General features: G+C 40.0%; 3 protein-coding genes across 5 annotated transcripts; all 3 read left to right on the top strand.

The window, feature by feature from the left end:
• Positions 1 to 46,275: 46,275 nt before the first annotated feature.
• On the top strand, positions 46,276 to 96,328 carry Ugalt (UDP-galactose transporter). 2 transcript variants are annotated; one of them, XM_083117898.1, is made up of 6 exons: positions 46,277 to 46,504; positions 52,322 to 52,386; positions 57,012 to 57,106; positions 63,839 to 63,958; positions 89,479 to 89,693; positions 91,150 to 96,328. In XM_083117898.1, the coding sequence occupies exons 2-6, from the start codon at positions 52,367 to 52,369 to the stop codon at positions 91,786 to 91,788; spliced, it is 1,089 nt and encodes a 362-aa protein (XP_082974024.1). In that variant the 5' UTR covers positions 46,277 to 46,504; positions 52,322 to 52,366; the 3' UTR covers positions 91,789 to 96,328. The 2 variants fall into 2 exon arrangements, with proteins under 2 accessions (XP_082974025.1, XP_082974024.1); XM_083117899.1 differs by lacking the exon at positions 57,012 to 57,106 and having other exon boundaries at positions 46,276 to 46,504.
• A 14,979-nt stretch (positions 96,329 to 111,307) lies between these two features.
• On the top strand, positions 111,308 to 111,799 carry LOC145983832 (protein GVQW3-like). The gene has a single exon (XM_083116877.1). The coding sequence runs from the start codon at positions 111,308 to 111,310 to the stop codon at positions 111,797 to 111,799; it is 492 nt and encodes a 163-aa protein (XP_082973003.1).
• Positions 111,800 to 113,664: 1,865 nt separating this feature from the next.
• Positions 113,665 to 138,655, top strand: LOC145981036 (uncharacterized). Of its 2 annotated transcripts, XM_083114134.1 has the most exons (6): positions 113,665 to 113,792; positions 122,791 to 122,926; positions 128,640 to 128,702; positions 132,104 to 132,258; positions 137,738 to 137,861; positions 138,396 to 138,655. In XM_083114134.1, exons 1-6 carry the CDS (start codon positions 113,762 to 113,764, stop codon positions 138,604 to 138,606), a joined length of 720 nt encoding a protein of 239 aa, XP_082970260.1. In that variant the 5' UTR covers positions 113,665 to 113,761; the 3' UTR covers positions 138,607 to 138,655. The 2 variants fall into 2 exon arrangements, with proteins under 2 accessions (XP_082970260.1, XP_082970269.1); XM_083114143.1 differs by lacking the exon at positions 137,738 to 137,861 and having other exon boundaries at positions 138,396 to 138,549.
• The last annotated feature ends 5,524 nt before the right edge of the window (positions 138,656 to 144,179 follow it).

Here is a 144,179-nt window from a genome sequence, read left to right as displayed (position 1 = left end):
CATCTCGAAAGGTAACTTGTTGATGATGTCGTTCACGAGTCCCTTTCCTTCGGCCACGTTCCAAAATTTCGGAGGCAGCGTGTTGATGATTTTGATCAGGTAACCTATGCCCTTGTCGTCGTTCACGATGAAGTTGGAAAGTTTCGTGCTGATCATGTCCACGATGCCAACCTTCTCGTTGTAGAAATTACGGTTGCCTGCATTCTCTTCGCCGGCTATCACCAACAATCGGTCCACGAGCTTCCTAACGTCGTCCACCCAAACGAATTCTTTGGGTAACGTGTTGTAGCGTTTGACGCCGCTGCCTGTTTTGACCTGGTTCCAAATCGGTTTGATGAGATTCCTGTACTTCTCGCCGCTGCTCGATTTCACCCTATTCTGCGAGGCGTCGTTGTTCTGGTACAAGGCATCCGTCATGATCAGAATTTCCTTGTAACTCTGGTAATCTTCGTCGGTGTAATCTTTCGGCTGCTTTTTGGCGACGAGTTCCCACAGTCCCACCGTACCCGGATACCTGTTCCAACTATCCTTGTCGCCTAAATTGACTTTAATGTCGTTGCCTTCGAAGGTCACCTTCGATTTCCCAATCTTCCACACCACACCGCCGCCTTCGCTGGTTTCCATGCTGGGATACAATCCGAACACTTCATCCTTGTCGAATTTCCCCGTGCTCAGGTAGTCTCGTGCCAAAGGTCCCAACTCGATTTTATCCGAAGACGACGACGTGCTGCCTATGGCTCGACGTCGTGCCGGTGCATCCTTCAGTTCGAACGGCGTCGAAGGAATGCTCGAAATAGGCGTGGGTACGGCGTAACTTTTAGCTGCGAGCGGTACGAGTTCATTGATCAAATTTTTATTTTGTTCCGTGACACTTTTAATTTCTTTACCTAGACTGCTGATGGCATCGATCACAGGTTGATCCTGACGCTTCTTCTCTTCGTAGAATCCGCGATTCTCGGATTTCCAACCTTTGAAGCGTTTCGCGAGGTAATCGCGAAGCTTGAGATTTTCGTCTTCGATTTTTCGTTTCGTCATGACGTTATTTATACACATCGTTTCTCACGACGTTGCAACGTTTAGAAAGTCGTTGATTTTGTTTCTGTATTTTCCCTCGTTGGGTTTCCTCGTCATGTCGATCGTCGCGAATCCGAAATCGTCACCGTTCCAGCAAGTAGAGCAGCAGCGTTCCGAAAATTGATTGTAGTTCATGTCTCCGCCTACGTAGTCATCGTACGCGTGCTTGAGGTTGGTGTGATCTTGACGAAACAAACATATGAAATTAGCGTTGTCGCGTACTAACTGTTTTGGAATTTTGGAAAACGTTTGAGCTAGGTAGAAACAATCCATTCCTTTGTGACGACCTTGCGTGAAAAAGTTGCGAATTTCATTTTGATTTTCCAGGATGGCGTCGTCGAACACAACAACTGAATTTTCACGACAATCGTCGAGTGGTTTTATTTCCGAGGCGAACGTTGCAATGTCCAGACCATCGTACAGTTTCATCAGTTGCTGGTATTTGGATTGCTCCAAACTTTTCGAGAACACGTACAGGTGCCTGTTCTTCCAATCTAGCCAATTCGGTGCGAGGAGAAAATTGTCCACGAGCAGTGTCGTTTTCCCACACCCCGAAGGACCTACGATCAGACAGCGGATGCTGTCGGGAAGCAACTCGCCGTTCTTTTTCTTCGTTTGACTTTCCGGATCCGGTAGACGCTTCACCACGTTCCACGTACTCACAAGATCACTTCGTCCGCGTCGATCCAACTCTTTTCCGGAAGTCCCAGCCATTTGACAAACAGTTTGTCACCTTTCCTACGCAATACTTTCTCGATGAGGTACGTGTCGGGGTGTTTCGTTTTAGAGAGTTCCTCTTCGTAAAATCTTCCTTTCAAAATCTCACCGCTACTATCTTTTATTATATACGTGTGTCGGTTTCCGGGTAGAACTCGAACCACCGTAAAGAGTTCCGTGCTCCAATTTTTTGTGAATCCCTTCTCGAAGGTGCGTTTGAATTTGCTGATCCTCACCTGGTCTCCAATTTTGTATTTAGCTTTTTTTGTCGTGGGTGTGTACTTTGGACAGTAAACTGTAGAAATTAAACGCTGCTCGTCGGACTTGGTAACGTCGGCTGGCTTCATGCCTATTGTTCTGTGTACCGTGTGATTATAGGTGTCGACGAGTTCCGGTAGGATGTCGACCCATTTGTAATTTCCCCGAAGCGTGAATCGTTTCCACATGTGTGTTTTCAAGGTTCGATTGAATCTTTCCACGATGCTGGCTTTGATGTGACTGAAGGTCGAATAATGTCGAATCTTGTGTTTTTGAATAAACTTTTGGAATACGGCGTTGTAAAATTCTTTACCGTTGTCCGTTTGCAGAAACCGTGGTCGTCTGCCACCGCTTTCGCGAAAAATTGTCTTGAATGCTTCCGTGACGCACGTTCCCGTTTTCGCCTTCAAAGGTAGAGCCCATGCGAATTTCGAAAACGTGTCTATGACGGTGAGAAGGTACTTGTTGCCCTTGTTCAATTTATGCACGTTTTTCAAATTGCCGCTGCTCATCTCCACGAGGTCATTTTGCCAGAGGTCGTCGATGCCCTTGGTTACCACAGCCAAACGTTCGTAGTTACGGCGTGCAGGTTTATGCAATTCTTCGACGATGGCTTGCCTAGACATTTTTTTTTTAGAGATTACGTTTCAAGAGAAGCACAAGCGTGATGGGATTCAAAGAGGGTGGCACTTCGCTCGTGTTTTGAATGATCAGCTTATCGCCGGCACTCACGTCGAAAACGGTGAGATCTTCGTCTTCGTGTATTTCATATATGTTGCGCGTTTCGTTCCAACGTGCCAGAGGAATATTTCCTGCTTTCTGGACACCACGATTCGATATCAAAGTCATGGTAGGAACGCTAGCTTTTCTACCGTGAGACCAGTACGAAAATTCGTTTATCTGAATCGTGCCATCGAGGAGAAACTTGTAGTACGGATGATAAGGATGCAACATGTACAGTTTGTTACCTTCGACGAACGTGGAGATTCTCTGTTGATTGGGTACGCTGTTGATTTCGATGGCTTGCAGAGAATGCAGTTTAGCGAATTTAGTGTCGACGCCGAGCAGATTACTGTGAACTTGTCCGAGTTTATTTTCGATGGGCAGCAAATGCTCGATTATGGTATCCGCTACGGCAGAAAACGACGGTTTGATTTTCACTTCCACGTTCAACTGCTTGTAGTTTTCGTTGAGTTCTTGCAACTTGGCACCGAAAGAGGTCAGCGTCGATTCCTGCGTGGATTCCAGCACTCCAACTTGATCTCTGATGTTGACGACGATGTTCTGAAGGTTCTCGACTTGATTCAATTTCGAGCTCTTCTCGGTAAGATCGTTCACGATGCTTCGCATCTCTGTAAACTGCGTGTGAAGATCGGCGACGCTCTGCGAAGTGGGCAGCGTCGACACCAGCGAACTAATTTCGTCCCGAATCTCTTCCACGTTCGCCGTTTCCGTTTCCAGTCGTTTCAGCATTCGAGATATGTTTCTTTTCAAAGCGTGCAATTCTTTGGAGGTGGGGAGATTGGCCACTTTACTCTCGAGATCGCTCAATGAACTTTTGATGTCGCTCGATTCGGATAGTGCCGTCACCGCCGTTTTCAATTTTTCCAAATCTTCGCTCGAAGGCACGCTCGTCCGTAACGATTCCAAGTCACCCTGCATGTTGTCGAGTACGTGATGAAAATGAGCAAGATTCGTTTCGACGTTCAAATTTTCTAAATATTCGATCTTCTGCTGAACCGTGCTCAACGTGTCTTGAATGCTCGTCAACGCTCTCGCTTCAGCGTGAATATTTTTAATTTCTTCGTTGATCAATTCCAAGGACGCCTGAAGCGTAGCGATGGTGGTTTGAATGTGTTCGAAATCTTGATAGGCCTCCAATTGAATTTTTATGTTCGCGACGCTTTTACCGATGACCTGCAGTTCGTCCGACGATGGTAGGTTCGTCATGGTATCTTCCAAAGTCTGCAACTTGGATTTAATTTCTTCCAACGTGCTGGTGAATTCTTCTTGTAATTTGGAAACGACGACATGCAAGCGTTCTGCGTCTATATCGCTCACGACGGTTTGAAGTTCAGAGAAATTCTTTTCTATTGCGGAAGTTCGTTCTTCGATTTCGAGTTTCAATTTTTCCAAATCTTCATTTTTCGATTGAAATTGCTGTAATTTGGCCAAATCATTTTGAAGCGAATCCACGCTCAACTGTATATTTTGAACGCTGTCGTAAGAAGGTACGTCGACATAATTTTTTATCAGCGTTTTCAGTTCGGAATCGATTTTCAGAATGGGGTCGAGACATTGCGTTTGGAGCGTAGCGATTTCCGACTCTAAACTTTTGTTTAAGGTTTCCTGCAAAGCGATCAAATCGGTCCTCAACTTCTTAACTCGAATGTCCAACATGAGAATCTCTTCTGCGTGGTCTACACGCTTGGTGTTGCCGAAAATGTCGTTAGGCATTTTTGGTTAACGGTTATTTATAATAGGATAGACGATTCGTAATTCTACGAAGAGAGGAATAAGTTTGTCGTAATCTCCGAGGAGTTCCACGTAAAGATAATCTCCTGCAGAAACATCGTACGTAATGTTAGAAAGCATCTTGTCGTGCTTGATTCGAAAAATGTTCTTGCCGGTAGAAATTTTGATTTCGCCTGCGTTTTCCGGATTCACGGTGATTTGAAGTTTCCCGTCGATCGGAATTTCGTAGAAATGTAAATTGTTATTAAAAACATAAAACATCTTGCCCACATCGTCATTCAGTTTCGTCCAAATGCTGTTGAGGTGAATGATCAACAGACCGTTGAGTTTAGGTAACACGGAAGGTAAGACTTCATGATCTGGTATGGTTTCCATAATGATCTGTTTTTTGAAACCGAACAAATTCATAGGCATGCTGGTTATTTAAGAATACAGTCAAAGTTTCTTGTAATGACAGTCAAAGTGTTTTTTTTTGTTTTGTTTTGTTTTTATGAATCTTCTGTTGAAGATGGACATATGTTGCAGGTTTTGCTTTCTGCTAAGCGATAGTGCCCCCACGGCAATGTGTGAATACCACACTCGAGAACGCACCTCTTATCGTCGTTGGGATCCAGGGCAATTTTTCTAACTTTGTTTGTGGTCAACACATGGTCGACGCTCTGGATGCGCTGTTCTTCTCTTAGAACCGACGACCTGGTCTTGAGGCAATCGACAAAGTCCTCGAATGCGAGATGCTCCCGAACCACCTGTCTGCCGACACCCTTGGCCTTCTTGGTAACGCTGCCCTCGGCTTTGATGGCATAGGCCTTGGCGCGAAGACCCGCAAACTCGAGAATTACATCACCGTCCTTCTCGTCTTTGAGTTTGCCAGGCACTTTTTTGTTTCGGGGCAGGATGCCGTACTGGTTCGGCTGGGGATAGCCCGAGGTGTCGAAGAGGTTGACCAAAGATGGTACCGTGACTATATCCCTGTATGCATCGGCTGAGTGGACTTGGTACACCAAGCTGTCCGTGTCCGTGTAGAGAAGCGAGATGTTGTGGCTATAATGTGGACGTAATATGTCGTAGTACGTCTCGAACATGTGCAGCTTGCTCAGGTCTAATACTGAGGCACCAACATAAATTGGCTTGTCGAGCCTCACCTCACTCTTCCTCATATGCACCAGAGCAAGCTGCTCATTATAAATGGTCCTCGATTTAAATAATGGGTTTGCTACGAGCCTGCGACATTGTGCTTTCCTCGTTACCAATTTTATGTCCATGCGATTCCGTACATTCTCCATAGTTTTGCCAAACACCGCATTATTCATTAACTTGAAGAAATCGCGATCAAAATCAGAAGTGGCGACTGTGCGATGTTCGGTGTTGAGCTCGATGTATGGCTTCAACCATGGAGAATGCTCGAACTTGAGGATGTGGTGAACTACGTGGACCGCGACCCCTCGCTGCATCAACCACCGGAGATTCTGGTAGTGCAGGACATAACGCTCTTTGGACTCGAAATCCATGACGAGCTTCTTCTGGTTGGAATCGGGTGGACACTTGAACTCGGGTGCAGGGGGAAGATCGCAGAACAAATCCTGCAGCTTCTCGGAGAACTCAAGGTCCACCTCGGCGAAGAACCCATGTTCCGAATCGTCGAAGCTTTCGACGTCGAAGTTGGAAGGGTCAGCCCACTCGAAGCCTCTAAAGGGGAGTGGCTGCATCATGGAGTGTCCGTAGAGGTTATTGACGTCCGTGTACATGATGTAGCTGGACGGTTGTGAGGGGTCGTAGCCGGTGGCCATGTGGTGATTGTTGGCGCGCGAGTGTCGCTGCGACACCTGGACCATTCCACCCCGCACGGCACGTTCCACAAACAGCACCATGTCCACGTCCGAAAGAAGCTCCAGCTCGATCTTCGTCACCAGAAACATGGCTGACCACGCTAGTCCGGGGAGACTGTAGAAGTAGGCAGGGTCCAGCTTGTAGATCTTCATGGCGGTCGCACGGAACGTCTGGAACACGTCGGCGAGGAGCGTCACATCAAGTCTGAGGTAGGCGTCGTGGTAGTCCCCGAGAGTTCGACAGCCCAGCTCGCGCCACATGGACTGGGCATGGTGATATTCCTCGTCGGTGATGTTCGAGCCTCGCAGCTTGCTGTAGAAGTTTGCTCGAGGAGGTAGCGACGTCTCTGCGAACTTGGAAGTGTCTGTGATGTATTCGTAGGGATAGACACCCTTACGCTTGAAGAGACCTGCGTCCAAGTTCGGAAAGTTCGCGGAGGTGATGAGCATTTGCTCGTCGCTAAGCTTCCCTGCGAGAGCATCGAGGCTGGCCGGGAGGAACCTCAGGGAGTCGAGGAAGCGAAGCTCGACGGTAGAGTGTGATCCTGATATTCGCACCCACTTGCTCAAGCTAATGTAACGCTCCTCGTTCTGCGCCAGGACGTTGATTCGCATGTCGTCGTAGCCAAAGTGAGGCACCAGATGGTGGAAGTCGTATCCCGAGCCATTATGAAAAAACACAGGGATGAAGCGCGGGTCCCGAGCCATGAGGTTGCATCCGTTGCACCATGGACCAACATACCTACCGTTAAAGTGATCATGGTGTTGGACTTTACGGTTGTTGGTGGTGTACTTCTTGACGCAGACAGGGCAAGCGATGGCCTCGTCGTGTCTACGTTGATCATCGGGGGACAGTGGGAGCATAGACTTGGGGGCAAACAGTACCTTCCCTATCTCGCTGGCTTCCACAACCATCCTCTCGAGGAAGTGTTTGGCTGCGTCGGGACCACGGTACATGTAGGGCTCGGGGGCGATGTGCTGGTCACGTCGCACCACAACGTATGCATAACTCGAAGCCTCGTGGAGTTGGTAAGGGGTGGTGGAGGAAACTTCGGGATCGGGATCGCAAGTGGACAGGGGTTTGAGGAAGGCCTCGAAATCCGCGATGATGATAGCGGGATGCTCCACCATGGCACCGTGCATGTGGAAACGCTCCACGGTGCCAGGTTTGGGCAAGACTGCCACACCAGGCTCGTTGTTACTACAGTAGAACTTGTGGCGAGCGAGCTTCTCGACAGCGATGTTGGAACCTTTGATGTGCTGATAATCCTGCTGTTTTTGATTGTCAAAAGTGAACAGGCACCTTCGACAAACTTCTATGCTACCATCATGCTTGCTTTTTTGGCTCGACACCAACCGGGAGAGCGAACGGATGAGGGTGTAGTGGTGATGGGTCTCGTCCTTGATAAGTAGGAGATGGATTTCTCGAGCATCATTGTTGTTTACGTCACTCACCCGGATGGGGTACACCGCATTTTTGTCAGTGAGACCGTAAACGTTGATAGCCAACCGCGTACGAGCCTCGAATTTTCGAATGTCCGGGACCTCTACGGGATAGTCGATCCCAGCCATGGCAACTTCCAGCTCTGGCTCGTAGGGTAGGTAGTGGTTAACCCGGTGTGGATGGTTTTTCCTGTCGACAGGGTGCAACGCTGCAAGCACCGACCAGACGAAGCACTTGGCGTCACTGTTCTGAATGTTCAGGACAGCCTTTTTTGCCGCAATAGTAGGTGGTAAGGGGACATAGCTGGAGGCGGAGAGAGGCACGAACTTGCAAAGTTTGACGCACAGTTCGTGAGGCTCGCCACACAGCGAACCCCCCGAGCCTTTAGCTTGATGTTCTTCTTGTTTTGCCACCAGCTCCTCGGCAAACTGGTTGTAGATGACCTCGAGGTTGTCGACATCCGCCAGATGCAGCGTCTTCGCCTTGGTGTTGTGGCAGAAGCTGTAAATTTCGTCAGACGGCTTCTTGTACTGGCAACGTAGCGATGCGTAGAATTTGGTGGAGTGCATTGCAAGCGCATCACCGAGGATGGAAATAATTTCGGCTTGCATGTTCTCCAAAAAGCTACGCACGTCGCATGAGCCCTCCGAAGTGATGACAAAATCTTCTAACAACCGCTGGAAAGCAGACTGGTTAGCTTTCGCCACAGGCTTGACGCGTTTGGCGGATGGTGGCGAGTCGGCTTCCGCTTTCCTCTTGGTCGAGCTGGTCGACGGTTGTGGAACAGGTGTTCCGACGACAACTTTGCATGATGTTATATGCCTCTTCAAATTATTAATGGTAATATGTATACCGCACCTGGGACATGGTTCGGTGGCAGCCAAATGCTTGCCTGGCACGCAGGTGCGACGATGTCTTGCAAAACGTTTGCTTGATATGGTTTTCTTGCACACAGGACAACTTTTCATGGAGCGCATCTTGTTGAAAATATTTGTGGGTATGTTATTATATATATATAGTGGAGTGCCATAAAATAAATACTGTGCAATAATTCACAATGGTGTTGGGTTTGGTGGGAGTGTGCTATTTATGCTACTTCTTGCTTCTTAATGAAACCTGTAAATAATTGAAAAAAATAATTAAGCTTGTGTATAGAAAACACAAAAATATTATGTGTGCATAATTCTACCAAACAATCTTTTTTTTCTAACCCTCAGCCCTCTTGGCATATGAAGTATAAATCATAATTTCAGAAAACATAGTTATTTTCCGCTCGCCATTTTAAAAATCAAACCATAAGCATTATTTATGTTTATAGTATTCGTCGAGCGATAGCAGATAGAGCAAGAATCGTTTTCCTACAACCCATAGTTGATGAATTACAAAACATCTTAGAAATTACATCTTGAAATTTTAATCCAAAATAACTCGAAAACAGCAGGCAGTAGTCATCATCCCTCCAATAAGTTGTAGAGTACTTCTAATTGTGTATCGAATGTTATTAAAATTTTCGAATTAGGGCAAAAACTAAGCCTACAAATCAAGTTTCTCAAAAAAATAAAAAATTGTCTGTATTTCCGAAACTTGAGGGGGTGGAATCGATTTTATTTGCTAGTCGAATAGTTCTCGTCGAATCCTATCCAACAAACCTAAAATCATCATCCTAGCTCAATTAGGAGCCGAGAAAATCAATGTCTTGGAAAACGTCTTAAGATTTTTTGTCTTAAGAAAATTTTCTTGACAGACCGGAAGTAACATCTTGAGATACCGGAAGTCGACTTTCTTAAAGATTAAGATATTTGTCTTAAGACGTTTTCCAAGACATCTTGCCTTACGAGACAAATCCATTAAGGCATGAGCCCCCTGAGCCCCAAATGAGGGCGCAGAACTGTCTAAACTGGACTACTGTCATCATCATTATTATTATTATTGGCACGTTTATCTTGGTACTTGTCCCTCCCCCCCTCCAGACAAAAATTCGTGTTTGCGCCTCTTCTAAAACATGCATGCATACAAATTTTATGTTTTCTTTATTTTCAGCATCGCACCCCCTAAATTTTATTCCGTACCCCCTCAGCAATCCCAGATGATTAATCCTGGCGCCGCCACTGATTCAGGACGAGATTTCCCGTCCGAGTCCCATCTTAAGGCACCAACAATTTTTACATCTCCTTACTGCAAAGTAGGGGTGTGCGGGACACAAATGTTATGGTCTGGACGGCAATTTTTTTTAAAACCTCTAAGTTCGGCAAAAAATTCGGGAAATTTCCAGTACCGTGAAACGAAACTGTGAATTTCCGGAAATGCAGAAAACACCGTGTCTCAACCACTTTTAAAAATGATAATTTGGAATTTCCCGATTGTTCTGGATTCCGAAAAGTCGAGAAATCATTTCCCGAAGTCGGCATCGGGAATGGAAATTTCTTCCCGATCACGGTACGGACTTTTCGGGACCCCGCACACCCCTACTGCAAAATAAAGAGGCAAAACTGCAATTATCATTCAGTGTTCGTTCAGCTCAGGGGTGTCCACCCCCCCCCCCGCCAAGGCTGCGGACGCATCCCCAAAGTCGTTCATCTAACCCCTCCCCCCAAAAGAATTGTTCATCATAACCCCATCCCCCACAAACACAAATTTAGTTTCGCTTGGATAAACACGCAGTAATTGATTTTTGTTTGGATGTCGATAATTTGATTTCGTTTTTTTAAAAAGAAATCGAAATATGTAAGCTTTAGACAACAAAAACTGACAGTATTTTACAATTATCCAGTCAGTCGTAGCACAGGAACACGGGGAAACATATCTTTCCTGAAATCATCCAACAGCATCACTAAAACTGAAGTGCCCATGTCGGAAGTTACTAGCCGACTAGGAACTACCACAAATAAAACACCAGACATTGTTGGCCACTGGCCTAGATGCCAACAATCGAAAGGCGCATGACATTCGAAACCTTACATTGCAGTTGAAGGATGAAAAAACACGGCTCAATTTCACGTTTGCTAAAGCCCGCATCACACGGCTCTGGATTACCAGTAGGTATGCCCTAGTTGGCGCTGGACTGGCTACCAATTTTCTAGTTTTCGCCTCACACGATACTTATCAGCGTACTTGTCGATAGACTTTTGTTCCCATACGAGGGAAGTTGTAATGGCGGCCGCGTGAGATGTAAACAATGTATCACTTCACATTTTTAAAAGCCGATAGCTATTCAACCGAGAGGAATAGCGTTTCGTATAAAACTTTATTAGGTACAAAACAATGACGCTGCTTAAATACATACTTTACAACGTTTACTGTACACGTATGGAAGAATATTTTAGTTGTTTCAAATGTAAACACCGGCCGTGTCCGGATTGGCAAGCACTCTGTCCCGTTCCCTCCCGTTGCTTTCGCGTACCGTCGAAGTCACGTCCAAGTCGTCCGAATCTACATGTCCCCTTGTAGTACGGTTGTCATTTTTCCCGCCAGGTGTCAGCCCGAACTTCACCCACCGCGCTCTGGGGCGCAGGCGCATTGCAAAGAAGCAGAAGGCAGACGCCAAACAAACATCACAATGATTTCCACCTATTTACTACTCATAATTTTTCTACATTCAGTATTATCGATAAAATGTTAAAGTAACACTGAGTTTTACATCATCTAATCAGTAAATGTTGTCTGTACAAAGTGAAAGTTAGAATATGGCTGCCAAGCGCAGCGTCACAGCGAGTTCAAGCGTGCATCTGTCGCGCCTCTCTGCTCTCCCCTCCGACTCCGCAGGATTTTTCCAGGGGGGGGCAAAGGAGGCATATTTTTCCCTGCAATAGAGATGTTCCCTAAAAAACACTGTTTCAGTCTGATTTTATCATGTTTCTTTAATAATTACCATATTTTACTATGAGTGAAATGAAATTATGTGTGGAATATATTATTTTAAGTGCGATATTAATTTTCTAGGGGGGCACGGCCACCCCTTGCCTCTCTTCTGGACGTCCATGATTATACCATAATTTATTTCAAAAGTACACATGAATTGTTTCTTCCGCGTAGCCAAATGATTGGGTTGCAAAACTGGGGATGGTGGAGCAAAGTGCCAAAACTGGTGTTTAGCATAGCGCATGACAAAAAGTGGGGGCAATTGCCTTCCCATATCGCCGCCACTGGTTAGCGCTTTCGCCTTTGTTATGACTTTCGAGCGGTTCCGGATTCGATTCTCGGTGGGAACCCCCAAAATTTCGGTATAGGTGTGTTTCACCTACGTCACTAACAGTTGCATTATGGGATCGAGCAGCAATGATTGAGGCAGGTTCTTGTAAAAATACGGAATTCAAGCGGGCAGCCAGGAGATTTCAACCTTGTTTACGATGGTACTGTGCAGTCAGTATTCGGTTGTTTAACAGAGACTCACGTTTATCCCGGAATTTTCCGAGAAAGAACAGAAGGTGCGCTTCACGGCACGACATCTGATAATTGTTGATCAGAAGATACCTCGTCGTCTGGTTGGCGAGAATAAATCGTGCCAACGTTAATGAACAAAGCAAACATTACAGTGTGAGCAGTGAACATTTCCTCTCAGGTAAGTTCATACGCCACCTTTCTCTGTGACTTTTAGTACAAATGGATCGAACTGGTGTGTTTAATCATGCTTGCAATAGTGTTCCCTTGTTTTTTGGTAGAAAGGTGCTGATACTTCCGATAAGTTTGACGATAAAAATGATATCATGCAAAGTTTAATTCATATTGATAATTGTACGTTTGTACTTGATTATTGATCAGTTGTAATATTTCGTTCGTTAACACAAACTGTTATTAATTGTTATTCGATCCATGAGAGAAGGTGCTGCTAGTAGGTTTTACTGTCAGAAAAAAAGCACTGCTATCAAAGTATCCCCAATTGATTGATTGGTTGTGTTTTATTTTACTTCGTTTTTATGCCAGGTTTGGCTAATCGTGAAGACGAGGCTGAATGATGATATGTTGAAACTGATAAAGCAACAGTCACAAAGAACACCTATGCCCAGGCTGGGATTCGAACCCGGAACCCCTGGCATCGTAGCGCGCTGATTTAACCACTCTGCCAAGGAGGCCGATATCCCAAATTGTTAAAGCAAGGAGTGAAATTACTGTTTTAGAGCATCTCACAAGGACGTAGCTAGGTTGATCAGTTCGGGGGCGGGGGGGGGGCGAAAACTTAGATTTTTTCTTCAAACCATTAAAAACTAACAAACTATTAATAGTAAAAACCTGCGTCCCTGCATTTGTAACGGAGGTGTCCACTTTGAGCAAGACATATAATTGTATTGTTCATTGATTCCATTCACATGAAGATGAATGAAGTATTATTTCTTGTACACAAATGTGAATGTTAGCAACATTTGTACCTTGTTTGATAGCAGATGACACAAGGAAGTAATTAAAGTAATTTGTACGCTTCGTGTCATACTATTTTTGTTATTAATACGTTGTCAAGTAAACTAAGATTGCATTTTTTTATCATCACTTGTAAGTTTAGACCCACCCGGTACTTACATGTGATTGTTATTTGGGAAAAACTTTTTTTTTTTCAACGAACCACTTATTTGTAAGCTATGAGAAAATGCTGAAATAAGTTCCATACAATGAGCAGTTTTTTCTCAATTCATCTCTTTATGTGGAAAATTGTAATTTTTTAAAGAAACAAAAGAAATTCGATTATCTCGAAAACTACTAATTTTCGGACGGGGTATCATATGGTCAAATTTATTGCAAATTGTCTATACTTTAACCCCTTTCAGGGAATACATCTAATTACCAGTCACCCTGTATACAGGGTGATTCTAAAGGTATGGTACAAACGAAAACCACAGATACCTCCCATGAAATAGAGACGAAAGTTCCCCTTCCACTTTGCCGAGAGATGCCTCCGTGAGGAGCTAGACAACGCCGAAAACGTGTGAAAATGAACTTCACACCTCTGTACAGCCAGTACCAGTAAAGATAGAAAGGCGGAACAAACGAAGTCAAAAGGAACACCAAAGTCGCCCATCCGAAAAACACTAGGCGGCAGCTGCGCAACGCATGCGCATGGGGTTCCACAAAGGAAATAGGAGTGTCCCGCAAGACAAGTGAAGGGAAAGGGTAGCGATCGACAACGGTAGGGACAAAAGAAGCAATGAAGCATGAAGTAACAATTGCACAGCGGGAAACAAACACATGCAGCGTGTGGGGAGTCCCCAAACACAGTGGGGAGACACCGCAGCAAGAACAAAGCACGGTTCAACAAAAGAGAAAGAGGACCGGACGGGGAATGGTACCTGTCAAGGAGACAACAAATGCGGGACGAGGGATTCCCCGTAGCAGCACCGAGGGGATGTCACACAGAGGTCGTGCGCCAGCAGGACAAACACAGCAACTACGGGCACAGGAGGTTTATTGCCACGCAAAGGTGCACTTACAGATAGGAATAGTACGTAGTCGTACCCCGGACTGACGTTGTTACAAAAGTTGCTCAAATTGACGACCACCACATTCAATGCAGGCATTGCAGCGTCGCAGGTAATTCTGGCGAACCCTATCAAAAATCCCTGGCATGGTACACATTTCGGCCGATGCTGCAAGTATCCGCGTTACCAATGTTTCCTTGTCAGGCACCGGGTTCTCGTAGACGAGTGTTTTCACATGGCCCCACAAGAAGAAATCCATTGGTGTGAGGTCAGGCGAACGGGTGGGCCAGGGGACGGGGCCCTCTCTGTCGATCCAGCGCTGTGGGTAGGTACGGTGCAAAAGGGTTCGCACTGTGCCATCAAAATGTGCAGGCGCTCCATCCAATTGAAACCACATACGATGTCGCACGTTGAGGGGTACATCTTCTAGCAGCTTTGGAAGGACTGATGCAAGAAAGGTGCGATAGAGGCGGCCATTTAAACGTGGTGGCAGCAGGTATGGACCGATAATCTGTTCATAGATGATACCTGCCCAGATATTCACTGCAAACTGGGTCTGATGGTGCACCTCGACTGCTGCATGTGGATTTTCATAATCCCACACATGGCTGTTTCGGCAATTGAAGATGCCCTCACGGGTGAATGTTGCCTCGTCCGTGAAAAGCACATGGCGCAAAAAACGGGGATCGTCGGTACAAAACTGCAACAGTCGTTGACAGAATTCCACACGTCGTGGGTAATCCCCAGCCTGCAACGCGTGGACTCGCTGTGGATGATAGGGATACAGCAGATCATCATGAAGGACACGCCACACTGTCGACTGTGATACTCCCACTGCACGTGCAATGCTACGGGTGCTAGTGGACGGTGTGTCGTCCACGCGAGCAAGTACGTCCTCCTCGACCGCCGCGGTGGGCACATGTCTTGGGTGACCGACATGATGGCCTGCACGTAACACACCCGATTCACCAAGGGTACGGTGCACGTTCGAAAACAACCTGCTGTCGGGTTGTCGCCTCTCCGGATACCGTCCGCGATAAAGGCGTGCAGCTGCTCGGCCATTGCCATCTGCAAGGCCGTAGACAAAATGCATGTCCCTCAGTTCTACAAATGTGTAGCGTTCCATGGTACGGTGAGGATAGTGCCAATTAAGGAATACTGTACTGCAGTGCACAGGTGGCACACACACACACACACACTGGTCACAACGGCTTCGAAACAACGTACTCAATTGTCGTACGTCAAGCATACCACCACCGCACCGGCTCTTTCACTGGCACGCTCCCTGACGCTGCACTTCCAATCAGCCCACACGTCCGCACGGCGCTGTGGTACAATCAGCTGACGTTCCTGAGCCACCCGTGCCTGTGCTCTTCACTACCTGACCACTGCCGTCAGGTGGGGCCATGTACTCTGGGGCCTTGTCATCGTGGAACACATGTAGCGTCCTTCATTCTTGCCCCATTCACCCACAACACGTACTTCGTCCGTCTTGCTCGAGCCGACGGGGAGCACTACGTACGATCGTGTGGTGTTTGTGTACACCAATGTGGGGTAACCCAGCAGTTGAACAGACGTGCATACCCCGACGTAGCTTCACTACACGATTGTCCCACGCAGTTTATCTGTCCAGCCTTGCTCGGCCCGGTCTCACACCCACGCGGCAGTGTGCGGCTGCGGTGGTGTGAGACCACGCTTGGTTTCGGAACGGAAGGCTGCGGCCGAGGAGGGACTCGAGTTGTTCGGCTGGGGTTGCGCTCGGAAGCAAGCAGCCGCGTCAGGTCTGGGAACGGTGGACCTGGTGATCGCGATGGAAACATTCCGACCTCGTCCATTAGTGTCGTCCACCGTACGGAGTGGTGGGGTCCGTACGACACTCCAGCAGCCTTTCGCCCGCTCCCACCCAGCGATGTGCCTCCGGCTTCATTTCTAAGAGGCTGATTGGGCCCCATCACGGCGTTTGTTACAACGTCAGTACGGGGTACGTGGTCCTATCTGTACGTGCACCTTTCATTAGCAATAACCTCCAGTGCCCGTAGTTGCTGTGTTTGTCCTGCTGGCGCACGACCTCTGTGTGACATCCCCCTCGGTGCTGCTACGGGGAATCCCTCGTCCCGCATTTGTTGTCTCCTTGGCAGGTACCATTCCCCGTCCGGTCCTCTTTCTCTTTTGTTGCACCGTGCTTTGTTCTTGCTGCGGTGTCTCCCCACTGTGTTTTGGGGACTCCCCTTGCGCTGCACCGCCAGCGCCGCCATTTCTGCCCCGAACCATGTACGCGTCTGTTGCCTGTCGAGTGTCACGGACCACTTTGCTTGCATTCTCGGTGTGTTTTTACATCCTACGTCGTCCTCCCGTGGTTCTGCAACCCCGGACTACTTTTCTCGACTGCACTGCTTCAGTCATGGTGTTTGTTTCCCGCTGTGCAATTGTTACTTCATGCTTCATAGCTTCTTTTCTCCCTACCGTTGTCGATCGCAACCCTTTCCCTTCACTTGTCTTGCGGGACACTCCTATTTCCTTTGTGGAACCCCATGCGCATGCGTTGCGCAGCTGCCGCCTAGTGTTTTTCGGATGGGCGACTTTGGTGTTCCTTTTGACTTCGTTTGTTCCGCCTTTCTATCTTCACTGGTACTGGCTGTACAGAGGTGTGAAGTTCATTTTCACACGTTTTCGGCGTTGTCTAGCTCCTCACGGAGGCATCTCTCGGCAAAGTGGAAGGGGAATTTTCGTCTCTATTTCATGGGAGGTATCTGTGGTTTTCGTTTGTACTATACCTTTAGAATCACCCTGTATGACTATATTCTGGCTAACAGCTACGTTTATTGAGCTGCATCGCTATTTTGGGGAGAAACATGGATTGTTTGCGGCCGCCCTGGAAAAAAAAGCCTCATTTCCGCCACCCCAGGAACAAATCCTGTGGATATCCACGGTGTAAGAGAGAGGTAAATGTCATAATTGCTGTGTAAAACACATCTTGCAGTGCAAAAACGAGCGATCCATTCTCCACTACAATGACAAAGCAAAAGTGCCACCAGCAATCAATAGTTCAGCATTGATCATTGTCAGTATATAGGATCTCACCAGCAAGAAATTATTGTTACAAGAATGATACACATACACTTTCTGGAATTACAATTATTTTCGTCATAATATTTGTTCAGAAATCTTAAAATTGCAATACGTTCAGAACCCTCTAGTTCACGCATTAGTTTCCTCAATATATTTTATAATATAGTAAAACGTATGTATGTATGATCCGAATCACTAGTGTCACCGCCAGGTATCGAACCTGGGGCCCCTTTGAATACAAGGTGACAAAATTTCCGCTGTGTCTTCAGGGAAGCATTCCCAACAGGAAACTTACGTAAAGCTTCACTCCACCTGTTGCTCATTTAGCTATACCCCTCGGATGCATGTCACATTTTTTTTACAACTTTACATATGTGGGGTTAATTTGACCCCAATGCAATTATGCATTGAAATAAGTATGACAGAGTAAATAGTTCAGCTAATATGGTTTATTGATCAATAATTTATCTGAATATAACATAGGAAACAATTACCCTTTTATTATTATTATTTAACCCCCCCCCAAAAAAATAACAATGTATTGACAATTCACTGTTCTACATATTAATGGTAGTTACACTTCGCTCGCAATTATCAGAACTTCAGTTGACCTGAGAAACAGTATTTTAGAGATAACACAATACAGCACTAAATATTATTTTATCTAGAACAAATAAATTTTAAAAAAATAATAAAAAAGAAATAAATAGGAGAATGTGCCGGCCTCTCATGGCAAATTAAATACACCTCACTCGCATTCTGAGCACACCACAACCACACTGCTGTGGAGCTTGCAAACAGGTTTCCCACACCTTCTGCAATGTTCCGTCGTCATCCTGTCCTCTTGTCTTGTGCAGACCTGGCATCTTACTCTTTTCTTTGAAGATCTATCCCCCAGTCTCTGTGTGCTTTACTACGCCGCAAAGTTTCATTGCCTCGGTTACTGGTTTCTTCAGGTTCAAGCTTTGGCACCTCCCCCGCATGTGAGGAAGAATCAACACATTCGCCAACTCGATAAGGAACATACGGCGTCTGTGACTGACGCCCGAATGGTAATTAGAATGCTGTGACAAGTAGCATGTGTATGCATTGATAACGACTACCAGGCACGTATCCAGGAATTCCTTTCGGGGGGGGCTCAACACCATTTTTTTAAGGGGTATAGTAAGAACCTCACAATTGTGTGTTTAAGACCAGAGGTGGCAATTGGGTTCCAAAACGGGGGGGGGGAGGGCGTTGCAAGGCAAGTTTACTTTCTCTTGGTAGCCAAGGCTTAACATTAAGAGGTCATAATGTTCAGGCAAAAAAATTAAAAATGGGGAACAACTATCTCTTAAATCGTTGCCACTGTAAGGCTATCATTTTAATCAGAACGTGAAAGCGGAACATTTTTTACCACTCGACTCCTCTGTGCCGGAACCATCTCAGTATGTGGGTTTGTCCATTTCTTCTCATCAGGCATAAAATCATCTATGGTGTCTTTGAGTGTTTTTACGAAGCTGTTACACATGCACGGGATGGACAATCCACTCGACAACGCGAGATTCAAATTGTGGGCTGCGAACTGGACGCAGACGGCTCTCGAATATTTCTCTCTGATTCGAGCCTGAACACCACTAACGTGTCTTGTTCTCCCATTTTTTCAGCTCTTATAAAAGCCGAAACCCAACAAATTGTTCAGATTCAGACCTTAGCACTCACAAGTGTTCAAAAATGCCTGTCACAGCTTCCGCTGTCTTGTCATATATCGGCACGAAACAAAGGAAGTTTTCTCGAATACAGGTGGATCACGAAACAATTAATGCACAGTGAAAACCCTTCCGTTCCCAACACATCTAATGTTTCGTCTCCCAGTATGATGAAATGCTTACTCATTTATCTCTAGTGACGTGCCCAAGGGAGGTTTGGTGAGGTAATAACCCCATTTGACCCAGTATTCTTGAAAAAAAAAAAAAAAAAAGGAACGTCAAAGACGGAAAAAATGGCAAAATCAGGACTGACCACCAAGATTAGTATGCGTAAACCCTCTCCCTTACAAAAATCCTGGGTACGCCTCTCTTTATCTCGGACACATTTTTTAAAATCAACTCACGAGAAGTTTTTATCATCCTATTGGAGATTGAAGTAAGATGCGTTCTTCCTGCAGGTTTGGATATGATCCTTAAGGGTGCTGTCGTCTGCTTGCCTTCACACCTAACCTTAACAAGGCCCTAATTTTCCATCCTTGTGACTTGGATTTTCAAGACTTAGGAAGGTTTCAGACCGAAGGGACACGCGATACATGTCGATTGGAATGGGCCAATCAACAGCAACGTTTCACACCGTAGCGACACAAAAGGCCGCACAAACCTAATCTTCAGGTGACACGGTGTGAAATCTCCCTTATTAGGCCATTGTCATTGTCACCTCGAGGTAGTAGCTCTTGTTGACCACAGAAAAAAATTATCCTCAACCGGTGATAATGCTCCTCAGTTTTCTTCTCTCTCCTATATTTTCTGTGCTTGTTCACTGTACAGGCAACACCTTACAATTTGATATACGCAGGACATGTACTATGTAGACATTTTAACGAAAAATCGGTTGAAGTCAAGGATGGCTAGGTGGCTCAGTTGGTAGAGCCCTGATTCGGGTCCTGGTAGAGCCTGCAATTTCTGCCTAAAATGTCTGCATATGCAACATCATCTTGCTTTCTCTTCTCGACATTCATAAAATTTTCGGCTGTCTCTTTATGGTAGTTAAGTGTTTGAATGTGTTTCGAACCCAGTAGGCTTAAAGAAAAGTATTTTTTATACCATGAAATTCTCGGACTGCATGTACGAAATTCAGTTCTGGCAAAACTAAATCATCACTCAAAACTTTGATTTTCAGTTGATCTATGCAGTTTATTTCTGTTTTAATAAACCACTCCAATATCCGGTACTGCTGAAATATTCACTTTAGAGAGAGACCTTTGATCTCTTCGGCCCTCGAACGGAACTAGCACTACACTGAGGCGCCGGAAGTTCTGCTGTCGTCAATGTCTTCATTTTCGAATCACTATATCTCATAAAGCAATCAGAGGACGCTGACTGATCTGATCACCAATCGACTGTATGAATTGTCACACTTACCTCTGAAATCTCATTAACCGATTCTTTGTACAGATCAACCGAAAAATTGAATCCGCGTATTTACATCCTCATTATATTCTAGAACATTCCGCAGATAAAACGATTCGTTAATATCGCCAGTAGTTGACTCCTTCTCTCATTCAAGAACGTACCCTCTCCCGCCTTCCAGAGATTAGAAATTACAACGAATCGCCCTACGTGTGGCGCTACCTTTGTTGTGCAGCTTCCAAATGCTGACAAGTTTCTACATAGTGCTCAAGTGCGCTGCGACAACACCGAAAGCTCAAGAAAAGTGTATGTGCAATATTATCAACAACAGTTTTATAGAACATTCTCCGAGTTGCCTCGATAATTGTCTATCTCCTTAAATCATCGTCACATTATTCAAAAAGCCAAAAACCTTATTTTATCTAAGGTAAAATAAAAAATCATGGGGGGGGGCTCGAGCCTCCTCAACCCCAGCTTGGATACGTGCTATTATCAATAACAGGGTTACGGAACATTCTCCGTCTTGCCTCGATAATTATCTCCTTAAATTATTGTCACATTATTTTATTTCACACCACAAGAAATCAAAAACCTCATTTTATCTAGTGTAAACCTAAAACTTTCGGGGGGGGCTCGAGCCCCCTAAGCCCCCCCTCTGGATACGTGCCTGACGACTACGTTGATTACATTATAGAAGAGGGCCATTGGCCATCGACGTTTCTGTCTTCTGCAGGTGTATGTTTGAACCAGTTTGTCCATGGCGTCCACTACACTCTTTGTTTGGTTGTAAAACTTTATGATTTCTGGCTTCTTCTTAGAATCATAATCATCAATGTGTATGTCATGGTGCATGGTGCTGAGTAAAATGACATTCTTGTTTTTCTTCCGCACGTAGCTTACCAGGGTCTCATTTTCATGGAAGGCGAATTGTGATGTGCAACGCTGTCTCGTCTTTATATTGGTAAGTGCAGGTGGAATTTCACGTTTGTTTTTCTATACTGTTTCAACAATGGTTACATTTTGTAACAGGAGATCGATAGTCAAGTCATGACTTGTGAAAAATTGGTCAGTTGTGATATTTCTTCCAAAGTTCCGCAGTGTGTAGCACAGTTTCTTCACGACGTTGCTGGCGAGGTTCTTTTGAACTGGCTCTCCTGGCTGTCGTCCCAAGTAAATTAGACCGTCTTTGGCGCAAAGTTATCAGCATCGCACAACCAGAAGATCTTGATGACGTATTTGGCCGGCTTACTTGATATGTATTGCACGAACTTGCATCTCCCACGGAAAGGCACTAACTGTTCATTAATCGTAAGAAAGGCGCCAGGTACCATGATTCTGCGACAGTTTTTGATAAAAAGTGTCCAGATATATCGAAATGCAGCCATGTGATCAGTCTCCAGACGTGCAGCGCCAGTATGTTTGTCATCAGATCAGAGCAATCTTCTGATGTCTTCGAACCGATTTACTCCAAAGGTTGCTTTGTACTTCGGGTTGGAGAATTTGTTGAGAAAAAGCTCACGAACAGGAGCTCTCAGTTGGCCTCGATCCGCGCCAAATACATCTGCGCATGCGCACTTTGCAGTGAGTCATGGCAGGGTGGGTGGTTGACCTTGAGATGATTGCGTTTAGTTTGGGCATAATTGAACATAATATGTAGGATCAATTTCCCTTTATGAATGTTTTCCTGCTGTTTTCAGGCTGGGGTCAAAATGACCCCACACATGGAAAGGAGGGGTATTGTTACAAAAACGTTAAAAGTATAATTTAGAATAAATTGTAAGAAATTTATTTATACATGTGCCTATAGCTGAAGTAGCATGGTAAGATGTCACAGAAAATCAGAATTATTTATTTAGATTTTATTATAATACCAGGAAATAAACAGACAGTGGGGTCAAAATGACCCCACACATGCATCCGAGGGATACCAAAAAAGCATCCCCCAGCTATCCGCAAAGTTAGAGCAAACATCTAATGAATTACGCTCGTATAATAAATAACGATCTATTTTCCAGTAAGTACAACTATCATACTAGGGGCTTCTTTTGAATATCCATGTGGTTGTTTCAATATTTTTTTTTTGTATATGCAAAAGTAGCGTAAAAGTAGCGAAGTAGCGAGTAGCGAACAGGAGTAGCGTAGCGAACTACTTTTTGGTAAATGTAGTTGTAGCTGTAGTGAAGCTACATCTTTGGACAAGCAGCGGTAGCTGTAGCGATGCTACTTTTAAAATGTAGCGTTCTGATCACTGGTAATGAGTTCAAGATAGGCATCCCATGTATATTGTTTATACCAGAATCGAATCCGGCGCACTTTAGTGCAAGGCGACACCGTTAACCACTATTCTATGGGACATACACGAGACTTTTCTGGCGTCGTACTGTACACATTGGAGAATGATGACGATATATAAGAAAATTTATGAACACATGTAATTTCTTAAAAGTAATCTTCTTTGCGCGTGCAAAACTAAATATATGATGGGAATAGAAACAACAAAATTCCCGCGCGCTCAAATTATTGCGCTCTAGTCTTTCAAGGTTCGATCCCTGGTAGGAACTCCAAAATATCTGCGATTGCCCAACATAGTGAGGACAATTGGGAAGTTACTTGAAATCAATATGTAAGGGAATTCCACTCTCAAAACTAGATGGGACTCGATGTGATGACCACACGTCACCGAATGATAAAACATTTCGCAGGCTTTGTCCTTCAAAATTAATTTTACTGAATAATTGTAGTTTCTTTAGAGGAACTAAACATGGCTTTTTTGCACAGTATAATGTTGTTTTCTTTCACCCTACTTTTATAGTTTTTCATTCAAAGGATTCCACTCCCGAAGCATGAGCATGATGGCTACGAAACCAGAGGTCCCAGGTTCGGACCTTGGACAGGTGTGGTTGCATCATGTCTCTCGCATCGCTATTCCTTCGGATCATCATTCAATCTCATCGTCGCATTTAACCCAAGAGGTAGGAAAGCGGCGTAAAATATCGAAATAGAAATGATTGACTTTGTTAATTTTATTTCACTTTTCTGTCACTTTTTGGCTAATCGTGAAGATGAGAATGAGAACATTAAATTGATGAAAGGACCATCATAAAGAATACACATATCCAGGCCGGGATTCGAATCCGGGACATTCTGCTTCGTAGCGTAACCTGCTAACCACTCCACCTCGGAGTTGTCGGCCCAAATAGAAATGAAAATTAGAAAATGCCGTCGAGTTCACCACCAAGGGCAAGATATTTTCACTCCCACTATACAATAGGCAAATAAGAGAAAATGCTTGATAAGTAATTTGGCTCTCCTTATTTCATGATATTATTATGTAAGTAACTATTATTCTCTATATAACTTTGGTTTAATTTTATTTGTATGTGTAGTCAACTTTCTCGCCTAAGCAGCAACCACAGCGTCTACATTTGCGGGTGGAGGCCAGAGTTGTTGAAGGTCCAGGAATTTTAAATAAGTTCAATTCCCATCCAGGAGAGAAAGTTGGCAAGCGTAAATGGGTTGTGGACCATAAGGAACCTCTTCATCTGTAACGTTTTCAATTCGGTCCAGGAATCTTTTTTCCCAGATGAATTTAATTTCGGTCCAGGAACCTTATTTCCTGAAGAATTTAAATACGGTCAATGAACATTTTTTTTCCGGATCAGTTTAAATAGGGTCAAAGTTCCGTATTGAAATTAAACAATTCGCAACTTGGTACGAATTTAAATTGTGCGAGAAAAAAGGTTCCAATCCTGTAACGGAACTCTGTAGAACAAATTAGAATGTATGCGTTCCCTGATCTTTAACAATCACAGGGTTGTTAATGGTCCAGTAATTGTAAATAAATTCATTTCCCATCCGGGAGAGAAAATCAGCAAGTGTAAATGGGTTCAATTCGGTCCAGGAACCTTTTTTCCGTATGAATTTAAATACGGTGCAGGAACTCAATTTCCGGTAAAATTTAAATACGGTCCAGGAACCTTATTTTGCGGCTGAATTTAAACACTGTCCAACAACCTTCTTTTCGGATCAATTAAAATTCGGTCCAGGAATCTTTGCCGAATCAATTTAAATACGATCCAGTAACCTTTTTTTCTAATGGAACAATACACTACTAGGACCGAATTTAAATTGTGCGAGAAGAAAGGTTCCGGTCATGCAACGGAACCCAATAAAACCCATAGAACTTATGGGTAGATGGACCTTTGACAACCCTGGTGGAGAATGAAGAAAAATCACAAAATATGCAGAATTTTGAAACGTAATATTTCTAGAGCATGCACACTACTATATAAAGTTTACTACATACCTCGTTTCCTTTCGTAAATGAAACATGTGAGATCAACCGCCCTGGGAGTCAAACCCTCGCTCCTGTGCGGTAGTCGGACACCAATTTAGAACGTCAATGTGTTGGACATTTGCTCGATCAGTTGATCCTACTTCAATTTTTTCGAGAGGAAGACGAGCTGGCAGCTTCACACTGGAAGTTTCACTTCGCCGACCCCCGTAACGGAGTGGTTAGCACATCGTGCTACGATGCCAGGTGTGCCGGGTTCGAACCCCGGACTGAGCATGGGTATTTGTGAGTGTCCATTGATCAATTTAATCATATTATCACTCTTCCACATCTTCGCAATTAGCCAAATGTGGCAGACGAGCGAAGTAAAATGACCAAATCAATCAAAATTTCCACTCGCAATGCATGAAAACAAGATTTCAAGCACTCCGTGATCCTACCGGAATCTCGCGTTTACAGAAGCTAACTATGAAACCACTTCTCGGATCAAACTACTTCCAACTAGCTGACAGTCTTCAATTGTGCACTAAATCAACAGAGTACGGCAAAAAGAAGCAGATGTTTCTTGAAAATGAGTGCAAAGTTACCAAGGAATGATGTAAAGTCGGTACATTAAAAAGGCTTATTATGGCCTTACCTTTCATTGCAGGTTATGAGCACAAGGGTTGAGTGTGGGAACCTGAAGGAACCGCGACATCCTTGTCATTCATCCCCCGCCAGAAAAGGGACAAACAGTAGAATTTTGTCTCTTCCAATGTCCATCCTGAACCATTACGTAATTAACGCAGAAAGTCCTATCAACCTGCAGCTAAATCTTCTTTGTGAATTCGGCGCGGCCGACAACCAGAGCCAGATGAAGACAAGATCTTGTGGGAGGGGGTGACCTAGCTTAGGCCCCTGGTCTGCATAAAGGGAAAGTGTGTTTTCAAAAGGTCCCCGACTTCCCAGAAAGGGGCGGGCCATAAAATCACTGCATTTCCTACCAATACATCTCTTTGTGTTGAACCAAAGTGTATGTAACCGTTTTCCGAGCGCTTCGAGTTCTGTCGGTTGAGGGACTTCTTGAGTCTGTTGTCAACATGGTGCCAATAAGAGTTCCTCTCTGATTCTGCCAAGGTCGTTCCACCTATGAATCGGCTCTTCAGCCTGAGTGGCAAAAGACATGTTGTACGGAGGAAAGTTGCACCGGAAAATTACCTTCTTAAATACGATGAAACCTGTATAACATCCACAGATATTTATTCGTGGGTGGTCCCTTTGACAAAACATCAATATTCTCAAAATTCTTCGAACGGACTGTGTAAAACATCGCAATACTCCAAAAAATGAACCTGCTCTGCAACACAAGGAAAATGCCTCATTAAGCAATCAATGTGCCTTTGTTAAGTTGGTAATTTCAGTATGGCACTACATTTTAAATAATGCTGATGGAATAAATCAATAAAGTTTGTTAAATGACAACGACTCCTTACCACAAATATATAATTATTCTTTACGGATATCTCCTATAACGGTTGGGGGTTCGACGTGCTGACCTCACATCATCCCATTACTGGTTAAAGATCTCCACACCTCTAGGTGGGATTGTGGGAGGTAGACTGGCAGTCGGGAGATAGGCCAAGGTCCTTCCAGGGCTGTGAAACCACGGGTTATTATTTATTTATAGATACTTAAATATATGTGCAACCACACATGTCTTTCCAGTGACTTATTGCAAGGGTTAGTTATTGTACTTGATTCAATAAAATAAACTTACTGTGTGAGGCAGATTCATACGAACCAAAAATAGCCAAAATAATAATAATAATAATTTACTTCAAAATTACAAAAATGTATTTACTTGTTCTTGTTTAAATTTTCGATTCTTCGAAATGTTTGTTAAGAAGTTGAGGCGACTTGGTGTTTTAAGTCCACTTTATGCACAGTAAAGCTAATCGTGACTGGACCTACAGTTTAAAGTAAGATCCGGACTAGTGTGTACCTCCACCCATGTATCGAACCTGGGACCCCTCGATTACAAGGCAACAACGCTATCACTGCGCCATCGGGGAGGCATCGTTTGTTAAGGTTATACGTCAAAACATCGACGCAAAAACATCGATAACAAAAACATCGCCTACATTTCATCGACAGTACAAAACATCGACAGCACAAAACATCGACAGTACAAAACATCGACAGCACAAAACATCGACAGTACAAAACATCGATACCACAAAACATCGACAGTACAAAACATCGACAGCACAAAACATCGACACCAAAAACATCGACGGCAAAAACATCGACGGCAAAAACATCGACACCAAAAACATCGACGACAAAAGCATCGACGCCAAAAACATCGACACCAAAAACATCGACGACAAAAACATCGACACCAAAAACATCGACGCCAAAAAGATCGACGACAAAAACATCGACGGCAAAAACATCGACAGCAAAAACATCGACGGCAAAAACATCGACACCAAAAACATCGACGACAAAAACCGACGGCAAAAACATCGACGCCAAAAATATTGACACCAAAAACATCAACGGCAAAAACATCGACGGCAAAAACATCGACGACAAAAACATCGACGGGAAAAAACATCGACGCCAAAAACATCGACGGCAAAAACATCGACGCCAAAAACATCGACGACAAAAACCGACGGCAAAAACATCGACGCCAAAAATATCGACACCAAAAACATCGACGGCAAAAACATCGACGCCAAAAACATCGACGGGAAAAAAACATCGACAGCAAAAACATCGACGACAAAAACCGACGCCAAAAACATCGACGCCAAAAATATCGACACCAAAAACATCGACGGCAAAAACATCGACGCCAAAAACATCGACGGGAAAAAACATCGACAGCAAAAACATCGACGTGAAAAATATCGACGCCAAAAACATCGACGGCAAAAACATCGACGCCAAAAACATCGACGCCAAAAATATCGACGGGAAAAAACATGGACACGAAAAACATCGACGCCAAAAATATCGACGGCAAAAACTTCGACGCCAAAACCATCGACGGGAAAAAAATCGACAGCAAAAACATCGACGGCAAAAACATCGACACCAAAAAACATCGACGCCAAAAGCATCGCTATTTTTTGTCATTAAAACCGTTAATTTATAATGCAGTCATGTTTTATTATTATTGGAGGAAGGCGGAAAGTAGGAGGAGCAGTAGAAAGACTGGGGTGAGAGTAGTATGTCTATGGGGGTGAGTAACAGGGTGGAAAGTAGTGGGGCGCTAAAACTCCAACTCGCCCAGGTGAAATTTATATCTTGATTCGCTCCATGCATAGGATTTAGTGTTGTGATTATAGCATCATGAAGCTACAGCTCTTCTTTCTTTCGACCAAACATGCCTACATTGGTCGATCTTGTTTTTAGATTTCTTATCAGCCATGGTTGTTGCGCAAAAGCGGCATTTTCATTGATTCAATAATTTCGCGCTGCCGCGCACCTTCTGACATCAAAACAATATCATTATTATCACTTGATTCTTGCCCCAAAGCTCAAACAATGCAATCGTAAACAATGCGAAGTGTCATGTTTCCTTCTGATTTCTAGCAAGCTGCTTTTAACTTCATAGACGGGATAGTTGTATGCTCGTTATATTGTGGATGTGGAAGAAATGTCCCTTGATGACTATGGTACGAAACCGACTGAGGGCCCCTTTGCTTTACCTCCCACACCCACCTTCAAACAGCAGACCCCTTGTGACAGCCACTGGACGGAAGCCTTCAAAACATCGTCTTTCCCAAACATCAGGGTTTATCCGCACTGATATCAATTCTGCCAGTCACACCAGACGGGTTGCTAGAATTTTTGTCACAAATGTAGATTGTGCATGAAGTGTTTTTAACCCTTTAACGGGCAAAGGGAATATAGTTCCCACCAGTTTTCTTCGTCTACAAAGGGTAGTGGGAAAATATTTCCCATATTGTGCTATGTGCTGCCGTCTGCTGGAACTTCTAAGAAACTGATCCTGTCGCGCGTTCTTGCTTTGTTGCTTTGTTTGGTGCCTGCAGCAGTGAATGCATCAGATATTGCTCTATGCCAATCACATAGAGCCTTCAGGGAGAAGTTCTTATTTTTCAAGGTATGTTCATATGTTGAATTCTTCTTAGATTGCTACATGTAAGTGTGATCTTTCAGTTAGATGTTTGGGCAACGTTTCTCAAATTGAATGGAATGTGCTTCCAGAAATTTCGTTTTGCGAAGCACATGCTGGTGGGAGAATGCTTCCCGCTGCCCATGGGGGAACTGAGTTTACAATTGAAGTCAGTGGTTTTTGTTTCGATTAGTGGCGAAAAATTAAGTAAAGTGTACTACAGATACAACTGTGTCACATATACATGTTTTACTATATTTGCCTATAACAGATAAAAAATTACAGACAGTATAAAGTAATTAAATTTTATTTAGTGTACTTTACGTCGTTTTTTGACACTTTTGGCTAATCGCGGTGGTGAGGATCATAATGGGGAGGCAATGACACACATAGACAAGACACAGGACTCAAAATCCCCCAGATATCTTGATTGTTAGGATTTCTAGCAAATGGTGTATTATGACCCCCCTTTCCCTTCCTGCTGCCCAGAGGGGAAGTGATTTTAGACTTGAAGTCAATGTTTTTTTATTAGTGGCGGAAAATCAAGTATAGTGTACTACAGATACAACTGTGTCACATATACATGTTTTACTATATTTGCCTATAATAGATAAAAAAAATATAGTCAGTATAAATTAATTAAATTTTATTGAGTGTACTTTACGTCGTATTTTGACACTTTTGGCTAATCGCGATGGTGAGGATGATGATAATGAGGAGGCAATGACACACGTAGACAAGTCACAGAACACAAAATCCCACAGATATCTTGATTATTAGGATTTCTGTCTAATGGCGTTATGATTGATTGAATTGGTGTTTTAAGACCACTTTATGTACAGTAAGGCTAATCGGGACTGGACCTACAGTTTAAAATGGGATCCGAAGCAGTGTGTGCCTCCACCAGAAACCAAACCGGGACCAATGGTGTTATGACCCCCCCCCCGCCTTACTCTTTAGCACATCACTGCTCTGATTTATGAATATGTTTATGAATACATAAATTTATTAGTTATTAATAATTTTATCATGTTACTAATGGCATAAATATTTTTTCTCCAGATGTCGGCCAAATGCTACAATAATGAAGAGCTCCTGGGTATTCTGTTTTCACTACCAGATTGTCCCAGTGATTCGGAGGCTGAAGGAGATTTAGATATTGATGAAGCTGGTGCTGTTGATGAAGGCTTTCACTCTGCTATTCCTGGTACGGCAGCAGCGAGCATGACTCCACATGCAGGCCCCAGCAACATTACTGAAACTAGTCCAGGAATAATGACAAGAAAGAGAAGAATTGACGAAGAACATTTGAATCAAACCCGTGAACGGAACATGAAGAAACAAGAAACTTATATGGGAAAGAAAGTGACTCGAAGATCAGCTTCCACTGAAGCAGCTTTGATTGACACGAATATAGATTCCTTGCCAGTGTTGGATAATGAAGCGAGTGTTGGTGAGATTTTATCAGATGATGATACTGATAGCGATACTAATGTTAGTGATAATGGTTGGTGTAGGAACATAAGTGCTGCATTTGATCAATTACCTACATTTGATAATGCAACAGCGCCTCAATTAGGGCTTGGTAATGAAAAATGCAAATTACCTGGGGACTACTTCATGCAATTTTTTGATGATCAATTGTTTGAAGAACTTGCAAAGCAAACAAACTTGTATGCCCTTCAGAGGGGTCTTCTAAATTGGTCACCAGTCACAACAACAGAACTTAAATCTTTTATTGGAACTGTTATTATGATGGGTATTCATTACTTCCCTGCAGTTTCTATGTATTGGTCGTCTGATCCACTACTCAGGGTCCAATCTGTAGCGCAAGTTATGACATGTAAGCGTTTCAAGAAAATTCTTGAAGCTTTACATTGTAATGACAATGAAACTGCAAAGCAAAGAGGAGAAACAGGTTATGACAAACTACATAAAGTAAGGCCATTGCTGCAATCTCTGAATGACAAATTCAAATCAAAATACATTCCTTCAAATCGTCAATCAGTAGATGAGTGCATGATACTATTCAAAGGCAGATCCAGCATGAAACAATATATGCCGATGAAACCAATAAAAAGGGGTTATAAAGTGTGGGGTAGGGCTGATGCAGCTACAGGATACCTTTGTGAATTTGATATTTACACCGGAAAAGATGACTCGGAAGGAAGTGATATGTTGGGTACCAGAGTTGTAAAAAAATTGTGTAATGAGGTAAATGGTACAAATATTCTTGTTGTGTTTGATAACTTCTTTACCAGTTATGAACTAGTTCATAGTCTATACCTTGATGGAATATATGCTTGTGGTACAGTGAGGCAAAGCCGTAAAGATCTTCCTCAAATCTTGAAAAGAAAAAACAAAATGGAAAAAGGACAACATATATTTGCAGTAAAGAATGAAGTTTGTGCTATCCAATGGAAAGATACCAAACATGTAAACCTTCTTACCTCAGCCCATAAACCTGACTCTGTTGTACAAGTGAATAGGACACAAAAGGATGGCACCAAACAGCTGATAACGTGTCCTGTTGTTGTGAGGGACTACACACTGTACATGCGCGGCGTTGATCGTTTTGATCAGCTTCGCGAATCTTATACAGTTTCAAGAAGATCACGGAAATGGTGGTTCCGTATCTTTTACTTTCTGCTAGATGCTGCTCTTGTGAATAGTTATATTATGTACAAAATTGCTGAGCAAGGAAACACAAATGCGCACACTCATCTTTCTTTCAATCTAGCAGTATCTAGATATCTTGTTAAGGATTTCACATCAAGGAAGTATGCTGTTTATCCAAACTTCGTAAATAGAAACAAGCATCTGACTGGCAAAACATTGGGAGTTCCAGAAGAAGTGAGATTCTGTAATGTAGGGCAGCATTTGCCAGAAGGACTGGAAAAATTCAGAAGATGCAGACTATGCTCAACAAAGAAAAGAGACAAAAGGACAAAAATTTCATGTGTGTATTGTAAAGTGCCATTGTGTGCAGTTCCCTGCTTTGCAAATTTTCATAGGAAATAGTGATAATGGATCAGATTATATGTTTATATTCAACCATTAGCTTAAAATAATTTCGCCTAATTGGGCAGTGGGAAAAATATTCCCACATTGTAGAGGAGTGTATTTGGGCAGTGGGAAATATAACGCCACCTCATAAAAATTATTGTGCATTATTTATTATTAAAAAATCACCTTTTTCCATCAAAGTGTACCTAAACTAGTGGTTATTTGTCAGAATTTTCAAAATTCCAATTTCAGAACAAAATTGCCCATTTAAGGGTTAACAAACAACGTGTTTTATTTTTTAAAATACACAGCCTTATATGAACTTAAGAAAATAAGGAGAATAATTTAAGGAATTCCGTCCATTGGAATTTATTAAGCTATATTTTTTTGCTACTAGTTTGTGTTAGACCTAAATACACAGGTTGTCGCCATACACATAGTCGGATCTAGAATTTGTTTCTGGGAATGGCACGGAATATAGAATATATATATACACGTATATCCTGGCCTAGGCATGTGCATTCTTTGCGAGTGTCCATCAATTATATTATATCTCTCATCCTCATCGTCACGATTAGCCAAATGTGGCAGAAAAGTGAAACTAATTAACAAAAATAATATATACCTATTAGGGCTGAGACTATACCGATGTCTTTGTATCAGTATCGGCTGATAACAATAGTATCCACATCGGAAAGTATCCTCTGGATTCAGTGGCGGCGATTGGGTTCCAATACCGTGGGGCAAGGTGCCAAAACTGTGGGGGCAAAGACAGTATATTTCCCTTTGTTGATATGCCCCTCTGCATAGTGCGGGGGCAAAAAATGGGTTGGCAACTCCCCCCCCTTGCCCTCCCCCTAATCGCCGCCACTGGCTGGATTTTACTTTCAGATACTGGCCTGCGTTTTGAGAGTTGGCGTGTCCATAAAAATACCGCGCGCCAATTTCACAGAGTCTAAGTTTCTTGGGTGTCCAGCAAAATTTAAGTTTCCATTGATTTTGTGCCAATATTGAGTGAGAAAACTATATTTTCTGATTCCTTAACACACATATTTATATACTGGTACAATTTTTTAATAGTTGGATGTATTTGGTGGTTGTGGGGTTGTTCTTTTGTTGAAGGTTCAAACGGTGACGAAGAATATGTGCATACAGCTAAGTGTGTATAATTCCCCTATAAATCGAATCGCTATTTTTAGAATAGGTCTAACAGGTGAGAAAATATATTTTTATAAGCAGGAGGACGTTCAACATCTAAAGAACCTTTAAGCTTCATTTCTGTTTGTTAGTTAGTTCCTCATTCGAGTACCGACAATATTAGTGTTAGCAATGTTCTCTCATTCGTGTCATAATTATACAGTGCCTTTCACGGCCGAGGTGGCCGTGGAGCGACGGAAAGCGCGCCGGGAAGTAGGAACGCGTCTTCCGGCAAACTGGGTGCAACATTCGCGTAACTGGAACCGCTAGCTATGTAATTAAATATGCTCGTACAATTACATCGACAGTTACAATTAAAATGAACATACCGTGTTACAAAAGGTGTTTGAAATGATGTTCTCCTGCATCCACATATTTATAAGAAATTTTCACTAACACGTATCAGTTCCTCTTTCGAAATTGCTTCAATTTATTTCTTCATATTTTCTTTCAATTCTTCTGATATATGGCTTCCTGTATAAACGCTTGGTAGCTCGCCACGATGACGTTAGAAATATGTATGTTCCTTGTGCAAGGCGCCGGAGAGATTTCTGAGGAGTATGTTTCAATCGTGTTCCAACGTCGTCTAGTTTATCCTCAGTAAGCACATGCCGTTTTACCTTAACAAGAGCAGACCCTATTTTCCGTTCCCACGTAACAGAACAGTGTCTTTGTGTGAAACAGGAACATCTGGTAATTCTGCTCCGAAACGCATTCTAACTGCCCTACAAGAATTCGTAATGACGTAAGAGTCGTATATAAAGATTCGTTGTTTAAAATTTTACGGATAGCGTGGTATTATTTGACAGCAGAAAAAAACTGGCAATACGTAAACTAAAACAAAACAATCTAAAACACTTGTTAACAATTTAACACTTCACAAATACGTGCAAACTGGACACCAGCTATCTGGATACTGAAGCACTGACGTGTCCAATTCCAAGGTCAGCGTACAGTTGTGGGTTTAAATGCCGGTAGATGTGCTCTTACTTTCCGACGCGCTAGCCGCCGTCCAACGGCCACCTCGGCCGTGAAAGGCACCGTATACATATATTCTTTTCGCTAAAAATTCCGAGAGAGAGAAATACGACGTTATGAAATCAAGGACTTAACAAACTATGAATTAGAAATATTAAAATTGAGTTCCAGACCCAGGTAGTCTGGCAATAAGACTGCTGCCTTGTAACCAAGTGTACCCGTGTTCGATCCCTGGTGGGGGTACATTTCATTAAGTGGCTCGAATTCCACTATAAAATACTGCAATTTGTGCAAGAGTCAGCACGCTTGGCCAATTTAATGTTCTTCGGAGTATGCCTACATTCCCCAAGCGTGCTGATTTTTGCACCGTATTGCAGTATTTAGTTGGTTGGATGTATATTAACCTCATTTCTGAGGTTAGAAAATAATTTGTGCACTGTCATAGTAGCCCATTTCGATTCCAGCATGTGAAAGCAGAAGGTGAAGAGAATATTAAAATTATGATTTATTAATTTCTAAATTAAAGGAAAGCTTTACTAAGGACAGTAAGTGATGAGTTAATTGGATTTGGCGATTTCAATTCAGAAAGTTCCGAATTTATGAACTACGGAAAGCTACAATCTTCCGCCGCTCACTACTGGTGTGATATGGAAGGGAATTAGAAATAATAATCCTCCAGGAACTGTCTGCAGTGGTTGAAGCGTTCAAAATTGTCTTTAACGAACTTTATAAGCTTTGTGTTATTCATCAACAGTTAAATGCAGTGGAGGCGATTGGGTTCCAAAACTTTGGGGGGGGGGCAAGAACAATTTACTTTCTCCTCGTACATACGGTTTAGCATAATGCGGGGGCAAAAGCGTGGGGGGCACCTGCACCCCCATGCCAACTTAATCGCCGCCACTGCATTTCTCTATCCACGTTCATGGGCGTAACTTGGAATCTAACTTTAGGGGGTCACAATCGAACTTGCCGCTTAACTTCTTTGGGGAGGGTTCAAAAGTTTTCTAGGCCATAGAAATAGCGTCCAAGATTATTTTTATTTTGTGAAAAAACTGTCACATTTGTGAAATCATAAAACTTGCTCCTCTGGTCCGAAGAGGTCAATAAAAGACTTGTAAATTTTAATAAACCTGAAAATATTAGACGGTCAATGCTACCCTTGCTTCCGCCATTCTCATTTGCGAAAGCAGTCCTCTTCTATTGCCTTCACTTCAGATGCTTTTGTATTTTAGACTATTTCCTATGTCAAATATTTACGGAAAGAATTTATGACTGTCATAGCATTCGCACAGCAAGCCCATCTTGTTACAGATAGGATCTTCAAAGGAATAAGTTTCCATCCTGCATCTCTTAAGATGCTTTCATCTTACTCCATCTTTGGCAATAACATCAAAGCAGTATCCTCTCATAAAGAGTTAGGCATTGTTTTCGACCAAAAACTCACATTTGAAGAACATATTACAGGCACGACAAAAAAGGCTATGCGTCTCTTAGGTTTACTGTATCGTTTCACCGAAATTAGTGACATCTCAGCCCTCACCTTGTACTTCAAATCATTCATCTCCCCAATAATAGAATACTGCTCTCCCGTCTGGTCCATGGCATGTCCCACTCAGCTCTCCAGAATTGATTCTGTTCTTAACTTTTTCCTGGCTATAGTTCGTTACAGGGTTCCCTCATTACGCAACTTTCCAACACCACATCTCCTGGCCTTTCTAAACCTACAGACTCCCTATCAGCGCCGTTTACTGAACGATTTTAGGTATCTCTACAAAATTGTCAATGGCAAAATCCGTTGCAACACGCTCCTCCAGGAATTCCACTTTCGAGTGCCTATGCGCTCAACACGCAACACAAATCTATTTTACACAAAAAAGCCTAGACTGGAAATTCAAAAAAGATCGCTCTTCCACAGACTTCCCACTCAATATAACGACCTCCCATCAAGTGCTGATGTATTTTCCACAGAATATGCCTTTCGGTTAACCATCAGAAGATATGTTGCTAAATAATATTTAATTGTGCTATCTTGACTTATTTATATTAATATCTTGTCTTATTTTGCTATTTTTATTTTTGTTATTTTTTGTTATTTTCATTGTTACTGATTTCAGTGTAAAATGGCTACGTGCTGTATCTGAAATTTTCTCAATAAATAAATAAATAATAGCTATGCCTTGTTGGACTACTTGGAATTAAGCTATATATGTATTGCATTATAAAAAAAAGATCACACTGTTTAAATTATATGTGACTTTAAATTAATCTCTCAGGTTCAGATTCAAAACAACTACACATAATTTATTAATTTCCAAGTATGAGCCATTTATTCGCCAGCCACATTAAGCAACACAGCTCACAACTCACAGCTAACGAATAAAGTATGAGGGAGTGTTAATAACAAGAAATTTCCTAGAAAACGGAGTGGAATAGTTAAATTATATACAAAGTAATACAAGCAACCCCCTCTCCCGTAGTTGCTTGGACATGTATCGGCTTAAAAATAGGTAACATTCTTTTAGAGTATAATATTATAACTGCAATTAGATTATATTGCATTTCTAAGTAAAGGATTAGGGGTGGGACAGTCGGCCACCCTTGCCTCCCTGTGCGCACGTCTATGAAAATGAAGCTTAAAGGTTCGTTAGGAGTTGAACGTACTCCTACTTATAAAAAAATATATTTTCGCACCTTTTAGACCTATTCCTAAAAATAGTGATTCAATTTTTGTAGCATCTTTGGTGAATTATGATTGGTAAAATGGAAGTTTTTTAATGGAAAATATTGAGTGAGAAAACTCTAGTTTTTCCTATTTTTGGTCGAAATGCGTCTAACCTACTATAAAAATCTTGGGGAGAAGGAGCCAGAGATGTTTTGTGGGGCTTCAGTCCCCTTGCCCGCCTGGAACGCCGTCCCTGATGAGGTGGACATAAGGGAATAAGAGCAAATATTCTGAGGGAAAGTTACTCATTAGATTGACAGTTTGATTCAGATGGTCATTGATACCCATCACTGTAACATTTGTAAGAGTGCAGTGAAAAATTTCAATCACCAGTTACTTTATTTGCAAAATAAACTAATTTTTCCAATTGTATCTGCAATAAACGCAGTGTTACCCTGTAATCAATGGGTCCCGGGTTCGATACCCAGTGAAAGCACATGGTGGTTCAGATCCTATTTTAAACTGTGGGTCCAGTCCCGATTAACTTCTCTGTGCATAAAGAGGATTTAAACGATTATTATTATTATTATTTTGTGGGTGCACATGTAACATTGAAATTTTCGGTATTTGGAATAGCCTATTATTTATTTTGTACTATATATTTATTTTTTTAAAACTAAAACATGCAATTCGTAGTTTTATACAATCTCAATTGTTTGCAAATATATTTATAACAAAAAACAATATATATTTAATCGTAGGCTAATAATTGAGGATTTGGCGTTTTAGACCTTTAATTTAACATATATTAAGAGCCCGGTCTCTGGCACCGTGAGCGATCAACAAGGTAATTTTTCGTGTGACCCACGAAGGGTTAATCGGAACTGAACCTATAGTTTAAAGAATCCATACCACTATGCAACTATCCTCCACCGGGGATCGAATTTCGGACCCCTTGATTCAAATACAACAGCGGTACCGATACACAGTGACGGCGCTTCGTGGTGCGGCACCCAGGAAAAATGTCTGGAGGGAAAAGGGGCAAGGCAATATTGCAAGGGGGCAGTTATATTACTTGCACACGTCGTATATCAGTGCATGAACCGAAAGAAAGTCACTACGGAAAAGTCAAGTTGTATATTGGTCCTTTCGGTCTCCTAATAAACAAGGAATAACAATAGTCGGTGATCTTTTCATCTTTCACACGGAGGAGCCTTCCTTTCCCTTTCCCCCGACCACAAACGCTGCCGGCGAGAAGTCATAAATGGTTACCAGAAACTAAACAATCACGTTCACTGCGCAATCTCATTGTTTGTAATTTTATCAATAATAATAATAATAATAATAACGTCTTTATTGAGAGGGCGTGTTTCGACCTCGCGGGCCGTTCTTAAAACAATGACCATTGTACATTGGTAGCACGGTAGCACTGTAAGTTGGCAACTTGCATTACGCATTGTTCGTTTCACTGAAACACTTTATAATTTAGGGTAGCCATCTCAAAATATTCGGGATTAGATTTGAATTCCTTTGCGTGGAAAACTTTGTCAAAAAATGATTTTCCCGTCGATGTTTTTGCCGTCGATGTTTTTGCCGTCGATGTTTTTGCCGTCGATGTCTTTGCCGTCGATGTTTTTACCGTCGATGTTTTTACCGTATGTTTTGTACTGTCGATGTTTTGCCGTCGATGTTTTGTACTGTCGATGTTTTTGCCGTCGATGATTTTGCCGTCGATGTTTTTGCCGTCGATGTTTTTGCCGTCGATGTTTTGTACTGTCGATTTTTTCCCGTCGATGTTTTTGCCGTCGATGATTTTGGCGTCGATGTTTTTGCCGTCGATGTTTTTGCCGTCGATGTCTTTGCCGTCGATGTTTTTACCGTCGATGTTTTTGCCGTCGATGTTTTTTCCGTCGATGTTTTTTCCGTCGATGTTTTTTCCGTCGATGTTTTTACCGTGTATGTTTTGTACTGTCGATGTTTTTGCCGTCGATGTTTTTACCGTCGATGTTTTTGCCGTCGATGTCTTTGCCGTCGATGTTTTTACCGTCGATGTTTTTACCGTATATGTTTTGTACTGTCGATGTTTTTGCCGTCGATGTTTTTGCCGTCGATGTTTTGTGCTGTCGATGTTTTTCCCGTCGATGATTTTGGCGTCGATGTTTTTGCCGTCGATGTTTTGCCGTCGATGTTTTTGCCGTCGATGTCTTTGCCGTCGATGTTTTTTCCGTCGATGTTTTTTCCGTCGATGTTTTTACCGTCGATGATTTTGCTGTCGATGTTTTTGCCGTCGATGTTTTTGCCGTCGATGTTTTTACCGTCGATGTTTTTGCCGTCGATGTTATTGCCGTCGATGTTTTTGGTGTCGATGTTTTTGCCGTCGATGTTTTTGCCGTCGATGTTTTGTACTGTCGATGTTTTGTGCTGTCGATGTCTTGTACTGTCGATGTCTTGTACCGTCGATGTCTTGTACCGTCGATGTTTTGTACCGTCGATGTTTTGTTGGCGATGTTTTGTCGGCGATGATTTGACGCTACACCGTTTGTTAAGGAGGATTTCCAAAATCGTCTTCACGATATCGAGAAAAATATGCGATTCAAAAAATCGTACAGTTTGTGAAGATAATTACTTTTAACACGTTGCGTGTTTTAGGCTGTCTCAATAGTAGAATAGTTATTTGGTGCGAATAATACTACTTACCCGGAGATATGATAATCTACATAGGCATCCTGTCACCATTATACTTATTTTAGCGTGTATTGCGCTCTGATTCGGGACCAGTTGTTACTGTTTGCATATATGTGGTGTACAGCTGCACAAGCTGTCGTTTTTCAATCTGGTCACAAACTACTCAAGCTCGAAACATTGTTTGGACGCAACGGAAACACCCAACGCCCAACTTTGCCTGTTGTTGACCTACGATTGCGAGGGGTGGAAAGACCGCTCTCTCAAAATTCTGAGCAACAACGAAGTGCTAGGTTCCTACACTGACATCCACTATAGCTAGAACCAGAAAAACGAGAAAGAAATGTGTTGTTTTGGGTTCCTGCCATTCAAATTCAAGAACGGTGTTTCTAACTGAAAGAAGAATTTACTGATTGATTGAATTATTGTTTTAAGTCCACTTTATGCACAGAAAGGCTAATCGGGACTGGACCTACAGTTTAAAGTGGAATCCGAACCAATGCCCCCCCTAACGACGTCCCTGGCACCTCAACATTTTAAATTACAGCGCTTGAACAAACCTTAAAAGGAAACTGAGACGATAATGGCTGATCCTTGTAATTTACAGTTAATCTGTACTGGATGTAAATATTTCAAGCAGAATCCTGATCACTAATAAATAGTAAATACGAAAACAAATTGAAGACTAAAATTGGTAAACGCTGTAAGTGCCACAAGAATTCAAACACCGTTTTCCACGTTAAACTGTGAAATGTGCCATGCTTGATAATGGGGTAAATATGAAAAGTGGCTGGTAGCCCTCTAAGTAGTTCAAAGGGCGTGTAAAAAGGCACTAGTGTGAACATTCGTACGGGCTGATGTGCTGAACGATGCGATTTCCCAACACTTTCACTTTTTGCACTTACAACGTTTACCACTTTTAGTCCTCAATTGATTCCAGGTAGCTGGATCAAGTAAATAAACACACGTGAACTACAGTTGGCCAAAGGTTTAGGCCCCTTTTCATTTCGTTATCTTCCAAATCTTATGGATACACATAGCAAAACTTCGCTTTTTCTCCATATCTGTTTCTGTCGACTGCGCACTATGTGCCTCCACCGGGTATCGAACCCGGGACCCCTTGATTAAAAGGCGGGGACGCTACCACTACCCCATCGTGTATTATTTATACATACAACCTTGGTGACAATGAAGTTCGACCAGTAAGGAATACGTGATTAAATGCACAGAGGCATAGGCGGTGGAATGGGTGACCCGCAGAAGTGACGCATGTGTGTAAGAGGAGGCGTGTGAGCAGGCAAGAATCGTGATCCCAGCATGTTGAACCCAAGGTCACGTAAAGAACGAAAACGGGGAACAATACGCGTGACATTGAACTTCGACCAGGCACCAGACCCATACGGAAAAATTCCAGATAGTGGCGCATTCGAAGGAAGCATGACGTCACGGACACGATAAGGGAGTCCGCCGTATATAAGCGCGTGCTGTGCACCGAGGTACCACAGTGCATCATCACCATGGCCAGGGGCAAACCTATTGACAACACCGTGAGGAGAAGAGTGGTGGAGTTGCAACAGGATGGACTCAGTGAACGGGAAATAGGGCGCCAACTGAACTTACCTAAGTCAACCGTCCACTGCATCATTAAACACCACCAAAATACGGGTACTACAGAGCCAGGTAAGGCCCCCGGTCGAAAACGCCTGCTGAGCGTGCGTGACCTACGGATATTTAGGCGCTATATCCAGACCAACAATCATGTTTCTGTGGCCGAATTACGACTGTGGACTCGAGAACGCTTTCACATTGAAGTGTCAACCAGAACCATTCGCCGTTACCTACAGCGATGCGGTTACCGAGTGTACAAGGCGAAACGTAAACCCTTCCTTTCCATGTTGAACAAATGCAATCGACTACGGTGGGCACGAATGTACCGGGGATGGACATTTCGGCAGTGGAACAGGGTTTTGTGGACGGACGAATTAATTTTCAATGTTGTGTACGGGAAAATACGGAAAACAGTCATTTGTCGGAAGGACGAACAGAATGAAGCAAAATGTTATGCACATCGGGTACAGAAACCTGCGTCAGTGATGGTATGGGGATGCATGACGGCATCTGGGGTTGGCCCACCACACGTCTGTGAGGGCATTGTGAATGCACACGCCTATACACGCATACTGGAGCGGCATCTTCCCACAGTGCGAAGGCACCTGTTCCACAGGCGGCGTCTCATCTTTCAACACGACAATGTCAGGCCTCATACAGCGCGGCTGACAAGAGAATGGTTGACTCCCATCACGTGCGAACTCTGCCATGGCCACCATCGAGTCCCGACCTCTCGCCCATTGAGAATGTGTGGCGTGTTCTTAAGCGACGTGTGCAACAGAGGGGACCCACGACAGTGGCTGCTCTTATCGCCTGCCTGCAGGAGGAATGGCACCGCATCGATGTGGAATACCTTGAACGACTCGCCCGCAGCATGCCCCGACGCATTGCCACAGTTATTCGCCGACGGGGCGGCGTCACACCATGGTAAACAGGATCCCCTCTAACAGTGGTCGAACTTCAATGTCACGTGTAGATGGACGAAAATGTTTTATTTTGTGTGGACACCATACATTGCTGCGTTGCAGCCAGGCACGTATCCAGGAATTCCTTTCGTGGGGGGGGCTCAACCCCATTTTTTAAAGGGGTATAGTAAGAATCTCACAATTGTATGTTCAAGACCAGTGGTGGCAATTGGGTTCCAAAACAGTAGGGGGTGGGGGGCGCGGAGGGCGTTGCAAGGAAAGTTTACTTTCTCTTGGTAGGCAAGGCTTAACATTAAGAGGCCATAATGTTGAGGCAAGAAAATAAAAAATGGGGAGCAACTATCCCTTAAATCGTCGCCACTGTAAGGCTGTCATTTTAATCAGAACGTGAGATCGGAACATTTTTTACCACTCGACTCCTCTGTTTCCATGCATTAACATTGTGTGCCGGAACCATCTCAGTTTGTGTGTTTGTCCATTTCTTCTCATCAGGCATAAAAACATCTATGGTGTCTTTGAGTGTTTTTACGAAGCTGTTACACATGCACGGGATGGACAATCCACTCGACAACGCGAGATTCAAATTGTGGGCTGCGAACTGGACGCAGACAGCTCTCGAATATTTCTCTCTGATTCGAGCCTGAACACCACTAACGTGTCTTGTCCTCCCATGTTTGCAGCTCTTATGAAAGCCGAAACCCACCAAATTGTTCAGATTCTGGCCTTAGCACTCACAAGTGTTCAAAAATGCCTGTCACAGCTTCCGCTGTCTTGTCATATATCGGCACGAAACAAAGCAAGTCTTCTCGAATACAGGTAGATCACGAAACAATTAATGCACAGTGAAAACCCTTCCGTTCCCAACACATCTAATGTTTCGTCTCCCAGTATGATCAAATGCTTACTCATTTATCTCCAGTGACGTGCTCAAGGGAGGGTTGGTGAGATCATAAACCCATTTGACCCAGTATTCCTTTTTTTACAAGAAAAAAAGAAGAGGAACGTCAAAGACAGGAAAAAAATGCCAAAATCAGGACTGACCACCAAAAGTAGTATGCGTAACCCCTCTCCCTTCCGAAAATCCTGGGCACGCCTCTCTTTATCTCGGACACACCTAATCTTCAGGCGACACGGTGTGAAATCTTCCTTATTAGGCCACTGTCATTGCCACCTCGAAGTAGTAGCTCTTGTTGAACACAGAAGAAGAAAAAATCTCCTCAACCGGTGGAAATGTTCTTCAGTTTTCTTCTCTCTCCTATATTTTCTGTGTTTGTTCACTATACAGGCAACACCTTACGATTTGATATACACAGGATATGTACTATTTAGACATTTTAACGAAAAATCAGTTGAAGTCGAGGATGGCTAGGTGGCTCAGTTGGTAGAGCCCTGATTCGGGTTTTGGTAGAGCCTGCAATTTCCGCCTAAAATGTCTACATATGTAACATCTTCTTGCTTTCTCTTCTCGACATTCATAAAATTTTCGGCTGTCTCTTTATGGTAGTTAAGTGTTTGAATGTGTTTCGAACCCAGTAGGCTTAAACAAAAGTTGTTTTTTTTTACCATGAAATTCTCGGACTGCATATACGAAATTTAGTTCTGGCAAAACTAGATAATCACTCAAAACTTTGATTTTCAGTTGATCTATGCAGCTTATTTCTGTTTTAATAAACCACTCCAATATCCGGTACTGCTGAAATATTCACTTGAGAGAGAGAGAGAGAGAGAGAGGGAGGGAGGGAGAGAGAGAGGCAGGCGTTGATCTCTTCGGCCCTCGAACCGAACTAGCACTACACTGAGGAACCGGAAGTTCTGCTGTCGTCAATGTCTACATTTTCGAATCACTATATCTTATAAAGCAACCAGATAGAACGCTGACTGATCTGATCACCAATCGACTGTATGAATTGTCTTACCTCTGAAATCTCATTAACCGATTCTTTGTACAGATCAACCGAAAAATTGAATCCGCGTATTTATATAATCATTATATTCGAGAACGTTCCGCAGATAAAACGATTCGTTAATATTGCCAGTAGTTGACTCCATCTCTCATTCAAGAACGTACCCTCTCCCGCCTTCCAGAGATTAGAAATTACAACGAATCGCCCTACGTGTGGCGCTACCTTTGCTGTATAGCTTCCAAATGCTGACAAGTTTCTACATAGTGCTCAAGTGCGCTGCGACAACACCGAAAGCGTAAGAAAAGTTTACGTGCAATATTATCAACAACAGGGTTATAGAACATTCTCCGTCTTGCCTCGATAATAAATTGCCTATCTCCTTAAATCATCGTCACATTGTTCAAAAAGCCAAAAACCTAATTTTATCTAGTGTAAAATAAAAAATTTCCTGGGGGGGCTCGAGCAACCTCAACCCCACCTTGGATACGTGCTATTAACAATAACAGGGTTATAGAACATTCTCCACTTGTCTCGATAATTATTTCTCCCAAATTATCATCACATTATTCAAGAAGCCAAAATTCTAATTTTATCTAGTGTAAATAGAAAAAAATCCTGAAGGGGTGCTCGAGCCTCCTGATTCCCACCTTGGATACATGTTATTGACAATAATAAGGTTATAGAAAGCTCTCCGTCTTGTCTCGATAACTATTTCTCTCAGATTTATAAATTTATTATCTTCATATTATTCAAGACGCCAAAAATTTAATTTTATCTCGTGTAAATTGAAAAATTTCCTGAGAGGGGGCTCGAGACACCTCATCTCGACCTTGGATACGTGCTATTAACAATAACAGGAGTATAAAACATGCTCCGTATTGCCTCAATAATTATTTCTCTCCTTACATTGTTTTCACATTATTCAAGAAGCCAAAAACCCACTTTTATCTAACGTAAACTGAAACATTTCCTGGGGAGAGGGTAAGAGCCCCCTGTGCCCCATCTTGGATACGTGCCATTATCAATAACAGGGTTACGGAACATTCTCCATCTTGCCTCGATAATTATTTCTCTCCTTAAATTATTGTCACATTATTTTATTTCACACCACAAGAAACCAAAAACCTCATTTTATCTAGTGTGAACCTAAAACTTTCGGGGGGGGCTCGAGCCCCCTAAGCCCCCCCTCTGGATACGTGCCTGGTTGCAGCGGAAATTTATGTTTTCCTTTGTTCCATGTAGCCTGCTGAATAAAATATGTTCAGCATATGCATGTGTTCTCCTTCTTTCACAACGCACTCCTATATTTGTGACTGGTCGAACTTCATTGTCACTAAGGTTGTATATTCCGCGAGTTGATAACAAGTGTAGTTTTTATGGTGTATTTTGTACTGTTCATATGAATAACAAGTCTGTGATATTATTCCACTCAATTATGGCTTACGAAAATAATACAATATAATTATTGCATTTTATTTGACAAAAAGATTCGTTCTCAAAAGTACTTTTGTATATGATGGAACATAATGCAACATCTCAGTGATTTATCTTTCGATATGACTGTAAAATATGTCACTGGTAACATTACACCGCAGTAAAGTAGTAAGTAAATACATTTTAGCCGGTATTAGTTAGCCCCCCGAGAATTTGACTTCAAAATCTGTAGCCCCCCACTTATTTCAGGCTGGCGCTGTCACTACTGAAAGTCTGTAAAGATAGACGAGCAATTTGAAGAATGTCGTAGGAGAATTACTACTTTGTAATTTTATTAAAAATTAAAAAAGAAAAGTATGGACTAGAGATTGGCTGGAAAAAAAATATGGTAATCAATGCATCCCGAACAAGCTTTTTAATTAATTCGTTCATACATGAGATTCGCAGGATTCAGTCACAAATTTAAAAATTCAAACATTTCATTTAATACGCTTGTAATAATAAGGATTTTGATTTTCGCTAATCATATTTGTCATTTACACATCTCATCGCTTTGCATAAATACCTAAATATTAATGAACTGAACACGCATTTCCTTGCAGACGACAAACAACTTGGCCGTGAACATGGCGGCGGTGCGAATCTTGACGTTAAATGAAACCCCAGGATCGTGCTTGAAAAGAAAGCGGGCTCCGGTCTCGAAAGCCAGAAAACAGCGGCGATGGGAGTCGATGCGCTTACCACGCGTCACCCAATGAGAAAGCCGCTTGGCAAGCCCTGCCCCTCAGGCTCAGAGAGCTGTTGCTCCATGGCGTTTCGTTTTGTTTAGTCAGTTTTACAATAATGTATAAAAGAAGCAAAATCGTGGCACCTACTTCTTAAAAGTTACCGAGCCACGGGTCTCACGAACTAATCTGTGCTCACAAAGGTAAATGTTTTTTTTTTAGTTCTTTTTTTTCCTCTTATACTTTGAAGGGTGCAAAATGGCCATGTGTGCCGACGCACCAAAAAAGTTTTAACTCATTCATTAATATTGATTAACTTTGCTTTACGAAATACTATGCTTGATAAAATGATAACTGAAACATAAAAATCTAGTAATGGATGATTTTCTGCTGCACCCTATGATCAAAGTTAGATCACTCTCATGTAGTGATGGATATACCGGTGAAAATACTCTAGAGTTGTAAACTGTGTTTGTTTATTTACAAAGGCAAGGATTTGTTCCGATATGTGTGCGTGGCAATGAGATGAAGTTGATGATGTGTTATTTTTGTGAATAAGACTACGTGATTCTTCAATATTCTGAAAGAAACAAGGTGAATATGATTCATAGGAAACTAATGGAGTCTAAACTGACGTGTTTAATCTAATTTTGTAAAGAATATAACCTAATGCAAAAGCAAATTTCAACATGACAGTTGTACCGAATGGCTAATTGTAATAGAATAGGCGCGGTGTCCAGTAATATGTACTCGTGAATATATTTCATGTAGCAAATCAAATAACTAGATTAATGCAAACAGCACACAACATTTGCGAAGTTACTGTACCATCCTGACAGCCGGTAATTTCCATTATAGTATTGCAGAGTGTTACTATTACTGCATATTTTTTGAGAGAAGCACTTAAAGAATCAACCACATATCGCTTACAAATAGAAATATATAACACATCTTCCAATTGCTGGATAGCGTCATTATACATACGGCTATTCTATATAATATGAACTCTTTGCATGTATTCGTACACTTGCTATGGAGGCATGATGAATACTTACTGCATCTTTATTGCGGAACAATTTGGTAAAATTTTAGTATGCCCGAAATTTTACAGAACCAATGTGAAAAAGAAATAAATAAAGGAATTTCAGACGTTTCAGGGATACTAAACTTTTAATCCTATTTGCTTCGTGGAACATTCTTTAAGGTGTGTTCACATTTTTTTGATGAAAGTAATGTCAATTTTCCACTTTAGGGAGTACTTCTTTATTTGCGTTGTCTCGCTTGCGTATGACACAGTATGGTGCGTACACCTTCGTAGATAATCACACGTCGTGCTTGTGTTTTGTCAATTTTCATTCGGTATTTAGTGTTTTCAACCTTCGTAACCCAAAAACACCCATGAAGATAGCTGGGTAAATATGCGATATCGCCCGAACAGATTTCTTCAAATTTACAGGAGAAACTACTTACTGAAATCAGTTTTTGTAGCATTGTCGAAGTTCTTCGAGGTATTGCTTTCACGGAAACTGAAAACTTCACCATAGAATGCTGCAGAACAAGAAATAATCACTTTTTATGTAAGGAACTTGCATTTTCTGACATTATGCCATTGTTTCCATTATGTACCTGCAGATGGCGCAAGCGTCGAAAGTCACGTGGTCTCGCCAGTGTTTCCAAACGTGCCTTTTTCTTACGAGAATTTTATTTCTTTTATTTTTTAACTATGCTTACCTAACCCAACCCAGCCTAACCTAACCTTGCCGGAAATGGTCCATGGGGTTATCGTGAATGGTTTTTGGGGCCAGCATGAATGGTTTTTGGGGCTATCTGTCAATGGTTTGTGATGACATCATGAACATGAAAGTAGGTATTTTTTGGTGAAGAAAGTTGAAACGCTGCATACCCACTCCAAATCGACAAAACACAAGCATGACGAGTGCACGCCATATTGTCTGTTACCCAAGCAGAATAAGGAATACAAATAATGACTCGTAATATGAAAAGTTGACACTATTTTATGGAAAAAGGCATAACTTCACCTTAAAGAATCTTTCGCAATGCAGAATAGGTAAGTGTCAATGCTAAAATTAACAAAATAAACGAGTGAGAGGTGTTCGGGCAATATCGCATATTTACCGAAAGCTGATGTAATTTTTTTTTTCGCATTGTTTTATGAACAAAATTTTAACTATGCTTGCCTAACCTAACCTTGCCGGAAATGGTTCATGTGGCTATCCGTCATTGGTTTTTGGGGCTATCCGTCAATGGTTTGTGGGGACCCCGGTATGAATTTCACCATGCATCCATGATACGTCATGTTGGTATTTTTGGTTGGTAACACTGCATCCCAATGAACATCAACAAATCACAAGCACGACGCGTGATGATCTCCGAAGGTATACGCACCAAAGGCTATTGTCCATCTGAGAATTAATTATCAACAAAAAACATGAATTTCCGCTATGATACATTCCCTCATGACAGAAAACACCTTCCAGATGTTAGACAATGCTACAGGAACTTATTACCATAAGTAGTTTCTTGTGTAAAAATGAAGAAATCTGTTTGTGGAATAGTAAATTAGTACTGAAAACAAGAACCCACTGATTACATATAACAACCCACCTTGCAGGATACAAAATATATTAAAACTATACAAGCTTTAGTTAATTAGTTACTACAAGTATTCCGTTGATTTAAACAGTCTTCTGCCATTTATTTTGGTGTAATAGCAAATGTAAATCTTGAAATTCGAATCACTAATTTTTTATTTATTTTTTATTTTTTGCATAAACATAGGAAAGTCATAGTGTTTAGTATCTGATCAAGGTGCACATATAGAAGGACCCCAAGTCTAATTGTTTAATTCTGAACTAATAATGGTACACCCACACTTTTAACATGATTTGATTTCTGTATGTGTCCTTACACACAAACTTCATTGACGTACTGACTACATACTGCATGTTTGGTGGAGAAGCGTTCCATACACACCAATATGTCATAACTCTTTTTGAGCAGCCATTCGTTTATTGTAATCTTTGATACTGATCGCTACTGCTACTATGTCATTTAATACGAGGTGTGAAGGAGTTTTACGTGTCTAAATGGTTTTATTGTTAAGTTAGGCAAGTCAGTTTCAGGGCTGATAGCATTAAAATAATTTCTCAAAATGCTTTCATTGTTAGCTTAGGTGGGTCAGGTTTAGGGCACTTTGCATTAAAATAATGTTGCTAAAGGCTTTTGACACCTGACCACATGATATCTAGTCTCAAGCATGAAATCACCTTTGATCCTTATGTAGTAGTCTGGGTCTGAGATTATGTAAACCAAGAACGGTTGCTCTTTGGAAAGTGAAGATGCTTGTGCAAGCATCTCGTCAAATCATCATTTCTTCTGTAAATAATTACGGAAACTTTTAACTGTCCTACATTGTTCTCCGAGCTTCAAACTTACTTCCACAATGAATTCCAGTATTCTAAAAACTTCCTATAAAAGTTGTTAAACATTTGGAAATGTTACCCACAGAAGTACAACAGGAGTCATTAATAACATGAAAGCATAACCCTAACCTGGTTAACTAGATATTTCTTTGGATAAAGAATAAGTGTAATATTAATGCAAAATAGAATATCAATTCAACATAACTGATCCTTCCTAAGGAACTCATGGGAGGGAATAACATTTCCCGGAGGAAAGAAAAAACATAAATGAATTAAATATTTAAAACAAACTGATTGTAATTGTTAAAGCTATTCTCCTGTGTATTGCACCATGCCAAAAAGGAATGGATCTGAAGTGAAGGCTCCATACATGCTTGATCTTGGCCTAAGAGGAGATGTTATCAGCACCTTGCTCTGGCCATAGTCATACCCCTCTCCCTTCAGGCATTTTCTGATTGGAGCAGGCAATACCTGCTACTTTTTTTTTCTGGTGGTACACAATGGATACTACTGATGCTTGAAAATTGTAATTAAAAGTTGTTTAAAATATATAGATTGATATTTGTGTTTAATGAAGTATTCCCCTCCAATTACAGGCATGAACTTGCCAGGATATTTGCTTTAAATATTTGAGAATAATGTCAGAATATGAAATTACATGCTACATTATCACAAAATTCAGTTTTTCACACAAAACCAGGGCAATATAAAAAGAAACTTCAAATTTTGCATAATTTCCAGGTTAATTAGACTACTCAAAAGTGTCTTATGACATTTTTTTGTGGAGTCCGTGAAAGACCAAAATGCCAGAAAAGTATCGGCAGGTTAACAAATTCCAACTAATAATTACCGATACTGACACCACTGGTATCAGCCAACGCTGATACGTTTGTATCCACTCAGCCCTAGTTATTTTATATCATTGCGTGTTGCGGTCAAATATATTGATATGGATGTGAGAGAGAATATGTTATATACTGAATGCTTTTTTTTTTCTGGCAGTATGCAATGGTACTCCATACCGGCACCTTTTTACAGTTGGTGATAAAACTAATGACGTTTTATTTTAACAAAATGAATTGTATATGTAACTTCATGCATGCATATTCATTTACCACAATTTTTACCATTTTTGTGCATTTTACCACAATCTTTATAATGAAAACAATAACTAACCAACATAATAACAACAACACACCAACTTACAAGAAAAGTGCCAGAATTTTTTTCCCCCCCCAAAAAAATGGACTGTGTATACTTATTATGTGAGATTTTATCATGTCATGTGCTTCATTATTATTCACAAATACTAATTTTCCCTCCTTTTTTATAAAGCATTTATAATTTTTATTAAGTGTAAAGCATACTTTCTTGCAAAGGCAAAAAATTATGTTAATTTATTTACATTCACTTCCTATTTTGTTTTACACTCATCATTCTCACCAGAAGTAGAATTCATTTTCAAATCCATTGCTTTGATGTTTAGCTGTTTCCTGTGAGACTACCTACTGTACTAGAATTAAGCTGGGGTTACATGACCCAATCTGAGAATGGTGGAGTTTGGTGAGATTGTATCTATTACACACTGTGACATTGAAAGTTTATTTGGTAATTATGTGATATCGCCCGAACACCTCTCACTCGTTTATTTCCTTAATTTTAGCATTGATACTTACCTATTCTGCATTGCGGAAGATTCTTTAAGGTGAAGTTATGCCTTTTTCCATAAAATAGTGTCAACTTTTCATATTACGAGTCATTATTTGTATTCCTTGTTCCGCTTGGGTAACAGACAATATGGCGTGCACTCGTCATGGATCATCACGCGCCGTGCTTGTGTTTTGTCGATTTGGTGTGGGTATGGTGTTTCAACCTTCTTAACCGAAAAATACCTACTTTCGTGTTCATTATGTCATCACAAACCATTGATGGATAGCCCAAAAAAAAAAACATTCACGATAGCCCCAAAAACCATTCACTATAGCCCAACGCACGATTTCCGGCAAGGTTAGGTTAGGTAAGCATAGTTTAAAAAAATCTCGTAAAAAAAGGAAAGGCACGTTTGGAAACACTGGCGAGACTGTGTGACTTTCTCGCCATCTGCAGGTACATGATGGAAACAACGGCATAATGTTGTCGCTTTACATAAAATGCAAGTTCCTTACATAAAAAGTGATTATTTCTTGTTCTGCAGCATTCTATGGTGAAGTTTTCAGTTTCCGTGAATGAAAATACCTTGAAGGACTTCTACAATGCTACAGAAGCTGATTTCAGTAAATAGTTTCTCCTGTAAATTTGAAGAAATTCGTTCGGGCGATATCGCATATTTACCGTTTATTTACTAGACTTTGCGCCTCTGAAAGTATTCTCCATTAAATCTAAAGGATTGTGCACAGCATGACACACACTTTCAGTTCACACTTGAACATGAAAGTCTGGAATTATGCGTGTTATTGATCCACTGATTCTGTTCTTTCGGTGAACCACATTCTGAATTATTGCACTGTAAACTATGTTTTTCACTTCTTGGATGCCACAGGATAGGCCCCTTCCTTCCGATGAATATAGCCTAGTACATGATCCATGAAATGGGGGTGGAACAGTGGTGCTCCATGTTGTAGAAAGATGATGTGAAACGTGGCATCTTCAATTTCACTGAGCTGAGGAAACATAAAATTGTCCAACATGTTCAAGTTTGAAATAATGTTGTGGTTTCAATAAGTTTCATAATTCACCACCTAGTAGCTCTGATCATATATAACCTGTTCAGAATCTGTTTGAGTTATAGAATGTGATAAAACAAACTTTCAAGGTATAATTCATAACACAATAACTTCACCAAACCCCACCGTTTAGTATCAGAAACCCTGTACTGTAATTTTTTAAGTCACCATTTTTCATTCGTTAATATATTTACATGCAATTGGAGTAGATATACATTTTTGATGCATTTTGTTTCTTGTTTTAGTTTCATAACCTCTGATTAACAACTGATTCATGAGAAGAATGATCTATGGTGGTTTCCAATGATGGGTAAGTTGTGATTTCTTATTTATTACCTTTGATTTACATCTTCAGCTATCATCCATTAAACTTGCATGGTCAGTTTACATTACAATACAGTTTAAACTTGTTTTGGAGATCTGTTAAAGCGACTGAACATTGGAAAGTGAAGAATGTGTTTTCGGGGAAACAGTATCATGCACCTTCTGCAAGAAGATCATATTGGCCATGTATTAAAACATTCTCGCTGGATTAAAGATGGCCATCCAATACCCTTTACATATCTATCTGCACCCCTACCACCACCACAATCTTCTGCCTCTTTGTCTGACACCTATCTAGTCAAACAACACTGACAACAATTTAAACCTTAGTGTGAGCTGTCTCCTAACAACATCTTTCGTATGGGTACACTGCAGTTGGATGAGGCCATCTGACATTCCACATTTATCAAGAGGCCCCGAGTTTGATACCTGGTGGATGCACATAGTGGTTCAGATTCCATTTTAAACTGTAGGTCCAGTCCCAGTTCAACTTTTAACAGCAACTCCAACAACAACATTCCATGTTGACGATGCAACAGTTGTCTCACAATTGCTTCCTGGTATAATATACAGGGCTACTATAAATGGTTCATTGGATTTCAAAATACTGCAAAGTATTACAAATACAATAATGATTGATATATGAAAAGAACCAGAAACTCGCCAAGTTTTCCTGACACACTACAAATGTCCCATATGTGCCCCATTGGTCACAAAGCGCACGTCCAAGCTGTAGTCGAGTTTGGAGCTTTCTCCTGTCATTGGTCATCACAACAGCACTAATGTGTTCCCTGAGCTCTACCACTGTTGTTGACAGTAGGGGTATGTAATAACAGTTCTTGACGTACCCTCAAAGGAAGAAGTCACATGGCATTGTATCAGGAGACCTTCCATATTCCAACACAAAACTCTTTTCTTGCATTGTCAACATTTTGTAATGGTACTGCACTTTTGCTGCCACCTGGTGTGTGCCACATGAAAACTTGGTGAGTTTCTGGTTCTTTTCCTATATCAATCATTATTGTATGTGTAATACTTGGGGAAATACAGTGTTGTGACATCAGATTAATCATTTGTACTAGCCCTGTATTTTGCTGTTACCCACCCTTCCAGCTCTCCTTTTTAATATATGTACCTAGTCATATCATAAATTCTGTTACAAATTTTAGACAGGGATGACAACACAAGTTGGCAAGGTAACCCCACAATGTTGGATCAAACAACAACCAGTATCATTGTGTGTTTGGCTGTGGTAGCGGAAAGGTGAATTTCGCTGCGAGTCGAATGGAGTGGGGTGTATACGAGAACCGTGTGGCAGTAGTCGCACTGCACAAAGTTGTCAAATCACCATCTGACATTTTCAACACCCTGAAAAAGCTGAATATCAGCAGGATGCTCGTGCATCAGACCTTCTACAGATACTTTGACACAGGGACAATTGAGGACTGCCCAAGGAAAGGTAGGCCTCGTGGTGTGAGGAACCAGAAGCTCGTGAAAGCAGTGGTAGCGTGGATTTGATGAAATCCTGTTAGGAAACAAGCAGTGATGGCTCGAGAGCTGAAAATGTCGATGTCGCGTGTGCTCCGAAGTGACCTAGGACTCCACACTTATCGGCGAAGTCTTGTCACTTCCTCACTCCACAGCTTAAGGTCCAGAGGGAGCAGAAAACAAAAAGACTCCTTCAGCGTTATGCAAATGGTGGTCACAGGAGGATCCTTCTCACAGACGAAAAAATGTTTATGATTGAAGAGTCTTACAATCATCAAAACGACCGTGTTTATGCCTCGACATCCCAGGAATCTCATGAAAACATGCCACGGATCCTCAGAGGTCATCATCCCGCCTCAGTGATGGTTTGAAGGGGGGTTTCATACGATGGCACAACTGACCTACACTTCTGTGAACATGGTGTGAAAATATCTGCAAAAGTGTACCAAGCGACAGAGCCACTTGTGAAATCGTTGACCCGCACCATGTTCAACAATGAGCCGTGGAGCTTCCAGCAGGACTCAGCACTGGCCCACATGGCAAAGATCACACAGGAGTGGCTTCAGAGGAATGTGCCTGATTTAATTGCTCCAGCTGATTGGCCCTCCAGCAGCCCCGACCTCAGCCCATTGGACTACAGGTTGTGGTCAGTTTTGGAGGGCATGGTCTGTAGGAAGAGGCATCGAAACCTTACGAGTCTTAAGTGTTCTCTTGTGAAGGCAGTGGCGGACTTTCTCCTTGAGACCGTGTGTGCTTCGATCGGTGACTGGCCTCAGAGACTTCGGGCCTGTGTGAAGACCAGAGGTGGCCATTTTGAACAGTGAATGGTGCTCTGTGTTGGCAAGACCTGTACCTTTGTAACATCCAAATATTAATACATTAGCTTGTTCACTGTGGCTGTAGTTCATTATTAACTTTGTAACAGAATTTATGATATGATTAGGTACTTTACAAACAAAAAACATCTCCAAAAATATTATTTTCAGTTATTCTCACTAAAATGTACGTTTTCATTAGGATAAAATAGTGTATCATTACATCCACTAGGCATATGACTAGACATTTAACCCATTAACTGTGGTGGAGCTATATATAGACACTCTAAAATTGGGCCTTTTTTTTGCGGAGCATCTATATATATACTGTATTTCAAAATTAATGGTTCTTGTATTGGCGCAAGTCATTTTTATAGACACCACTTTTTTGTGCTATTATTAGTCTATGTGGGCTCTTGGCAATCAAAAATTCCATTGTTGATGCTTTGTCAGTTCCTGAAATATTTTTTTTTTGCAATATTGAATTAGAGTCATGGTGTTGTAGTTGGTAGGGTGTCTGACTGTAATGCGCGAGATCCGGCTTCGATTCCTTGGGTGGATGTTCTGAGGTCAGAATATTACCAGCCTAGTCTGTGCATAAAGCAGCTCTGGGACTCACACAGCCTCAAATCAATGTGTACCTGGGGCAACCCTGGAGGGTGAAAGTGGCCAGAGCATGGTGCTGATCACATCACCTCCAAAATGTCTGATATCAAGAATATGTAGTGGGGCCCTACCCTCACTTACCCTAAATGTGTCTTCAAGGCATGGTGTTGTATGCAGGGGGGAACCTTACCTAATATGGTCTGCTTATTTGCAGCAGAGTCTATATATAGACTGTTTTCCTTAGCTTCATTTTGTGGCAAGTCTTTGTATAGTTATTTTTTTGCATTATTTATGATGTCATGAATTTGCGGTTGCATCTATATATAGACTTTTTTTTTGGTCGCACTTCTCTTCAACATCGCCGCAGGGAAGGGGTTAAGGTCATGCCTCAAAATGAGACACCAATGTGTGTGTGTGCATTGATGTGCTTAAGTGTGTGTGATTTTGTTGAGGGAATTAGAATGTGACTTCTTTTGTCATAATTGTCCATAAAATATGTTGTTTTTTTGTGTAAATGTTTGTTTTGTCAAGTTTATGGTACCAATTTAATTGTTGATGGCAAGGATGAATGATGGATATAGTCATGAAATGTAAGGATAATACAAAAGATATAGATACACGGCTTTATTCAAAATCAGGACATCTAGTTTTACTGCATGCCTCACCAGTTGTTAAATTTACAGAGGTATGTTTTTGAGTACAGTATTTGTCTAAATTCATCAGTGTAATAGTGCGGTCATCGTTTATACTATCGGCAAAGGATGTTTGATAGGAACTGATTTATGTATTTCTACTTCTTTGTGTATATTTTAAGGGTTGACCTTTTGAAAAGGCACCCAAGTGTCAACCTCTCTTCCACATAGTACATCCTGGCAACTACAGCATTGCAGGCTAACGGGGCTCTGGCACTTGGACCCATGGCCAGTAGAATCCTCTATGGTTGTACTGTCTTTATGTGTGCTGAATGTCCCTTTACAGCCTTGGCTTTTAACTAGGGTATGGATATTTTATCCTCAGAGACAGTGGAGTTCTAGTTCTTGATTATAGTTTTCAAAATTGAGAAAGGAAGTCATATTTTATTTTATTGTTAGGGCCCTGTCCTCAATTTTGTTTTGGTTAGTTTTGGTCTGTATTGTGTGATGGCCAAAAATAGTATATATGTCCATAATGTAAAAGTAAGAATTTAAGATTATACATAGATATGAACCTCATAAGCAGTTTTGTTGTAGGTTACCTGTTTCTGATCTTCACTTTAAGTTACTTTTACAAATGGAGGTCAGTTTGAGAAAGTAAAATGGCCTCAATACTGACAAATCCATTTTAATAACTTACTAGCTTATATATGCTTGGTGCTAGTAAGAATTAGCTGACTTTAAGCAGACTAGAGTACCTAATATATAACATAATTTTTAAAAATAAATGGCTATGGTTTAGATGGTAATGTTCACATTGTTTTTCTTAGTGAAGTTTTGGAAATTTTATCAGCATTCAAACTGCACTAACTTACTAACTTAAGGGTTAGTAATGGATGCAAAACAGACTAATGGATGTAAGAATTGCTGTACAGAAAATTTAAATATTGTTGTGAAAAAATTAATACCCAAGTGCTGAATAAAAAGTTTAAAAATCAGGAAAGGTTATACTTTTGTGCATGCACAGCAAAATTCTGTGTAGTAGTTGAAGATTTATATATATTTTCCAGCCTAAAAGTTACCCTGACGCGAAGGTCATCTGGTGTAAGAAAAGAAGATGTTGGTGTCCTGATTCCATCGTTAACAAATGACAACATGCAGAGAAGTAATTATTAGATTTCATTGGATAAATTATTTAGTTGAGCACTGTAGTTATGTAAGTTTAAAATGTTATCTGCACACATAAATTCAGCATGATTCACAAAATGTAACCATTCAATATAATGTTTCCTACTACAGTTCCACATATGACTGAACAAGGTATGCTTGCTCTGCTTACTAAATGATACATTATATTACTGTGTTGTCCAGTTAATGTGTAGTTTCACTAATAGACATATTAGAAATCATAGTTATTGGCTTCACATATGAGTTGCTTGTTTTAAAAATACAGAAGTAGATACTTATGATTTTTCAGGAATGGAATTTGTTAGTGTTGATTTATCTCTTACTTTTATGGGTGGCATTGCCCCTACACCCTGTTGTTAATCACCAAATCCTGCCTATGCTAGTAAGAATACAATTAAAGTAATTTCATTACACACAGCTTGAGACCTAATAATTTAGTAATGAATTATGTAGGTGTCTGTTGTGAATTAGTTTTGACATCAATGTAATTGTAGAAAATTTGAATTGATAATTGTAGTTCTCTGTAATTATTCAAGGTATCATGTAGTGTCTGTTACCTATTGTAGTGAGAATTGTTTTGTTTCCAGCTTGTTAAGTATCGTATATATGCTTGCTTCTTTGTGTATTTTAAATTTTTATGTGTGTGTGTTCCCAGATATCCTGTAAAATTTGAGAATATTCTGTTTTTCATTAAGGTGTCCCATTTTTCAATGTTTGGAATTGTTGAGTTAACCAGGTCTTAACCTGGCCTTATCTGCATATCTTTAGTGCTGAGCCGATACCGCTTTGAACTGATATCCATACTAGAGCACCTTGAATAACATAGTGTGGAAAACGGCACTGTTCTGGGCTCTCTGGCTGGTTCCAGTCGAATATGATACCGCTAGAGGCGCTGGTGTCGGCACAGCTGCATGGTATTCGTCTGCTTATAATGGAAGTAAATGGAGTTTTTGCTGCAACATCAGGTTCTTTTACAAGAAGCATTTCTGAATGTAATAATTGCTATGACATTTGGTACAGTGGTTGCGAATATATAACGAACATTCTAGACAGTCGACCACGTCCTGTTATAGTTACTTTCATTAATAATACGGGACAAAATATACGCGTGAAATGCTCTTGGTAACTAAATTTTTATGTACGAATTAGGTTTGTTATTATTATCATCATCATCATCATTTGCTTTAAATATATACACACTGAAGCATTTGTATTTTTGGGATCTTTTTTTCCACTTTAAATTATCGCGGCGATGATGATAAAGATGATTGCATGAAACAACAAGGGGAAACCCACAAAACTTCCTTAGTGCCATCGACATGAGTGTAAGGAAACTTCCAGACCAATGGGACAAGCGACACAGGATTTTCACAGTGATGTGACTAGTGACACAGACACTTCCAAACTGTAAAATAGCATTCATTGCGCATGAGGGTCCAAACAGCAAACGACACATTCATATGCCGTATTTGCATGCTACTTGTTACTTTGGTCTGAAAGCTCCTTAAAGGAAGGGTGCTTAGACCGAATTGAGGCACCACAGGGGGAGTTCCCAACTAAGTGACAAGTGACATGGTGCCTTCAGTCTATTAGCAAGCATTTGCTGCTAATTATGCGAACAGCAGATATAGGCAACACGATAAACTGCATGTTACAACAACAGATCTAGGCAACACAATAAGCCACACGTGTTGCTCATACTGTGTCCTTTTCCCCAATAGCTTGAAACGTGTTGCCGTAATTTGTTGTTCGCGCATGCGCAATGCAATGAGTGTCTTGGTTTAGGAAGATTGCGCACCAAAGCAACAAGCGGTACACGGCACTTATCGTTTGAGGATTTCACCAACAGAATGCTAGCCTGTGCTGCCCATCATGCTGCTACGATGTGAAATGTTGCTCTTGATTGGCTCATGTCATGTGTCTCTTTTGGTATGAAAGTTGCCTTGGACAGAAGGACCCATGTCACTTCGGTGTAAAATCCCCGTATCGTTTTTTCGCATGTCGCTTTGATCTAAAATCTACTTAAGGAAAGAGCTTGTGTCCCTACAGTTCAAGAGGCTGCAACATCTGATTCTTTTACATGAAGCATTTCTATGAATGTGATAATTGCTATGATGTTTGGTACAGTGGTCGTGAAGATATTAACAAACATTGTAGACAGTCAACCACATCCTGTTATCGTGACTCATTAATAATACGGGAGAAAATATACGCATGAAATGCTCTTGGTGACACAAAATTTTGTGTATAAATTACATTCATTATTATCATAATCATCATCATCATTTCCTTTAAAGAAATGCAAACTGAAGCATTTGTATTTTTGATATTTACTGTCGCTTTTCTTCTGCTTGAAACTAATCACAGAAATGATTGCATGAAATGACAAAGGAAAACCCACAAAACTCCCTTAGTGCCATCAACATGAGTATAAGGAAACTTCCAGACCAATGGGACAAGCAACACGGGATGTTCACACTGATGTGACTAGTGATACAGACATTTCCAGACTGTAAAATAGCATTCATTGCTCATGAGGGTCCAAACAGCAAACCATTCAGCAAGCGACACGTTCATGTGTCGTATTCGTGTGCTGCTTGTTACTTCGGTTGGAAAACTCCGACTGCTCACTTCCAAGCAACACTTGTGGTTTGTTGCCTCGGTATGAAATATCCCTTAGGATACTATTTATATTCCAAGAACATGGAAAAATATACTCTAGTACGCAATTCAACACCTAACGTCTGGAATCACATTTGCGATGTTTCTTCTTGTGTTACACATGCTATTTATTTATTAATTTTATTTTTACTTTTCTTTCCAAATTAATGTCATTTCTCCAAATTAATGTCATTTCGTGACTGCAAATCACTCCACAAATATAACTCTTTCCATCAATTCACATACCGCCATTCAAGACAAACAAATCTACACAATATATTCCAAAAACTAACTAAGCCGCATTACTTTCATAAGAAAATTAGCAGCTGTGCAGATCACACTTCCATCTATGTTGTCATCGTCTCGGGAACCAGTTTCTTGGGTTATTTTCCACACTACGTTATTTAAGGTGCTGTATCCATACTAATACTCTTAACGATTTCCGCCGATACTGATACCGATGCTTGAGATTTATAACAATTAATAGTTGTTCAACATATTAATATTAGTGTGTGAGTTTTCCACTCCAATTATAAGCTCAGTTTACTATAGTTTTGCATAGTGGCTACACACTGGGAATTATGCCTGAAGTCTGCTTGAATTTTTCTCCGTAGACATGAAAAATTGGAACTTTTATTAATCCAAATCCTATTGAATTTATACATATTGATAAATGCCCTGAGGCGAGATTTTCACAGTCGAGTTTTTATTTTTATCGAGGAAGGAAAATATTGTGTGAAAAATAAAATATAATTCTCTCGATCTGTTTACTTTGTTACTGTCCTTTGTAGAGCAATTGGACAGATGGAAGATTATTGCAAGATAAGATTTCTTGAAGATGATTAGGTAGATTTGAATTGGAAATTCTTACACAACAATTTTTCGCAGGTTAGAATATATACCATAACACTTGTGACTTTTGTTTGTAGATGTATTTTGAGTCTGAGTATTTGAAGTGGCAAATGTAAACTAAGGACCTCAAATTAAATGTTTTAAATATACCGTTTAATTAAATTAAATTACAATTTTTGGATACATTGGAATCACACAGACACTTCATATTGTTACTATATTTGTGTGTGTGTATCAGTAGCGCAATCACAGGAAGGCATTGCCCCCCCCCCCCAACCTTGAATGGAAATCAATTCTAAGGAGGGCAAGGGGCAAACATTAATTAAATTTAAACAAAAATTTAATTAATACTTTTGCGACTTATGATGCTACGGTCGATCTTTGGAGTCCTGGGTCGATGATCACTCACACACATAAAAATTAACGGTCATATACTCTACCATCTCAGCGTATCAGGCGTTCCAGCAATGTTTACTGTAGTTCTTTAGACATCAACCTGATGGCAATCCACGGTGCTCACGCGTGTCCTCCTTGCAGCACTAAAACTTCACCATGTTACATGCTTGAAGAGGTACTTGGCAAGTTCCTCTGTATACGGACTCTTTTCATCTTGGAGTCGCGGCGACGATGATGGGGGGAAACTGCCTCACTGCCACCCGTCTATGTCGTGACCTGGCTTTGGTCCATCCTCTCTCTTTCAGCTATTCGGGGTCAGCCAAATGGGCTAAGTTGTTGTCATGTAGTCCTCGTGGCTTCTTCTCACCATTTGGCTTACTCAGGATGTCCGCGTTGTCTCAGGACATAGCAAGTTTTGCTTCATCTTAAAATGGTATCGGTGTGAGCTGGTGTCGCTTCGTCTCTCCATTTCTCTCTTTCCATAGAATTATTGTCGGTCGGGCGTCGACGTACTCAAAGGATGCTGATTGGAGCTGGCAGCTTTTGCCATTGTGTTATGGCTCCATCTTGAGCTGTGGACGTTGTTTGTGGCATGGATTGGCATCTGTGTAGTGGTGTGCCATCGCGACATGGTGTGGTGTTCTGCTGCATCGGTTTCATGCAGCATAACTGCCGGGGAAGACCCGTATAGGCTGTTCTAGCTGGCCATAGCTGTCACACTCTTCCTTGTCACAAAAATGTTAAACAAATCCAATGTACATGTAACTAATTAGCACTGTGTAATTATTAGCACCAGTCACTGTCACTCACTTGCAACTGGTATCACATTGCATGGCCCAAAAAAAAAAAAAAAAAAAGAACAAAGTCCCGTGTCTTTCTCTGAGTGTCGTTGGTTCGGAATCTGGTGGTAAACTTTGTCATTTTCTCTAGTTTGGCCACTATTTAAGGAAAAGTTGAAATTTCAAATTCTAACTGACTTTTACACATGGAAATTCAAAGTTCTGAACGCCGCTGGTCCAGTTGCCACCTTCTACAGTTTGCAACTGACGCATGTGGCATCAGGGTGGGGGTGAAAAAGAAGAATGGTTCTAATGCCTGAACCCGATATGGAATGTAACAAACTTCCCCACTATTCGGCATCTTAGGTCGAATTTCTCTTCGCAGAATGTACAAAAGTCACCATAACAGTCAAAGTATTTGACGGCATACTGTTGTTTTTCCAACTTCTCCGACAGAACAGGGAAAATTCGAAAAAAGCAGAGTAACATGAAAGGTCCAGACAATGGTGTTTCTTTACACAAGCTTGAAGAGAATATGCAGTTACACAAAAATAAAAAATAGAAACCTAGGTAACAAAACCAATTGTCACACATTTGCATATCATACTTGTTTGCATAATCAAGAGTTTTCGCTCAATGGATTGCACTTCGAAAATCATACATTATCAGATTAAAAAATTACATGTGGACTAGCAAAAACAAAGGCAATCGTAATGAATATTTTGGCCCCACATGCAATCAAATATGGCTGTCACTTGGTCATAAAATTCAATTTTACTATTCAATACTGGCACATGTTGCATAAATTCCAACCTGTGACCTCGTATTACATTTCCCAAAATGAAGTATTGGTAGGTCTCGGTGATAGAGGTCATACATTGGTATGAGTATTGGTTCCAGCCTGATTATAAGTAAGTAATTTAAAGCATTTTTAAGCTTATTTTCTGCTGTGTAATCCTGTTGTATTATTTCTCTTGTGCTTTACATTATCTGGTCTTGTTGTGATCTCTGTTAAATACTTAGTTGTTGTGTGCAATGCTAAAAAGTGTGTCAACTTTTCTGTAAATACAAGATTAATTATGGAGACAGTGCATATCCCTACATAAGACTCTCTTTTACTTGTAATAATAATAATAACCCACAGCGCGACAGCCCTTGAGAGCCTTGGCTTACCTACCGACTGCTGGTCTCCCTCCCACACTGTTCCTCCGTCACCTGTTATAGGGTGGAGATCTTAGACCAGTATTGGGGTGACGGGTGGTCAGCCCGTCGAACCCCCAGCCGTTGTAGGTCTTCTCGACAGGGTTACCGCTCACTCATTCGGAGCTCCCCAATTTCTTCACGATGGTGGGTTGCCACCGGCCCTATATGTAGGCCGAATAAATTCCGACCAGAGCCGGATTCGAACCTACGCCGTCCCGCAGCGAACGATCTCAAGACAAGTGAATGCCTTAACCCGCTCGGCTACGGAGGAGGACCTCTTTTACTTGTGCAGCATTTAAATTGTAACATTTCATGCATCATATACATTATACAGCTACTACAATAACACTTTAAACTGATAACAATACTTTAACCAACTCCTGTTTATACTGATATCTATATTCACACATTGTAGCAATTTGAAGTTGTTGGGAATGTAGAGCAACTCTTTGATGTCAACATACAGAATTTTTGTTTAAATATGGGTATTGATTTGCACATGAGATAAACAGAATATTAAAATAATAACTATAATTTAGTCACAAAACCAATTTAGACCACCAATATTGGTGGAGAATTAGTGAAAATGGCAAGATGTACATCTTATTTAGATTCCCGGAAAGTTTGCCATTTTTCCTGTATGCTACTTGTACTCTGGAAAAGTATTGACTGGTATTGAATTTGATACATTTTCAATATTTTTGTATGTAGCTGACAATCTCAAATATTCTGTAAATGTTTTATTTTTCAAATTTTTGCCATGTACAATAATATGTTTGACTGTGCCTCACCTGATTTTCTTTTTTCTTTTATTGTAGGGCAGAATCATTACCTGAAATATGTTAGTTTACTAACACTGACTGTTCAAAATGCAGCTTTGGGTCTCAGTATGCGATATGCTCGTGTTAGGGAAGGTGACATGTTTCTGTCGACTACCGGTAAGATTTCATGTTAAATGTATTGTGACGACTTTTTTTATCAGTGCTCCCACTAAGTCACTTGACAGCTGTATACATAAGTTTTCAATTCTGTTGTTCCTAGGTTGAACCAACACCAATACTTGAACTAGGATAGAAATTTAAAATTGTCTATAATAATGTAGTGCCGCATGATTACCATGCATTCTTTCATAATCCCCAGAATGAGTTTCACAAAAGTGTTGGTTGGTTTTGGGGATGGTGCAGATTAAGCAATACTTTTATCAATATCCACCAATATGTAGGTGTATTCGTTTCTTGGTATAATTACGAATAATTTTATCGCTCTAATATACAGTAAAAGGTAAAGTTCCCCGTGCACTTTGCACCATGCCATCAGGCATATATATTGAGATGTTGTGGTAGGGCCCCACACAGGTACCAGTTTCATATATCGGAGACACATTAAAATCGCATTTTTGTGTTTCGCATGGTTCGTACTTACCAATTGTGTATTGCAGAACATAGTTCAAGGTGCCATTATGCTTTTTACATGAAAACAAACACAATTTTTCACATTCTGAGTGCTTTTTTTTATTCCTTTCTTCACTTCTGGAACACACAATATGCCGGGCACATCTTGACTCATGTTGTGGGTATGCAGTGTTTCAACCTTCTTCACCGAAAAATACCTACTATCGTGTTCGTCACCGGTGGAAATATTATACATTATGCATGGGTAGCTGACGGATAGCCCCACGAACATACACGGATAGCCCCACAAACCATTCATGGATAGCCCCACAAACCATTCACGGATAGCCCCATGAACCATTGTGCATGGTAGCTGACCGATAGCCCCATGAACCATTCACGGATAGCCCCACGAACCATTCACGGATAGCCTCAGGAACCATTTCCGATAAGGTTAGGTTAGGTTTGGTTACGTTAGGCAAGCATAGTAAAAAAAAAAAGAAACGGGGGTTGAAACACTGACAGGGGCTTACGTCATCAAATGTACACAGCATCTGGTTGTCGTAGGGCAAGCAAATGAATGCAATGGCAATTGTGCGTCGGTGAGATATTTCTCTTGAAAAATACATGATTTCCCGGTCAAATATATTCCATGATGAAAGAAAATCCTCGACGAACGTTGTAAACCTTGGAGAAACTCATTTCTGTAAGTAGTTTCTTGTGTAAAATTGAAGAAATGTGTCCGATGTATGAAACTGTTACCCCCCACACATTCTATCAATCTCAGCCATGTTGGAGGTGATGTGATCAGCACCACACTCCAACTACCATTGCTTCCCCCCTGGTTGCCCCCAGGTACCCATTTAGTTGAGGCTGGGCGAACCCTGAGTTGCTGCTGCTTTATGTGGGGACAAGGCCTGAAAATTTCGGCCTTAGATCATGCACCCTGGGAATCGAACCTGGGTCACCCTCATTGTAGTCAGATGCACTACCGACTAGACCACCGCGGCTTCGATCTAATATACAATCTTTAAACTAATTCAGTCACCAGCCTCTTTTTCTAAGCAGCCAGCTTTACTTCTTCTTTATTTTGCAAATGCGGGCTAAGAAAGCCATGAATGCAAGTAAGATAAAGCTACACATTAAAATGTGACCTTAAAACGTCTAATTTATTAATTAATACAAGATTTGATTAAATGTAATTAAAGTGGCCTTCCTAAAAAGGGCTCTACTGGGAATGTCATAAATAACTATGCAAGACATTCTAATATATGGCCAATTAACCACATCTCTGCAGACTTCAAAATTGGCTAGCAACAGTGCAAAAATTATAATAGCATTATAACACCATTATGCCTTGTTTCCATGATATGAAAAACTCAATATGCTGACCAAGGCAGAAATTTATTTTATTTTAAAACATAAACTAAACGTAATGTTTCAGAGTACTTGGTACAGAGTCTGAAGGAGACCTTGCTAGAAAGTTGAAACGTTACATTTAGTTTATGTTTTAAAATAAAATAAATTTCTGCCTTGGTCAGCATATTGAGTTTTTATAATAGCATGTTTATTATTCTGATTTAACGATACATATTATTCAGAAAACACATATACATACTGTACTCGTTATTTATTTTTTAAAAAAAGTAATGGAAATATCCATAAGTGAACACAAATTATTAAAAATTTTCTTTTTAGAACTGGATTTGAAAATTCAGGTGCCAGATGAGAATTTTCAGGTGCCCTGTATTTTTCTACCCCTGGTAATATAAATAGCCTATGATTTAATGGAAAATTCCATTTTTTTTATGGATTAAACTAAACTAAATTCCATGGTGCAACTGCCTTTTGAGAACCCCATCCTCCAAGTGGCTTTTTGCTGGATCATGGTTGGACAATGCATCGAGTCCCATTGCCACTGTCTCCATTGAAACTTGATACCACTACTTTTTCTTTTCAAGTAGCTCCCTGATTGTCCTTGTGAATAATGGTATGCAACTAATTGCTGTAATTGTGTGATGATAAGATGGAAAAGCAATCACTTTATCTGCACATATGAATTTAGAATTTCACGTAACAGTATGCAATATGAAATTTTGTTTCATTTTGTTACATAATTTTCTTTTGATAGTCATGTTTTTCATCGTTATTTGTACTACTTTTATTAATAAGTGTAAATGTGGTAAAATGAGGTGTATGTATGAACAAGCTTTGTTCTAATTTTGTGCCAAGTATTTATGTGGTCTTTGAAACATATTTCTCATAAGCATTTGTTGCAAAGTAATCCAAGTTATCCTGTAATGTTTCTAATGCTTTACCCTAACATTACAGCAGAATTTGCTGAAAGTCCACATTGCTCCTATCTTATACTCCAAGGAAAGAATAACTTACATTTCTTTTATCAAGGTGCTTGTTGGCTACTGTTCACATATTAAAAACTTCAAACATAGATCTAAAGTTTTAATTGATGTGCTTCATGTTAAAAATTGATAAAAGCATAATGAAAAATCTCAACACAGCTGAAAACCAAGAAGTACTCCACATAAATTTCTTGAGTATTATGTGCTGTTGCATGACATACCCTTTTGGAAAGACTGGATAAAGCCATCCAAAAAGTATGATAATTTACAATTGAGAACTTCCTTGGGTAATGTAAAAGTGGGCATAACTCTTTTATTAACTGACAGGTTGATCAAATTGCACATGTTGGCAGAGTAACTCTTCCTGTATACTAGTGTGTGTATTTCTCAGCATGGGCCCCATCACAAGTGAGCCATTTGCACCATCATTGAACCCAACTCTCGAATCTTCTTTGAAAAATACAAATATGCACTGTTGTACCTGCTTCTTCACAGCCTTTTTAGGCCTTGGAAAAGAGGTGTGATACCATTCTAGGGACATTTGCAGATCATAAAGATACATCCATGTTTCATCCCCTGTTACCAGATTGGTAAAAAATGTGTATCCATGGACTTCAAATGCTTCCAGCTGTTCAGAACAGACTTCTTTCCAGTACACTAAGTCTTCCCCCATCTTCTGTATGACACTGTGATCCCAATCTAGTTGTTCAGTAAACCCACAGTTTTGTGCCTCGTCTGTCCACACACAGCAATTCGTCCACTTGCTGATGATTCATGCCGCAGTTGGTGGTCTCCCAGTACACAGTTGGTCTTCAGTGCTGGTTTTCCCTTCTTTAACCCTCACGTTGCCAAGCTTTTCGACACCTTTATTTTACCAAGCGGGGTATTTTGACTACCCCAATACAATTTTGTGATTTAGTGTAATATTTGTTTTTAGATTCTGTTATTTTCAATGAATAGCTTTATTTAGTATTGAAATACAGTTTTAAAAATTATTAAAAGTATTTAAGCTGAACATAAACACCGTATGGTGACACTAGTGCAGAGTTGCCATGTATGCGCGCTCTAATTCAACTCAACAATAGTAACCTGAAACAATAGAGTACAATATATGTTATTTGAGCTAAACAATGGATATATGGTAAAACTCAACAATGGAAAAATTAAATAACGAAGGTGAATGAGAGACATATTTCATAAAACCTTCATTTTTGACAAATAAGAAAATAAGACATCTCATACCAAGTGGGGTAGTCTCACAACCCCACCAATATATCCTGTCAATAATAACTATAAAAACAAAAAAAATGTTTGTCACGAGTGTAAATACAATTTCAATCATTATAGGACAAAGTCATGAAACCACAAGTATGTAGCTCTTCAGATAAAATTATTATAGGGAAAAATCAACCTGGGGTAGTCAGAATACCCCGCTTGGTAATGTGAGGGTTAAACGTCTTCATCCATACATGCACATTGCTCTTGTCAATGGTGCCATCTAAATAAACTTTCTGTAGCCTTCCATGGATTTCAGACAGCCTGCCTCTACTTCAACAAGAACTCAATGATGGCAGACACCTGCACAAGACCTGGAGCAGACCCGTTCGCGAGACATTGCTCCTAAAATGTCATGCAACCTGCACAACACCTTCCCTTGAGCAGCTTGCCTCACCACCTGCCCAGATCGTTCTTGGAAGGTGTTGAAAACCCGCCGGGTACCCACAGTCCTAGGACACCTAGTAGGTCTCAGTGCATTCATTCAATCAACTGCACACACCCCTACCTCTGCCTCTGCTTCGAGTAGAAACTGTACCGGTCGTACACCTGTCTGCAGTGTTACCAACTGAAATGGATTTCCACTATTTAGAAAGGGAACTCGAAGCTTCGTAAGCCACATCACGAATGAGATTTAAGAATGATGCTACTTTGCTACCCCCCCCCCCCACCCCACCCACACACACGCACAAATTGAAATAGGTTTTCCGTGATGCACACTCCATAAGAATATGTCGTAAACAACCTATATATATATATATATATATGTATATAATCATTTAACGTGGGCATGGTGATGGTGTCCTAGTCACAATTCAACATCAAGTCGCGATTAGCCTATAGATAATAATAATACAAACATCTCTAACACATTACATGTTTTCTGAAATATTTATTGTGCCTTCTTTGAATTGGTAGAATCCCATTAACACTTGCTCTCACCAGGGGAAAATGAATATGAAGCATGACACTGCTATTGTTGACTCTAGGGAATACACAATCTTGAATGAAAGAAGATGTAGAACAGAAAAATGGGGAATGGACGTACAGTACTTGTGTTTAACGTAAGAACCAAACGTACTGAAATGATACACTTTCAAGCGGGGAAGTTCCTTTCATTCCGGATATCACAGGCAAACAGCCTGCGCAGACCCTCGACTCCTGTGCATCGTACACCCGTGGAGAGGGGAGGGGCAGAGTGGAGCATGCTTACTCCTGGTCCTAGTTGAACCAATGGAGGGAAAGGTACATGGAGGCTTTTGACCGAATGTTCGTTTCCTTGTGGTCGCTGTTATAGGCCGTTGTTGCTGGGTACGTACTAGCCAAGTGGTGTCTGTGATGAAGTTTCCCCACCTGGCGTGCTTGAAATCGTAGGCGAGATGCAAAGTCGGTTTTGCTTGGCGAATTATTTTAGGGAATGTATTTAATAGTATTGAATACTAGTAATACATGTCGTGTGTTGAGATGATGAAATACTGATTACTTTTAAATAAATGAATGAACTATGGAAATCGAGTCAAAATTTTTCTCAAGCAACATGTCCCCTCCAGTGTATGATCACACAAGATATGATGTGTTTGTTGGTTTCGGTCTTTGCAAAGTTACTATTTAAAAGTAACCCCATTTCAGTTACTTTACTGCAAAAAGTGACTAAAATACAGTAGGCTACTTCTTATGGGATTTACATAGTTACAGCTAGAGCTATGATAGTTTAAGGAATGACGACACTCCTTCTACAGTTACTTTTGGTATAAGCTAAACATGCTTCAACTGCAAATATGGTTACCAGATTGCTACAAGATAAAAGTGGGACATAATGTCCCAAAATGTAGGACTTTAGGTCAAAATGTAGGACACGAAACATTCACAATAAATAATACACATTTCTATAACACCTTAGAAAGTAATTTAAAATGGATACTTTTTAAGTAATTTAAAATCGACACTTTTCAGTTTTAACATAATATAATTTCATAATGAATTCTTAAATGTATTGTGACTTGCATGATTCTCTTTGTTCAACTGACACACGTATTTTCCTAATTTGTATTATGTGATGCTCAAAATGTAGGACATTTATGATATTTGTGAAATTCCTCCCGGATGCCGGAAAAAACGAAAGTCTGGTAACCCTATGCAAGCAGGTTCTCCTTGGTTTAACTGATGTGACAATCTAAAGTTAACATAATTTGCATTAAATTATAATAAACCCCTATATTTTCATTTGGTTGATTGATTTGTTGTTTCTTATTTTTCTCACTATCAGTTATCACGACGATGAGAATGGACTGATACTGGTGAAGGGACACTCACAGAGAACACCCATGTCCACGTCGGGATACGAACAATAAAAATACAACTGCACCTTTCCCGTGCTTTCTTACACCGCTTTCTTATGTTTGATTCTTATATCCCATCAATAGTCAATATATTTTAATTATTATTTTTTTTAAACGCAGATTGTATCCATCTACACATTGGCACGGTCTTAAAATTATAGTTACTATGGAAATCTGTATACATAAAGTGCAATGTATGTGAAACATATTTTAGTGTCTCCCCTGCAACCTCTACAGGTGGGGCTTCTTGAGCTCCGCATTGTGACATAACAGGCAGATAGAACCACCTGACTTGGCTCGTCCTCAGCGTCACACTTACAGCTGTGTGCAAGGAGAAGCTTCACTTTCCACCGTCCGGGGTTTAGAATGCTTCGCAGTGTACCTGACTTGAAGAGAAGAAAAAAAAAAAAAGGTAAAGTGCTCCCCTGTGCTTAGCACCACGCCATGAAGGCGTATAGGGGGTGTGGGGGTAATGCCCCACACTTTCTTGATCCGGTCGTGAGTGGGGGTGATGTGATCAGCATCACGCCCCTGACCGCCTTTACCCCCCAGGGTTTCCCCCTGGTACCCATGTTATTCGATGCTGGGTGGGCGCCGGGGCTGCTTCCATCGTTAGAAGAGTTCCCGGATTTGAACCGGCCGGGGATCGAACCCAGGACCTTTAGCATGGTAGTCAGACGCGTTACCGACTGAGCCACCGCGGCCAACGTACCTGACTTGCACCTGTACGATATCTTGTATTTAATAGTTGGCAATAGTTTTTGTTTGTTTGTGTGTTTGTTCAACCTGGATTAAGTTTTCTCCCAAATGCCAGTTGACAGGTCGAAGTTCGAGGTGGAAACGAAGCTCGCCAGTGGTGTGTATTGTGTGTGGGAAAAGGTTCTAACTAGAGCTAAAGTTGAAAGTGCTGTGTGGAATACATTTCTAGAAGTTATTGATAATGCTACAAATTTACCAATCAGCTTTGCTCAGTGCAGAGAATGCCAGACGATTATTTCCTCAAAATATGGTACTACAAGTTTAATGCGCCATGCATGCAAAACTCAATCTCAGGAGGAGAAAGATGTTCCGCAGGCTGAAAAACAGAAGATAACACAGTTATGTTTAAGTATGTGTGGGAAGGATCTACGACCATTCAATGTGGTAGCTGGAGAAGGTTTCATAGAGCTTTCTCGAGGCTTAATCAACGTTGGTGCAAAATACGGATCTGTAAACATTAGAAATATTCTTCCGCATCCCACAACAATTTCGCAACATGTAAGTGAACAAGCAGATGAAATTCGTGCGAGAATAATTCCACGTATCAAATACCACATACAATGAAACGCTTGCTCATTCACCACAGATATGTGGACAGACAATTTTAGGAAGCTTCACTATCTATCTCTCACTGTACACTACATCGACAGTGAATGGGTTTTGAATAATCATGTCCTGTTGTGTTCTTGTTCTCCGGATGCTCCAAAAACAGGTTTCAACATCCTGCAAGAAATAAGAGGAACGTACAACAGAATTAGGTATTTTCCCTGAAGAACTACAAAAAGTAACATTTGTAACTGATCGTGGAAGTAATATGATAAAAGCTCTCGAAAACCACGAAAGACTTAATTGTGCTACACATGTTCTGAATAATGTTCTTCGCCAGACTATGAACAAACAAACAATGTTGGAATACATTCCTGCTGTATTTTCATCAATTGGTGCTGTAAAGGAGACTGTCATCTATCTTAAAAAATCTGGATTGGGTGCAAGAAAGTCCATATCCTTAAGAGCCCGTATCACCGCTGGCGACGATACCTAAAAAATAGGTTCTTGCGTCGACCTTCTGTGCTCGAACAGTCAAGTGTGTTGCATTTAAATTTTACTGAGTTAAAGATCAAATATGAAATTTGTTATGTCGTTAAGCCTTTTTTTAAATACATTATTTATTACGTAGTTATCCTTATCTCAATTTCGTAAAATTTCGTAAAATTCACTTGCTCGCCAATTATATGTAATAACTTAAATCAACATTTTAAGGAACAAGAAAGCTTCAACTGTTCTTCTACAGCAAAGAAATGAAACTGATCTTACATAATTTTCTTTAGAATGTCTGTAGTTCGTCGACGTACAGAGCAATGTATGTAAATTTTAACTTTGACGTTTCTAAGCTGGTCGCGCTAGCCGTTTCCCCCTCTGTACCGCTCGCGCTCAACCCCGACCCCCCCCCCCCCCCCTCCACGGCCCTTTTTTCTTTCACAATCGGCCGGTCTTCCAAGAAAACCGCATGCTGAGAGCTAGGAAAAGAAAAAAAGAATTCAGGGAAAGGTTTTGTGGGAGAATCAATGGTTTGGGCGATGCTTGTAAACAGTTCTTCACTACGCTATATCCTCATACTAAATCACGATGGGGTTGTAGTGCAATGACAACAGTGAAGAACGGGGGATTTCTCCAGTATATTGTTCACAAATAGGAAGGGCTGGTTGCACAGACTCAAGTACACCTTTACAAAAGGTTTGCCTGCAAAAGAAAAATTGTGCCAAATTATAACTTTTTTTTTGTGAGAACACGAAAGTCCATTACCAAGGGATTTTTTTAGGGGGAAGGTGACTTTACTCAAAGTTTTTAGGTAAATATTGTGTAAATTCTATCTGGTGGTGGATTATCAACCAGTCACACAAATGAATGACTTTTTAGCTGTCGATCATAAATAAGTTCAATGAACGTTCATTGTCAGTTTGAGATATTTCTGAGGGTCAATGGTAAAAAATACTTGATGGAAATAGTGCTATTTTTAAACATTTTGAACGTCCGTTCAACTTAATTTCGAATTTGGCTCCTTTCATGATTTGTAAGTATAAAATATATTTACTTAATACTTTACTGCGTTATTTTATCACCAATTACATATATATATATATATATATATATATATATATATATATATATATATATATATATATTACAGTCAGACCCAAAGAAGTCACAACATAAGATAGTTCTGTGTCATCATATACAAAAATACTTTTAGGCATAGGTCTTATGTAAAATAAAATACATTAATTATATGTTGTTTTTTCTTTTCCATAGACATTATTTAGTTGAATAATATGACAGACTTACTATTGATAATGACCATACAAAACACACCATAGAAATTTCATTCACTTTCAACTTTCTGGGGCCGGCCACCGTGGGGGAGTGGTTAGCACATCGCGCTACGACGCCAGGGGTCCCGGGTTCGAATTCCGGCTTGGCCGCGGATGTTTGTGAGTGTCCATTCATCAATTTCATCATATCATCACTTATTCCCTTCTTCGCAAATTGGCTAAAAGTGGCACAAAAAGCGAAGTAAAATAAAGCAAATCAATCAACTTTCTGGATATACGACAAATAACACTATTTCTGTATAAGGAATTTTAGGCGTGCTCAGATCCTCCGATTATGGGGAGCAAGGGCCTTGATAAGAGTTCAGCTGACGAAATAAAGCCTTCATTCCATCTCACTGTTTTTATTACATTGATGGGAACAAAACAGGGTCGTGTGTGTCCCGACGCATCTAAAATCACTTTATTACATAAATTTCAACTTCAGTGGCACCATTGTTCTCTGCTGGCGCTTTATATTCCATCTCTGCCGTTCAAAGACTATTGTACGTATAAACGTGGTTTAGTACCGCAAATTCAAAAGAACTACACATAATTTATTCATGTGCAATATATGGGCAATTTATTCTGCAGACACATACAGATAATACAACTAAAGAATAAAATATGTGGAGGTGTTAATAAGAAATTTGCTAGTGGGAGAGTCCAATTACATAGTAAGTAATACACTACCCTTTCCTTACGTAGTTACTTGGAACTTTCGTAGGTTTGAAAATAGTATTTACTTTTATTTCTATAAAAGCATAATGTTGTTTAAGAACTGTTATTAGATTCCTCTGCACTAAATTTCTAAGTGAGGCTATTAAGGGGCAACTTCTCCCTCCCCCCCCATTTACTCACCGTATGCAAAGAGTGTGAATACTTTTTTGCTGAAATGGGAAAGTGAACCACAGCAAGAAACTAATAATATACGTCTGTTTTTATGAACAGCTGCAGAATTACCTACAAACTTGTTGAAATTCACAGTTTTGCTAGCTTGTACTCATTGGACGAAATACATACAGCCAGGGACGGAGCTACAAGGAGGTCAGGAGGGATGAAACCCCAACAACATATCTAAGCTCCCTGTAGCCCCCAGATTTTTATAGTATGGTAGACGCCTTTCGATCGAAAATTAAAGAAGTAGAAGCTATCTTACGTAGTATTTTCCATTATAAAACTTCCCTTAGGGCAAGGCCATTGCAATGTTCAAGTACATTTCTTGCTTTTATAAGATCGCAAGATTATTGCAACGTGTTGTACGTAAAATCGTGGTTGGAGGTGGCAGCTGCAGATCTGCATGGATCAACAACGGACATTGATTATTTAATACGTACTAAGTAATTGTTAAATCACAAGTCTCCAAACTTGCCAAAAAAATTTACAGATACTCTGCTGCCTATCTGGTAGGTGGATGTGTTCAGAGGCTGTGGGATTGCTGTTTGGTTGTTGGAGGGTCAAACGATGATAATACGATGCCTACGAAGTTAAATGATAACAATTATTATCCTATGTAAATCATGTCACTATTTTTGGAGCGAGTGTTAAAAATTAATTTTTATAAGTTGGAGGATGTTACCAATTGTATTGTGAAGGTAACACTGAGAGAACAAACATATTTTCAGTGCAAATTCACCTACACTAGGAGACAAAAGCATTGACTATCAATATCATTGACATAAATCAATGGATATAGTTGCAGCTCTCGCACTGGGCACTTGTGATTAGTAGTGAAAATAACTACCAATAGTTTTATATATGTTTCACATCTGATTCTTCTCCATGGAATAGAAATTGGCCACTCGGCATAAATTATTTTCCAACGTCATAAATAATAATTTATTAACATGAAGACCTAGGCTTACAAGGAATAAAACTGCCCAAGCTTGCTGATTTTTGCACTAAATTGCAATGTTTAGTTGCACAGAGGCTAATAGGGACAAAACCTACAGCCTATAGTGGAATCCGAGCCACTTAATTAAATGTCCCTAACCGTGGATCGAACTCGTGACCCGTCGATTACAAAGCATCATTATTACCGCTAACCGAGGCGGGAAGGTTCACTTATAATCTTTCTAATTATTAACATTTAAGAGTTAGTTAGTTTCTTTAGTCTTTTAATTCCTTAATGTCGTATTTTTGCCTCTCGGATGTTTTCAATAACGATGTAACGATGAAAGGATTGAGAAAACATCGCTGACAATTATGTTCATTGCAAATACTCGAATGACAAACTACAATCAGAAAAGATGCCCCCCGTGGCGGAGTGATTCAGTTCTTTTTCACATGCATGCTCGGATCCGGAGAGATAGTTCGCAACTATGAATAAGAGGAGTGTACAGTTAACAGAATCAAGCATATCTGGAAACTAGTAAGCTGCGTGAAAACTGACATACGTGTATTTCAGGATAACTATGATAGATATGAACAAGAAACTGTATTAGCCTTATCTGCGGATGTTTGAAAAGTCCTGTAGTAAATTCACAAATTCGTCGTTCCGGTTCAATATGAGTAATATGCATTGGCTGTAAATAGTTTTAATTGTATCAAAAATGCTAAAAGTACACATTTTACTAACTACACGACTTTCCCAATGATCCCAAATGGCTAACTTGGATTGATATTCATGTGCATTAGCACTGGCCTCCGTGGTGAAGTGGTTAGCACATCCGGGAGTTCGAATCCCGGCATGGATGCTCTTTGTGAGTGTCCGTTCATCAGTTTCATCATACAATTCATCCTCAGGCGGAGCACAAAGCATGACGCCTTAGGTTGTAAGACACGTTTTTATTACGTTAAGAAAAGAAAGAACATCAAAATCATCTCACTTAGGATAATCCACCAACTGCAGAAAACACAAAAGAATGTCTTCCGCCTGTTCTGCACATGTGTCGCAACAGGGTGAATAGCTATGCACTACTACAAAAAATCGTCATTATTTCCCTAGTTTACAGCACCATACAGGAGAGATATCCTGCTACTCGATGTTATAAACTATTCCATATATGTTGGTCAGAGGCGTGCGCACGGGCGGGGGGGGGGGGTTGATTGCCCCCTAATCACGGACGTTCGCAGATTTTTCCACAAAGGGACAAGAAAGGTATTTTTTCATTGGGCATATTACCCCGATACTAGTACTGTCCTCTCAAAAAACACCACTTGAATTTGAAATTATCGCATTCCTGCGTCCCCATTACATAATAATTAATGTAAATTACTATGACTGAAATCTCATTATACTTGTGAAATATATACTTTTAGGTTGACCTTCGTTTTCAAGGTGTGGTCATCCTTGCCCCCTTCCAGACGTTCCATGCCCCTATATTATTATACTTTCACCTAGAAATTTAGTGGAGAGCAATATTGTCGCTGTTATTAAACAATATTATACTCTAAAAGGAAATGGCGCAACCACAATGGGACAGGGGGCATTGCTTATGCCTTTTTCCAACCTTGGACGGAAATCATTGAATTAAAAGAAAGCAAGACTAGCAGAATCTACTAGTAGCAGGACAAAAGGATACTCAAGACGGAATTAGTTTTCACGTCCATCTTCATTATTTCTTCCAGATGGTCAGGATCACTTGCAGAGGGTTACAGAGGGACAATTGTCCCCTCGACTTTAAATTTTATACAAATAAAAATACATTTCGTAAAATTTTCTTTCTCGCTTCGCTCGGGATACCTGCTTTTCTTGCAGTCTTGTCAACTTCCGAGCCGTAGCTAGGAAGTAGCGGGAGTTGGCACTGGGCGCCGAACAATCTGATTGAGAAAAATTGTAAAAAAGAATGCCATGCCGTCCCATGCGCCCTACTAAATCAATACTGTTTTCAACTTTCAAAAATTTGGATCGAAAAATTTTCTTGCTCGCTTCGCTCGCAGTTTCTTTTCTCCAATACATTGTAAATTACCAGAAAGAAAGTAAGAACGAATAAGTAATTCATACAGTTGCTGCTATAACAGTTTGGTTTGGAGGAAAACGAGAGCTCACATTTCAGAGACAATCTATATAAATTTTGCTGTTGGTTTGTTAAGGGGCGGATGAATAGATTACGTAATGTATTTAAATAATATGTTAATACCTAGGTATATATATATATATATATATATATATATATATATATATATATATATATATATATAATATACACACTCGTGCGCGCAAACACACACACATATATATATCACATCAATGCAAAAAACTAAAACAGTGAGATAAAATGAGGTTTTTCTTTGCCGATCTGATTTTCAAGGTTTTTGCTCCCCCCCTTATCAGAGGGTCTGCGCACGCCTATGATGTTGGTACCTTCTTCTAATAATAAAAACAAGTTAAAATAACAGTAATATTAAATTAATAATATTAAAATATTAATTAATATTGTTATCACATGAATGGGAAAAGATGGCATAAGAATAGGAATATAACAGCACGTATTCATTATCTAGCTCATGAATAGTTAAGATCGCTTCAATTTGTATAAAAACAACTGACCTGGCAAGGTGATTGTGAAACAGATAAGGAATTGAATATTTATTGAATAACGAAAAAGGATGTTAGATCCATTTGACGAAAAGTAAAGCTCTTAATTTAATATTTAAGCATATTACTTAGGTAGTGGTGTGTATAAATCTTCTTTGATACAGTCATCCAAAGTTGTATGACCCCAATGTAATCCTTCCCTTACAATAAGTTTGACGGAAATACACCTATCTCGATTATACGACAGATGCTAAACAAAACAAGCATATTTACATAATTTAATTTTAGTAAGTCTCTCGTGGAAGATTCGGACTCCCTGGACACCCCGCCTCCCCTAAATAGTCCTTGGCTCTATTACATGTAAGTTGTATTGCGATGTTCGTCAATGTGTGTTTTTCTTCTTTCAGACACTCGGAACATGTGTTGTCCTGTCACAGAAACCCTCTCGGCTCGGAGTTATAAACGTTCGGGCTCAAAAGAAAGGTCTATTATGGTCAGAGCCTGACCTTCCCCATGGGGGGGGGGGGGGAGTAGCGGACAGGGAACCTTGTCTTCTGTTTCTTTCGACACAGCAACCCTCCCACCAGTAAAGTCTCAAACGGTCTACCATGCAATGGATTTGCGTTCGAAGGGGGAAATGGAATCAATATTCGCAAGACTAGGAAGAAAATTTGACATCTGTCCGGTGCGTTTTTCGAGTGACGCTGATACGGGCTCTTAAAACTACAATGTCCAACATGGTGGAATAGTTGTTATGCTATGCTTAAATTGGTACATTCACAGAAAGACCTAATAGAAACCATACTACAAGAGGCAAATTCACTTGAAGAAATGGACGGATGCGACCATGATCTTGTTGGTGATATAATTAAGTTTCTCAAACCATTCAGTGAGGGAACAGAAGAATTGGAGGCCTCAGCCGAACCTACGTTGCAGTTAGTGCTCTTATCGTTTTACAAGCTGAAACAACATTGTTCACTACGTGGAGAACAGAAAGAGGTATATAACAATATATATATATATATATATATATAAAAATCAAATAAGGTAAAAGGAAACACTCACCGGACAGTAGGAAAATTCAAAATTTTCGCTAATTTATAGCATCATCGGTGTGAGAAGAAACAGAAGACGGAACCGGAAGTTGGGGTCCTGCAGAGTTGCCAGGTCCCCATTGAAGAAGAAGCGGTGCGTAGAACGAAAAAAACACTGTTTCGTCACCAGGCTCGTCGTAAACTGTGAGTGTGTAGGATGAGTTGGGAGGGAGGGCGGGAGGGTGGGTGAGGGTTGGGCATTACTGGGTGGCCTTGTTCAGGCCAGGTGGAGTGGTTGCACTCATGGTCGATATATAGGCCCTCTCCCATCTTTTGCGAACAGAGGTGTTGGCTGGTTGGGGTAGGAGGTGGATGATCGCTACCCGGAAGCAGTCGTTGAAACTGATGTTGTGGTGGTTGGTGTGGACGGCGACAGTGAAGTCAAGGTTGTGGGTGGAGGAGCGGTGGTTATTGATGCGGAGGTTGAGGGCCGTTGATGTTTCCCCCAGGTAAAAATCACCACAGATGTTGCAGGTGAGGATGTAGATAAGGTTTGAGGCATGGCAGGTCCCTTTGGGATGGAGGGTAAATTTGCCAGTGGCCGTGTGCACCTGGAGGGTGTGAGAAGTGATAAGGATGGGACAGGTCTTGCACCTGGGTCGGTTGCATTTATGGGCAGGGGGGTGTTGGATGTGTGGTGAAGGAGTGTTGTGGACCAGGATGTTTTGGAGGTTAGGGGGGCGTTTGAAAACCACCCTGGGTTTGTCGGGAAATATGTTTTTGGTTTCGGGATCACTGTGGAGGATTGGGAGAAGAGAGTGCAGTGTGTGCCTGATTTTGTTGAGGTGGGGATGATATTGGGTGATGAGTGCAGGTGGGTTGGTGGCAGCAGGTTTCTTGGTGGTAGTGGTATGTGAGGCAGCTCGTGATATTTGTTTGGTGACCAGGATGGAGGGATATCCACGGTTAACCAGGGCCTGGTGTAGGCGGAGGTTATAATTCTGGCGGGAGGTGGGTGAAGTGTTCAGGCGCTGTCCCCTGAGGGCCAGAGAGAATGGAATTGCTTTTTTGGTGTGGAATGGGTGGGAGCTGGAGAAGTATAGGTATTGCATGTGGTTGGTGGGTTTTATGTGGATGGAGGTAGTCAGGTGTCCTCCCTCGATGTGCACGTCCACATCCAGGAAGGTGATCTGGTTGGGGGAGTGTGTCCAGGTGAATTTTAGGGAACGGAAGTGGTTAAGTTGGTCCAGGAAGGCTGACAAGGATGGTTCTCCATGTGTCCAGAGCATGAAGATGTCGTCGATGAAGCGGAGCCAGAGGAGGGGTTGGAGGGGTTGGGTAGCCAAAAACTCTTGCTCAAGTTGGCCCATGAAGAGGTTTGCATAGGATGGGGCCATTCTGGTACCCATGGCTGTACCTCGGATCTGTAGGAAATTTTGGTTTTCGAAGGTGAAGTTGTTACAAGTGAGGACAAGGTGGGCTAGGTGGGTCAGGAAGTTGGTGCTGGGGTTGTGAGGTTTGGGTCTGCTATTGAGATAGAATTCTATGGAGCGGAGGCCATGGGAGTGAGGTATGTTGGTGTAGAGGGAAGTGACATCAATGGTGGCAAGGATGGTATTTGGGGGCAATGGCGGGAGGGTGCTGATTTTCTGGAGGAAGTGGTTGGTGTCACGGAGGTAGGAGGGCAGAGCTTTCACAAGAGGCTGGAGATGGGAGTCAACAAAGGCTGAGATTCGTTCTGTAGGTGAGTTATAGCTGGACACAATGGGTCTGCCAGGGTTGCCAGGTTTGTGGATTTTGGGCAATAGATAGAAGGTGGGGGTGCGGGGATTGTCGGGTATTAACATGGCGGTGGTACGAGCTGTTAGGCCTTCAGGTGGGCCGCGGGTGTGGATGAAGTCCCGGATTTTGGTGAGGTGTTCGGCGGATAGGTCAACTGTGGTGGGTTTGTAGGTGGAGGGGTCAGCCAGCTGGCGGTTGGCTTCCGCCAGGTAGTCTTGAGAGTTCAAGACCACCGTGGTGGACCCCTTGTCAGCTGGGAGGATTTTGATGTTGTGGTTGTTGCGGAGGTCTCTGAGAGCTTTCTGTTGGGGGGGATTGAGGTTAGGTTGGTTGTGAAAGTTATTTAAGAATGAGCTGTCAGAGGTGGTGGAAATGAGGGCAGTGATGTATCTTTCCAAGGGGTGGTTGGTGGGCAGGGGGGGTGGATCTTGGGAGGAGGGGGGGCTAAATTGAAGGAGGCTCGGGTGGGTTTCACTGGTAGTAGTTTGGAGTGAGGGATTTTTGGCCCAGAAATGTTGCCATCGGAGGCTGCGAGCAAATGTGTGTATGTCAAAAAGTAGCTGACAAGGCCTAACAGCTCGTACCACCGCCATGTTAATACCCGACAATCCCCGCACCCCCACCTTCTATCTATTGCCCAAAATCCACAAACCTGGCAACCCTGGCAGACCCATTGTGTCCAGCTATAACTCACCTACAGAACGAATCTCAGCCTTTGTTGACTCCCATCTCCAGCCTCTTGTGAAAGCTCTGCCCTCCTACCTCCGTGACACCAACCACTTCCTCCAGAAAATCAGCACCCTCCCGCCATTGCCCCCAAATACCATCCTTGCCACCATTGATGTCACTTCCCTCTACACCAACATACCTCACTCCCATGGCCTCCGCTCCATAGAATTCTATCTCAATAGCAGACCCAAACCTCACAACCCCAGCACCAACTTCCTGACCCACCTAGCCCACCTTGTCCTCACTTGTAACAACTTCACCTTCGAAAACCAAAATTTCCTACAGATCCGAGGTACAGCCATGGGTACCAGAATGGCCCCATCCTATGCAAACCTCTTCATGGGCCAACTTGAGCAAGAGTTTTTGGCTACCCAACCCCTCCAACCCCTCCTCTGGCTCCGCTTCATCGACGACATCTTCATGCTCTGGACACATGGAGAACCATCCTTGTCAGCCTTCCTGGACCAACTTAACCACTTCCGTTCCCTAAAATTCACCTGGACACACTCCCCCAACCAGATCACCTTCCTGGATGTGGACGTGCACATCGAGGGAGGACACCTGACTACCTCCATCCACATAAAACCCACCAACCACATGCAATACCTATACTTCTCCAGCTCCCACCCATTCCACACCAAAAAAGCAATTCCATTCTCTCTGGCCCTCAGGGGACAGCGCCTGAACACTTCACCCACCTCCCGCCAGAATTATAACCTCCGCCTACACCAGGCCCTGGTTAACCGTGGATATCCCTCCATCCTGGTCACCAAACAAATATCACGAGCTGCCTCACATACCACTACCACCAAGAAACCTGCTGCCACCAACCCACCTGCACTCATCACCCAATATCATCCCCACCTCAACAAAATCAGGCACACACTGCACTCTCTTCTCCCAATCCTCCACAGTGATCCCGAAACCAAAAACATATTTCCCGACAAACCCAGGGTGGTTTTCAAACGCCCCCCTAACCTCCAAAACATCCTGGTCCACAACACTCCTTCACCACACATCCAACACCCCCCTGCCCATAAATGCAACCGACCCAGGTGCAAGACCTGTCCCATCCTTATCACTTCTCACACCCTCCAGGTGCACACGGCCACTGGCAAATTTACCCTCCATCCCAAAGGGACCTGCCATGCCTCAAACCTTATCTACATCCTCACCTGCAACATCTGTGGTGATTTTTACCTGGGGGAAACATCAACGGCCCTCAACCTCCGCATCAATAACCACCGCTCCTCCACCCACAACCTTGACTTCACTGTCGCCGTCCACACCAACCACCACAACATCAGTTTCAACGACTGCTTCCGGGTAGCGATCATCCACCTCCTACCCCAACCAGCCAACACCTCTGTTCGCAAAAGATGGGAGAGGGCCTATATATCGGCCATGAGTGCAACCACTCCACCTGGCCTGAACAAGGCCACCCAGTAATGCCCAACCCTCACCCACCCTCCCGCCCTCCCTCCCAACTCATCCTACACACTCACAGTTTACGACGAGCCTGGTGACGAAACAGTGTTTTTTTCGTTCTACGCACCACTTCTTCTTCAATGGGGACCTGGCAACTCTGCAGGACCCCAACTTCCGGTTCCGTCTTCTGTTTCTTCTCACACCGATGATGCTATAAATTAGCGAAAATTTTGAATTTTCCTACTGTCCGGTGAGTGTTTCCTTTTACCTTATTTGATTTTTACTTAGCCCTTTTGGCCCTCCTTGCTTTTATCCATTATATATATATATATATATATATATATATATATATATATATATATAGACACACACACACACACACTAATGATGAAGGAGACAGTAAACACTTACCACACGAAGAGAAATTATTCAATATTTCGCGATCTGTGTTGCATTTTCAAGTTGAAGAAGAAAGATCGGCGTTACTAAGAGAAGAGGCACAGAATACTGATCGTAGCATCTCTACGATCAGTTTTGCCAGAAACAGTTGATAGATCACGAGAAGTACTTTCACCAGTGTTTACTGTAAGGTGGGTGGGTAATTTTGGGGAAGAGAGGAAAGGGTTACTGGTTGGCTAGGTTGAGTCCGGGGGGTATAGTGGCGTGCATGCCTGTTATGTAGGCCCTTTCCCAGCGCCTGCGGAAAGATGTGTCAGAGCGGGGGGGGGTAAAAGATGGATGATGGCAACACGGAAGCAGTTATTGAAGATGGTGTTATGGCTGTTGGTGTGTATGGCAACAGTGAAATCGGAGTTTTGGGTGGAGGAACGGTGATTATTAATCCTTAGGTTCAAGGGGGTGGAGGTTTCGCCTATGTAGAAGTTGCCGCAGATTTGACAGATGAGGGTGTAAATTAGGTTGGATGAGTGGCAGGTGCCCTTAGGGTGAAGGGTGAACTCGCCTGCCGCTGTGGGGATCGGGAGGGTGGGGGAGGTGATGAGTATGGGGCAGGTTTTGCATCTGGGTTTGTTGCACCTGTGAGCTGGGGGGAGTGGTGTGGATGGGGTGGGAGTGTTCCGGACCAAGATGTTTTTGAGGTTGGGGGGACGACGGAAGACGACCCTGGGTTTATCCCGAAAGATGTCCCTGGTATCAGGATCACTCTGCAGGATGGGGAGGAGAGAGTGGAGGGTATGTCTGATTTTCATAATATGGGGGTGGTATTGGGTGATCAGAGTTGGAGGGTTGGTTTTAGGTTGTTTGGTGCGGTTGTGGGAGTTGGCTCTGGTGATTTGTTTGTTGATGAGGGTGGAGGGATAGCCACGGTTGGTTAGGGCTTGGTGCAGGTGTAGGTTGTAGTTTTGGCGGGATGAGGGGGATGAGTTGAGGCGCTGGCCTCTGAGGGCAAGGGAGAATGGGATGGCTTTTTTGGTGTGGTAGGGGTGTGAGCTGGAGTAGTGGAGATACTGGAGGTGGTTGGTCGGTTTAATATGTATGGAAGTTTCCAAGTGATCTCCTGCAATGTGGATGTCCACATCTAGGAAGGTCACTTGGTCTTTTGAATGGAACCAGGTGAATTTGAGGGTGGTGAAGTTGTTAAGTTGGTTTAGGAATGTAGTGAGGGAGGGTTCGCCATGTGTCCAGAGGAGAAAAATGTCATCTATGAATCTGAGCCAGAGGAGTGGTTTCAGTTGCTGGGAGTCAAGGAATTCCTGTTCCAGCCTGCCCATGAACAGGTTGGCATAAGAGGGGGCCATGCGGGTACCCATGGCTGTGCCACGTATCTGCAGGTAATGTTGATCACCGAAGCTGAAGTTGTTGCAGGTAAGTACAAGGTTGGCTAGTTGTATCAGGAAGTGAGTGCTGGGATTGTGGGGTTTAGGTCGGCAGTTAAGGAATGATTCAGTGGCACGGAGGCCATGGGCATGGGGAATATTAGTGTAATATCAGTATTCTGTGCCTCTTCTCTTAGTAACGCCGATCTTTCTTCTTCAACTTGAAAATGCAACACAGATCGCGAAATATTGAATAATTTCTCTTCGTGTGGTAAGTGTTTACTGTCTCCTTCATCATTAGTGTTTATCCGCCCTTCTGGCACCTTTTCTGATCCTATTCCTGTGTTATATATATATATATGCTAAGTAAGAAATGAATGTTTATTGCTGAAATTGTTGATGAAAATATATATTAGTGTGTGTGTGTGTGCGTTCCTAAACACGAAATTGGCATTATTCCATTCTAATAAAGAATAACTTTTTATGAAGAGAAGTACAACTCCTGAATATAATTGCTTTAGTCAATAAACCTCAACATATCAACATGTTAATGAGCTAGATACATGTACATGTGGTCGAATGCGTCTAAAGGTCGGTTCATGTCCTCGCCGCCGAAGGTTCACGTTGAAGTCCTGGTCTGGGAATGATTATTTCTTTATTAGTGTCCTGTCACCTATATCATCTAATCTTCATCCTCAGCATAGTGATTAGCCATAAGTGGCAGAAAGTAACTTAAAATAAGTACAAATATATATGTAAGAATGAAGGTTCATCAGTTCAAGTCTTACATTTGCCTTATTCATAACCTTTGCTTCCTGGGAGTACTCCTAACACCACGATATGTACTAACACTCTGTATACTTCCTTGTCTTCTTACATACATTAGGCTATATATGACCTGCTAAGTTATGTATACTGATTTAATTATAAAATTTTGATAGAGGCTATACATTTGCAAAGTGTATTATTATTACATCTTTGCCATTCGCCTGCTTCTTTACCTTTCTTAAGGTCTAAATATATTTCTTTGAAATACTTTAATTTAAAAAAAAATCATAAGTTAATTTCATTTCTGAATGTAAGATACTTCAGATTCACAACTAGCCTATGCATACAAGTGCGTCTTATTTACATTTGAAATTTTTTGACACCTACTTTCTGCCTTATTCGCATTGATATCTGATTTGGCATGGTTTCAAAACAACGCACTTCCTTTAGTTCTATTTTTATTTTCCAGGATATCATAACATTGAAAAAACAAGCCAAACTACTGTTAGAGGACAAATTAGAAATTCTCCCTATTCACAAAGTAGCCACGATTCTATGGCCGAGATTTCGAAGTCTGAAGATGCTCGATGAAGATGAGAGAAGTGCAACATATGAGTATGTGAAGCATATTATGAAGCAGCCTTCTCAGCGTGCTGGAGTTGATTCAGATATCCCCTCACCACAAGAGACTACATCTAGCAAGAAATGCTGTTTCTGGGAATGGGAGGAACACAACGAACATGAGGATGAACTTGCTAGATACCTTGCTTTGGGACGCACTGCAGATGATGATCTGCTGTCTTGGTGGCATTCACAGGCATCTAATTTCCCTAAGCTAGCTAATCTAGCTCAGCACATTTTGTGTATTCCTGCAACAAGTACTCCAAGTGATGGATGCTTCGGTGCAGCGGGTATAATTGTAAGTGACAGGATATTGACAATTGACCCCGAGAAATTGAGCGACATTTTGATCATTCATCAAAAATACTGATACAACTCGTAATCCTTATTTTTTTGCACTAATCTACAGGGAAGCATCCTAAAATATTAATATGTTCATATGAAGTTTTACATATGTTATTTTTTTCCCATTCTTCTTGATTTATATCTGTTCATTTACACAAGTACTATTTCAAATGTTTTCGTTCTATAGTTAATTTTTACTATGGACGATTAATCATATAAGTTGCAAAGCATCCAATAAAACTGCGTAAATAAATTTTATTTTTCTTATATTTTCGTATTATTATTTTTCTCATCGCTTTTCTAGCAAATTTGGCTAATCGTGATGGTGAAGTTTGGCAAATTTTCTTGTAAGTCTGCTTTATGTACAGATAGACAAATAAATCTAGCTAATCTGCAGTTTAAATTTGATTCCAAACCTCTGTGCAAGGTGCCTTTATCTTAAGAAAGTTTATTGAAGTTTTAAGTCCACTTTATTCACAAATAGGCTAACCGGATCTGAACCTTCAGTTTAAATTGAGATCCGAACGTCTACATACGTTCGCCACCGGAAAACTTTGATCACAAGGCAGCGGAGTTACTACTGTGCCTTCAAGTGTCTTCGTCAGTAATCTAATTCAATGCCCCTCGATAGGATGAATAAGGGAAACCGGTGGCGGCGATTAGGGGAGGCAAGAGGGGGCAGTTGCCCCCACTTATTGCTATTTTTTGCCCCCCCCCCCCCGCACTATGCTAAATCTTACGTATAAAGGGAAAGTGGTAAAGTAGTAGACAGGCAAGGGCGGCATTGCCATCACCCCTCCCCCTCTGAAGTTTGGTAAAACTACTTCGTAAAATTTGTTTTCAGTGGCGAGTGAAAATGTAGACAGCAGATATTATTTTGCTCAAAACTTGATAAAAGTTAAATTCACAGAATGCAAAGAACAGATAGGCATAAAATTATTTCATCTGATATACAAGCCGAAGTCAAAGTAGCAGGAAGTAATTAGAATATTTTATCTGGGATTCAGCTATGTATGGGAGGATATTGAAAATGAACTGCAAGTATTTGAACGCTAGTTCTAGATTATCTGTGTCCTATATTAACTTCATGATCACACACACACACACACACACACAAATAATAGACTTTCATATAATACTATTAAACTTTGAATATGGACTTCATTTATAAAGCCCTCCCTGATAACCCAGGAGCGCTACCATCCCCACTCCCCGGCGATCTATTCACAGGCCTGCAGAGGCACAACCACGAACTTTTGTCTGGGAGGAGGCAAGTACCAGGATAATCGTGCCAACAATTATAATCATAATAATAATAAATTGTTTTTTTTGTTCATGCAAACTGAAAGCAAAGTCAATATGTAATATATTAATATATAAATATGTTATAGTAAGCAAATAATACCAAGGGCCTCCATGGCATTCTCTCTTTTAAAACTTTTTCCATTTAGATTGTTTGCTGCCCAGGGTCAACTCCCGCTAGCCCCTAGCTACAGGATTGAACTTGATGAGACTGTAACAAAGTAGGTATTGCGAGCGAAGCGAGCAATAAAATCTTATGAAATATATTCTTACTTACATATCAATTGAAATTGAGTGAAGCAATTGCCCCTCCGTTCCCCCTCTGCAGGTGCCCTTGCTCATCTGGAAGGAAAATGCAAGAAGTATATGAAAACTAATTCCATCTTGAGTATCCTTTTGCCTTGCTACTCTTAGATTCTGCTAGCCTTTTTTCTACTTTAATTTTAACCCCCTTGCCCCCTCTAGAATTCATTTCTGTCAAAGGTTGTGTACAATCCCCCCTGTGGTTGCACTACTGCCGGCCTGGTTAAGACACCATGCATTGAAAAACAGTTAGTTTTTGATGCACAGTTTTTTGGATGCCCGATCATTCATTTATATATATATGAAGCTGTAAATATTGCGTGCATTTCCTGGCAATAAGATAAAAACTACCTATATTGAAATCGCCAAGTAAATAAATTCTGCTTGGAGGAGATAGTTCCCCCTTGGATTTCGTGATTTATGATTTTATAGCTATGTAAGTAGGCAACACTGGCTGCAGCTGTCCACCTGGTGAAGAAGCGCCTGGAGCAACACGTTGCCGAAGGGCTGTTTCCTTCCAGCAGGTTCTGTAGGTGCCCGGTTCTTGTTGAATGCCCAGTTACCTTATAAGCACAGAGCGTCTTGCAGACGAGGAACCTGGGTAAACATGCAAGTCGACTTGTTGCCGTAAGCAGGCGAGCAGGTAAACCTGCTCTCGCGGAGCAAGAATCAGCGGGTAGGGAAAAGCCAGACTTTACAGGCCTCTGATGATGACACGTTGTTTTCACTAGGTATCTATTCTTTACTAGCAATGTAGGAGGAGAGTTACTATTGTCTACCAATATGTGCAATTCTAATGATCTATGTCACTGGGGTTCGTCGTGCTGACCACATGTCACCCTGCAGCTGGTTGGATTATCTCCTATCTCAGCAGGTGGGAGTGAGGCTGGCAGTCTGTATTATATAACCATGGGTTATTATTTTTATGTCACTAGTCCTGCAATGTATGGTGTCAGATCAGGCTTTGGGCTTGGGCTACAGGATGCTCACTGGTTCCAAGTCTCCTGAGGGAGGGGTGGGGGGGGGGGCATGACAACTTTTCTCTTGAGATTTCAGCCAGCGTATTGGACTGGTGGCCACCCACCATCATGAGGAAATTGGGGGGCTAAAAATGAGTAGCTTAACCTGGTCATGGAAACCTACAACAACAACTTGGGGTTTGTCGTTCTGACCACACATCATCCTGTAACTGATTGAATGATCACCCACCTCTTCTGAGGCATATGGGAGTGAAGCTGGCAGTCAATAGGTAAGTCCAGGTCCTTAAGGGCTGTTGCACCGTGGGTTATTATTATTATATCACTTAACAAAAAGTTCTGCCCACTTTTCCATCACTTTTGGTACAGCCAACATACATTTATTTTTGTTTAAATTACCCATGCATATTTTATTTTGTTACAGCTGTGCTTATGGCAGAAGTGGTGAAATTAATTACTTGTTTGGGCCTGGTTTTTCAAGAAGAAGGTACTTTACATCAGTTCATCGCTTCATTGAGGCGTATAGTTATTGAGGAGCCAATAGACACTTTGAAAGTATGTGTGCCATCACTAGTTTATATTCTACAGAATAATTTGCTGTATATATCTGCCTCTCATCTCGATGCAGCCACTTACCAGGTATATTACAATATTATTACTATTTATTGAAAATTATAAATGTGGTAGTCTGAAGTACCATGATAAAACAATTATTTCTGAAATATATCATTGTACTAAAAACATGCATTTGCAGAGAAATCTTCAGTTTAATTATCACACACATCATTATGTTCTATGTAGAATTTATCCTGTGTATATAATGATAATGATGTTTGTGATAATTAAACTGAAGATTTCTCTACAAATGCATTTTTTCAGTACAATGATATATTTCAGAAATAATTGTTTTCTTATTCTTTTTGACCAAATGTTGAATACTAGCAAATGTAATTGATATTGAATGTTTGGATGATTTTGACCATAAATACATATTTTATTTTGCATGTAAAATGCATAGCTTTAATCATTTATCGCTATTGTTATTTCTTCTGTATCACTATTCAAGCCATGTCTCTTTTATTGATCAGCATTTAGGTGTGATCAAGGTTTTTGAATCACCATCAATTCATTTCACAGGGTAGGACAAACATGTTTTGTTATATAATAATAATAATATGTAATAATAATGCACTTTGTGTTATGTTTAGAGATATTTCTCAACCTTTGCAAACTTTTTAAGTTGTGTATCACTTTTCAGGAGAGAAATTCATTACGGAACATTATTGTCACTTTTATGCTAAAGGCACATATGTTCATTTTTGGCTGTTTTTACTTAACTGTATTTTTCTAGGTGACCTATTATTATTATGCAGGCTAGTAGTAGAATTGCATTCATGATTACAGGTTCTCGTGTTGTATATTTTTTTAATATTTATGTTCATATTATGCAGTTTTTAGTGCATAAAATTCCTCAGTATAGTCAATTCCATCACCATATATACAGGGCCTGTTAAAAAAAGAAACCAAACTCTTTTTTGTAAAGTTTATATCGTTGAAGAGATTTGACAGTGGTAGTGCCTATCGGTGTCCTTAGTTACTAACTTGGTCCAGTTTCATAGCTGTTGCAGTAACACAGTAGATTGTGTTGAGTGCCCCTTGGCAATTTTCAGGTACCCTACCATGAAGGAACTGGAAGAACAGCAAGAATGTGTGAAATTGCAGAAAACTTTCAAAGAAATGTACAATGTGTTACATGAAGCCTGAATGGTACAGATGTTACAGATCGTGTCGAACCTCCATCAAGAATAATAGGCCCACAACTGGCCTACTCCCCTGATTTGGCACCAGCAGACTTCTTTCTCTTCCTTAAGTTGAAATCAACCCTCAAAGGTCACAAGATTGCAGACAATAGAAGAGGCTAGGAGTGGTGTGTGCACAATGCAGGGGAGTACTTTGAAGGAGACAGGTCCAAATAGCTGGTGAATATTACCATTTTCTCAATTTTGTAAAAGTTTGGTTTCTTTTTGAACAGCCCTTGTATATGGAAATCTGTTCGTTAATATATTTTTTTAATGCTGATGTTTGATGTTTTCAGGTAACATATCAACTGAAGATTCTCACCACGGCAATGTTCACAGTTCTAATTTTGCGGAGAAGCTTAAGAAACCTTCAGTGGACTGCACTGGTTGTGCTGTTAGTAGGTGTCGTGTTAGTGCAACTTGCTCAAACTGAACCACCTGTTACCGTAAGTGGAATTAAACAAAATCGTTTACTTGGCTTCGGAGCAGCTCTGTCAGCTTGTGTGCTCTCTGGTTTTGCTGGGATTTATTTCGAAAAAATATTAAAGGGATCAGACGTCTCTGTTTGGATGAGGAACGTGCAGTTAAGTTTCTTGTCACTACCATTTGGTTTAATTACGTGCTTGGTATCTGATCACGATGCAATCAAACAGAAAGGTTTTTTCTTTGGTTATGACTACTTTGTTATTTATCTTGTTGTATTGCAAGCAGCAGGTGGACTAATTGTTGCTGTGGTAGTCAAATATGCAGATAACATTCTAAAAGGATTTGCAACATCGTTAGCAATTGTTATTTCTTGTGTTGTCTCCATATTTTTGTTTAACTTCCACATAACATTCCAGTTTGCAATGGGTGCATCATTGGTTATATGCTCCATATTTATGTATGGCCATAAACCATCAGAGAGCCAAACTGGTCCGACAATAAAGGTATGAGCAAGAAGTGGAAAGTGGTACATTTTAACTGTGCCTTAATGCAATATTTCTTGTATTTATTTTGTATGTATTTGGTTGTGGAAGTCCTGTTGTTTATTACTATCAACCAGTGTATGAGAGAGTTGTTTTTAATGTAAACAGGCCATTCTTTTGTCATAATACTAGAGTAGAGAAGCAAAAATTAAGATTTGTTATAATTTAATGTTATGCTTATGGTTCTGCATTGTATTTATATAAGTTCTTAGTGGTGTTACTGCAGATAGTTTTACGTCTAGTTCTTTATTGCATAATATTAACTTTTCTGCTGACATAAACATCACCTTACATGCTGATTATGTAATTAATGTTTTGACACATACCTATCATACGTCAAGAGGCTAAAATGCTCAAATAACAACATTGTTATTGAGATTACCGAAATATTTGAGAAATAGTTGAATAACAAACCATACCATCAATATTTTTTTTAAAACAATATGTAAAAAGGCATGCAAATAGAGAACTATAATACCATAGAATTTATTTAAAACTTTGTAAAAATTGTAGCTCGTAAATTTGAACCTGTGGTCCTAACATTCTGTACCTGCATTTTATCAATTAAGCTCTAAAGTCAACTTCTTGCTTCCCAATAGGTCTCTGTGTAAATTCTATTAGATTCTATGAATACTGCAACATATTTTGATATTATTGACACAATTAGAGATATCAAAGTTGCAATATATATGGAATGGACAAAAGCATACATGTACATTCAAGGACACTTCTGGTTGTAATAACCCTGTTAACTTTTAATGGCATCATTACAACCCAGAAGTGTCTGTGACTGTACATAGATCTAAGTTTTGGAAATCGTGGTGAATGCAGAATTTGACTTAGTAGCTTAGGTGGTAAGGTAATGTCAGGGTTCCAGGTTCAAACCATGGTCAAGCCAAAGTTTTCACTAACTTTTGATTAAATTATTGAAAACATTTGTTACAATGCTCCTTTTGTTCATTTTATTTTCTGAGATTGAAGTAATTGAAGTACGATCCCAAAGTTCAAATTATATGCACTGCAAATAGTTCTTTCAATTCAATTATCAGCTGTGTCATATGTTGAAAATCAATTTTTGAGTTGCTACAAATGCTGTGTGTGCCATAAAATATTTTTAAAAGACATTTCAGTTTGAATCATGACATTGGTTTAGATTTTTCATTTTTCTGAAATGACAACATGCATAATACCTCCATGAGATGTTATTTGAGGATTAGGGTCATTGTCAGTCAGCAGCTTTGATGATTCTGAATCAACAATACAAGGTTTGCCTCTCATCATTATTATTTAATGGACCAATATGCAATTTTTACTCACATCAATGTTAAATTTACTTGTGACAATAACCAATATTATATTCATCTGTCAAATGGGGGAAAAACAAAATTGTTTATTTACCTCCTGAATTAATATATGTAATCATGTGGTTACAGTTTTTTGGCCTTAGTAAAGAAAGCTGCAAATTAGAAATTTGACAAAACTGGAGAGCATCAGTTGTAACTTTATAACAATGACAGCAATAACAGAGTAGGCAGGAATGTGCACACAGTTACAGATTTATGCAAATATTAAAATGAAAAATCAACAGTGTTACTAACATGCAATATCCATAATATACCGATCAATATGCCCCATGCCTATTTTTTGGTACAAATTCTATAGAATCTATTATGCAATTAGAGAAGTTGAAATTGACTTTCTATACTTTAACCTCTTGAAATAATAATAATTTTAACATATATTCGGTACTCACTTCTTATAATTTCATTCTCTCATTAAAATAAATGTTTTCATGTCAAAAATAGTCTCTCTACCTTTGTGAAGAGTAATCAGTATTTTTTTGTTAGTCTTGGTGAGTATTTTTCTATAAATTTGTCAATTCTATTGTTTCTTTTTTTTAAAGAAATATATACATTTGGTGTATCAGGGAAAAGTAGTAATTTTTATTTTGGAGAAAAGTATATGTAGTTGTGATTTGAAGTGGATTGGAGTTCATATGTAATGCAACATAGGTACAAATCCAAATGTCTACACAACTTTGCATAATGATAAGCTAATTTTAGTATGTGATATAAGTCAAAATAAAGCCCTTTCTTGCCTTATTTTTCTATTTATATTTTTTTCTTTGTTCTGTTTCTTTTTCCTTTGTTTTTCATTAAATAACATTACAATGAACCCTTGGATGATTTAAGGGAACATGTTGTAAATCCATGTGTAGTTTTTAGTTTACGTTTCATAGAACATAGTCTTTTTTACTTATGTTGTACACTAGTTATGGTTCATTTGACTGGATGTAAATGAGAATTTACAGAAAGTTGGAATAACTGCATTCACAAAATGGAAAGCATAAAGTACTTGCTTTGGTGTGTTCCCTTAGCAGTATACTACTAATTTATAAGTATATCTTTGATAAAGATAATCTTATATTTATTTAAAAACATATATCAACTAGAGTCCATAATATACTGCTCAAAGTTAATGATCTTCAAAGGGTTTCAAGATCAACCTGTTTACGATAGTTATGTTGCATAATTAACAAAGATTAAGGGTTATTTAATTTTAGTTACTAAGGAGTAATTTACTAAATATGTTTAAAGAGAAGTGATGAGCCTTTGAAGAGATCAATGCAGGCGAAGATTTGAAATATAAAGAGAGGTTACTAATAGGGAATTTGATAAAGAGAGAAGTTAATAGCAGAAGTAAAGAAAGATGTGTATGTATGCCATATGTAATCTTTATCTTAATTGCATAATGTTGTTTGTTGTTTTCGTGATTTCATTTGTGTATTTTTTCAATACTTGACATTCCATGTCTGTTTTATACCAATAGAAGCAATTTAAAATGATGTGTGTTTAGTCCGAAAGCAGATAAATGAGAATACACAGTTTGTGATACTGATAGTGAAAAGAGACATCATACTATGTGTTGGAAACCGAAGACATTTTCACCAATAATTTACTTCTACGCAAGAACACATTAGGGGTGTGCAAGCAAGTGTACCCATCTAGGTGTATTGTCATCGATGGTATTGAACCAATGTCCATTAAAAATCCTAAACAGCACAAAGTAATTTCCCAGTGATATGCTGTTTGTGCTGATGTAATTGTGTATTTTTACCCATATTTTTCTGCATAAACACTTTCTGTTGCTTATGTTATTAAACTATTTCAGTTAATCAAGGAAACGTAAGACTGTGTTTATTTTTTGCTGTACATACATTACTATGTATGCATAGTAATGTGATGCCTGCAACAAATATTTAGTAAATCTGTATAATCTGATGTGTTAGCCAGACTATTACTTTTAAAAAAGGAATATGTGTATTGAGAAATCTATTTGGCATGTATTTTGCTTCTATGCATGTATTAGAATGGTGCATTCAATTGAATTTCAATTATCAGTCATATATATTATATACATTTAAGAGAAGATAAATAATTGAGTTCAGTGCACCATTTATATATTTTTTACACTGACACTGAAGAACTGCACAAAGTATTAAATTGCATTAATTGACTTGTGAGCATTGTCTTCCCATGCTTATAGTGGTGAGGAAATCAATATTGTTGACAACTATACTTGGTGCTTCTATTTTTATGGTGGTGTTGGTGCAATATATATATATGTGCTTTATTTTTAGGTATTACCAATATAAATTTATATAACTATTTTAAATAAATTTGAGTTAAATAAAAGTAGGTGAGCCTTTGCAAGAAAATTATGCAAATGGACAAGGCTATAGAACAATGTTAAATTAGAAACTAATATATAGGATTTCATTTATTAACTGCATAATAACAAAAGTAATTTTTGTGTTCTAAAATGACTGATGTTAAAACTTTATTTCAGTAATTGTCATGAGAAGAACAGTGGTATTCTATAATTCATTACAGGTTATCTACTATCTCTTCAGATGTGATTTTTTAAAAAAAATGCCTAGTCAGGTAAGGTTATTACTGTGAAGAAATGAAAGGAAATGAAATGCTTTTCATGTTTTGGAAAAGTTTTTCATTAACATTTCGTTGAATACAAATAAACAAGTCAAAATTTTGATATCTTTATTCACCTCAGAAATTGTATGGCATAATTTGTAGGCATTACTAAACAGGCAAATTGTGAGTACAAAAGTCTTCCATTGTGTAAAGTGTGATGTGTTCCTTTGTTTTGTGCTCGTTTAAGCTGTGCTGTAATAAACATATTTTCTTGCCTTATTTATTATTTAAGTAATTGCTTGCCTTTATATGGTTTCCTTTCTACTGCTAGCTTTGTTTTATTGTGTTTTTTTTAACGTTGACATCGAAGTGTGTTCTGTAAATGCTCGTTCATATGCATAAGAAACTAACATTTATTTTATTAAACAAATTTTGTTATCTGTACCTTGTGAAATATTTGTTTTACAAAATTGCTGTTCAGCTGACAATTCTTTGATCTTGTAATTAATGCTATTTTCACATGGTGGTTGTTCAAATTATCAGTGTGAAATCACTGACATAATAAATATATATTATATAGTTCAATAATTGTTCATTATTGTGTAGTTTCCATAAAACTACATGAAAGTATTAACCCTTAAATACTGAGATGAGATATATATGTCACATTTAGGTGAGGTTGCTAATGTCAAGATGTGATACCGTATTTTCTCAAATAGAAGACGCCATCGAATCTAAGACGCACCTGAATTTTCGCCTCATTTTTTCAGGATTTTTTTTTTATCAAATTTATGGCGCAGGAATATGTACAAAGATGTTCATATTTTAACCTTTGCGGTGTTTATTTAAACATTTATAGGGTACATGTTTATTTGTTTACAAATACGGTATACAGTACTTTACATTGCAATATCGGTAACTTCTGTTTTTATAATTTATTTGTCAATCAGTCTCTTCACTTTCAGCATCACTTTCACCATCACTCTCACTTTCACAGTCTCAAGAAATGTTGATTGTTGTATTGCAGCTACCGATAATTTTAAGGAAAGTTAAGAAAAAAATATTTACTCTTTGTAACTACCAGTATTAGAGACTGCAGTAGATTCTATGTTGTACGTGCATGAAATGCGTATATTGTAGTATATACATCGAATCAAAGACACCATCGAATCTAAGGTGCACCTGAATTTTGGACGTCTAAAATATGACAAAAACCTGCACCTTAGAGAAACTAAATATGCAACAAATTTGTACTTGATACAGTGTCTGAAGAAGACCTTGCTAGAAGGTTGAAACGTTACGTTTAGTTTATGTTTTTAATAAAATAAATTACTGCCTTGGTCAGCATATTTAGTTTTTCATAATCATGGAAACAAGGTTATAACTGCACCTTAGATTCTAAGAAATACGGTATATTGTGTAACACATGCCTCAGCGTTTAAGAGTTAAAAGTTCCCTATTTTCTTAGTCTGTACTTGAAAAATCATTGGTTACTTTACCATCTGTGATTTTTATATGCACTTGTATAATATTTGAAATCAGAATACCTCTAATGATGTGGTGTGCACTTTTCTTTTCATAACTGTGCTTTTGAATAGGTTCGTTCAGATATGCTAATAATATGACATATTTGGTATGTACAAAAATGTTGGTGCTACAGTATCAGTTTCATGCCATGATTTTTTTTTTTTTTTTTTTAAGTAGAAGGGGCTGCTGAAAAGTTCGAAGTCCAACTTGGAAAAATTCATTTCCAATGACATTACTTCGTGGTTATTCAATGTACTCTCCCTATGCTCAATGCACCTTCTACTACAGTACTCCAACTTTTGTATTTGCATGTATTTTTCTTAGTTAGCATTGTTTTTGTGCCACTTTTGGCTAATTGTGTCAATGAGGATGAGTGATGATTTGATGAAATTGATCAAGGGACGCTCGCAAGGAACACCTATGACTAAAACTGGGAACTCTGGTGGCTTAACATTCTTGGCCACTCAAAAACAATCCAATTCTGTGCAAACTACTTCTCGTGATATGATCCAAAATGTCTTCCTTTCAAGTGTATTTTGTGCTGGGGAAACAAATGTTCCAACAGAGTAGGTCAGGAGAATAGGAGGAGGTTGATCTGGACATTGGAAATCCAGGTTCATCCAATTTCATTCGCATTGTTGCAGCTCAATATGCTGGAGTGTTATCCTGGAGAAACAAAAAAATACTACATTTTTTGGCATTGCTTTGATTTTTATTATTTGGCATCGTTGTTTTGCCTCTTTTGGCCTTCAATCTGGGTCAGCAATACTATAAAATACTTGGCATTAACTGTCCATCCTTTTGGAAGACAATCAATTAGTAAGATGGTGAAAAGATTCTCTCGTGCTATCGGGCCTCCCCGATGGCACAGTGGTAGTGTCGTCGCCTTGTTATCAAGGGATCCCGGGTTCGATACCCGGTGGAGGCCCAAGTGGTTCGGAACCCACTTTAAACTGTAGGCCCAGTCCCGATTAGCCTTACTGTGCATAAAGTGGACTTAAAACAACAAATCAAATCAAATCTCTTGTGCTATCGACAAGATAAGTTGTGGAATGGATTCCAAGCTTTCGAGAGCTAATGGCAGGCTGGGTCCAGTTTGAGCTCCGTGTCACGATTAAGATTCTGTTTTTCCCCATGAATGGCACTAGTAAGATGGTGTCCGGATCCCAGAAGACCAGTGTAATGACCAGGGAATAGATTTATATGGAGTAAAAATGTGCTAAATATGTAAATTCATATGTAGTTATTTTCACCAAAATATGGAGTTTAACCCTTTCAGGTGGGGGCCTATAGATGTCAGAAGTAACTCAAGGAAGGAAGACAAATATTTCGTGAAACAAATGTTTTGGTAATAAAAGTTTAATAAACAGGAAACTGAATTTAAAAAAAAAAAAAACACACGGAATATTTTTGGGTTTAATCTCCAAGCTTTCACCTCACATCTGTCATCATCGCCGAGTAAACTCTGACGTCATTCTCGCGTCGCCAGGCTGATTGTTGTGCTGTTGTATTCACCTTTGTGTAACTTGGGGCAATCAGCGACTAGTGGTGGTTTGCTCAGATAGATGGGCGCTAGCGGATGGGCTTGATTTTGAGTTCTTTCATTCTTTTTTTTTATATAAAATTTACTATTTGTACTATCGTGTTCGTTTTTATATAACTTGGGGCAATCAGCGACTAGTGGCAGTTTGCCCTGATCGATGGGCGCATTTCTGATGACGTCTCTGCAGTCAGTTGTGATAAAAATTCTTCTTGATTTTGAGTTTTTTCTTTTTATTTTTTTTTTATTTACTATTTGTATTATCATTTTGATACTACGTATTCGCCTTTATATAACTTGGGGCAATCAGCGACTAGTGGCGGTTTGCCCAGATCGATGGGAGCTAGCCAAATTTTGAAAAAAAAAAAAAATGGAAATTCCTCTGTCTGTTGCTTCCGAAAATAGGTACACATGACATGCTTACCTTACAGAATGAAAGGTTTGGAAATTCTGAATAAAACTAGCCCTTATTTGCATGTTTCATGTTATTACAATGTTTTTAACAAAACATTTTCCAACATGTTACATTTTGCTTCAAATGAGCCCCATCCTTGGGGGATTTCCATGCATGACGAATATTTCGTTTACTGGCACGAAAGAGTTAATATGGACTTAAAATTGTAGAACTTTGCCTTTTTAAGAATATGACACTACATGATCTACATAAAATACATTACATTAAACGTATGTACACTTACATTGAAATTATTTGTAAAACAACACAAAATGTGCTTTCATTTTCTGTTTCCAAAACAATGAATAACAAAATTTTGTTGTTAGTGTTCAAACATGAATTTCCTTATGTTGTCTCTTGATGAATTTACATTGGGTAAAACTGCATACAATATTGCAATAAGTAACGGGAGTGTATTTGAAATTTGTCAGTTATTCGGAAGAAATTCACCCCATTCTTTCGGTCACACGGGGACATGTAGTTATGGGAAATTAAAACTGAATCTTTCGAGTCTACATGCCATGATGCGCAAAGATAATACAAAATGTAACTGATTTCAGCTTCATACATAAATATGTATTTACATGTAAATCCGTTTCTTGGTAATTACTTTCCCAGCAGATTTTTTGCCATTCAAACTTCTTGGGTGGGGAAAACGTGAGTCCTGTCAATCTGTTGAATGCTGTTTCTTGATTGATTGATTTAATTTATTTTACTTAGCTTGTTGTGCCACTTTTGTCTAATTTGCAAAGATGGGGATGAGTGATGATATGATGAAATTGATGAATGGACACCCACAAACATCCATGCCCAGGCTGGGATTCGAACCTGGGACACCTGGCGTCGTAGCACGATCTGCTAACCACTCCACCATGGCGGCTGGCTAAATTCTGTTTCTTCCCTGGATCATAGTGGTATACTAGTAAACAGGCTTCATCATAGTTCTTGGTTGTGAAAAGAATCACTCTCTGTCGTACAAAATGGGCAATGATCTTGCAATATTCCTCCACTCTGCCAAAATTTTGATTCATCAAGGTAATTTCTTTTTATCCATTACCATTGTATCTTAGGGTAAGAATTTTTAAGTTAACAAGTGATGATAAGCATGCTCTTTTTTGTTGTCGCCTTACATCATTTTGGGAGGCTCTGGTACTGAATAGAAGAATAAAGGCAAAGACCATGCCTTAGTAAAGATTGAAAACTACGTCCCAGGGGTGGATTTTTGGTGCCTGCTCCCCAGGCCCGTAGCCAGGAATTCTTTGTAGGGGGGCGAAGTCAATTCTAGAGGGGGCAAATTTTTAATATATTGTGTCGCATTGGCAGATATAGCAGGGTACACAGAGGCACTTGCCCCTCCCTCAAAAGAGATAAGTAACTGAAAACGGATGAAATCTTGAAGCTCCAACGAACAAAAAAAACTTCGAGCTACATCAAATAGCAATATTTCGATAATGACCTTTCCAGATTGTCAAAGAATATAAAGTTTAACATAAATAGGCTAATAGGGACTGTATCTACTTAATATTTACAGGTCGATAATGTTAATATACGATTAATATGTACCAGCAGCTTTTGGCCTCTCTGCAGAACTGATTAAGGGAGCCCTTTATAAATCATGCTTCATAATGATTCCCTCTATAGTTTCCAATATGCAAGATTTTTACGCACAAAGGAATCTAACGAGAATCCAACAACACCATTGTGTTGTGTTATAGAAGAAAAATCAAATTAATTAAATAATAATTGTTACATATTATCTAAACTTTGGTGAATTGTGAAAAAAATTGTAATACATTTTTTGTAGGCCTATTTACTAAACATTAAAACATGGGTCCCTTAATCCACCACGGGTTCTATTTGCTTCAAATGAAAGACTCTTGCATCAATACAGACAATGTTTTCCTACTGGTTACGTTAATCATTTTGCAAAATATTGTGTTGTTGAAATACATGTGTTTGACACCCGAAAAACAAATAGGAATCCCTTGATTGATGACTTCTTGGATTACAGTGTCATCATTAATATTTCATATCAAGTTTTATAGAAGGAAATGTTGTATCCTCTTTACATTATGAAAAATACCTTCCTTAATTACTAAGGTACTAAACCGAACGATATAAGAGGCCTCCTTTGCCTTACCCCATTTCCGCGGCACAAGGTCTCTGGGAAACTTATCGCCATCACATTTTGAGCAGAAGCATACACACCCCAAATATCAGGGTTTTTCTTTATGTTGATACTGATTTCTGCCAGTCACAGAATGGCTTAAGATATATGAATAAAATTAGGAGAGTCCACTCCATAGCAGAAGAGTTGACATAATTATTTGTCAAAAAATTAGGTTGCACCTGAGTACTTTAACAGACGTCTGCTACAGGCACAATGTATTTATTGTCTGTCATTTTCTTGAGCCTATATTCATAGGGTGCCGCCTGATAGCACCGACAACTTTCACAGCATGTACAGGACACTAAGACAAGCAACTTTTCTCAGTCACTATTTGGTCATCTAATTCTTATTTCGATGTTACAAGCAATCGAAATATGGCATCTTCTGTCCTTAATGTATGCAATCCTATTGATAGCTTCGCAGTTGCAAATGCCATTTATTTTTACTGCCGTTTAAAATTCTGAGAGCAATATATAAGATGCTATGGAAACGATATCATAGAAACAGTCAGGGTTAAGACTTCACTTTTCCTTTATAAAATGGATATCATAACACACACCTATGTTGCTTATCTTATTTGTGTATGCGAGGGAAGAGAGCAAGAAAATTTTACGAAATGTACTTTTATTTGTATAAAATTTGAAATCGAGGGGACAATTGCTCCTCTGTGCCTCCTCCAAGTGCCCTTAGCCATCTGGAAGAAAAATGCAAGAAACACTTGAAAACTAATTCCATCTTGAGTATCCATTTGTCCTGCTATTCTTAGATTCTGCTAGTCATGTTTCTTTACTTCAATGTTTGCCCCCCCCCCCCCAGATTGGACTTCCGTCCAAGATTGGGGGGACAATGCCCCTGGCCCCCTGTGGTTGCAGCACTGTTCATGAGTGTCATCGTCATCACTCATTGTCACGATTAGCTAGATGTGGCAGAAAAGCAACGATAAGTAACAAAAATAAAATATCCACTCCATCTCTCTCTCACATGAATCGCTATTACCAAAAGGTAGACTTGGGAAACAAAAAATTATGCAGTTCAAACTTCATAGCAACACATCCATGAAAAACATCCAAATACATTAGGCACCTTTAATACAAGACTACTCAAAATGTCACAACTGTTCTAGATACTGAAAATTGAGAAATCATTTCACGAAGTCTGAATCTGGAAGGTAATTTTTCCCCCCAATCCTGATAGGACATTATATGGAATCCCACACACCTTCATAAATCATAAAATCAATAAATGCCTTTGTTATGTTGCTAGAGTAATACATGATATAATTGTAAAGATTAGTGAGAATTCCAGGTAGGAATGTGTTCTGTATTTTTCACAGGGGGGCAGTTGCCCCCCCTCTAGCTACGGGCCTGCTGCCCCCCCAGTATTTTTACCCTAGTTCTCCTGCGAAGATATAGTACAAGCAATGCAAGCACTGCTTGCATTATTCGAATATCATTTAATGTACTTAATATTTTAGCCTTATTTCGTTTCCATCGCACTCGATTTCGCGAAAAATTACGGCCGCAAACTCCCTCAGCAGCTCTGTAGCAAGCACCAGCCTCAATGCTTGCGGCTGCCCTGCGGGAAAATAACGCACCTGAAGGAGTCACATGGCGAAGCGTGAAATTCGAGTGGAACCCGTCCACAACGCTTATACCAAAAGCTCTGCTTGCTGAGCTTGCGTGATTCCCGAAAATAGCCGAGCTCAACCGAAAGCAGAAGGATATATTACCACCAAAAACTACGAGTAAAGAATTTGTGTCTTCATGAACACGTAAATAAGATCGCGAATATAAAAATAATTCTTAGTCATAAAATAACTAAAATAAGTTATTATCATTGTTCTAAATTCCATATATATATATATATATATATATATATATATATATATATATATCATTTTATATTACAATTTATTTTAGATTTCGCGAATTGTAAAACGCGTAAAAAAATGGATATTGGGAGTTCGGGCGAGATGGTAAAGGGCGGGGGTTTGTGTTTCAGGAAGTGAAACGTCTGCACCCCCGTGAAGAGTTTCCCCAGGGAGGGAGGGAAGATTCGACGGAGCTTGGTCTGCACCCTGTGTCCAGCTCGGTCCAGCTCAAATTACGTCAAAAGTGTTGACCGCACCAGTGTTTGCAACTGCCAAGTTATTTACACCTAATTCAAGTGAGCTGTTTCACAAATTTTACAACCACATTCAATAAATTGACTGCTTTTGAATAAAACTTGGGGTGAAAATAAAGCTATCTAAAAAGAACTCTCTAGTGATATTTACACAGCACAATTAAATCGTATACATTGTACACATTATGAACACAGGAACATGTTTTAAGTTTTATTATTATGACACAAGTGGTGCTCCCAGGATTTTTTGTAGTAGTCTCCTCATTTTGTCATCTTTTCCTGCTTTTGACTTTCCTTTTCTTAGGAATACTGGGCCAAAGGAGGGCCAACCCTCCCCCGGCCCCGGCCCCGCCTCTGTGTGACACTTTATTACTTAAATATTATGTATATACTCTTTCTGCTGTAATGATCCTGATTCCACCGCTTAATATCTATCTCCATACTGATATATCTTTCCTTCCCATGAGGGATAAAATTAAGGAAATAGGTTGGTATCACTTTCGGTCGTTTCAGAGATTTCCAAAGTGATCTTGCGTGGATGCTATCCAGTTGTGGAAAGAGCATGGGAGTGTCTTCACGTTTTGAGAACCTTGAGGCCCTAAGATTTGTTGAATTGTTCGATAGCGGGAAATTTCCTATATATGCAAAGGAGTTTGGAATTTATTGTGGTGAGTACATCGTCTATGCATGTGTTTCTTTGGTTTGAAATGCAATTTTTAAAGTTTGTGTTTAACTTTTTATTTTAATGTTTGACTCCGAATGCGATTTTTAGGGTGCCCACAAATCCTAAATTACAATCACGCAGTGTAAATTAAATAAATGAGTTATTTTACCTAAATCCGTTTGGTCACCGTTTGCCCACATTAAAAAATAATGAACAAATAAAAGTACTAATAAATAAATAAGAAATTACGTACCCCTTTAGTCGTATGTGGAAAGTTCGCATATGTAAGACGTTTACTACCTGGAATTTCGAAAGTAAATGTGACGTTTGAGGATCATATGGTTTATTTTTAGAACCGTCACTTTATTATGATATTTTGACTAATCCAGCGACCGGGCCAATGAGGCTATAAACCTTTAATCCCCCTCTTGGCTTGCCATTGTACTACATGTTTTGTTGTACTGAAACATTGCTTGCCTGTGATACTGTTAAAGAACTTATTTATTCTATATAATGACGTAAAGATAACAGCAATCTCTTAGCTTAAATTAGTACATGATTTTGCAATATACTTATCATGTTATGCAGAAGTAACTTCAATTTCTTGTCAACAATAAATCCAACTCTTTTCAAAACAATAGCCATGCACCTGGTGGAGGTACAGTCCTGATTAGTCTTTCTTTGAATAAAGTGAACTTAAAAATAAATTCAAACAAACAAATAGCCATGCTTGTGTAATCAGAAATAAGGCTTTGGCTGTAATCGAGGGGGGTGCCTGGTTTCAGCCCCCCCCCCCCCCTGTGTTGCCTGGCCCTTAACCTGCCGTGCCCTACTGTGCCAGGAAGACTGGTAGTTACTGAGGTGTGAATATATTTTTAGTGGGAAGTAAAGCCATATTTGTCACCAAAATGAACAAAATTCTCGTGTGCACAATTTTAAATAGGGATCACAGAAATGCATTTTAAAAATCCTTTCACATGATAAGTGAATTTAATCACATCACATATTTCAATACAATCTTGTGAAATATTATAATAATATTTTATATTAAGTGCAGAGCAGGTGGGCAGGCCATGTGGCACGAATGGGAGAGGAAAGAGGAGTTTACAAGGTTTTTGGTGGGAAACCTGATGGTAAGAGACCTGTAGGAAGGCCAAGACGAAGATGGAGGGACAACGTTGAGATGGACCTAAAGGAAATCGGTAGGGATGGAAAAGAGTATATAGATCTTGCTCAAGATAGGGACAGATGGAAGGCCTGTGTTGCTGCAGCCATGAACCTTCGGGTTTAAGAAGGCTAGAGAGTTAGTTAGTTAAGTGCAGAGCACAGTCTAATACAAAATTACAGAGACAAAATATGTACGATGTTTTTGACAAGATCTTTAAAATATAATAATATTAATAAATAGTTTCTGTAACTGAAGGGCAAGATATGAAATCTTACTCTGCTCCAAGGCGCCCACAGAATTTTTTCTAAGGACAGATTAAGATTTCATATCTTGTCCCTCAGTCATAAAACTTTTATTTTACATTTTATTATTATTATTATTATTTTATAAATCATAAAGTTGAAATTGAGTGAGAATTCCTTGGCGCTATTGACAAATTCCGACTTGAGTCCACTAAATAGAAACTGGATTCGCTTTGCTTCCTTTCCATAAACATCTATCACTTTGGTGATAAAAAAATCCTTATCTTTTTGTACTTTTTCACAATGCGTAGATATCAGAGAGACACCACTTAATCTACCCTCCTTCATTGTATCTCTGATATATGTTTTTATGTACGAAGGGTACTGTAAAAGAAAGTAACAATTCAAAATTATAGGGTGTGAATTACCAACGTCAGATCCCAACTTCGGGAAATGATTTCCCGATTTTTCGTAATCCCGAACAACCGAAATATTCTAAAGAATCATTTTGAAATGAATGAATGAATTGAAAATTGTGGGTGCGTCAGCACTTATGCTATTTTGCACCCGTCATATTATATGGGGCCCACACCCTTACCATAACTAAAATAAATGCGTGTCTGAGGACTAAATTATTCTGACCTCTGTTAAAAGCTGAGTCTGTAAAGGGGCACTCAGCACATATAAATAAGGACAACAACACACAGCCCTACAGAGGATTATGGACCGTGTTAAAAATGTAAACATAAACATTGGTGAGGTCTTGCCCGGTCCCCCCGGAACTTCCGGTTTAGGCAACGAAGTAAGAAATGAGCGCTTGTTTTCATAATTTGTGCGACGATAGTCAAGAATACTATGAAGGAGTGGGCGTCTAGAATCTGTCGGATGATCAACTGCAGAGCAGATTATTAAAACATGACGTGTCTTTGTGTCTGCCAGTTGTATAGCATACTACCACTACGTATCTCATGTACACGCACGACGAACTGACAAAGTACGAAAGTTTAGATATATTCAATTATTTTGTAAATGGAAAAGTGAGGGATAGAGAATTCTATAAAACTAGTGACATTATTATCAGTAGCGTAGCGTCCTAATACGCCCATACGCCCGGCGTTCCCTGATTTAAAATTTTAAAAATGCTGTAAATATAAAGTAAAACGTGACTAATTATATACATGTTTCAGCATAATGGCATTAAAAAAAAACATTTTTCGCGATCCGTCTACAACGCTCCACTAACAGCTCTCCTTGTAGCATTTCTCTAATGTCTTTGCTTGCCGGACGCCGGCTAGGTTTGGCGTACAGGACCATGCCTGCTGTAGGAAGAGAGAAGGAGGGAAAGCTTGTGGCTTGGATCTCTACAGCACGGGCGAAATGCTCTCGCCATACGCTGGCGTACGGAGTGGAGCACCTGATTGGTTCTAGGGGCCATGTGACCTTTCCTGCCTTCCGATTCAAGGCGCTGTACTTCCGATGCAGACGACAGAAGTAGAATTTCTACCCTGTTTTTCGTGCTCGTGCCTCTGCTCGTGCTGTGTGATGCTATAATACGCAATATTGACTGACGTATCTTTAATGACCACTGCATTGGGTAATTTATCGCAAGAACAGTGAAGTGCATTAAAAATTAAAAGAACAAAACAGTTTTTGTCAAACAAGTTGGTAAAGTCTTCGTGGTAGAAGTTCAGCCTGTGGCTGCTCTACCACCTAACCCACAAAACTATTTATTTAAAAAAAATATTTTTTCGTTAGTATCTAACTGCCTAATATTGTGCCAGTGGAAATGTTTAGCATTCGTTTCAAAACTCTTAACATCGTATGATCTCTTGACAAAATTATTTTAAAATGTTTATCAGCATTCTCAAGATACAATAAACAGTGGTCTGAAACTCTGAATTACTACTAATAGGCACTGTTACGTCAGTAGAGTGTACGATTGTTGGATCATCCACCCACCTTCGTGTCAGAGTGTTTTGCACAGCGCGCTAAGACTCCAGAGGTTTCCGGTCATCATCATCATCACTCATATTCATATTTGCGATTAGCCAAAAGTGGTAGAAAGTGAAGTAAAATAAACCAAATCAATCAATAGTTGTATCATCCACAACAATGAAGTCTACTGTTGTTCTAGAGGCGCTTGTGATTCAGGTGGTTTTTTTTTAATTACTTCCGTCATGCCGAAAGGTTTCCTTGATTATAAAATACTATTTTGCTACACATGTGTTACGTGTGGAGCAAAATACTCCGAATGGTGTACGGTGTTTCTGACTTGAGCAATCTAATTAAAAATGGTATAAAACAGTGCTCCAAGCATTTATTGCGCACTGAGGCATCTTATTTTCTAGATAAAACGAGCATGGATCATGTTTTATCGGAACCCGTCTGACTTAATGTAATAAACACAATGAGGTTTTAAATAGACAATACATATGTCGGCTAATTCCATAAGTAAACTCTTAAGCAAAAAAAAAGAAGGCCTACCCATCCTTCTAACTTGGCGTTCCCATCCGAAATTCTCATGCTACGCCACTGATTATTATATTATAAAGTATGCTTAAGTGAATCTTTGCCAACAAATCTGCAGAAGTAATGACACATACAAATGCTAGAAAATATGTGTGCTTTCAACTTCGCCTTTCTGCCTGAGTGATTTTGGGAAAACCTATGATATGGCATGCCACTTTTACTTGCACGAATTTACTTCAAACAACAAAGGAGTTTTCAGACTGAAGCGACAAGCGATATCGGGATTTCGCACAGAAGCATTCGATCTAAAGCAAACCATCACCAGTCACGCTTGCGCAAATAATAGGCCGGGGCAATACCATGGACGTCCGCAGGATTTTTTCCAGAGAGGGGCAAGGAAGGTATTTTTTTCCAAGTCACATTTCCCCCAAAAGAGTGTAGTTCCCTAAAAAAAACATTGCTTATATTTGAATTTATGATGTTAATGCAATAATGAACACATATTATTGATATTATTGTGGCTAAAATGAAATTATATGTGTGAAATACATAATTTAAGGTTGACTTTCATTTTCCAGGGGGGGCACGGCCCCCCTTGCCCCCCTTCCGGACGCCCATGGGCAAGACAATGCACGGTATTGATAAAACAGCCCAGCCCGAGCTACATGAAAGCGACAAGCGACACCTGGAATTTGTCGTGTCGCTTTAACTCGGAAGGTGTTGTTTATTTTTGAATATTGGTTTCCAAGAGACACGTATCGCTGCAGTCTGAAAGCTTCCTTTCGAACCAATTCGCCACGAGAAAATACACGTGTCGCTTGGACTGGACTGTTTTCTCAGTACCATGCATCGTGTCGCCTCGGTCTGTTGTACTCGTATGCGAGGTGAATTGTAGTAAAGGGGCCGTTGCTTGTCGCTTTGGTGTGTAATCTCCGTGCCACTTAAAAGTGAATCCTCAGTGATCAATGAAATTTTTCTAACCGAAGCGACACGACAAGCTCCACGTGTCGCTCAGATTCCCAATGGCGTGTATTGTGCCGCCTGAGACTTGATTTCCCATGAGCTTATTTATAGACTAAATGGGCCTGTGTCGCTTGTCACTACTGTATGAACCACTGCTGTCGCGTGTCGCTTCGGTTTGAAACCTCACTAAGAGGCGTGCTTTTCACCACAACACAATACGCAGATAAAAGATCAACATGGTTGTAACAAAATGCAAGTCGTACAAATCCTTTCCGGGTACCAATCCTTTCTTCGTTCTGCTTGTATCCACAGGTTTCGTCTCTCTACGTCATTCGGAAACCTACGAAGTGATACTTTGACTCAATAAATTTGTTTCCGATCGAACTGTGCAACCATATGCTACACAGCTGACAACTCTATTTCCTTGTAAAAGAATCTCCACTTTGCCCTTCCAGATTAACGTCCATAGCACCGTAAGCGTAACCGGATGTTCGAGGGGAAACAGACGAGTGCGCATGCTCCGCAGTAGCTCCGCCTTTAACACCGTGTATACTGGCTGTAGGTCCAGACTACAGAGCCTCGTTGGCCTGCAAAAAGCAGTTACCGGGGTGGACTACGTGGAAGTGAGGTTGCCATTTGGGTGCCTTACCAGAAGGTCACCCCACCACGTACACGCCCAAAGGATCTAATTTAAGAGAGGTTAATTCTTGATATTTTCTGCACTATAAGTGTCTGAAATTTCTTGAAATCGACAGTTTTCATTCCAGAAGTGCAAAAACATTCACTTGAAGGAAAATTCGAGATTCACACCGCATCAGGGAATTTCGAAAATTTCCGCTCCGAATATTTCCCGACATGCTCCGGAAATGGATATTTTTTTTTCAGTCCCGAACGTTAGAATGATTCATATTTCCTTGTTCTTTGTATTAAAATATCGCTACAATTTCACCATTCGAATTACATGATTTTTTTTCCAGATCTTGCTTGCTAATCTTTTTCGTGCTTCATTTTTCTCTCTTTTTCTCTTTTTCGCCCTTTCTTTTCCTCTTCCCTTTTCCTTTCTCTTTCTCGCCTTCCTACTTCTTTCTTTCTCTGCGTGTTTGTCTATTCTGTATTTCACTTCTTTTCTCCCTCTCTTTTCCCTCTCGCTTCTCTTTTTGTTCCATTCCTTCTCCATCTCTCTCCTTTCTCCTTTTCTTTATTTTCTCTCTCACTTTCTTTCTTTCCTTCTTTCTTTCTCTCTCTCTCTCGCTTCTCCTTTTCTTTCTTTTTCTCTCGCTTCTCATTTTCTTTCTTTTTCTCTCGCTTCTCGTTTATTTTCTTTTTCTCACGCTTCTCATTTCCTTTCTTTTTCTCTCGCTTCTCGATTTCTTTATTTGTCCTCTTCCTTTCCTTCTTTTATTTCTTTTTCCCTCTCGCTTTCCTACATTTTTCTTTCTCTTCCCTCTCTGCGTGTTTATCTCTTTCTGCCGCTTTGTACAATCGTTACAATGATGATGAGCGATGATGTGATGTAATTGATGACGGAACACTCACAAAGAACACCCATGCCCACGCCTGGTTTCGAACCCGAAACAGTCCTAGCTCGATGTGCTAACCACTCCGCCACGGAGGCAGAAGGGGAGGTTGCCCGCAGATACGTCAAACATTACAATAAGCGTTGTATAAATGGGTTAAATATTTAAGTAGAAGAATTAAAAATAAATATGTTCGGACAGCCTATATACTTGTAATATTTAAAAAAATGAAGCAGTGTAACGCCAGTTCTTCGATGACTTTCCGAAGAAGATACCCACCGGAAGGTAAATGATCCCTCCTTGGTAAACGAACCCGCAGCTTATCACAGGAGAGGGTTACTAATAGTATCAGGAAACTTGTAAGTGTAGATGTATGTTTTCATTTCTTTTCTAATGCGAACCATCAGATCGTACCTCATCCTGAACGACGGTACTTTGATTTCACGCAAGAACCTAATAACTTCAATAAAATACTAAGAACAAAAAATTAACGCGCATGTATATATTAAGTAGCAAATTAATATATATATATATATACACACACACACACACACACACACGAGGGGGCTGATAAGTTCTCGGCCTGACCCCCTTCCGCACATGTCATCCTGAAATCATTCATTGCAGTTCAAACATTGATCTTTTGTAAGTTTAAGAGTCCAGCTTAGATTCTCGTATCACTAACGTTTTTTTCTTTACAGGCCATTGATTGAACCATGGCGCAGCCAAATGTGGAATTCACCAAGGAGGAGTTGCGAGGTAAGTTCTTCTTCCTGCAAGAGTTGTCGCCGAAGGAAATCCATGGTTGCATGATAGACACATTGGGTGTACATTGCCCTTCATACTCCACTGTGAAGAAATGGTGCTCAAACTTTAAGCGTGGTGATTTTTCCACAGAAGATGGTGAAAGGTGTGGGAGGCCAGTGTCAGTGTCAACTCTGGAAAAAGTGGATCAGGTTCATGACCTGATTTTGAGTAACAGACGAATTTCACTTCAAGCGATAGCTGAGACCTTGCACATATCCAAAGAACGTGTCTGGTCAATAATTCATGATCAGTTGGACATGCACAAGCTTTCCGCGAAATGGGTGCCCAAACGTTTGAACGCCGATGAGAAACTCAAACGTGTGACATCTTCTCAGGTGATTTTGCGGTATTTTGCGAACTCTAAGGACGATTTTTTTAAATCTGCTTGTTACCCAGGATGAATGATGGTTCCACTACTTTGATCCTGAGACCAAACAGCAGTCATGCGAGTGGCGCCACTCAGGATCTCCAAGGCCAAAGAAATTCAAAGCACAGAGGTCCGCAGGCAATATTGCCTCAATATTCTCGGATAAGGATGGTGTTTTGTTATCAGACTAGCTACCAAAGGGACAAATCATAACATCAGAGTATTACTGCCGTCTTCTGGCTAAGTTAAAGGACGCTAGTAAAGAAAAGTACCGGGGAAAGTTGAGAAGAGGTGTGTTGTTTCTGCAGGACAATGCTCCCGTTCACAAGGCTGGAAGAACAATGGATTTTCTGAAGGACCTAGGGTTTCAGTGCATGGAGCACTCACCTTACTCACCAGACCTTGCGCCTTCTGATTATTATCTCTTCCCTAGACTGAAAAAAACTTCTGAAAGGACAGAGATTTAGAAGTGATAACGAGGTTATAGCAGTTGCCGAAAAGTTTTTTGCAGACCAGGAGAAATCACTTTTATGGAGGGGTTAGAGAAGTTGGAGCAACGAAGTGCCAAGTGTGTTGACCTTCGAGGAGAATACGTTGAATAGCCTGGAACTTTCGTGCCTGTAGCTAAAGTCCTTCTGGGTCGAGCCGATAACGTATCAGACCCCCTCGTGTATATATATATATACCGGGTGAGTTTTTTAGCTTGACACAACGAAATATCTCGAAAAGTACGCATCTGATCAAAAAAAAGTTCTGAATGAAATTTGTTCGTCTCGAAGGGGCTCATTCAATGATACCAAACTCCACCCCACCCCACCTCTTGCGGGTGGGGCGAGGGGCAACTGTAACATCTCAAATAGGAACCCCCATTTTTTTATTGCAGATTCGGATTCTCGGTTTTGTCTGAAACTGTTTTTTTTTTTGGATTTGTGATAGCTGGCGCTGTAATCGCAAAAAGTAAGATTTGGCGCAATTCTCGAGGAAAACACTGTCTTATTCGTCAGGCTTCGTGGCAGATTATGCCGTGTCTGTTTGACCAGGAAACAAGGTGTAATGGTTTGTAAGATAAAACATGCGTGATAGATGGCGCTGTAATCGCAAAAATTTGCGGAAATGGTAAAAAATGCACTTTTAATCGCAAAATGACGTGAGGCATGTGGAATTTTTATAAGAAACTGCATTTAGCATAACCCAGGAACAACGACGTGAACGTAGCAGTATTTTGTTCTCATCGGGGTGCTTTCTTAAGGTGAGTCCCCTCGCCCCACCCCCAGGAGGTGGGGTGGGGGTGGAGTTTGGCATCTTTGGATGAACCCCTTCGTGACGAACAAATTTCATTCAGAACTTTTTTTTGATCAGATGCGTACTTTTCGAGATATTTCGTTGTGTCATGTGTGTCTGCCATCCATTTTCGAGTGAAATTGCCATGTCATACAATTTGCATTGGACTGATTTAACACAACACAAGAACAATTTAATCTACAGTATAGTTTCAAATAACCTTTTTTTCTTAATGAACTCAGAAATGACCAAAATGTCACTTACCATGTTTTACACCCGACCCCTTCAAGTAATGAAGTTAATAGAAGACACTTTAGAAAATCAGCCAAAAAAAAGTCCTTAATCCCCCACTGAAATGACGCTTCATTACATGCACGGTTTTTGGATAACAAATACCTTGCCTTTCCATTTTTTTCTTCAAAAAACGTAGTCGAGACCTAGTTCCAATCGAGAGATATTTAAAAATGGAATTCCCGTCTAAACATGTTACGTCATACGCGTTGAAAGACGTTGACCGTTCCCAATCTAGACTAGATCCTGCCCCCCACCCCTTCCTTTTTTTGTCTTTACCAGGATGGTTCGTGGAAAGGAAGTGGAGGAGATTCCTTCCTTCCTTCTCGTGATTCTCACAACATAGCTCCAACGGAAGAGGAAGTGGGGAATTCCGGTGGTCGTATCACCTTCAACTTCACACCCCGAGAAGTCCGAGTGAGACATGGAGCTGTGGCGACGGGTTCTTGGCGCAAGTAAGTGGAAGATTGCCAAACACACATTGCAACCATCTTCTAGTATTAATAGATACATTTGCTTAGTTCGCAGTGAGCGATTTAGACCAAACAGTGAATTCTCGTGTGTTGTTGATTGATTGAATTTTTATTTCGCCTTTCTGCCCTTTTCGTAATCGCGAAGATGAGGATGAATGGTGATAATATGAGACGACAGAGCCAGAGCCAAACGCCAGAGCCTTGCTAGTCTGCAGTCCAGGGTGTACTACGTGGAAGAAAGGTTGACGTTTGGGTACCTACAAGAACGGTTCACTGATTGATTGATTGATTTAGTTTATTTTACTTCGCGTTTTGTGCCTCTTGGCTAATTTGCGAAGATGGAGATGAGTGATGAAATGATGAAATTGATGAATGGACATTCACAAACAATAAAGCCCGAGCGGGATTCGAACCCGGGACCCTTGGCGTCTTGGCCACAGGGTCCGGCACAAGAACGGTACAATCGCATGTTGTAATTATTTAATAGATTCAAGCTATAGAACGTGTATTTGTGAAATTGTGGTTGTGATTTATTTTTACATGCTTTATTTGTGCCGACCTCCGTGGCAGAGTGGTTATAACAGTAGTTATCCAGGGATCCCGGGTTCGAATCCCGGCCTGAACATGTGAGCCCTTCATCGATTTCATCACATCGTCACTCATTCTTATCGTCGCTCTTAGCCAAAAGTGGCAGAAAATTCACGGTAAATAACAAAAATCAGATCCAATCAAATGTTTCTTTTTTTTGTCAGTGAGAATCGTGAACGGTGCTTCTCAGTTGCATACAGGATAAACAGTTTTTCGTAAGCTGCTTTAGTTATTAGAAAATATTGTAGCTTTACACGCTGTTTGGTTCCATATTATTAATTTACTTCGCTTTTCTTCCGGTTTTGGCTAATCGCGAAGATGAGAATGAATGGTGATAAGTAGAGAACGGAACTTTATGTGCTAAAAAACTCAGAAATATTTTTTTTTTTATGTCTCATAATGTTGAAAATATGTGATAAAAACAGGAAAATATGTGACAAAAATAAAAAAAAACATTTTGTAACAAAAACAAAATATTACATGCATTTTAAACACCTGAAATCAGTTTCTAAATGCTTACCTCTTAGTGAACTATTTTTTGGAAGAGTTGCAGTGGATCCCCATAGTTTCTTTCCAAATTCTCCATTGTAAATCTGTGACAATTATCTCTAAAAAGCATCTTATATTGTGAGAAAGATCGCTCCACGTCACAAGAAACAATTCTTGCATATTTGAAGCACGAAATGTCACTAACGCTGAAGTTTTCCAAAGCTTCCTCTTCCTCACCTTCCAAAACACGTGCAATTTGTGACAAAGTTTGAAAACCTTGGTTTTTCCCAAAAATTTCTGTATATTTAGACATTAGCACTTGTGCGTTAGATCCAGTGGGGTTAATATTTTCCCCCAGTAGGATCGTAGGCGAGGCGCCAGAAGTCTGCCAGCGAGCGTGTTCAAAGACAAAATAAACCTAACACTCTCGATATGAAAAAGGTGCGGAGAATAAACCTTTTTTCCTTGGAGGATTTCGAGGTAGCTGAAGACAATGAGCGAGTTTATGTATTTAAAATGAAAATTCGCAAAATATGTATTTACATACGGAAAACTGGAAGATATGTGTTTTTATGTAAAATAAAATTTGCTGCGTTCACGTATAAGGCTATGATCAGAATTTTGGCAAAAACGAGGGTCTCTATCTTATCGCAGAAAAAACATTTATTTACCTAAAGTTCCGTTCCCTAGTGATAAGATTAGATGGATGAAGAGACAATCACTAACATCGACACGACACGAGCGCTACAGACGCTAGTTTCCAAAATTCAGTCCAGCGTGTACTACGTGGAGGGGAGGTTCACATTTGAGCGTCTATTGAAAGGTTCAACCTTACACCCCTCTTTGTTAGTGAAAATCGTGAAACGGTGCTTCGCGATTGCATACGAGACAGCCTGTGTTGTGAGAAAATATTAGATTTGATTTTTGTTATTTAGCGTCGCTTTTATGCTACTTTTGACTAATCGCGACGATGAGGATGACTTATGATATGATGAAATTGATGAAGCGACACTCACAAAGAACGCCCAGGCCGGAATTCGAACCCGATTCCTCTGGCTTCGTGTTAACCACTCCGCCACGGAGGTCGGCTGCATTGGGGTCTACTAGAAAACGTTCCTCTACATGCTGTATTATATGAGATACACTGAGTGCATATTTTCATGGAGATAATACAATGAAAAACTCTTGAATAACCTTCTAGAGAATTTGAGCGTATCCCTACCTGGCACCTTGCCCTCCTTTTATAAATACACTCTTATCATTGATTGATTCATTTGGTGTGTTAAGACCACTTTATGCACAGTAAAGCTAATCGAGATTGGGATCCGCACCACTATGTGCCTCCACCGGGTATCGAACAAAGATACTCTATCATAGTCACTACCATCTGCTCAACAAAATTCTTAAGCATTTGAAACGATGAATTCGTCGTTTTTCCTGTCCCCATTTTCTTGTCCTTTACCTGAATCAAAATTGTGACTTCCTGTCACACCGGGGCCCTCTCGAAACGCAGGGTTTGAGGGGCTCTTATTTCAGTCACTGCAGTGCAGTGATAAGGTAATCGATATTTTAGTGATAAAAGAACATATTGTTCATGTTTGAGAATTTAACGTTGAATAACTTTGCCAGATACATTGACTTTAGCAAAGCTGTCATCATAATTCCTGTGGAGAGATTCCTTACTATTGTTATTTAAGTACCATTCAAAAACAATTTTATCTCAAAGCAGTCACAATTAAAAATGAAATGATTTGTTTCTTTCTATTTTACATAGCCTCCTACATAAATTTATTATACACGGTGGTGCAAAAGTAGTTTGAAAGTTCACAGTTGACATATGCCAAGTAGTTTAGCGTTGCCATTTATTACAACAGTAGCATTATGTCAATCCATGGGCGTAATGTCTGGGGCTCGTGGGGGCCACTCAATGCTACCACTCAATGTAAAATTCAAAAAACACAAAAGAAAGACTGCCAACTTACTTTTGCACCACTCTGTATTATCCTTCTCTTTTTTAATAGCTACATTATGATGTCATTCTGCTCATTTTCTGTCTGTACTTTGGTTATATTAGGATATCAAATATTAGATAAACTTACTCCTGCGATCTTCTTATTCGCATACTGCAAGAAAGTCACTAAATATTCAAAATAGCAGATGCAAAAGCACACATGTCAGGTTTATTAAAATTTACAAGTTAGTGGTACTTTCGTTAATCTCGTTGGATTGATTGATTGATTGAGTTGGTGTTTTTAGTCCACTTTAGTCCACTGGACCTACAGTTTAAAGTGGGATCCGAACCACTATGTGCCTCCACCAGGTATCGAGCCCGGGACCCCTTGATTACAAGGCGGCGACGCTACCACTGCGCCATCGGGGAGGCTCCATTTAACCTCGTTAGACCTGAAGAATAAAGTAATGGGTAATTTTTATGATTTCGCAAATGTAAGAGCATTTATAAAAAATAGTCCTGGAAGCTATTATTGTGGGATAGAAAACTTTTTTTGATTCTGTCCAAGTTCGATTCAGAACTCCCAAAGTTAGGTCCCAAGTTACGCCCACAAATCCATAATAGTTTAATAATTTATTTTAACAAAATTCATTTTATGGTGGTAAAATCTCCATTTAATAATAATAACCAATGTGACTGAGTTACTAGTTTGAGGCAAGCTTAATATATAATTGATGTTTTTTTAAAAAAAAATAATTGTACGTACCTTTCACCCTTCACGGCAAGTTCTGCACCCCCATTAACACCCTTAAATTCCAGATTCTGGTGCTTCCCATAAGGGCTGTAGTCGAGGGTATACGGCGGTATACGCCGTTTACCCTCTGGTTAACCTTACTTCTGATACAATAGCCCCGTCTAGTTGGCTGCACTTTTTAACACTCTGTGCAGTGCAGGTGTATCCAGTGTCAGGGTGGTGCGAGGAAATGACGTTCAACCAACTAGACGAAAAGCGGTGTTCAAGTTCAGAATATTCAAGAAATGCCTGTCTGCTGCTTTAAACGGTCATTTGATTAGTTAGCACGCACCACGTGACCATACACCATACATACACCGGTCCGGAAGGTAGTGCAGACACCAAATACACTACTTGACTCCAAATCAACGAACTAGAGTGCGCGTCCAATCTCCTGCATATGGCGATAGCCGATAGCAGCGCACTGCAGCGGTGCTATGTCGAAATCTCGTATGGAAAAGAGACAGCGTGGTTGAGCGAAACGCCTTGTCACGGAACAAGGCAACGCCGCACGTCTGTGATTCGCTGGTGCTGTTCAGCCGTTCAAGGCCATATGCAGGAGATTTGACGCGCACTCTAGTCGACTCGGTGTTGCACCGTGCAACCCAAGGTACACAGAGATTAGGTAAAGCCATCCGAAGATTGCCGATCTTGCACGAACGCGTGACGTCACCAGAGAGGGAGTGAGCTCGGCTGAAGCAGACGGCCCCTAGCATTTATATGGGAGATTCAGAGAGCGAAATTATATTATTACTTTTAGGAGGGGAAACATATTAATTGTCATCCTCCAAGATGGTATTGAGGCATCCTTTTAATGATTAGTAACATAATTGAAAACACGCTACATTTAAAAGGGGGCAAAGTACATCTGAAAAAAATGTATTTGGAAATCCATATTCCTGAAACTTTCTGACCGATGCGCTACAAAGAAAGTTTGCGTGTTCTCCTTTAGAATTTCATTTTACAAATCGTAATATAATTTTAACAAAAACGTGGCATGCTAAAGAAGAATTAAAGAGTTGAAAAAAATAATTGATTAATAAACTTAGTTTATTTTACTTTGCTTATCTGTCACATATGGCTAATCGCAAAGATGAGGATGCGTGATAATATGTTGAAATTGATGAAAGGAAAGTAGACCCATGCCCGGGCGGGGATTTGAACGTGGGGGCCCTTGGCCCTTGTGCTAACCACTTCGCCACGGAGGTCAGCATTACAAGGAAATAAACAGAAAATGACAATCATATGGCATCTATGTTTTAATATGCGAGAAATATTTGCGAGGAGGTTATTGAAGTAACAAATAATTATTACTAGACGTTGTGATGAAAATTATTATATCTGAAATATCTAGAGTTGACCTTGCAGTCTCTACGCAAAACCTTTACTCAAAATTGCTAGTGTAAATTTAGAAGCTATTAAAATTTAAAACTTATTCCTGTTCGAAAATAGAAACTGCCAAGTCAAATTAATATTTCGTATAAATACATATATTTTTCTTTCATAAGGCCAGGACAGTATTTGGAGGGGACGGTGGCTTGGGAAGGCTATAGCTCCGGATCTCGATCTGCAAAGGGGCTTCCAGTGGGAAAACATCGTCCAGAAGAAGGAGCGAAATGATTATTTTTAAATGGCTCAAGAATACAAAGATATAAGTGGACATTTGACAAGCTTAGTCTAAAACTTACAACTGAAATCGTACATGTGTGTGTGTGTGGGGGTGTGGGGGGTGTGGCTAAGTGAGGTAACACAGTGGAATATGATTCACAATAATAAAATTAAAATAAATATGTGGGAACAATAGAAATCAAAATATGTTGTAGCTAGTGACGGCGCAATAGAAAAGATGGAGGGGTAAATCATATTTTCCCGGGGCAATCATGTTTATTATTCCGTTACATACGACACAAAAATGCATATTTTGGCTAAAAGAGTATTTATTTAATTTTGTCGTTATACTGGTGGCAGATAAGAGAGAGAGAGAAATTGTCCTGCCCCCCCCCCCCCCGGTAGTGTGGTCACTGCCTATAGCTATGCTGGAGAAGAATGCACCAATTAATACGTTATTAAATAAAACAGATACTTTTAAAACTTTTAATCAAATTATTTGTGAACTATGATTTAAATTTAGAGAGAGCACATACCTGTTTAATTTTATTTGGATGAGTTAACTTCTGAAGCCTGCCATTTCTGAGCCTTCTTCCAGTGTAACTGCACTGCCCTTTGAGCCCTAGCTGCTGCGTTCAGGTGGCGGAACGAGCAGAATACTAATTAAAACAAATATGTGACAAATATATATATAAAAAACAACGTGTTGAAGCTATTGACGGCGTCAAAGAAAAGACAGAAGAGAAACGTGGAGAGTGCAGTGATATTTTACGGGAAGCAGTCATGTTTATTACACCCTTACATTTACAAACAATATTAAAATGTTCTGCTTTTAGATCTCGCACAATGCCTTTTTCACAAAAATGGGCAATCCCACATTTTTTATAACAATCTTGTCTTTTCGTTTACTTACGCAATTACCGACTGGAAAGGCTGTGATATTTTAGATTTCTTCCGTTAGTTTTCTGATAATAGTTTTCACAGCTTTCCATAGCATTTAGGCATGAATTCAGTTGACAAGAACAAAATAATCTTATTTCAAAACATAGAGCAAAAAGAAATCCAACACGCTTAAGTTAAAACTCCCTTACATTGGAAGCCTGGAGAGAACAAAACAGGTGTTCCTTCGTAACACGATTTCTTGAAAACCATTTTACACATTTGAATCAACTTTATGATAAATTGATTAGAAAGGATGAATCTTAACAGTAAAAGTTGTAACTTTCCCCCTGCTACTATATTTTAGAAGATATTCGTTGTCAAATATCTCAATATTTGCATAAGGAACTAGTCTTTTCCGTGCCGAGCTTCTCGACGATGACGTAATGCATCCATGGACCACTGCGCATACGATCTGCGCCGCCGAACGAGCACCCCCTGCGTGCGTGCAACCAACTAGCAGCGATGCCAACCCTAGCATAATGGTGCTAAACCTAGCATAATTTAACCGTCTTTGGCACCTAGCACCCTGTGTTTGGCATAACAGCCAAATCTAGCATAATCTGCAACCGTCGGTAGATATTGCATTCAAAGGAAAGTGCTCTGAAGAAGTAAAAATAAAAGTAACTTCACATCTCTATTTCAGGAGTGGACATGTTTCCAACAAAAGAGAGTAAACTGGCCCAGTGATCCCGTCCCCCACCAACGCATTTCATCTCTTCCGCATCTTCCTACCATAAAATCGAAGAGGAGGGTTGGGGCAGCCCACCCTCAAAAGTTTGTTCATTCATAGCACCGACACAAGGTGTCAGCCATTTGCGGTGCCTGTATTTTCGTGAGGAATGTTTAGTAGAAAATTTTATTGACATATAAAGCTCATGTGGCACCCTCCTTTGTCGGCAAATTTTGACCATCTTTGTCTTCAGCTTGTGTTTGGTTCGGTTCAGTCAACTCGACATCTTACCATTTCGGAAGCGGTCTCCCGCGGCGAAAAAAGCGTTGTTCCTGTGCATGATTTTAATTCTTCGTGTGTGCGTCTTTCAGTGTATTTTTGAGTGTGGTGTGTTTGAGTGTATCCATAAGTGGTTTTTTTCTGCTTTTTAATTATTTTTACATAAAATATATTTGGAACAATTTCGAAAAATGCGTACTAATAGCAAAAGAAGTAACTTTGAAACTCCCGAAAAGAACAAAAAAGACCGTGGTGATTTAAACCAGAAATGGGAGTCGTATGCTCAGAAATATAGAAAGGAGTGGGAAAGAGGCCGTTTTTATTTTTTCGTTTGGTGAGTACCTTTTTTCCTTTCCTTTCCCTTTTTTCATTTGGAAAAATGTTACTTTACATATAAATGCATTGTATGAGCATTTGAAAGTTGTAAAGAACTAGCACAAAAGTGTGTGTCTCTAGCAAGGTGTTGTCGGAGGTGGAAATGGGTTAATACGTCCTTCCATACAACGCAAAAAAATTCAGTAGTATATGAAAGATATTTGTGAGTTATACACCGACCCCACCCCTGTAGTACTTGTCCCTCTCCCCATTTGCTAGAAAAAATATGTGAAGTATTTTTACAAATTTACTAAGCCACATGCCCTAGTTCGACCCTTGGTAAGGTATGGACATGTATTTATGATTTTTTCATCCCATAGTCCATAGACCATTTCATCAGTTCTTTATTCACCCTCATTGTTGTACTTACTCCCAGAGACCCTAAGGCAAAAATGTGACTTAAAATAAATAGATCTTAGGGTGGGATAAAATATAACTTTTGAAAATAGTAATAAAATATATTGTTAATAATAATAATAATAAATACTGCCCTAGCACAATTGGGTTGCATTCTAGCATAATTTCACAATTCGAACAGCACTTTTCGTAGCTGAGGGGTTGGCAACGCTGAACTAGACGCTTCGGTGCAAATAGTGTCAAAGCGAGTCAAAAGGTGCAGACAACTAGACGGGGCTGATGCATATATATATCTTCTACTTTCGTTTTTTTTTTGTTTCTACTCCAGTGAGCTTCTTACGGTTAAGTACTTCTGGTTTCACGTGATCGTGAACATAATGTTGTGAAGGCCCAACAGTTGACCAATTTCAGTTCACAAGTATGTGAAGATATGGCTGGGAAAATAACATGCTGCAAATGACACTAATTCAGGATTGTGTAAAAAACGTTCTATATTCTGTCTCGGGTATCTCTGGAGCAAGCGAACGAAAACAAGTCTCTGCTCAGGTAGTGAAGCGAGGCGGCTCCACCAAATGAACACGTGAGAGGGATTGCGTGGAGGGGGAGCATCTGCAGTTACCAGCCTTCGCTGCAGCGTGTACTGCTTCGCTCTGCCCACTCGATCTCCCCGATAGGCGTGGCCTTGCTCCACAGATTCCGGGGATAGAGTATAGTGACAAGTGTGGTGACGTATCAAAAGGGCACTTTGGAGTGTTTTCGAGCACCTTTGAAGGTTGACTCACAATCCCATCACTGAAGGTTCCGGGTTCGAACCATGGTGATTCATAAATTTCATCATGCATCCTCATTAGATATATTTTATAATTTAGCGTAGTATAGATATCATTTGATAAGTAATAACAAATATACTTCTATTTCTTTCTGACAGTGTTTCTTTGTACATCAGTAAAAGCCTGTACAACAAATGATTCTAAGAGAGTGGGTATTTGTCTTCACGTTTATTTGGAACGTGACTTCCCATCCATCGAGTCCATTGTAAATCCAGCAAAAGGGCAAGGATACAGGTAGATAGAATTTGCCTATTTGTTCAAAGATTATTGCTTGAATATTTACAACAATTTTATTAAATCAGTCTATCTCTTGCACACGCACACAAGGAAACACACACACACATATACATATGTGTGTGTGTGTGCATGTATGTATATATGTATTTAATATACAGGGTGTACCAGAAGTGATAGCGCAAACTGAAACGGTGAAAAGTACACGATAGTAGAAGCAAAAAAGTCTCAGTAAACGTGGGGTCACAAACGAACTGTTTGCAAGATAATTGAAAAGGTATGGTTACAATCCGCCACCGACTTGATTGTTTGTACAGTCACGGACAGTTCTGCGTTGTAGCGATTCCATTGAAAGTTAATTAGGCCATTACAACCCAGACGTGTCCGTGACTGTACACATCGTACGCTTGTCTCCTTGCGCACTCCGTGGTTTCCTTGTTTAAAACTGAACACTGCCGAACATTTAACATCAGTACAATAGTCCTTGGTAATAAAGCAATAGTAATGTCTAGCGAGGTGAACCTTAAAATACTGTTATTTGTTACAAAGTAGGACTATGGCACGTTACACTTGAAAAGCATACGATGTGTTCAAACAATCAAGTCAGTGGTGGATCGTAACCAAATATTTGTAATTATCTTGCAAACTGCTCGTTTGCGACAACATGTTTACTGAGAATTTTTTGCTTGTACTATCGTGTACATTTCACCGTTTCAGTTTGGGCTATCACTTCTGGTACACCATGTATATGGGAGGTTATTTCAGTCGTTTACCGCCAGAGCGTCGGCCGCTCGGCGGCCCCTTCATGCAACAGGTCCCGGGAAATTGCGTTACAGGAAGTCCGTAACAGAAACAGCTTGTTTTGTAATGTTTCCATTTTTCACAATTACAGTTACAATTACAATTGAAATAAGCACGTACCTTCTCGCAAGGATGCTGGAAAAGATGTCCTCCCAAATACAAATATTTCTGGCACCTTATTTCTGACATCTAATCTTAGATTAGACATCGCTACTTTATCCTCAGTTGTCGCGAGAGCGCCGGCAGCTTATCAGGGGAGTTGTCAGCCGCGAGAGAGCGCTTCATACTGCACGAATGCGACACCTGTCGGCAGTGATGCCAACCGTAGGGACATGTCCCTAAGCATAGGGACTTTTCACTATATTTCGCCCGCGGAGGGACGTAGGGACAGATTTTGCCAAATGAGGGAAAACGTAGGGACTTTTTCCAATCTTGGAAAATAACATTTTATTGTACAAAGGTGCAAAACTTACTCGCCAGTCAGTTGCACTTTCTTCGTGCTTGGTTTGGAATGAATGGATTAGTTTATCTGGATACTTTAGCGAGGAGGAGAAAAAAGAACTAACCAACAAATCTCCATCAGAATTTTGGAACATGTTATCACTTACCAAGAACTTTCAAGGCAAGTTCTTTTTTGAAAACATTTCCACTCTCGCGAAAATAGTGCTAACATCGCCACATTCTAACGTGGAAACGGAAATAATATTTTCAATGTTAAGTGATACAAAAATAAAAAAGAGAAATAAAATGGGACCAGAATTGTTCAAGACTGCAGGAAATACAGCATCACCAACCAACATCAATCTCTTCACAGCAGCAACATGTATGACTTCAAATAACATAATCAACAGTAAACGACTCGACGTTATTCATTAGGGGTGTGCGGGATCCCGAAAAGTCAGGACTGGGATCCGGAAAAAAAATTTCCCCTCCCGATCCCGACTTCGGGAAATGACTTTTCGACTTTTCGGGATCCCGAGCAGTCGGGAAATACCGAATGGTCACTCTAAAAAGTCGTTAATTCTCGACGTTTTCTGCATTGTAAGTTTCTGGAACTTATCGGAAATTATAAGTTTTTATTCTAGAAATGCAAAAACAATCACTTGAAGTGAAAATGACGTGTAGAATTCGAGATTTCAATAGCTTCGGGAAATTTCGAACATTTCCCGTCCCGAAAATTCTCCGACTTGGTCGGGAAATTGCAAATTTTACCGTCCCGAATGTCGGGATTTAAAAAAATTCCCGTCCCGATCCCGTCCCAACCCAAACAATTCTGTCCCGCACACCCCTATTATTCATTAAGGCAAGAATTTACAATATCGGACCCTTCTGTAATTTCTATGCTACGTCTTATACTCACGAAATAATTAGTCGTGATGATTTAGCTCTAGTTAACATGTTGGGATGAGGTGAAAAAATTGTTCATTAACGTGTAGAAGTTGTAAAATAAGCTTTTCAATTCTCGCAATGATTCTCCGTATACAAGTATGGTTTGGTTTGGTTTGAGTTGGTGTTTTAAGTCCACTTTATGCACAGTAAGGCTAATCGGGACTGGACCTACAGTTTAAAGTGGGACCCGAACCACTTGTACCTCCACCGGGTATCGAACCCGGGACCCCTTGATTACAAGGCAATGACGCTACCACTGCGCCATGGGGGAGGCCCGTATACAAGTATGGTAGTCATATTTGTTGATATGAACAATTGACGTTCGCAATTAGTTACGCTGTCTACAGCGTTGCCACACTGTTGATTTCATACTTGGAGAGCATGGATCGTGTAAGAATGGCGGAAGAGAACAGTAAAAAGTTGTTAATGTTGTACAGATTGTTAGGTGGAGTGTGCAGGAGGATGGCTGTGGGCTAATTAATAAACTTATGGATTTCAGTATATTGCCCAAAGAAGGTGCTTACATGCGAAAGTGACAATCACGATGTAGAAGAACATGTTCAATGTGGACAGATTTGATTACAGGTAAGTTTGGCAACAGTGCATCGATCGTAAAATTGCAGGATACGAGAATGGCGTCTTCGATGATGAACGTTTGCCGTTAAAGTGCTACGAAAATAAGATTTTTTTATCGGTTCGTAATGACAATTAGCGCAAAACCATTCACGGATAGCCCCACTGACCATTCTCGGTAAGGTTAAGTTAAGTTAGGTTAGGCAAGGCAAACATAGTTAAAATTTGGGGTCAAAAAACCATGCACGGGTAGCCCCACAAACCATTGACGGATAGCCCCACGAACCATTCAGGTAAGGTTAGGTTAGATTAGGATAGGCAAACATAGTTAAAATTTGGGGTCGTAGTAATATCAGGAATGTATATTTCGTTTTTTAAGTATTGGAAACAGAAAATCTTCCTATAAATAATAAGCAATCGTGCCGATCGCGGACCACTCAATTTAACTTATTTTGCAATTTCTACACGTGACCCCCCCTTCAAATTCGTGATTAGGAGGCCTCAATTACTGAGCATGCGAAATATTACATAAATCGGGGAGGGGTCCTGTATTGTAAATTCGCTTCTTCATTAATTGTGGAAGCACCGAGCAGAAAGATTTGGTAAGTAAATGTGTATATTTTATCTTCTGTCTTGCATGCTCATGAGGTGTTGTTTTCTTTAGTCGCTTTACGTGGAGCAGGAACATTTGGTCAGTTGTAGGGAGATTTTGACTACGTCTGTAGGGACATTGCCGAAAAATGGTTAGCAACACTGTCGGCTACCAGACGTAGTGAGTGTACCGTACCCTCATGCACACTTCTCTTTGCGTTTATCAGTACGCGTTATGTTTATACTGTGTTATTGAGATAGTGTGCTCTTCAGTGCTAGTGCTTTATTGTGTGTTAATTGTTATTCGTTCATTAGGTATGCCGCTAAACAAATATAGTCTTGAACAAAGAGTTTTTATGTACGATAATTACTTGAAAACGAATTCTTGCAGAAAAGTGGTTAGGCAATTACGAGAGACAGGATCTCTTGAACCTAAGAAACGTGTTGTATTGCTGTTGAAGGAGGTCATTTTCATCATCTCTTATAACACAGGAGGTTAGTGATCATCATTATTACTACTTTTAAATATCATTTTACGCTTTCGGTTTGTTTTATGCGCCGGGATGCTGTCTTCCCTTAATGTCAACTGAGGATAAAGTAGCGATGTCTAATCTAAGATTAGATGTCAGGAATAAGGTGCCAGAAATATTTGTATTTGCGAGGACACCTTTTCCAGCATCCTTGCGACAAGGTATGTGCTTATTTCAATTGTAATTGTAACTGTAATTGTGAAAAGTGGAAACATTACAAAACAAGCTGTTTCTGTTACGGACTTCCTGTAACGCAATTTTCCGGGACCTGTTGCATGAAGGAGCCGCCGAGCGGCCGACGCTCTGGCGGTAAACGACTGAAATAACCTCCCTGTATATGTATATATGTATCAAAGATAAACACTGTTGAAATGTGTAAAATTAAGTAAACACTTTAGAAAGACAACATGGATACTATTTGTACGAGAAAGTGATGTGCAAATTTATATTTTACAGAAATAATTTGTTCTACAGTTTATATTTGTGTTCACATATACATGATGGCAACGTAAAGACACCTGACCTTATGTTGCCACCACTATAGGGTGACCATACGTCTCGTTTTGACCTGGACAGTCCCGTTTGAGAGTTGTGTCCCGGTGGTTATAAAGCCACTATTTGTCCCGTTTTATAAAAGGCTAGGAGTTTTGTTGAAAACCAAACATTTCATCCTTAAAAATATATATTTTATTGTTGTATTATGTGTGTGCCGTTATTTGTAGAATAAGTATGCAGTTTCTTTAGGGAATTGCAACAAGAATTTAAAGTTCCTGCGTCTTAACACAAACTCAAAAGAAAAATCTAGAGTTGTGTGTCTGATATGTAGAGAAGGTTTTCCGGGAGATTTATAAACTGTTGATGAAGAATAAAGCAGCTCACAAGAAGAGCAGTTCTTCTGTTAAATACTTCCGTCATTACTCAACTTCAGCATTGGACTAACATCATAGGTTGACCAGAAAGGACGATAAATGCTATGTAAATCATACCGAGTTTATAATAATTAATAAATTTTGACAACAGGATACCATATTTCATTTATTATTCATGATGTGTCACTTATGCGATCCATCCTTTAATAAATAATAATACATTAAGAATAACAATAATTTTACAATTAGGCCTAACTCATTTTTCAAAAAGGAGGGGATGGGGAACTGATCACCTTGGGATGTCCCGTTCTTTGGGTCAAAATATTATGGTCACCCTACACCACGACCAAAATCACTGTTGTCCAACAGTACAGTGGTTCTAACTTACGTGGTTCCACAGGAACCACCCAATAATTCTTCGTATTATTATTATTATTATTATTATTATTATATTTGTTATCGTGATTCATGGTGGATTGCTTATTTAAATCAATAAATAACAAATTTTAAAATAAATAAGTAAGGATGCATTGTTCGTGTGTATTAATATCATATACATGGAAGGGAGGATTTATATGTTTTTATGAACTTATAGCTCAAGTGTTTGAGCTCACCTAATATCTTTCAAAAGTTGGCGCCCCTGCAACAGCATGTCCTTACATTTGGCCACCCACTTTTAAAACTATTAACCTAACATTCTAACAAACACATTTGGCTACTTTGGTTTGAGCACTAAATTGTCATAAATTATTTTTATGGTTACATTAATGTGAGCTCATAATTTCATATAATTATCTTATTATGTGTTCATTGTAATTCGTTCAATTACTTTTTATCAGTACTTACTATTGGAGTAAGAAGATGATGATTATCATTTCAAAATATTATGGCTTTTATTAAACATTGTTATATTTTCTTCTGCCTAAATTCTTACTATAAGTTTTATGTATCTACTTTCAGCGACACAACTTCGACAGAACGGTCTTTACTTTTAGATGGTGATGAATTGGAATCAGGCTGCAAGTATGTGTTATCTCTAATTTTACATATACATGTACATAACAAAATATGCACTGCCACACAATATAAGACAAACCCATTAACAGAAAATTAATTCAGAACTTAAGAAAATATTATGGGGATTTTGTTAATAGCTATGAGGATTTTTGACAAATTGAATTTATCATTGATAAGGCCAATAATGGATTATGGGTGAATTAAAATACTCAATTATTTCGTGTTACTGTCTTTGGACTCTCTTGGGTGATGATCAGTGGTGCCACCCCAAAACAAAACATGGTTCATCAAAGGATGCATAGAAGCAACTTAAAGACCTCACAGGGCCTAGTATCATTGACGGTTTATTGCTTGCTATAGGTGACATCTCCAGAGGAGATTGCTTAATTCTAGACTCATGGATCAGTAGCGTACGCAGGATTTCATCGGGGGGGGGGGGTTATTTCTAAAACTTTCTACAAATTCACATTACCATTGTTTTATTTTACTTTAATTAATTATAATAATACTCATAATTAATTAATTAATAATACTTAAAATTAATTCATTAGTTTAATTACTACAAATAATAATGATACTAATGCACCTGCTGTTACTAACTATTATCACTATTATTATTACCGGTAAGTAGTCGAGATCTACATAAATATATTTATGAAAGCAATAAAACAAAATTACTTTCTAGTCATTTGATTGTTAACAAATTCTAGGAGCATTTTTGTTTCTTTGTTGCGAAATAATTGTCTAGTCAATGGTTATTTGTATATGATAGGTGAGACATTTTAAGTGTAAGGGATATCCATAAAATCCATAAAATATATTAAATTAATTGAAATAATCAAAATATGAAACTCATCCAAGGAGCAGTGGTGCTCTAGTCTGACAACCTCGCGGGAGATCCGGGTTCGATTCCCGGAATAGGTTGGAATTTATTCAGCCTTGTCCCCGCACCCGGATACCTGAGAGCAACCCTGGGGGATAAAGGCTGCCAGAGCATGGAGCTGATCAGATCACACTCAAAATTGCCTACATCGGGAATGTGTGGGGCCCCACCACACCACCACATGTACCTTCATGACACGGTGCTATATGCGCGGGGAAATTTATATTACCTTTACCTATGGAACTCACCCAGGATGATGAGAATACATGTTGCTAAATTCCACCGAGTCTATGTTTTCGTTCAAAAGTAAGTTTATAGACTTTCCAACACATTTATCACTTCTAGGTGATTCACAAAGTACTTCTTCAACATTATTTAATGATGTGTGGATGTAGACTCAGCATCACTTGAGAGTTCACAAGGGGATGCGAAATCAGTAACGGGAAGAACGTTCGCAATAACGTCGGCAAACTGCGACGAAGCAAGGAATTTTCACAATTCTCGCGAGTTACTGCGCGACTTTTTGCAAAAAACAATTGCAAAATTGAACTTTGCGGCCGCATAGATTGTGTTTGGAATGTTGTGCTTTTCTCCATGCTTAGTGTTGCCCACGAGACGAGACTTTGGCCTGTCTCATCTCGTGGAAATGCTGTGAAATGCTGCCTCGTCTCGAAAATATTAGTTTGTCAAAGGGACACATGATCTATCTCGTCTCGTCTCGAATTTTTAAAAGCCTGTCCCGTCTCGTCCCGTGGGCAACACTATCCATGCTGCATGGGAATAATAATTCAAATTATTATTAGTAGTAGTATTGTTGTTGTTGTTATTATTATTATTACTGTCGCAGATCTTTGACTGTGCTAAATCAGCCATTTTTTTTTCTACAGCATTTTCCATAATATTTCAAAAGCTCAAGGGGGGGGTTAAACCCGGTACTCCCCCTTGCGTACGCCACTGTCATGGATCATCACTTAATTTTGGACCACAAGATGGCGATGATCACCATTTACTCTTACATTAATTGTTATTGTCAGTTTTAGAAGTTTTGGGGTGGTGATATCCCTCTTTTCCCTTAGTTCATCCCTGAATGGTTGTTGAGGAAATGTAATGGAAATATAATCTAGAATGCAACTACTCTTACATTACTTTTAATCCAATACAAAAATTAGGCATACATCATAACTTGAATATATCATTTTACTTTTCAATAGTTGTCCAATACAATTTGTTTTTTATACGTCTTGCATAAAAAATTGATAAATGTCTAGCACAACCTAACACAGACCTAATTTGGAGAGTTTTCTGTTTCCGTGAGATTACCATGTTGTGTGAACTACTTGTATTGTATGGACTCTCTAAATGTTATTTTCATGGAAGAACTTGTCATATCACATAAGTTATACACGTTCATAACTGCATTACAAGTGTCTTGAAATTAACTATTTTGTGATCAATCTCATTGTAAACAATTTTCAATAAGTGCTTGATGAAACACAATAACAATAAATAATTATGGAATGATGTATGTTCTTATTCAACTAACAGTTTTGATTAAAGTTCCGACCCCACCATTCCACTGGTGACTCAGAGTCAAATTATTGACTCTTTCTGTAGCCTCTTCATGGTTTCAAGGAACTCTCACAATTCTCCTCTCAGTACTGAGATGCCACAATGGGCGTAGCTAGTAATTTTTGAAGGGTGGTCACACCCTTGATAAAACTTGAATAGTAGAAATAATAATTATTATTATCACTGTTAGTTATGATGATCATTATCATTGCACACCTTGTTCAATGGTAACACTATTAAGCCTTGTTTTCAGGTTAAGAAACACTACAGTTGCTGACCAGGCAGTTTTATTAGACACTAAAAACACTGTGACATTTGGTTTCCACCATATATAGTTTAGTTCTCCATCTGAGGGAGACCCTGATAGGCATGAGGTGGAAACGTCACGTGTAAAGTGTTTTTAGTGTTTAATAGAACTGGATCCATTTATACTTTGAATAACATAAAACATAACCTGGTTACTGCATTTTACACTATTTTTTTATCTAATTAATCTTTTACTTTGATTATTCTGTTCTCATGCTAACTGAACTTTATTCTGTTATTATCAAGAAAAATAACAATCTTTATGGTTCTTTTTGTAACTTGAAATAATGGATGCCAATTTCTAGGGTCTGGGGGAGGGTCGACTGACCGGTTCGACCCCTTCCTCCTAACCACCAGGGGCGCCACTAGTAATTGAACTCAGGCCTACCCTACTCACCATTCCCTAAGTCAATCATGTAAGAACAAAGAAATGCATGATTACTATGACAACTGGATCAAGAAATTCTAGTTCACCATTTCTATGCTTTTAGCAGGCAAGTTTATGTTTTTATAGCTTTCAGATGACACTATTCTAGTGCTCCCTATTTTCATTATACTTCTTGTGCATGCACAAGGGTGCACCCTTGTTCCTGTACAGCGAGTTATTTATTGTAAATCAATAAAATTTTGAATTTGTTTCTTATTACAGGAATCTAAAGAGAGTTTTGACATGCTTTACTGAAGTTCTAAGTGATTGTCGATACTTTGAAGATTTCTATGAATATCGCCTTTTAATAGCCAGCTTAGGCAAAGCACATGATTACTTATGCGGATCTGAGGAGTTCATGCGAATCCATTTTAAAGGTATACCCAAGTGTAATTTTCTATTTCCTAAAAAAGTGGAAGACCATATTGGAATTTTGAGACTCTATCTTATTAGACATAGCACAATTTATTTGCATGTGTTTGTAGTTTCCTTCCAGTTGCTTGTCCCTTTTCTTCCATTACCCCCCCCCATCTCCATGTTACAGTCAACCTAAGGTGCACGTAAGTTACATTCATTAGATAAACCAATCAATGGTAAATTCATTTTACATTAAAATATTTTCTGCAGACAATAAATAGTCCATGAGCCAGGACCTCAAATTTAGGCGATCGGTACCACTCGGGGGGACGAGTTCTCATATGATTTTGTTGCAAGGTCTGTATGCCTGGGGCTGGAAAATGTGTGATAGCATGTCATAACTCTTTTCTTTTTATCTAATATTATTGAATTAGTAACAATAGCAGAAAAATAATGGTTTTTCATATTTTTTATAAATAGCATATAAATTCATCACAATATTTGAATAAATAAATTTAATTTCAACAGACTTATTAAATTCAATATTACTTTATAATAGTTATAATTATTAAGTGTAATAATATTAATATAATCTTTACAATAGTAATAAATCTTTATTATATTGCTTATATACTGACATAGATGAAAGTCATACATTTTACTTACAATTTTCAATAATAATAGTGGCTAAATCTTAAATACGCATGTATGTTATAATTTAACATAAACAAAATTTTATTATTTACATTCATCATCATCATCTTTTCAATAGGTGTCATCACTCATTGATTTTCACGTGTGGATAGTCTGCACTTGTCAGTGCACTTGATGTTATTTAGACAGAAGATGCAGTTTGTAGTTTCTATTGAATTGGTTGGTTGATTGATTTGGTGTTTCAAGTCCACTTTATGCACAGTAAGCCTAATTGGGATTGGACCTATAGTTTAAAGTGGGGTCCGAATCACCGGGTATCGAACCTGGGACCCCTTGATTACAAGGCGATGATGCTACCACAGCACCATCAGTGAGGCAGTTCTAATGGAGTTGTAAGGTAGTAGAGTGTAACCGATCTTGACGCACCCCTTATAAAAGTTGACCCACCCTCGCTGGTGAAAAAAGGGCGGCAAGAGACGTTAACGTCTTTTCTGGGGAACGGTTGATGTACGTTGCAGAGAAGACAGTCCGAGTCAAGCATTGATACAGTTAGGACCCATATCACGTTGGTTATTGGTTTCGCGGGCAAAGAACAAGCTGTGAGTGAACTAATGGCCATGATCTCAGCCGGAAAGAGATATAGAGTCTATATAATAAACTGTGAGTGAACTATCGGTCTGTGCAGTATCTCTACCAGAACATGTTACTGAAGAAGAGACGCTACATGTTTATTATGAACCAACTACAGGAGGATTAGAAGATTGAAGACGTCGAACTCGGTATCAGCAAGATTTGTGTTTTCCCCCAACTCCCCCTAAGTGTTCAACGTTAGTGTTTTTCAGCGTGTTTATCGCCAAGTGAAGTAATATCTAAGTAGTTACATTGAAGACGTAAGTACTCTGTGAAATAACCTCTAAGAACCAAGTTTGGTCTAATATCTCAACAAATTCACACCGGAAGCTGACTAATCTGTGTATTCCGGAATCGTTTGTAAACCGCAGACGTCACGTGCCTGGGCCTTTAATAAATATTTATACTGTATTTTGTGGTGTATGAATACTTAGATTCTTAAATATAAAAATTCACTGCTGGTCTCCTTTTGTGTTGTTGACGTTGTTCGACGGCAGAATAAAAATAGCACTATTAGTAAAAGCAAAGAAAATCGTTATATGGTGCCGAAATCCGGGAAATCCTTCGGTTATTTGTTGAGATACTATGTTAAATTTAAGAAATCATGTTAATATTGGATTATTTGTGTGTAAAATATTGGTGTTCTACATAAGAAAATGGAAGAAAAAGCTGTACTGGTTGATCGAAAGAGGAGGTTTCTTTTTTTTTTTCTCTCCCTCTCGCTGCAGCTGTAAGGTATTAAGGGATTAGCAAGCTAGCGATAAGTAAGTCAGTGGTGCGAACATGGCTGGAACGATATGGAAAGGTCCTGTTGCGGCAGGTTGAGGATTTCAAACGGCGGAATTGTTTGTTCAGTCTGTAAACAAAGGTTCAACAGAGATTGTGTGGAAATGAACAAATGTGCATTCAAAGATGATCAGGCTGATTTTTGCTGTGAACAATGTAAGAGTCCTGCTGGCAAAGAAAATATCAAGGAAGTAAAAGTAGAAGAAAGTGCACAGGGTGTTCCAAAATTAACTGGCGAAAAAACTGCGAAAGTAAGGAAAAAAACGTTATAAGATCTAACACAGTTTGAGGTGCTGGCTGCCAGTCCATCCAATACACTACCAGCTGCTCTGCTCCATCGTGTTTTTTTCAATGTCCACCTTCCCCCACGTGGACTAGATGTACATTGTACATGGATCATTCAGAAGACATCTCTTGCTTATAGCGGCTTTATAATCGCACGTTCAGCATGTTTCTTGAGACAGTTCCTCCAAGGTGAAAGTTGATAAATGTCTATCTCACCCTTCTTTGCCATGCCATTCACATAATATACGGAAGATTTTGGAGCATACAGTAAGCACGAGAACTACAATTTGTCAATTACTTTTTCATTGAGATCCCTTTGATCTCCGAGGCTGCGAACATATTTCCTGTGTTTGTTGGCAGGAAGGATTTCCCACGCACTTACTTTTCCTTTTCCTGCAAATGCATATGGAGACTTATCATATTTCAAAAAACATTTTTAATAAGAATTGAAGCTATTTTCCTAATGCCAAGGGCCATCATGGGTATTTTGGTACTATATTTCAGAAACAATTTAACAATGATTCTTTCATGGAAGCTCAAACACATAATACACACATCTGCGTCATCTGAGCCTCTCATTAGCAGAGACAGTATTCACCAACAAATTACCATATCTTTTTCATGTTTACTGTTGAGATTGAGCACTTTGGGGCTTGCTTCAGATGTGATTTTGCATAATTTATATCCACAGTTGGCGAAGTGTTTTATTCAAAAGATTTACAAAATGATCTGGTTTCCTACATTCGTTAACAAGATATGCAATTAGAGTTGTTTTATTCGTTACGTGACTTAGAAATTTCCTTCACTTTCTGACAATCTGGGAAGATGATATTCTCTGTGACTAATGCCCGAGTTCTTCCCATGTGTTGGTTCTTTCGGTGTACTTTATAGACGGCTCATTGTACGTATTAAACAGACATCGATTCTTGGACTCCCATTTCCCTCCGCAAAGCAATGCACAAGGCAGATAGTCCTCATCAAAGTTTGACTCCTCTTCTTTTACTCTCTGAATCATCAATCGCCGTGCGACGCCAAGGGTCCCGGGTTTGAATCCCGCTCGGGCTTGGTTGTTTGTGAATGTCCATTCATCAATTTCATCATTTCATCACTCATCCCCATCTTCGCAAATTAGCCAAGAGGCACAAAACGCGAAGTAATATAAACTAAATCAATCAATCAATCATCAATCGCCGTGGCTAAATTTCCAGATATTTCCTCAGGGGGATAACATTTTTCTGCAAGTATGTCTCTAATGACCATGCTAATGGTTCTAAGAGAAATCCCATTTGAAGATTCCGATTCTGTGCTGTCACAATAATTCGACCAAATAGTGCCTTGTCTGATAATTGACCTGCCATTACTATCCACTGCCTTCTTCTTGGATCAGAGAGGAACAGAAAGAAAAACGAAAACCATGTTTATACAACTGAAAGTACATTCAGAGAACAGATACAGTAGATTATGGATGAGCACAGGTAACAGAAAGACCCTACAGTCGCTTTAAACAATGCTCACATGATGTGCGCCACTATAGAGCAATGTATGTATCAATACAACAGCTGAGAAACGGACAGGGTCACAGCAGTAACTCACCCCTAGTATGGTGTGATATCGAACGACCAACACCGCTGCACATCTGTGTGGCATGGGCTCGATGAGGTGATCGATGACAGCTTGGAGGATTCCTCGAAAGTCTTCGCTTTGGACAATTCCAGCTCTGGAAGAGTTAAGGGAGGTGACATCCTGCCTAGAACGCGTCTGCCAAGTGCATCCAAGACATTCTCTATGGTATTTAAGTCCAGTAATCACGCTGGCCACTCCATGCTATCTATTCCCTCGTCCTCGGGCACGTTGTGCACTAACAGTACGCTGTGAGGACGAGCATTATCACCGATGAAAAGGAAACGATCACCTATTGCATCTGCGCACGGCATGGCAAGAGGCCATAGGTTCTCGTCCTCATATCTAAGGGCCGTCAAACTACAATTTTCGATGACTTGGATATCCGTACGTCCCACAATTTTGATTCCAGCCTTCAGTCTATTACGTCCATTTTAGAATGTTTTTGCACAAACTCAGGGTTTTATCGTGTTCCACATTCCCTCCAGATAAGGTACGTCTATTGTAAGGCTGGAGGCTGAACCGCAACTCATCAGAGTACAGCGCTCAATCCCATTCGTTGTGGCCCCAATTGAAGTGTTCCTCATTCAAGTTTCTACGGACTGAAAGCTGTATGGTGATGGAACACACTCCATGAGTCTATATGCATAGAGGCCATCTTTAAGAAGGCGATTGCAGACAATTTGAGATGACACTTGCGCCCTATTACTCTGATAATGGCATGTTGTAGTTTCGTTGCATTCTGTCGTCTGTTCCAATCGGTTATTTACAAGAGGTACCCGTTGTCTCTTGCTGTTGTTGCTCGCGGACGAACTTGACCTTACATTCGTCGCGCATTTCCAGTTGTTTGGAACCGAATCTACAGGCGAGAAATGGCACTTTGAGACACTCCAAGGGCTACTGATAGCTCTCTGTGTGTCCAGCTTCCATCCTTCCTATGGCTCGCCATGCCATGGATTCAGGGAAATCGCACTTTAGAGGCATTGTACAACAAGCCCACGTTCCTCAATGAACTCTTACACTGTCCTTGGAATGCTACTGTCATTCTCACAGCTGCGCACTTCAGTTGTCAATTCAGACATCAATTCAGATATCGGCATTAATGATGGGCAAATAGCCAATTGAATCCAGTAATGGTGTTAAATCCCATCCAACTTGTCAATTATATTATTAAAATATTCACATATTTTAATTAGTGTAATTATTATAATCTTAATTATTATTATCATCATCATTATTTTTTTAGATCATAATTACTGTAATTGTCATTCCTAATATTAAAAATCAAAATATTAAAAATTATCACAAGTTTCTATTTACATCAAGGTATCTGAGAAATAGAGTGATAACACACAGAAGGCAAAGACTTATGACATGCTATCACCTATTTTCCATCTCTAGGTACCCCCGAGTGGTACCGACAACTTGCCTGGCTGAAAGCAACATTTCTCAGCATGTTTTCACAAATGTGTACAACATGATACATCATTTATGCAAAATTATGGTGTGTAATTTATTTTGTAGCCTTGTTGCTGTCAATGGAATGTTTGGAAAGTAGTCGCAGAAGTTCCACGCAATGTACTGATGGTATTCCACCAAATATATGGCAAAAAATTTTGCGTTTAGAAAGTGGTAGAAATTTATGCAGGTAAATATATTTCCATTACTAGTTGAATATAAGATAGTTTCAAGTCATATTCTGACAGTTTCATCTGTAGTTTAAGAATAGGCCAGGGACATAGTCAGTGAAGTGAATTTAAATCAGTAACATGATATAAGAATGCAAGCAAAGTGGCAGTAAAATCCAGTGATTTAAATTACCATAAAGAAAATAGTACAGAGAAAAACATTTAATAACTGCAACAAATTAACAATAAATATTTGCTTCCCTGTGGAGAGTCTGGTATGTACACATGTTTTTTATTCTTTAAAGATTATACATACACACTAAAGTGGAAATTGTTAGGTGGAGGGGTTTGCTCAAGCCTTGGTGCTATTTGGTAGATGCCCCTATGGTTTAACATGGTGACAATGAAACCGCTGGGGGGATGCTTTGCATAAATCTTCCTAGCTGGGGGATACCATATCCCTGTATCTCCCTCCTCTTCAAGCATCCATAATTTGAAATGTAATATTTTACTCTTTTAGATTTGTAATACTTTAATTTTTGGATTTTTTTCAGCTTACTACAGAAGCAGAGAGAGTGTCTAATAAATTCTCATGAGATGGGGAGGAGTTGTGGTGATTATACAGAAGGTCTTTACAGAAACTTGTCAGGCGTTTTCTTATCAAATTGGTGCAATACTTGTGAAAGGTTACAAGCTAAGTGGGTGCTACTTTTATGTATGGTATTGACTTCATGTTTAGTACAGCAAAAACAGACTTTCCAATAATTAATTAACTTTGTGAGTTCTACATGGTCAGTTAAAAGAAATTGAAATGGTTTGCACGTTTGCATTGTAAACAGATCAGAAGTGTAAATATAAGAATTATATAGACACCTCTCCTGTTAGTGCTTTCGCCAGTGTAAATATAAACTTGAGTGGTAAGTGGATGTGTATTTATTGTAGAGATATGGAGATTATTAAACCGAGAAAACCTCGTCATGTTAATATTCACACTTGCTTATTTCCTGGACTTGTCCGACCAGCGAGCGATCCCAAGAATGCGCTAACTTGTAACTTTCGTAAAACAATGAACTGGAAAGGCAAACGCGTGGATCTAAACAGGATCTACCACGTTTGAAAGGTTTAACAACCTTTCGACGCCTAGAATGATAAAAGCAAGCTCCTACCCGGAGCTCGCTCTCTTTTGATTCTGACACTCATCGACGCTACATGGATAACTAGTCCGACTACAACACGTTACACTGCTAACTACGACGATGGAACACGGAGTTACCGCTGCCTAGCATGCTACAAGGCGCAAGGGATCGCTTGGCTTGGTGAACTGAGGGTCGCTGGATAGAACCTTGGAACTGTCACGATTCGGTCTGCGAGAAGCATTAGGACAAGACAACACACACATCTACCAGGTATGAACAAGCGTGAATAACCTTACACCAACTTTCCATATCTCTACCCTCCTACGGAGCAGGTTCAGCCATCAAACATTATTAAGCTCTACCTAAATGTTTAAATGAAACTTCCCTGTACCTCTCTAACCCCAGGAAAACGGGGTTACAACATGGTGGAGGTGCTTCAGGCCCTTTTTGCAATTAAGTACCCTCCTGTACGAATTGCTTTACATTAAATTATTCTCTCCCCCCCCTCCCTCCCACTTTGGAAGCATTTTTAAAGTAAATTTTTAGTAATTCCAACTCATACTCCCACAGTACGCTTAAGATGCGTCAGACCCAGTGACAATTATGTGTATTACCCTATGGACAACAACCCCTCTTTTTCTTTTATGCCGAGCCCCCCCCCTTTTTCAACAAAATCTAGTTCTTCTGCATAACATGTATTCAAGCATCATTCACACAGGAATGAGAACACTTGCTTATACTTATTTGACCAGCGATATATTCATGACGTAAATAACTGTATGCCCATACTTTCATTTGTTCTTTGGTCAGCACGACGAACCTTCGTTTATGAATACGTCACAGATAGCGTTGCACGAACACCTAGATTCCTCCCTCGACCAAATCATAGAGTTAGCAACTGCAATCACGGCAAATCCAATAAATCCACGACCTTTATCCCCAATTCCCTCCCCTCCACTAACACGGTTAAGGTCTGCTAATAGAAATTACCCTCAATTTGTCCTTGGACTACAAACACCCGACAAAAACCAACCCCAGCCCTTAGCAAGTACCCCAGGTGAAGTTCCTACTCCCTCTAAAGGTACTAATAACTCTGATCACTTAACTGTAGAAATTCCCACGACTAACATGGCCACCCAAATTCCAACTGCATTATACCCGGCACCATTTAGCGGAAATGACCCCAAGCACATTGACTCATTTTTCCTCAAGCTCCAAAATGTAGCACACGCCGCAGGATGGTCGGAAGCTAAGCGTAAAGAGATGTTACCTTTATTTTTGACGGACACCGCTTTAACTTATTTTCATGACATACAGAGACGACCCAATTTTGTAGACTTGACATACACCCATATCAAAGACGAGCTAAGTACGCTATTTAAGGGATCATACCTTTCAGCGGATCCTGTACAGATAATTCTCCAGAGAAAACAGGTGGTAACCGAGCCCATTCACACCTACGTTATTGCTAAAAAGGCGTTAGTCCAGCAATACTTCCCGAACGCCACTGAAGAACAAACTCTCTCTTATATCATCACGGGACTGCGAGCCAAATACATTGGCTGTTTAACCAACAAGCATTTCGCTAGAACAGAAGAATTAATTGCCCACCTACAGAATTTCGAACGCCAGCAGTCATTAATTAATTCACGTATGTTGGAAGAGAAATTGGAAATAGATCAGGCAATTGCACAGGCAAGCTTACCCCAGACATTCACCCCGTCACCACTTCACAGCTGTTCGCATGCACAGGTCTATTCCCCCCTCCCCAGTAATTCTCACACCTTGACTCAGCACTTTGTACCATACAACCAATGTCCATCTCCCTTTTTCCCACCATCGACTCATCAAGTCCAAAGTCTACAATCACAGCCCGCTCCTGTAATTCCTTCCCAGACCTATCAAGCACCCAGTTTCTCAGCGTTACAATCTGGCATGTTTGCTGTACCGAGTTCTGATAGTGCCCGCTGCGCGGCGATACCAGCCGTACCCAGAGTAGAACACGCTCAAAATGCTACCTCTGGTGACGAAATAAACAAACTTTCGTCACAAATCTCGACCTTAGCTTTGCATTCAACCGAAGAGATGAACGCCAGTTCTCTTTTCAACCTTTGCTCAAATGTACTGGAATTTGCGAAGACGGCTAATCAAAACGCACATAACAGAGGTTTCAACAAGGGGAATACTAACTCTTCCTACAGAAATAATAATAATTCTAGAGCTAATCACAGAGGTAACTTTCGATCGAACTCAAGAGGCCAGTTCAGAAGTAATGGTAACAAGAGGTTTCAACGTCGAGATCAGGCTAATCGCGACGATGCAAATACCTCAGCCTGCAAGTTTTGTGGTCGTTATAATCACGAGAGCGACAACTGCTTTTACAAGCCACAACGAGACAGTGATTTAAACTAAAATCGTCTTCGACTTGCAGGGACGAAATCGAAGATAATACCAGATTAGATAAAGTTCCTATAATTGAGAGAAATGGCCTATACTTTATTAATAGTAGCATACAAGGAAAACAGGTAGATTTACTTATTGACGTGGGTTCCCAAATCTCAATTTATCCTTCCCATCTTCTCCCTACTGAAAGAAAAACATACAAAGTACAATCCACAATCCAAGGTGTGTCCGGATCGAAACTGAGTGTGTCTGAAATTGTAGTTCTTCCTATCATAATTGCAAAGCGTAAATATTCGCACCCATTTAGAATAGTAGATTCAACTAACGTCCCTCCCCTTTTAGGAAATGACTTTTTACGAACGCAAAGGTGCGAAATGTCGCTAAAAGACAATACAATAACTCTTTGTCATTTAGGACGTACTCCTAATTATAGTATTTTAAGATCAAAGTACAAGACTCACCAGCTGTCGCATGACATATTTACCCAAATTGAGAATGTAAATGTGTATGAGGGAAAAGCTACTCTTTCAGACACAGTTCAGTTAAGTCCACGATCCAAGACTTATATCAATTTGAACATTACCACTACGACACCTAACACCCCTAAGCCTGTACTTTTTACCCCATCTGCTTCCCTTATGAGCCAGCATCCAGTAGTTCTTCCCAATGCTGCAGTAAACCCGCAGTCACCTGTCATTCACATACACAACCCTACGGAAACCACAATCACTTTGGAAAGTGACACAATAGTAGGCGAAATATCGACATGTGAAATTTTAACTGACGTTACTTCCGTTTGGGAAAAAAGTGAAGATGTTGCATTTTCATACTCTTGTAATGAAAATACTACAGTAAAGCAACAACTTAGTGACAGTCAAAAGAAATTTGACCCCTCCCTCCTCACAGTTAACCCTGATATTCCCCGAGAAGAAAGAGAAAAAATCCTAAAGCTCGCATACACGTATGCAGATATTTTTCTCTGGCCAGGGGATAAATTGACTAAAACTAATATTTTGGAGTATGATATCAAACTGACAGATGACACCCCAGTGTATGCCAAAACCTACCCTATTCCTTTTCATTACCGAGAACCCATGAAACAGGAAGTTCAGAAATTACTAGACCAAGGTGTTATAGAACGCTGTGAAGGGAGTCCCTATCGACACCCAGTCCTATTAGTTAAGAAACCCAATGGGACTTACCGTTTTATCTCTGACCTCCGCGACCTAAACCGGATAATAGCTCCGATTTCCTTACAATCCCCAGACATAAAAACCATCATGACAGAGATGGCTGGAAAGAAATATTACTCAATTCTAGATCTGTCCAGTGCATTCTTTCAGGTATCATTAACAGAGCGTTCTAGGGACATTACCGCCTTTTCTATTAACAATCTGGGTAGTTTTAGGTATGCTAGGTTATGCCAGGGATTGAAAACATCCCCCGGTGTAATGAATCGCGTAAGTGAACTTGCCCTTAGCGGAATAGACAGTTCAGAACTTTCTGTTTACACTGATGATATTATTATTTACAGTTCAAATCTCCCACACATGCTTAACATACTGGACAGAGTGTTTCAAAAGTTACGAACAGCATCCCTTAAATTATCACCCTCTAAGTGTAGGCTAGCTTTTACCGAAGTTAAAGTCCTTGGTAATTTGGTATCTCAAAAGGGAGTTAAGATTTCAGAACACATTCTTAAAGCTATTTTGGAATATCCCACCCCTACCACCAAACGCAAGCTTCGTAGTTTTCTAGGACTTGTCAATTTCATTCGACGATTTGTGCAAGGTTTTGCAGGACCAACAGAATGTTTATTCAAGCTTCTTAAAAAGAATGTTAAGTTTCAATGGACTGATGAACACCACAAAAGCTTCGAAACACTGAAAGAAATGATCACGTCCGCCCCTATCCTCCGCCCTTATGACCCTAAACGCCCCTCATATGTATACATTGACGCGAGCGGAATTGGCATCGGAGGATCGCTGTTACAGCCTGATGACGAAGGAAATTTACATCCATGTGCCTATTGTTCACGAGCCTTAACAGACACAGAGAAAAGAGCTGACACATTTTCACTCGAAATTGCAGGTGCGTATTATGTTTTGAAAACTTTCAAATTTTTTCTTATGAATCAACATTTTGTGGTTCTCACAGACAACAAAGCCTTATCTTATCTTCGTTCAACTAAACACCATAGTTCTATTTTAGGAAGAAGAGCCCTTTATTTTCAGAATTTTGATTTCGAAATAAGGCATGTCAGCGCTAGTAAAAATGAACTTGCGGATGCACTCTCCCGTGCAAGTTTACCGCTTGACAAGACTAATCTTGACAAGAAAGATGATGATGATGATGATGACTTATTCTTTCATCAAGTATTTCATGCACAAGCAGCAGATTTTGATGTTAGTTCAGAACAACGTAAAGACCCCTATTTCAGAGACATTATTGACGTATTAGAAAACAAAGATAAAGCTAGTGACCCTAAACTAGAAAAGCTTTCGTATTCTTATGTACTCAAAAATGGAGTCTTATACAGGACTAATAAAATCAAAACTGGTAATAGGGATAGACTTTGTATCCCCCATGCATTAAGAAATCAAGTTTTCGACCTTATTCATGCACACAAAATGAACGGAAGTCACCAAGGTGCTCAAAAGACATATAATTTAATGCTTATGCGCTACTTCTTCCCTAATATGAAGAAATTTGTGTACGATAAGGTTAGACATTGCATCCCTTGTCAGATTTCAAAGAAACCACAAGGTTCTAAACCGCATACGCTGCAAACATTTCAAC

Source organism: Lepisma saccharinum, chromosome 2 (assembly GCF_977018435.1).
Source record: "Lepisma saccharinum chromosome 2, izLepSacc3.1, whole genome shotgun sequence".
Taxonomy (NCBI): Eukaryota; Metazoa; Arthropoda; class Insecta; order Zygentoma; family Lepismatidae; genus Lepisma; species Lepisma saccharinum.
The sequence above is the reverse complement of the archived record's forward strand: the minus strand, read 5'-3'. Positions and strand labels throughout refer to the sequence as shown.

Coding starts and splice junctions, on each gene's coding strand:
- LOC145981036 (XM_083114134.1), top strand. CDS start 113,762: ATGGAGCTGTGGCGACGGGTTCTTGGCGCAA. Junction 122,927..128,639: donor GCAAAAGGGCAAGGATACAG/GTAGATAGAATT, acceptor ATCTACTTTCAG/CGACACAACTTCGACAGAAC. Junction 128,703..132,103: donor GAATTGGAATCAGGCTGCAA/GTATGTGTTATC, acceptor TTCTTATTACAG/GAATCTAAAGAGAGTTTTGA.
- LOC145983832 (XM_083116877.1), top strand. CDS start 111,308: ATGGCGCAGCCAAATGTGGAATTCACCAAGGAGGAGTTGCGAGGTAAG.
- Ugalt (XM_083117898.1), top strand. CDS start 52,367: ATGGTGGTTTCCAATGATGG. Junction 52,387..57,011: donor ATGGTGGTTTCCAATGATGG/GTAAGTTGTGAT, acceptor TATATTTTCCAG/CCTAAAAGTTACCCTGACGC. Junction 57,107..63,838: donor AAATGACAACATGCAGAGAA/GTAATTATTAGA, acceptor CTTTTATTGTAG/GGCAGAATCATTACCTGAAA.